Source organism: Suncus etruscus, chromosome 1 (genome assembly GCF_024139225.1).
Source record: "Suncus etruscus isolate mSunEtr1 chromosome 1, mSunEtr1.pri.cur, whole genome shotgun sequence".
Lineage (NCBI taxonomy): Eukaryota > Metazoa > Chordata > Mammalia > Eulipotyphla > Soricidae > Suncus > Suncus etruscus.
Genome location: NC_064848.1, coordinates 121,667,356 through 121,808,718, shown reverse-complemented (window position 1 = coordinate 121,808,718; position 141,363 = coordinate 121,667,356). Strand labels below are relative to the sequence as shown.

The 141,363-nt window shown below is 37.0% G+C and overlaps 2 protein-coding genes across 2 annotated transcripts; both read left to right on the top strand.

Annotated features, from left to right (window-relative positions):
• The first annotated feature begins 22,629 nt into the window (after positions 1 to 22,629).
• On the top strand, positions 22,630 to 90,291 carry BMT2 (base methyltransferase of 25S rRNA 2 homolog). Its single transcript, XM_049783498.1, has 5 exons — positions 22,630 to 22,823; positions 48,241 to 48,382; positions 71,203 to 71,373; positions 82,750 to 82,864; positions 87,170 to 90,291. The coding sequence occupies exons 1-5, from the start codon at positions 22,664 to 22,666 to the stop codon at positions 87,797 to 87,799; spliced, it is 1,218 nt and encodes a 405-aa protein (XP_049639455.1). The 5' UTR covers positions 22,630 to 22,663; the 3' UTR covers positions 87,800 to 90,291.
• A 22,990-nt stretch (positions 90,292 to 113,281) lies between these two features.
• On the top strand, positions 113,282 to 135,085 carry TMEM168 (transmembrane protein 168). Its single transcript, XM_049783225.1, has 4 exons — positions 113,282 to 114,488; positions 125,751 to 125,893; positions 127,746 to 128,020; positions 133,155 to 135,085. The coding sequence occupies exons 1-4, from the start codon at positions 113,361 to 113,363 to the stop codon at positions 133,700 to 133,702; spliced, it is 2,094 nt and encodes a 697-aa protein (XP_049639182.1). The 5' UTR covers positions 113,282 to 113,360; the 3' UTR covers positions 133,703 to 135,085.
• Positions 135,086 to 141,363: the final 6,278 nt, after the last annotated feature.

Genomic DNA, 141,363 nt, shown 5'->3' with positions numbered 1-141,363 from the left:
AATAAAATAAAATAAAATAAAAATAAATAAAAAAGAAAGGGAATGAAAATGTATATGCTCACAAATGTATATGTAGGACAGGCATTTGAAAAAATAAATTAAAAAATAAATAAATAAAAGAAAAAGAAATAAAATGAGTTAGCGAAGCTTTTAAAGGACCAGAGTGGTGCAAAAAACTACCTTACATTTGGGGGAAAGCCGGTAAAGATGTGGTATATTACAGGTCTTATGCCTATGTTGGAAGTACAGTTTTTCCCATTGCCTTTTGGGTTTTTCTTGTGGTGTGCGGGTTCCCAGGCATCTTTCTATCACACCCCCTGGCCTTCTTCAGTTTGGTAAAAATTTGTGGTAGGGAGGTCTTGGAAGAGTTCTTGTATTGGGGATACTTTTGGACCTAGGCCCGGTTTCAGGAAACAGTCCACGTTAGGGGAAGTTGGTAGGAGGGCCGCGCGGCATGAGTCCGCAGGGGAGTTGGCTGTCTTTTCTTGCAGGAGACTAGGTGTGGGTTTGACTGGGTGTCTCCTCGCCTGGGTGCTGGGTACTGGTTCGTTGGGTAGGAGGTCGATCTTGATGACTAATAGATTAAGGACTGAGGGTGAAGAGTTTTAATATGGTGGGATATCTGGATGGGATTGAGGGGTGAAGGGATAGTTAGATTTCCGGAGGGGAGAGAGGGGAAGGTATATGAGAGGGGTATAAAGGGAGAGAAAAGAAAAAAATACCTTAGAAAGAAAGGGAGAAGAGAAAGGGAAAAAAAGTAAAGAGAAGAATAGAAAAGAGAAAAATGAAGAAAAAAAAGAGAAAAAAAAAGAAGAAAGTAGTGAGAAGAGAGGAGAGAATAGCAAGGGAATGCTGGATTGCTTGATTGTGTTCGATGAATAGAGCCTGTAGTTTAAGTCTGTACGTCGCAGTTACTGCTTCGGTGGTCTGACTGGTCACGTGCTTCAATTCCTAAAAGAAGGTATAACCTAGAGATAAAGTGTATGTTAAAGATTTTTCTCGCGGCCATCTCGTAGTGCAAGCAAGGTATGGTATCTCGTGTAGTATCCCGAGTTGCCATCTTAGTTTGTCCGCCCTTTGTATCCAAGGGTGCCTGTGGACAGAAAAGCTGAGAGGTTATTTGAAATATAGTAAGATAAAGGCATTAAAACATAGTGTTTTGGTATGTTGCCATTGCAGTCAGTGATTTCCCATTGTGTTCTATACTTGTGTTCCTGTATACGATCTCTAAGGGATTATTGTGGGCCTTTGTTGTAGAAGTCTGATTACATACCTGTTCTCTCTATGCTGCTGTCTCTGTTGTTGCTGTTTTCTTTGTGGTATACTGTGTAGTCAAGAGTTTGCGTTGTTCCGTTTTCATGTATTTTGGACACTACTCCCAAGTATATGTTGACTATTACAGTGCTCGGAGTTTCTACCCTGTTAAACCCTGTTATTTGATTGTTAGGTATTAGTTGTGTATAAAATATATGTTCTAGGTGCTTCAGAATAGTGCTACCATTCTGTGTTTATCTTTTGTCTTCTGACTTACTTCGTTTAACATAACATGATCTAGGTCCATCCACGTTGCTGCAAAGTCTGTGATTGTATCATTTCTGACTGCCATGTAATATTCCATTGTGTATATGTACCATATCTTAATGATCCATTCATCTGTTGTTGGACATAGAGGTTGGTTCCAAGATTTGGCTATTATACTGAGTGCTGTGATAAATAGTGGGGTGCATATGTATTTTGGGATGAATATCCTTCCAACTTGGGGGTATATGCCTAGGAGGGCAATTGCTGGGTCAAATGGCAGCTCAATTCTGAGTTCTTTGAGCACTCTCCAGACTTTTCTCCATAGGTGTTGGACTAGGGGGCATTCCCACCAGCAGTAGATGAGAGTTCCTTTCATACCGCATCCCCGCCAACAAAGGTTGTTTCCATTATTTTTGATGTGAGCCATCCTCACTGGTGTAAGGTGGTATCTCATTGTTGTCTTGATTTGGATCTCCCTGATGATGAGTGAAGGTGAGCATGTTTTCCTGTGTTTGTTGGCCATCCTTCTGTCTTCCTCAGAGAAGTGTCTATTCATTTCATCTTCCCATTTTTTATGGCTTTATTTGGTTTTGGGGGGCTCAGCTTTCTGAGTGCTTTGTATGTTCTAGATATCAGCCCTTTATCTGATATGTCGAGTGAAAAGATTTTTTCCCATTCTGTTAACTGTCTTCTTGCATTAAGTAGGGTTTCTTTCACCATGCAGAAGCTTTTTAGTTTGATGTAGTCCCATTTGTTTATATTTGCTGCTAAACGTTCTTGCCATTGGTGCTCCATTCTCAAAGACCTTTTTGATATATAGGTCTTCGAGTGTTCTGCCTGTTTTATTCTCGATAAACTTTATAGATTCAGGTCTGATTTCAAGGTCTTTGATCCATTTTGAGTTGACGTTTGTATAAGGGGTGAGGTATGGGTCAATCTTCATTTTCGTACATGTGGTTTTCCAATTGTACCAACACCATTTGTTGAATAGACTTCCTTTGTTCCATTTCAGGTTCTTGCCTCTTTTATCAAATATTAGTTGGCTGTTTATCTTGGGGTTTATGTCTGGGAATTCTGTTCTAACCCACTGGTCTGAGGTCCTGTCTCTGTTCCAGTACCATGCTGTTTTGATTACTATGGCTCTATAGTATAGTTTCAAGTTAGGTAAGGAGATGCCTCCCAGCTTTTTGTTTTTCAGTATGTGTTTGGCTATCCTGGATCTTTTGTGGTTCCAGATAAATTTTGTGATTGATTGTTCTATTTCATTAAAGAATGGTGTCTGGATTTGGATAGGGATTGCATTAAATCTATATAGTAGTTTGGGTAGGATAGTCATTTTGACTATGTTAATTCTACCTATCCATGAGCATGGGATGTTCTTCCATTTCTTTAGATCATCTTCAATTTCTTTCTGAAGTGTTTTGAAGTTTCCCTGGTATAGGTCTTTCACTTCCCTTGTAAGGTTGATTCCTAGGTATCTGATATTTTTTGATACTATTTTAAATGGTATTGTATTTTTAATCTCTCCTCGACTTCGTTGTTTGTATATAGAAACACTACTGTCTTTTGTGTATTGACTTTGTATCCAGCCACTTTGCTGTATTGGTTAATCGTTTCTAGGAGTTTTACTGTGGACTCTTTAGGATTTTCGATGTATATCATCATATCATCTGAAAATAGAGATAGTTTGTGTTCCTCTTTCCCAATTTGGATTCCTTTGATTCCCTTCTCTTGTCGGATTGCTATTGCTAGGACTTCTAAGGTTATATTGAATAATAGTGGAGAGAGTGGACAGCCTTGCCTAGTTCCTGACCTTAGTGGGAATGCTTCTAGTTTCTCGCCATTAAGTATAATGTTGGCTGTAGGCTTTTCATAGATAGCTGTAACTATCTTGAGGAAGGTTCCTTCTAACCCTATTTTGCTGAGTGTCTTTAACATGAAAGGGTATTGGATTTTGTCAAACGCCTTCTCTGCATCGATTGATATGATCATGTGGTTTTTGTTTTTCTTGTTGTTGATGTGATGTATAATGTTGATTGATTTGCGTATGTTGAACCAACCTTGCATTTCTGGTATAAAACCCACTTGGTCGTGATGTATGATCTTTTTGATGAAGTGCTGGATTCGGTTTGCTAAGATTTTGTTGAGTATCTTTGCATCTATGTTCATTAGTGAGATTGGTCTGTAGTTTTATTTCTTGGTGGTGTCTTTGCCATCTTTGGGAATGAGTGTGATATTTGCCTCATAGAAGGAGTTAGGGAGGATTCCTGTTTTTTCTATGGTTTGGAAGAGCCTATGGAAAAGTGGTAGTAAGTCTTCTCGAAATGTTTGGTAGAATTCACCTGTAAATCCATCTGGTCCTGGGCTTTTGTTCTTAGGGAGTTTTTTAATTACATCTTCAATTTCCTCTGAGGTGATTGGTCTGTTTAGGCTTTCTAGGTCTTCCTTGTCCAGTCTCGGAAGAGGGTTTTTCTCCAAGAATCTGTCGATTTCTCCTGGGTTCTCTATCCTAGCTGAGTATAGTTGTTCATAATATGGTCTTATGATATGTTGTATTTCTTGGGGTTCTGTTGTAATATCTCCCCTTTCATTTGTGATCCTACTGATTTGGGTGTTTTCCCTCTTTTTTTTGGTGAGTTTTGCCAGTGGTTTGTCTATCTTGTTTATTTTTTCGAAAAACCAACTCCTGGTCTCATTGATTTTTTGTATTGTTTTCTTGGTTTCTATGTTGTTTATTTCTGCTCTGGTTTTTATTATTTCTTGCCTTCTGGTTGTGGTTGGATTTCTCTGTTGCTGTTGTTCCAATTCTTTGAGGTGATCTTTTAAATTCTTGGTTTTGTTATTTTCCTGTTTCTTGATATAGGCCTGTATTGCTATGAGTTTCCCCCTAATTACTGCTTTTGCTGTGTCCCACAGATTTTGACATGTTGTCTCTTCATTGTCATTTGTCTCAAGGAATCTTTTTATTTCTTCCTTGAGTTGTTCTTTGATCCAGCTGTTGTTGAGCAGCATGTTGTTTAATCTCCAGGTATTAGTTTTTCTCCATTGCTTCTTCTTCATGTCAATTTTGACCTCTGTTGCATAGTGATCTGAAAGGGTACTTCTAATGATCCTTACCTTTGTGGTCTTATATAGGTTGGCTTTGTATTCTAAGACATGGTCTATTCTGGAGAAGGTTCCATGTGGGCTTGAGAAGAATGTGTATTCTGCTTTTTGGGGATGGAGGGCTCTATATAAGTCTATTAGCCCCAAATCTTCTAATTTTTTCATTTAGAGCTCTTATTTCTTTGCTATTTTTCTGTTTGGTGGATCTGTCCAGTGGTGAAAGTGGAGTATTGATGTCCCCTACTATTATCACATTTCCCTTCATGTGTTTCTCCAGGTTTACAAGCAGTTGCCTCACATATTTTGCTGACTCTGGATTAGGTGCATAGATATTGACCAGGGTTAGTGTTTCTTGATCTAATGTTCCCCTGATCAGTAAGTAGTGACCCTCTTTGTCTCTGATCACTTTCTTGAGGTTGAATGCAATTTGGTCTGATATAAGAATGGCTGTCCCTGCTCTTTTTTGTTTTCCATTGGCCTGAATAATTACTTTCCATCCTTTTATTCTAAGCCTATGCTTACCCTGTAGCTGTAGGTGTGTTTCTTGCAGACAGCAGAAGTCCGGTTTATTTTTCCTAATCCAGTTCTCTACTATGCGTCTTTTAATTGGAGATTTTAGGCCATTAACATTTATGGAGATTATTGAGAGAGAGGACTGTTGTGCAGTTGTGTTGTGTAGGGTAGCTTTTGTTACAATCGGGGGTTTGGATTGTGTAATTTATCTCTGAGTAGGTCGTTTAGAATCGGTTTTGTTTGCACAAATAGCTCTAGTTCGGTCTTGTTTGAAAATGTTTTTAGTCTGTCCTCCCATATGAATGATAGTTTTGCTGGATATTGGACTCTAGGTTGGAAGTTTCTTTCATTCAGTCGTTTAAATATGTCATTCCACTGTCTTCTAGCTTGAATTATTTCGACTGGCAGATCTGGTTTGATTCTTATGTCCCTACCTTTGTACTTGAGGTTTTTTTTCTCTCTTATTGCCTTAAGAAGTTCCTCTTTCTCTTTGTTTTTTGCCATTTGGATTACTATATATCTTGGTGTTGGTTTATTGGGGTCTATTTTATTAGGAACCCTCTTGATTTCCTGGATTTGCCCTGTAGTTTCATTCCAGAGTGTGGGGAAGTTCTCTGCTATTATCTCTCTGACTACTTGTTCTTCCCCTTTCCCTATTTCCTCCCCTTCTGGTATACCCATGATTCTTAGATAGTTTCTTTTGTCCTTGTTCATTAGGTACTGGACTTTTCCTTTCAGTGCTTTGCCTTTTATTTCTTTGTTGGTTTCTTGGTCATTTTTTGTTTGCAGTTTTCCTTTGAGTTCTTCAATGTGTTTCTCCAACTCTGTGTTTCTGCTTGTAAGGCTTGTTACTTTGTCTGTTAATTCCTTCACTTCTTTTTGTATGGACTCTCTCATGCTCTTTAACATTTCTTCTTTAATTTGGCTGATTCGTTCCTCCATAGATATCTTATACTCGGTAGCTAAGGTTTCTCTCATTTCTTTTATTGATTCTTGCATTTCCTTCCTCATTGCTGCTTTTAGGTCGCCTTCCCACGAATCTGTGCGTTTTGGCGGACTTGGAAACTTGTTAGGGTTTGTCTCTGTATCTTCAGAACTTAGGGTTCTCTTTGATTTACCCATATTTCTTTGTGTTTATTGGTGCGCTTTGGAGTACTGTTCCTTCCAATTTCAGCCTGTTTTGATCCCCTGTGGTGTGGGAATGGGTCCCCTCCCTGAGGGTGGATCTAGAGGTACTGTTGGTTAGGTTTGCTGTGGTTTGGCTCCTCCTGTGCTCTTTCTGTGGCCTAACCCAACGGGGTATGGGGCGCGGCGGGTGTTCGCGCAGTTGGCGTGGGTGGGCGGAGCTTCCCTACCTTCCCTGGGGCAAGTGAAACCCAGCAGGAACGGGCGGCGGCCGTTCGCGCAGTCCTTCCTGGAGCAAGAGAAACCCAGCTGGAGCGGGTGGCCGTTCGCGCGCTCAGCGTGGGTGGGCGGAGCTTCCCTACCTTCCCTGGGGCAAGTGAAACCCAGCCAGATGGGCGGCCATTCGCACGGTCCTTCCCAGAGCAAGAGAAACCCAGCTGGAGCGCGCGGCCGTTCGCGCTCAGCGTGGGTGGGCGGAGCTTCCCTACCTTCCCTGGGGCAAGTGAAACCCAGCCGGACGGGCCGTTCCCACGGTCCTTCCCGGAGCAAGAGCTTTCTTTATTTTTTTAAACTTTCTTCCCTTTCTTTTTAATTTTAATTTTTATTTCTTTTATTCAATAACTTTGCTTTCACTTATCTGGAAATGAATGTCTACTACGTGATGCATTTTCTTTAAATAAATTTTTAAAATAAATGAATACAAAATAACAATATATATGGTATTCTAGACATTTCAATTTTAGAGTTTTTAATACGTACACACTACTATTATTGCCTTATTTTTCATGAGTTAATTTATTTTTATTTGCTTGTTTCTAAAGGCAATGCTAGTTTATAAAACTAAATATTTGCATATTTTAGTAGTACATTACCACACCAAATGTAACACCAAATATCAATATCTCTACTACAATTTATTGGATCCTGCCAGAATTCCAGTCCACTCTTCTCTAACTTGAAAACCACATATAGATAATGTGGTCAGAGAATAAGAAATAAGACTGTTTTTGTTGGACATTATCTGTTTCCCTTTTGCTTCTCTGCATCCCAGATATGAGTGGAGTGAAAGTGTTCAGTATTTGTCTTTCTCTTGAATTACTTTGCTTATCATGATATTTTTCAGTTAAATCTATGTGAGAGAAAAAAAATTCATCTCTTCTAATAACAGTACTGTTCCAATTTTGATTGGGTTATTTATTTGTTGTTGTTGAGTGTGTTAGCTCCTTGTGGGAATATTTTCTGAAAAGAGAGAAAATTTAGTTTTAATGATAAAATTATCATAACACTTCAGTTCATATAATTCAATTAGTTTATTTTGAAAATCAAAACCATTTAAAGGAAGTAGATGGCCATCTTTTACAAAACCTAGATGATTGGCTTGTAATATTTAATTTCTCTCTCACTCATTCAAATATTGAAAGTTAGCTATGTTTTGGGCATTGTCTTAAGCTCTGAAAAAAAAGTAAAGAAACCACAACCTTTTCCTCAAAAGCATAATATTTCAGCAAGAATAATATTCCAAAGATTCTGTTTTAATTAATAAGTTTAGTCTTGTATACAAGTATTTTAACTCTGCTTTGGTAGGTTAGAACCATTGCTAAAGGGTTATACATTATTGATTGCCTTTTTTCTAAAATCAATCACCTCTAGTGACATTTTTTATAAGGCAAGTGGAGTGGCCTTCAATGTTTGCTTTCCAACTTATGGAATTTTAGAATAAAATACACATGCAATATAAAATGCTATAATATTATATTTATTCTGCATAATTGGACATAGAACCTTTTCCAAAGGAGTGGACACTTGTAATTGTATTCTACTTAGAATGTCAATTTGAATTCTGAAGGCAAAGTAATTTTAATAAGAAACAAAAATTGTCTTTTTAGTTTCTCTTTCCCAAGTGATATTTTGTAAGATTGGAAAATTTCTGTTCCCTTTATGTGTACTTATTACTTTCTGTATTTAGTATTTATATTTGATTGCGTGGAGAGCTTTATATCTAGAACAATGTTATACAATATTTCATATATTTAATAGTCATAAGGAATTTAAATTTTATAAGTGAATGTAGTCACTTATAATGATACCATTTTTACTGAAGCAAAATCTACTCACAAATAAGTTAAAATAAGTGAATATAGTTATGTAAGCATCAATTCAAGCAAGATAAAATGCTTTCATTAGTCTAAGAAGCTACATTATGTGGGTCAGAACAGTAATGTAAAGAATAAGGCAGTTAGTTGTCTTGCATGTGTCTGATCCAGGGCCTATCCCTAACACCCTAGGTGGTCTCCCCAAGTAAACCCTGAGTACACAGCCAGAAATAAGCTCTTTGCTTTTTGGTCTTCCCCTAAAGTTACTCCATTCCCCTTCTAGTCATAATCATCACTCCTCATTTACAACTTCTATTTTGGTAGATTCACCAAAAGAATTTTTTTCTCATTCTTGATATATAGATGATAGATAGATAGTGATATCTCTCTCCTCTCTCTTCTTTCATTTATAGTATATGCACAGATATATACATAAATACATATTAGGCATATAAGACATTGTTCAAGATTTGAAAAATACATAATTTGCTAGGGATTAGTGGTAAAGAGGTAGTTTATCAGATAAATATTCATATTTTTTGAGGGAGGAGTTGAGCTACACCAGGTAGAACTTCTGTATTCTGCACTCAGAAATTACTCCCGACTCTGCACTCAGAAATTACCAGTAACAGGTTTAGGGGACTATATAGGATGCTAGAGATTGAACCCAGATCAGCAGCATGCAAGGCAAATGTACTACCCATTGTACTATCCCTCTGATCCCAAATAGGACTTTTTTTGTGAGTGTGTTCACATCCGATGTCTCTCAGGGATTACTCCAGGATCTGCACTCAGGGATTACTTCTGGCAGATTTAGGTGACCATATGGGATGCCAGGGATTGAATCTGCGTCAGCTGCATGCAAGACAAACAAGGAAAAAAGTGTTATAATTATAGAAATGTTATGAAATATGTTATTAAATGGTGATAAAGAAACATTCTTTGCTAGAATTTTGTTTGAGTAAAGAGCATTATTTTATATTGGTTAGGAAATAACTATGAAGAAATCATTTATGTTGAAACTTTATTGATGAGAAGTCAAGAATGCAAAGTAGGATTTAAGAAGAGGAAGGAACATATTTAAAATACAAAGTTGGAATGAAGTCTACATGTTTAAGAACCGAAATAACCCATTAACTGGTGGACCAATCAAAGTAGAACAAATTCAGAGTGGAGTAGGAGGGATTATTAACTTCACAGCCTCGTTAGCCATAATAGAAAGTTTGGATTTATATAAATGACTATATATATATATATACATATATATATATTTAAAGCAATACAAAATAAATAAAATTTATATGTTTAAAAGATAATTTTCTTTCTCAAATAGAAAAAACTCAAAATGTTTGATGGAAATGAGGGATTCGAGTTTTGTTATAAAGTACTTATAGAATCCCAGATAAAATAATAGATGTCATGAATTAGAAAACTAACAGTGAAGGTGAATAAACATGAGCAGTACTGAAAAGAATTTTCTCCTAGAAAGAGAAGTAACAGGAGTTAGTGAAGGATTGAAAGTGGGTAAAGGTGAGCCTGAGAGATAGCACAGCGGTAGGGCATTTGCTTTGCACGCAGCTGATCCAGGACAATTGGTGGTTCAAATCCCGACATCCCATATGGACCCCATGCCTGCCAGGAGCGATTTCTGGGCGTTGATCTAGGTCACAGGGGTCTTCAAACTACGTCCTGCGGGCCATATATTGTATTTATTCCCATTTTGTTTCTTCACTTCTAAATAAGATATATGCAGTGTGCATAGAAATTTGTTCATAATTTTTTTTACTATAATCTGGCCCTCCAACAGTCTGAAGGACAGTGAACTGGCCCCCTGTTTAAAAAGTTTGAAGACCCCTGCTAGGAGCAAAACCCTGATCACCACAGGGTGTGACCCACACCCTCCCCTGAAAAAAAATGTAGGTAAGGAAAACAAATCAATAATGACCCCAGTTTCTGATTAACTAGAAAAAGAGAATTGAGAAAATGTTGTTATACATGGGAAGGAATTATTCAACTTTATATTCTAGTTGATGTAGAAAAATAACCAGGGATAATGGCAAGGGGTCATAGTAGAGGACGGACCAGGATATATTAAAAATATAAATATCTCCTTTTAAAAGGAGACTTTACTAAGAAGTTACCTGTTCAATGACATTTTGTGTCAGTAAACTATAAGACATAGGAAAATTAAGGATGTTTGTGATCTTGACTAAAGAAATAGATAAAATTTAGAAAATGAAAGTTAAGGCAAGTTAAGGAAGTAGGGTAAGCCAACATTTTAAAATATATTAGTTTTGAAGTAAATCGGAAAAAAATTTAAGTTATTCAGGTAAGTTTCAAATCACACAGATGATAACTTTAGTATGGGAATAATTTGATCATATCCATTATTCAAAAAAGACAACTCTGAGAGCAATATAAGGAATAATTAGGAACAGAGACTAAATCAAAGATATATGCTTGTTCAGAAAACCACTAAGAAAAATACCAAGAAAAATATAATCAGACTAGATTGTGCTATCACTAGTAGCAATGAAATAGCTGGATGGATACCACCCATATTTCAAAATCTAAGTGGACTAGACTTTACTATAGGAAATAAAAAAGCTGGGAAAAAATATTACTCTAAGATTTCTAACTTGGGTAATAGTCATAATGTTGATAACCATGACATAGAAAATAAGAAACAATACAAAAAATACAAATTAAAAGAGAAACACTAAGCCTGAAGATTTTTGTTATTTTAATAACAGATTCAAAGTTCAAAGCATGTATGAAATATATGAATAAATATAATAAATAATAAAATAAATAATAGTTAAAATTGCAAGAGGTGTAGAAATTGTATGAAATGACTCAGAAAGATAATGAAAGTGAGGAAAGATTGTAACCCCTTTGCAAAAGTCTAGCAAAACTAGAGAAAAAGAGCCATCAGAGAAAGATTGAAGAATAAGAGATAACTGTGTCTGAAAAGCGAAAATGAGCTTTATAAGCAAGAAAATGGTCAACAATTTTAAATTCTTCCAGGAGGAAAAACAGGCTCAGAGCAGAAAAGAGACTAATATATTTGACACTGCAACAATGTTGACCTTTCTCAAAACTAATTCAGTAGAGTAGTGAGAGAGGAAGTCCAATTTAAGTAGGTCTAGGGCCCAGAGAGGTAGTAGAACAGGTAAACTATTTACCTTGCACATGTGGGACCTGTGTTCAAATTACAGCACTCCATATGGTCCTCCAAGACAGCCAAGAGTGATCTGGATGAAGAATCATGAGTAAGCCATGTTGTGGCCCGAAAAAACAAAATAAACAAATTGGAGTGAGTTGAAAGTAACAAAGAGAAGTGGAAGTAGGAGCAGTGACTGTGACCTCCTCTTTCCAAAAATATGTATAAACTTAAAAAAGTTTGATTTTTCTACTAAAACATTTCACTAGATTGGGTTAACAAACACTAAAACACTGACAAGACTTCATCTGAACCATGTGTTCTTGGCTCCTAAATATCTTGAGATTTTACTTTAAATAAATTAATTGTAAGATAAGGATATTATACTTCATAATACTTTTTACTAGTTTTCATGGTATTTTCCCTAGTGGTTTCTTTCCTCCATCATTCCTGTTTTACTTCCTCTCAGTTCTCAGACACATGACCTTTTTGCAGATCTCATTAAAGCTTGTGCTCATTTTCTAAAGTTTTCTATCAATCGGGGTAATTGCTTCCTACACAAAATCCAGGCTCCTATTAACTGGCTCATTACCTTGAGTAAAAAGTTCAGAAACTCCTTCAAACTGAAATCACAGCAATGCCCTGAAAAGAAACTACATTTGAAGATGCTGACACATCTGTTAGTCAAGACATTTGATAAAATGTAATTAATTGTTTTACAAATTCTGCTTAAACCCTATCAACTTTTGTTTGAGTTTTTTCTCCCCCACTATAAAGGTGTCCTTACCACTCTTAAAGTCACCATAGTGGCAAATATAAGAAAAATAGAGGACAAAATTCATTACTGGGCTGATCACAGTTCTGTGTTGATAGAACTAATGTGATTCTGAAAAAGAATTGCTATTAAATTTCCTCCAGTTTTCTCTTCAACTGAAGACAATTAGGCTAATAAACATTTCTACTGATTATTTCCATGCTAACTAGTTTTATCTTTGTATTTTCTAGACTCACCTTACTGATACTAAACATTCCGAAAAGCATTTACTTCTTTGGATCACTGAGAAAGACAAGTGATAAGAAGTTGAGGGAGAAACATTTAAAAAATGTAATAAAATAAATGATCCAAATTCATTACACCTAATGAGTAATTTAAATTCTTCTTTAGTAGTACAGGTAAACATCTTCTCAAATAAATTTTTAAAGGATCATTTTAAGTTCAAAAATACAACACTTCAAGTGGAATTCTATATCCTAAAAAGTATAATAAAATGCCCCAGCTCACCTGCTATCAAATATTTATTCAGCTCACTATATGGTTCGGTAACATATTGATATGTCATTGTTATATATTATTGTGAGAGAGATATGGATTTGAGGTGGTTTATTTTGGAGGGGTTCATACTTAATGATGTTTAGCGGAAGATTGTAAAACCTCTGGCACTTTGCAGTACCTGGGGTTGGATGTCAAGCAGTTTTAGAAATAGGGGCCAGAGAGATAGCCTGGAGGTAAGGCATTTGCCTTTCATGCAGAAGTTCATTGGTTCGAATCCCAGCGTCCCATATGGTCCCCTGAGCATGCCAGGGACGATTTCTGAGCCTGGAGACAGGAGTAACCCCTGAGCGATGCCAGGTGTGACCCAAAAACCAAAACAAACAAACAAACAAAAAAAAAAAACCAAGGCTCCTGCATGACAAACATGTGCTACAGTTCTTTCTGCCATCTTCCTAATCCTTTGGTTTTTGTGCAAGACCCATAAATTAATCTGCTGTCACAAATAAAATAAATATTAATATGATAGCACATTTTAAGCACATTTAGAGCTATCAGATTTCAAAAGGAAGTCACTTTACTAATAATTGGGAGTTTCATGATAAAATGTCTGTATGCTGTATCTTAGAGAAAGCATTAGATGTTAATAAGAAAGAGGCCTACGGCACGGACGGGCAGCTGGCAGGCCTCCCCATGTGCCAGCGGCCTCTTGGTCCAGCCTAGGGTAGGGGGGCCCGGACCTGGGTCACCCGACCCCCCTCTCCCCCATTCCTCCGGATCTCCAGGTGGGTTCCTGGAAGGAGCTGACGGGGCACCCTGGGTTTTCCCCACTCCCAGGCCGGGCCCGGACACTGGCCTAGGGTGGGGCTTAGGGGGTGGAGTTTGATCTGGTGGGTGGCAGATAGCTGCTCAGCTATACTCAGGCTGTCACTGGCAATTTCATACCAGTCTACATTTTGCAAACCGCGCGAACATTTGCTCCTCCCAACCATCAGTATCCCAGATTTACCCTTCTTAACTTCAGTAACACATAGTTCTAATCTCTGACCTAAGACATATGGTAGATCTAACAAATCCCAGAACTATTTAGAAGGACACAAATTGAACACATATATCTTCTGAATATTTTATGGGTATTTTCTTTAACTGATGTAACTCTCTATATATTCTTCTACCATGATGTTTCTATCCACTTTTCATCTTGTCTTTTCTTTGTAAGCTGTTCAGTAAGGATTGTTGTTGGAACTGTCCCTCAGTTTGATGCCTATGATTGAACTATGTCATGGAAATTGCTGGTCTTGTTCCTATTGCCTCCAGATACACCAATAACGCTTCATGGCATTGATCCTTGTTTGCATAGACACATTAAAATGGGAAAACACCATACATACAGATAAGTTCTTATCTAATAAATCTCAGTACAATGTACCTTACACCCTGAACATTGATATAATGACCTGGCACAGGCCTCAGAAGAATGGGCATCCTCCATTCACGCCGGAACCAGGCAAGCTATCTACGAAACATCCAAGGTCTTTTATAGCAACAGCTGGAAGCAGTCCTCTACCAAGAAAGACACTACCAAGGGTCTGACATCGACCTCCTAAAAAGAGACTTCCGTTTACTTTCTGAGAAGACTTGACAGCAACAATGACCTGCTCTACAGGACATGGTTCTCTCTAGTGCCCCTTAAGTGTGAGGTGAAACGAGAGGATGCTCTGCACCATCCTGACTGCAATATGGGATATGCAGACTCCAGGATCTTTAATACAGAAGCATGATACCAACAACAGAGACTATGTGAGGAATGGAGGTGTATTGCCACTACAGACGATGACTTGAATTGGACAAACTAGTTTGCCTGGAGCCTAGAGTCAGTCTTTGTGCCAGGAAACTTCAGGGGTAGGGTCTCCTTGTATTTAGACCATAATTTGTCTTTCCATGTCCCTTATGTTTTGGTGGGCCTATGCAAACAAATGCCACTTTAATACCGTTTTTTACTATGTTCCCTTGACTCCAATCCTTAAGAAAAACAACCCACTAAAACTTTTGAGGTTAACTTAAACTAGTAAGCATGTGCATGGAACTAGAGAAATGTACTTTGCCCTCAATGTTTAAGGAGTTACATAAGTCTAATGTCTTTAGATTATATTGTGTGCTGCTAAGAAATAGTATGTACTACAACTGGGTATTTGAGGGACAAAGTAATTGTATTGTACATGGGTTCAGTTTTGTTTTTCTTAATGTTCTTTGGCTGAAAGTTCAAGGCTGGGATATCATCGATGGGACTACCGAGAATTCTGTTTATGGGTGATTGGGCTTCCACTGTAACTTTACCCTGTCCTCTTTCTTTGCATCTTTGTTGTCATAATTAAAATAAAAAAATATGAAAAAAAAGAGTGAACAATTTACAGTGATTTATTTATTTACCAGTGCATGTGCTCCTGACCTTCTAAAGGGAATGTCTTCTTTATATTCAAATCCCCACAATCTGCCAGTCATATGAATCTTCCCTACTTATTAACTTGGGTACAAGATATTAAATAAACTCATCTTCCATATAAAAAAGAAAGAAAGAAAGAAAGAAAGAAAGAAAGAAAGAAAGAAAGAAAGAAAGAAAGAAAGAAAGAAAGAAAGAGAGAGAGAGAGAGAGAAAGAAAGAGAGAGAGAGAGAGAAAGAAAGAAAGAAAGAAAGAAAGAAAGAAAGAAAGAAAGAAAGAAAGAAAGAAAGAAAGAAAGAAAGAAAGAAAGAAAGAAAGAAAGAGAGAGAGAGAGAGAGAGAGAGAGAGAGAAAGAAAGAAAGAGAGAAAGAAAGAGGCCTAGATAAGAAACTGAAAGTAGTGGGAACAACTTGAGCAACAATGCCAATTTGTCAATCTGACCTGAAAATGTTCTGAAAGGATCTGCTATGGGACAAGTTAGAAAACTTGGAAATCTTTCACTATCTGGAGTCTACCATGCCATGAGAAGTTCAATCTGTCTTTATGACAATGTTAGTCCCCTGGCCTGGAATTTCCAGCTAAAACAGACAGATGAAAAAGAGGCCCTTTTTAGGGGCCGGAGAGATAAAATGGAGGTAGGACATTTGCCTTGTATGCAGAAAGACCGTGGTTCGAATCCTGGCATTTCATATGGTCCCCCGAGCCTGCCAGTAGCGATTTCTGAGCATAGAGCCAACAGTAACCCCTGAGTGCTGCCAGGTGTGATCCAAAAACAAACAAATATTTGAAAGTGGGTCTTCAGGTGTGGATAAGCCACCTACTAGATAGTTAACTTATTTCTACATAAATTTTAGAATCTTGAACAAATCAATTAGTGCCATTATTTTAAAATATTGAAATTGGGGCACAATCACTGATTTTCCCCCAATGTGTGTTAAAATTGAAACTAAAACAAAATCCTATTTGTGAAGGACCTCATGATTCACTATTAATTCACTTGATTTACCAGAAGTGTTTATCTTTACATTTTTTCTTGCAATGACAAGTTAATAACCTGCAAAGTACTAATCTTATGTTGTCTTTTAACACATGAAGGTAAAAAATTCTTAATGATACAAATGCTGATGAAAATGGGTAGGGGGTGGGGAACATAAAACAAAAAATGGGGGCAGAGCAGTGGCACAGCAATAGGGCATTTGACTTGCATGTGCCTGACTTAGGACAGACCACGATTTGATCCTCTGGTGTCCCATATGATCCCCAAGCCAGGAGCAATTTCTGAGCACATAGCCAGGAGTAACCCATGAGTGTCACCAGATGTGGCCCAAATTAAAAGAAAAGAAAGTGAAATATGGAAGATCACTATATAGGAGACAAATATTCATTTTTAGATGTTTTGCTATGGGTTATCTAGTTTAAATTTTTTTAATTTCTTTTATTTATCTACTAAAAATTTCACTGCCAAATCCAGAGAGAGTTCAGAGAGACAGATAAAGCAATAACTTTGCACAAATCCAAGCCAAATTCAATTTTTATAACTCTATATGGTCCCTCAAGCACTGAGAGGTATGATCAAATTGTGATCCCTGAGTTCAGAGCCAGCACCTCTGGGTGTAAACCCTAAAACAAACAACAAAAATTAAATTAAAGCACTATCAACTGGAGACATAGATTTAAGGTGATTGTATTATATTCAGTAAGACATGAACAAAACCAGACAACTTTGCTAGCTGTATTGTATGTCTGGCCTTGATATAAACTTTAAAAGATAACAATTTCTACAATTAATATTTGTTGAACCTTACTGGCCATAGAAAATGCTTTATTTTTTTACATGTTTACTTTTATATTGTAGGAATTTGTTTTCCTTATAAACAATAGGGCAAGATATTTTCTTGTCAGAATATTTTTTCTATGGTGATTGGATTTATGACCTACCAAGCTTACCAGGGACACATTAGAATGTGCATGAGAAAAAATTAGAAGTATATCAGGTAGAAAAAGACTGAATATAATAAGTTTAGTAATGCGAGATTTTACTAAAAGACATTAAAAATTCCCTAAATTTGTTTTTAATGTTCAAATCAGTCAATCAGTAAAATACTGTTTTACTTCAACTGTTTTCAAACAAACATTAAAATAATAACAAGAAAATTTTTTAAAAAATTATTGAAGCCCTTGTTTTTCTCAAACACATATTTCTCTTGCTTGTATCTTTGAATGCTTTTTCCACTCTGGAGATCCCATCTTCTCTCTTAAACATGACTTAACTTTCTCCCCTCACCCCACATCTTTTTAAGGAAGTTTAATAAAAAATATCTTAAAAACTAAAAAAAAAAAATACAGTAAATGAAATCTTGTCCCTACATAAGAGCATAGTATTTGCTGATGTGTGGCACCAAATCTACTTCCTTCAGTGAATTTCTCTTTCCAAAAGTTAATAAATATTCTTCATATTTATTTATTTGGCTGGTTGGTTGGTTAGATTCTGGGAAGATATAGTGAAGCTCAGGGGTTACTCTTGGTTTTGTACTCAGGAATGACACCTGGCAGTACTCAGGAGACTATATGTGATGCCATGGATTGAATCCTGATTGGCCTCATTCAAGGCAAGTGCCTTATCCACTCTCTGGTCCCTTCAGTTATTTTTCTTAAATGGAAAATCCCATTACCATTCTTCTACTGCCTTGACAGAAAGCTTTTTCCAATACTGCTAATTACAATAGAGTAATGTTTCAAACTGGCCTTGTATACTGTGGTCTATGGCCAGGTGCCATAGTCCTTGTAACCAGATCTTGTAGCAGAGTTTCTCAGGACATTTGGCCCTTGTACTTACTGAATTCACACCAAGTTATAATAAATTCAGTTGTCTAGATTATATATCTTGAATTGGTAAACAAGAAATGTGGCATATAAAATAAATGTGAAGTCTAAAGTTATTTCTTTCTCCAAATTCAAACTGTGCTATAAAGTGTGGTACTAGGAATAAAGATATACTTAACCCAATGGAATAGAATTGAATGTCCAGAAACAGATTTATGGGTATATGAATGGCTAATCAAATAGTAAATAGTAAGCAAATAGTATGAAGTGGAGCAAGGAAAATCACTTCAACAAATGTGTTACTAAAACTTGTCAGTCATATACAAAATATGGTATCTTTCTACATCGTGTACAAAAGTCAGATAAAACTGAATTTAAAATCTCAATCAGACTTGAATCCATAAGTTAGATTAACAAAAACATAGGTAGAACATTTCATAAAAGTGGGAGTTAGAAATACTTCAAAGATTTAATGGCACTGTCTAACCAAATGGAAATAAAGATAAACTAGTTAGACTATATTAAACTAAGATACTTCTACATTGAAAACAAGGACCAGAATATAAAAACAGCCCACAGATTGGCAGAGGGTATTTGTCCAACACTTATCTGATAAATGGTAAGATTGAAGAATATAAAGAATGTCATATGATATAAAGAACTGGTAGAAACTTTATGAGAAAATAAGACATATAAAATGAGAGTGTGAATGCAGAAATGAACAGAAACTTTCTCAAAGAAGACATACCAAATGGAAAGATGATACACAAAAAATGCTCTGCATAACTGATCAGGGAAATGCAATTAAAACAACATGATGAATACCATTTAAAAAATCCCTAGAAAATGAATTCTATATTGACTCAGAAATTCCACTTCTGGGCTTCTATCCCATTGGCCAAAAAATACCTCTATTCAGAAAAGACATTTACCACTCTTAACGTTCATTGCAGCTCTAGTCATAGTTGCCAGAAATGGAAACAATCTAGGTATCCCAAGAATAAAAGACTAGATAAAGAAATTATGGTTGGTATATATGCACAATGGAATGCCACTCTACTATAAGAAAAGATGAAGTTATGAAATTTGTTGCAACATAGATGGATTTGTAGAGTATCACAGTAAGTAAAGTTAGTTAGAAGGAGATGGCAAGACAAAATGAGCTTTCTTATTTACAGGATATACAGAAAGAAAACAAAGGTATAGAAAATTTTCAAAAAGCAACAGAAGCAACTTGTCTTCAGTAGGAAGTTTCTGGGTCAGCAGAGTGGGGGACACTGGTGAATTAGAATCAAGACACTGGATAAACCATGATAGTAAGAGGAAATTCTAAGGATGAGAGAGGTGCTGGATTATGTTATACATAAAAAATATCCCTAACTGTATTGTGAACCATCGTACCTAAAATTAAATTAAATTAAAATCGAATCTATAGCCAATGGCAATCTTAAATCTACTTGTTACTATATTAATATGTAATGTTAATTATTATAACTCAAGATGACCCAATAAAGAAATAGCAGAAAGAACCCATTTTTCTTCCTAGCAGATGTTTAAAATATATTAATGACTTTGAATAGATATATTTGGTAAAGGCATAGTAAAATAAACATTTATTTGTATGACTATTGTTAGAAAATAGTACAATGTTTTGAAAAGCCAGATCTTAATAAGTTTTATCTTCTAATTCAGAAACTCAACTATATTAGTAGATTGGCCAAGTGAAATGCATTAATTAAAGAAATAGACAAAATTGTGTTCAAGGATATGTATTGAAACATTATTTGAAATGCAAAATAAACTGGAAGATACATATATACTAACTGGAACTGGTTACTAAAATTCTAATAGATTACACATACTCACAACCATAAAAAGTAAACCATTTGAAATAAGTATTGATAAGCCAAGAATAAAAATGTTGGGCTGGAACAGTGTCCATTTGGGTAGGGTGCTTTGCCTTGCATGAGGCACTCCTGAGTTGGATCCACAGCACTACATATGGTTTCCTCCAACCCCTCCAGGGTACTGACATAGGAGTAAGCCTGAGTACAACCAGATGCAAAACCAATTCCTTCCCACAATCTCCAAAAGTGTTTACCTCTCATTTCTAGTGTTTCTTGAAACTGACATTTACTCCTATCTGCATTCTCCATATTGTCTTCAGTGTACCATCTTCACAACAATCTTTTACTGGCACAGAGAGATGTATGGTAGGTAGAGTATTTGCCTGGCATATTGTGGACCCAGTTCAATCCCAACACCCGTGTGGTTTCTTGGGCACACAGGGATAATCCCTGAGCACAGAGCAAGGAGTAAAATCCTAACTAAATAGATATGGGGTGTAATCCAAAAAAAAAAAACATTTTTTTCATTTACTAATAGTAGAATGAAGGAAAGGCTTTTTAAGCCACATTTTGTAACAAATAAACAGATAAAGTAATACCGTGTACTATTTGTACTTCATTTTGTTTCTCATACATATTAAAATATGTGAAGAGCCAAAGAAGCACATCATTCAAGCTTCCCTTTCTTTTCATATAAAATTCCCCAAATAAGACACTCATACATCCAATTTATTACACACTTGGAGAGTAGCCAGGCTACACCCAACAGTACGCTGGATGCCATTTGGTACCAGAGATTGATCTTAGGGGCTTCTCTAGCAACGAATATGCTCTACACTAGTGGTCGGCAAGCACATGCGGCTCTATACACTTTTAATTTGGCTCTTCGTATGCCAGGTGGCCGCTCCAGGACTCAGGACTCTGCTCCTAGTCTCTGGTCAGTGCTCGCCCCTGTGTGGCTCTCAAAAGAAATTTCAATCGTGGTTTTGGCGAGATTTGGCTCAGTTGAAAAAAAAGGTTGCCCACCACTGCCTACACCTTTGAACTGTCAGCCTAGCCCTTTACACGCCATCTTTGAATCTTTCATTTCCCTCTCTGCGCTTCCAACTTTCTGGAATGTTACATGCAATGTTTTCTTTGTTCTTCAGGTGGTCAATCTTCCCAGGGTGGGAAATGTTGCAAACTTCAAGTTGCATACATTTTCAAAGAAGTATTCATAAAAAGCTTTCATTGTAACAATTTCCAAACTTAATTCTTGTCCCCGCATTGCTGGGTGAATGAGCACGGCTCCTACATTCGATACAGCACATTAGAACTCTCAACCTGTTGAGTGCTTAACATTTGAGGGCCTGGGTAACATTTCTGAATGAGTACATGTATAATTTGCCTCCATGAAGAACAGTGTTACATCATTCTGAGACACAAGTCTGTGGTCACATTCCACCACTCCACTTCCCAAAGAAGGAAGGGAATGTGGAGATAGGAAGAATGAATATTGAACACACTTAAGACAACTTCTCATAGAATAAAACATCAAACTAAAACTAAAGCCCCTCCCTTGCATTATCGAAAACAAGTTTGGGTGGGATTTTTTTTTTTGGGGGGGGGGGGAGGAAGGTACAGCTTGGGGCAACTTCCAGAGATGTTCAAGGACTACTCCAGGCTCTGAGCTGCTAGGGGTACTCAGGAAAAGAATGACAAGGTGCCAGGAATTTAAGTGGGGTCAGCCTCCTGCAGGCCAAGTGCAATAATCCCTGTGTTATCACTCCGGTTAAACCAGTCTTCAAGTGTTGGAAGTCTGATGCCAAAAAGATGAAAAGACCAGGTCAGGCTTCCTTTCTCCATCGAAACCTTCACAAAAATCTTTTAGGGCCTCTGTTCTCCATTTTCTCTTTTCATCTCCTTTCTCTTGTTCTAGTATCGCTGGTCTTAGCTTCTCCTTTCCCCCATTTTCCTTTTGCCTGGTCTTGAAGCCATGAGCCATGGCAAACCTGTGATTCCAATCTACACTTGGCACCCAAGAGCTTTTGGCACCAGTGGAAGCATCTAGTAGTGCTTGGGACCTGGGAAAGGTTAAAATCCCCCTGCTTCCAGAACAGTGCCAAAAATGCTTCCAGAGGGTGACTGTTAAGCTAAGGGGGCACCAACAAGTGACAGGATACAGGTGTGGTGGTAGTGGAGGTTTCAGTGCAAAGCCCTGACAACCCTCATTTGAAAATACACATGGCCGAGGTTGAAACGAAGGTAGGTGTTAAAGGAACGTCGGCGGTAGTCAAAAGTCCCAAAGCAAGTCGTTTCAGATGCGCAAGCGCGAGGCTCTCTCGGGGAGGCGGGGAGGGAGAAGAGGGGGCGCCCCGGAGCGCCTGCTTACTGATCCGGGGGAGGGGCGCGGAGCAGCTCGGAGCCCTCAGGTCGAAGGCTCGCTCCGCTCTCTCCCTCCCGGGTAGGAGCCAGCAAGCCCCGCCCCCTCCAGCTGCTCGCCTTCCCAAACAACCCGGTGCGCCGCCGGCGCCGTCCGCCCATTGGCTCCGGGTCTTTTCCGTTTCCGCCCAGCCCTCCGCAGCCCGCCAATCAGCTTTCGGCTTGGGGGGGAGCCCCGCCTTCCCGGCTTGACTCTCGGGCAGGAGCGCCTCCTCCAGTGCGGCCTCAGCTGCTGCCTCCTTCTTCCCCACCTCCTCGGGCCGGCAGGCGGGCGGGCGGGCGGGCGGGCGAGCGGGCGGCTGCGGGACCCGCGGGGCGGCGGCGGCGGCGGTAGCAGCACGATGGATGCGGGGGCCGACGGCAGAAGCGCTGCTCGCAGGCCCGGCCCCGGGCTCCCGAACGCCCCGCAGCCCCGGGAGCAGGAGCGGAAGCTGGAGCAGGAGAAGCTCTCGGGGGTGGTGAAGAGCGTCCACCGGCGGCTCCGCAAGAAGTACCGTGAAGGTAAACAGCGAGCGAGCGAGCCGGGCGCGGGGCTCGGGGGAGGGAGGCCTCGCCGCGCAGCCCCCTCCGGGGCCACCATTACCACCTCAAGGTGCTGCACGTCAGCCCCTGCCGGCGCCCCCCCTCGGGCCCGGCGCCCCCTCTCCCGTCCACGGTGGGCGTCGGGTTCGCTCCCCCCGCCCCCTGCTTGTCTCCCCCCTCGGAGGCCCCGTCGGGGGAGTTCCAGCCCCTGATGGGCAGAGGGGTGAGGAGACTCTGGGGGACCGAGTGGACTCACAACCTCCCCTCCCCTCTGCGCCCCATCCCTCCTTCGCTCGGGCCCGGCCACTTGTGATCGTCGTCGTCGTCGTCGCACGCAGCCGCCGCCGCTCCCCTTCGTCGCTCTCTGGCAGGCACCTGGAGTGCTGCAAAAAACCCAAAAGCCCCGGGGGGGCCCCACGCACGAAAGGCGAAGCGAAAGAAAGAAGCCCGAGTTGCCCCGCACATCTGTCTAGTCGAGCTGGGCCAGCCCGGTTACCCGCTTCCTCTCCTCTTCCTAGCTCCCCCTTCCCCGATGCCCCTTGCATCTCGGTCCCCCAACACACACACACACACACACACACACACACACACACACACACACACACACACACACACACACACACACCCGGTTACCCCCTTCCTCCCCTCTTCCTAGCTCCCCCTTCCCCGATGCCCCTTGCATCTCGGTCCCCCAACACACACACACACACACACACACACACACACACACACACACACACACACACCCAGTTCTTAAGCTTCCAGAGCTGCTGAATCAGCACCCCCTGCTTGCCTTGGTGGGGGGCTGGCTGGTTGGCGTGTTCACCTAGTTAGAGCAGCGACTGAATGCAAGCACGGCCCGCCCCCCCCCCTGTTCCCAGCCCCCTTTCTTCGGAGATTTCATCACTTGTTTGTTTAGGGGGACTGGCATCGCGATCCAGGGCAGGGTCTGCAGATACGATTTGGTTTGCAAAGGTGGATGGAACTTCAAAAGGTAGACCTTGGGCACATTGTGGCTGGCATACAAACCCCTGCGAACTGGGAAAAACCCTCCCGTGGAAGAGCTTTAAAAAGAAAAAAAAAAAAAAAAAAAGAAAAAACGAGGAAAAGGTAGGGCTGGATGCTCTGGCTGGAGCTGGAGCCCAAGGAAGGTTTATTTTAGTATTGGCGTCCAGTTTCCTCCGTGTTTTTCATATAAGGCCTTTTTTTTTTTTCTTTATAACTTTGGCTAGCTGTTTGATAAAGCAGTTCAGGCAGAAAATTCCCAAGGATTTCAGATGTTTGGAAGAAGTTTCTTCTATGTATCAAAATGAGGGATAACTCCCCCCCCCCCCCTTGTTCTTGCTTTAGCTTACTTACAAACTGACAAGTCAGCAGTTTTCTGCTGCTAGTCTTACTTACACTTAGTTAATAATTGAGGGTGAGAGGCGAAATCATGACAGTGAGGGAAGTGGACAGGTAAAATCACTTTTTTGATGTAAGCCCCTTTCCAGTTACTCTTTATGATTAAAAACTAAGTGTCCATTTGAGTGTGGTTGATGTGTTTCATTCCTCAAACTTGAAAGTCTTTCAAGTTTTCCTCCCTGGGAAACCAGAGCCTAGCTTTTTAAAATTGTAACAGTCAACTTATATTAAATGCCTACAAGGTATTTTTTTAATAGGTAGCGATAGAGATTTATCCGGCACATATAGGTAAGATGTTGAAATTTAGTATGTTTTCTTTCTAAAAATTGCTTTAAACCTCAACCCACTATTTGTTCAGTAAAATGAGTAGTTACCATGGCAACCATTGCATCATTCTTGATATTCCGAGATGCACTTACATAATAGCATCCACTGTAGATTTTTATGTTGTTTGAAGAAATGGAATGAATGTCCAGGCTTTTTCATGACCTTTTGTCAGATTTAACAGCTATATCTTTTTGAAAAAGAAAAAGATGACCACATAATTCTATTTTTCTTTTTACCTTTTATCATTTCATTACATATTACTGATTTATTCATCAGTGAATAGGTTCACTTGAATAAACACTACTAATATGATGTCATGTTTGTTTATACTTGCTTACTTCTTACATGTTAGAACATGTCTTTAGACCTGAATACTAAAACAAGGGGATACTTTTTATAATGTGAATTAATAATTGTAAGTTACCAGAGCTAGAATCAGTCCTTGCTTTAAAAGTGTGAAGATTTAGTATGCTTCTGAGCAGGTGAAGTGCTGACAAATCACAAACATTTGAGATTGTTTCCTAGGCATCTTAATGCCCTGAGTTTCAGCAGCAATGTACATTTCCCTAGACTTCATGATATTCATGCATTGTCAAAACAGATCTTAGTTAGCATACCTCTATACCTTTACTTCTGACATGCAGGTCAGATTGTAGCTATGATTTGATAAGAATTTGGGGGAAACTGTGAAAAATCTGATTTCACTTATAACAATCCCAGTGACATAATAATTTGAGTTTCCTTAGAGGCCTTAGAACTGTTATAATACTGATGGTCCAGTCTACAAAATTCGCTTGCAAGTTAGCTTGCAAGTCAGCTGTAATTAGAGAATAATATTTTGATTATGCTATGAATATTATTAGTAAGTTTTATGAAAGCCTATTTATTTAGTAACATGCCTTAACTCTGGTACTGATAGCTTTGGAAATTATATGTAGAGTAACATCAGAAAATGCAGCAAAAGTTCCATCATAGAACCTTGGAATGCTAGACTTAAAGAAATTTAAGCATTCATCAATTATTAAACATGGCTCATCACTAGATTAAAAGGGGAGGGGGAGGGAGCTTTTATTAAAATTTTTGTCTTTGTATCTTAGAAATTTGTCCACCACATTTCATAGTGGTGATCTAAGTCAGTGTTTCTTAACTGGGGCCCTTTGACCTGCTTTGGGCCCCAAGGATGTTCCAGGAGGGCTACAAGAGAAAATAAATGAGGACTAGACACCAACTGATAGAATGAGAGGGTTGGGGACCATAGGGAGAAAATAAGATCAGTAGAGTCATGGCGGGGATGAAACAATCTTACTTGTTTGCAATTGAGCAAATCTCTAAAATATTAAAATATGCAATTGAGTGCATAACCCCCAATAACTTGGTTTGAAAATTGATTAACCTATCATTAGCACTGTACTTATTTTATGGGAATAATAGTCTCTTATTCCCACTTATAAATCCTAATATTAGTCCAAATGTTGGTGGAATGGAAGTGCTAAGTTGAAAGTGGCAAATAACCCTAATTGAATAATTATAGGATATTTTTGATTAGCTCATTTGAGGAAATATAAGGTGTGGGCTTATGGGGCAAGATGACAGTGAAGGATATATATAGACTGGGGTAGAATAAAGACTAGACAGCAGAATATTCACTAGGTAGGAATAGGAGTTAGAACTAAATATTAGTACAGGCTTGGATAATAGTTTTCCCTCCTCTTATCACTGCTGGTAGCATTGGAAATGAAGCAGGAATAATGTGAGAGCACTATAATATATATATTACCAGAGTGTATATATATATATTTATTTATTGCTAGAGTAAGAAAAGAGACTTTGCCCAGTCCATTTGCCCCATTGATATTTATTTATTGTCATGAAAAGGATTACATGGAGCTAGTAGACAGAATGGCGTGAACCTAGCAAGTTTAATACACTCTTTTATATTCCTCCTTCCACCTCTATTTACTGCTTCTCATATATTAACACTTTAAGATCCTTTGCCATTTTATGTCAGGGTAAAGTGTAAATTTGAGAAAAAGTTCCAGGTCCCAGCAGTGATACATGAAGTAGTCACAAAGAGGAAATGGTTGGAAAAAGTCTAGCAGCAGTGATGGGAAGGCATATTTTTGTATCAGGCACTTGTAGGTTAGAGACAGACTTACAAATTGAGTTTATATGTGTGAAAATCCTATTGCATGTACTGGTGTTTATCATCTTTACCCTATAGAATTTTTTAATAGAACTTTAATAATATAACATAAATCATGTCTTCCAAGTTATAAGAGTTTGTTAATAAGAAACAGCTAATTTTGCTTTTCCACAGGACTTTGTTCAGTCAGATCTGCCTTCATATCTACACGTCTAAATGAAGACCAAAGCAGTCTTGTATATATTCCGTTATCTTTGTATGGCTTTAATCATAGCCTAGTCATATCCCATTCATACAATGATTGCTATCTTATCAGCTTCCCAATGTTAAAGTTTCATGTAAAAATTCCCAAAAAATGTTCAATAAAAACATAAAAGTATGATTAAATAGGAATAAGTATGATTTCCATTCCTTTTCATTCTTTTAGTTCCATGACTACCTTATGCAAAAATCAGCAATATATTAAATATTTTTTCTTTTTTTCCTTTAAATATCTTAATTTACTTATATATTCAGATTAGAATTTTTATTATATGCAGCATATTAAACACTTACAATTTGTATTTTCAAAGTCTTGGGATTGTAACTGATCTTTATTATACTTGTACACATTAAGAAATCACTGTTACTAGTAATGGTGACAATATAAAAGCAATCTAAATATACTAGATTATAGATAATGAAGCAGAAAAAGGAAAACATGAAATAGTTGAGAAACCTGTTACAAAGATTGTTATAAGCAACATTTAAGTTTCTAAATAGCCTGATTTAGAGGTCTGATTTTATTGATAATTATGCTCTTCATAGTTTGAGACAGAGTGAGCTAGAAAAAATAGTACTAAATTGAAAACGGTGCCTTATTTCTTTTTTAAAATCTTTATGCATTACAATTGTGTTTTATGTGACAATATTTTCATTACTTTTGTCTTTACCCATTCAGAATTCTAAAATTCCTATATATTAAATGATACAAAATACTGTTTGTTGATTGTCTCTTTTTTCCTGAGGTGTGGGTGGTAGCCTCTGAGGGAGAAGGACAAGGCTTCCTGATTACTTAGAAACTTAGGGAAATGTCTCAGGGGTTTTCAGATCTCTGTTTGTACTGGGAACCTCCCTGGGGGTTCACTAAGAAGAGGGCAGCCTAATTGCCACTAACACTGACTGATCCTACACATTCTAAAGAAACGGAAATTCCGAGATTCATTCATTCTACCCATGTGATGCACTTATGTTCTCACAACATGGGGTATTTGACCCCATTTTCCATCAGAACAGAACAGCCTCTCCTTTTGCAACCCATTTTCAGCAGCTGCTGGTACCCATGCCCTTAGCGCTTAAAACAGCACACTGGAAGAGGGTCTCAGCAAGTAGAGCATGGGGAAAAGGATCTAGCTCAGGGGTCTCAAACCCAATTTACCTGGGGGCTGCAGGAGGCAAAGTCGGGGTGATCCTTGAGTGCAAAGTCAGTAGTAAGCCTTGAACATTGGTGGGTGTGACCCAAACAACTAAAACAAAACAAAACAAAAAAGATTCCTTTACGGCAGGGTCACAAAACCGCGGGCCTCCAGAGTTTGAGACCCCTGATCTAGGTGGATGATGAGTGCATACCTTTCTGTGAAGAACTTTTAGCTAAATGAGAGAATTAGGGGAAGGAAAACCTTTTGAAACACAGTTCTGAACATGAAAGATTGGAAAGATTGGAAGCTATGTTTTGCTTACTCAAGAAATAAGACTTTGAAATTACTTTAAAAACTGGGTAAATTTTGTTGTTGTTTGTCTCTTTTGGTTTTGGGGCCATACCCCATGATGCTCAGGGGTTACTCCTGGCTATGCGCTCAGAAATTGCTCCTGGCTTGGGGGACCATATGGGACACATGGGATCGAACCACAGTCCATCCTGGATCAGCTGTGTAAAAGGCAAAAGCCCTACTGCTGTGCTGTCGCTCCAGCCCCGTTGTTTGGGTTTTGTCTTTTGTTTTTATTCATTTTATTTTGGGGAATTAAACATCTGGGAGACCCCATCCTGCTACACTCAATTAGGAGTTTCTGCCCTTTGAGCCATCCTCTGTGTCCTTAAGAAACTATAAACAGGTTCTCTTTGAATTTTTAAACTTTTTTCAGTGAAGTTCTGCTGTTTTCTTGACAGGATTATCCCAGTACAATTTGATGCTGAATTGATCAGAACGTGCTATTTTTATTTATGATTGTCTTCACTCTGCCAACAAAATAAGTAAGGTGAAGACTGTCTACAAAAAAACCTTACATTTGCCATAGAATATAGTGAATTGGAAAAAAATAGTGAAAAGACTTAATAATAGCCTAAAAGACAAAAGGAATACTGAATAATAACAATATGATGAGAATCAGATAGTTTGATGGCTGTTTGATTTTCTTATTAACATTCAACTTTGTGATATAGTGTGATATCTTCTGACAGTTGAGTTTTATCTTCTGAGAGTGTGTTTTAGTGGGGCAAAATAGTTTTTATTGAAAGACATTTAGGAGAGATATGAGGAGAGAAAGACAGACTCCTATTCAAGTGGAATCATGGGCATCTCCAGGGGATGGGGGAGAAATATGGTTCCAGAGAGAACATGAGTCCTACTAGGAGTTTTTACAGTTGTGGGAAGGGTGACTGGGGGTGGTGCACCTGGTGGTGCTCAGGAATCATTCTTACAAGGGCTCAGGGGACCATATGTCATGCAACATTGAGGCAAGTGCCTGTTGTAATACTGCCCCAGATCCCTCCTATTTTATTTAATCCATCCATCCATCCATCCTTCCTTCCTTCCTCCCTCTCTTCCTCCCTCCCTTCCTCCCTCCTTCCTCCTTTCTTTCCTTTCTCTCTCCTTCCCTCCCTCCCTACTTCCCTCCTTCCTTCCCTCCCTCCCTCTCTCCTTCCTTCCTTCCTTCCTTCCTTCCTTCCTTCCTTCCTTCCTTCCTTCCTTCCTTCCTCCCTCTCTCCTTCCTTCCTTCCTTCCTTCCTTCCTTCCTTCCTTCCTTCCTTCCTTCCTTCCTTCCTTCCTTCCTTCCTTCCTTCCTTCCTTCCTTCTTTCTTTCTTTCTTTCTTTCTTTCTTTCTTTCTTTCTTTCTTTCTTTCTTCCTTTCTTCTTTTTCTTTCTTGTTGGATCATACATGGCAGTGCCCAGGAGTTGCTCCTGGCTCTCTCAGGAATTACTGCTGGTGGTGTATGGAGGACCAGCTATAGGGATACTGGAATCAAACAAGGATCAACTGTATAATGCATATACCCTACCTACTACTATGGCTCCAGCCCCACAACTATTTGATATTAAAGCTTGTAAAATTAGGGGCTGTTTGCCTTGAAGCCACTTGGGTTCTATCCTTGGCACTCCATATGATCCCCTGAGCTCTGCCAGGAGTGATTCCTAAGTGCAGAGCCATGAGCGTTACTGAGTATAGCCTCCCCTCCACCAAATAAATCAGCTTAAAAGACTACTGGTATTTCTTAATTGGGGGCTATATGCTCCCCAAAGCTCCAAGATATTCTAAAAATGAAATACCTAGTAAATGTGGTAGGGGTCACAATATGAACCAGGCTACAGGGAAAAAGTAAGGCTGAAAGGGCCATGATCAGGAAAAGTTTGAAAAACAGTATTTACAATGCACACAGGAACTGAGAAGCATTGCTAAATATTGTAGATTATATGGTGGGAAGGGAGGGATGGGGACTTTTTTTTCTGCCATTTGGATTTTTATTTGCAGATCATACCGTAGAGGCAGATAACGCCAGAGGCAGCTGAAGAGAAGTATACATTGGTCTGGGCATGTACCAGGACCAGATGACAAGATGTTGTGTGCCTTAGCCTGTGGGTGAGACTTCTCCTACCCCATTCTAGAAGAATAAGACCACCTAAAGGGACTCAATAATATGACTTGGGTTAAAAAATAGTATAAGGGGGCCGGAGAGATAGCATGGAGGTAAGGCATTTGCCTTTCATGCAGGAGGTCATCGGTTCGAATCCCGGTGCCCCATATGGTCCCCTGTGCCTGCCAGGAGCAATTTCTGAGCCTGGAGCCAGAAATAACCCCTGAGCACTGCCGGGTGTGACCCAAAAACCACAAAAAAAAAAAAAAGTATAAATAATCATAGTGATCATGAAAATAGAGAAAGTGAGACTTCTTGGAGAACTTCTCAGAGTGAGCATTTGAGTGAAAGGAAAAAGAAAAAGTTGATGCAGAGATTTCTTGGCAGAGAAAATGGAAGTTTCAGGAGTTTCCATCCAGTTTGGAGGGTGCTGAAAAGATAGTACAGTGAGTAAGACAGTTGTCTCGCAATCGGCTAACTCAGGTTTGATCCACAGTTTCAATTTTGAGCATTACCTGGAATAATTGCAGAGTGAAGAGCCAGATATTAACCCCTGAGCATCACTAGGTTGGGCCAAAAAAGAATCCAATTTTGAAGCAGTGCATGTGTGGCTCGGGGTAGGGAAAATAGAGTTGTTAGGAAGATTGACGTCATAGAGAAGGTAATAATGATTAGTTTGGAAGATAGCCTTAGATAGCCTTTTGGAAGTGTGGGATGGGAAGCCCTTACTATAGTAATTGAAGCATTGAGGGCACATAAACATCCTGGCAGAGAAATAATACTGATGACAGGATAGCTAGATCTTGAAAGATACCACTAATGTCCAAATTTATATAAGCATTATCTCTTTCTACCTTAAAGCTTCCATAGAAGAATTGTCTCTTCGTTTATTGTATTTATCACATCACTTACCTGTATTTCCCATAAAACTAATTATTTTTATACCCTTGGTACTGGCACTATTATTCATAAAGTATAACTCATAAAGTTCAGTCTTGTACACACAGACAGGAAGTGCATAAAGAACAAAAATATTTTTAAATGGTCCAATCTTGGTATTCTTTAAATTTTTACCTTACAGATACAGAAATTTTATAAGTGAATAAAAGGAAAATAAAAGGAATTAAATTGGGTGAAAATAATAAAAGTGAATTAAATTGGGTAACTAGATTAATTTAACCCTTTTACAATATGCCATATTATAATGATGGATTTTCTATAATTAAAACTATACGTATTGGAAAACATGTTATAAAGTACATTATTCTTTCTATTCAATAAATATTTCCTGGGCCAGCGTTTTTCTTTCTTTCTTTTTTTGATAAGCTAGAAGTTCATTTCTTCTCTATTTACTATACCTCTTGTTACTTTCCGACTATCCATTGTATCAGTGCCAGTCAAAGATACTTGAGTTTGTCAATAGAAAGTTTGTCTGCTTCTGGTGTGTTGATATTGGAAGATAATCATGTTGTATATATTTTTTCAAGATAAAAATTTTATAGTTCTAGAATCAAGTATGTTTTATAGGTGAAATTTGCCAAACAGCTGGAATTTTAATTAGATAAGCTAAAACTGATGCTCATTGCCAAAATTTCTTAACATACAAAGCTATTCCCCTTGCCTTTAGAGAGCTGAGTATTCATTATACTAATTATAGAGATATTTCTCAGCTTAAGAGAATTAAGTTTCCAAGGTTGTGTATTCTAAACTATATATATTGTCCTACATATGTTGGTAAAGTTGTTTTACAAAGAAGTAATATGTGGATGTCATTTAATCTTCTTGATCTATCGCTCACATAGGGTATACCTATGTGTATTCATAGAATTTTACATTTTTGCATAACTTTTATCATAAGTGCACTTTTTTCCCTTCTATTTCAAAATAAAAATTCTCCCACCCCAACCCCCTGCCTATCTCTCAGACAGGCATTCTACCCCTCTCCCTCACTATCATTTTTATGTTATCATTGTGGCTAGTTTTCTAGCTGTACTCACTGCTTTTTGTGGCAATCTTCATGTTATGAGTTGATCCACCCAGCGTTCATCTCTATTGTCTCTAGATATTATTAATGGCTTTTATTTCTCTTATATTATTCTATGCTTATACCTCTCGACAAATTTCACTCAGCATAATAATCTCCATGACCATGTGTGTATACACAATTTCTTTTTTTCTTTTGGTTTTTGGGTCACACCGAGTGGTGCTCAGGGGTTACTCCGGGCTCTGCGCTAAGATATTGCTCCTAGCTGGCTCAGGGAACCATATGGGATTCCAGGATTCGAACCACCCCCCATCCTGGATGGCTGCATGCAAGGCAAACACCCTACTGCTGTGCTTACCCCGTATAAACAAATTTTATTTCTTCATTTTTTCTGACAGCTGCATAGTATTGTGTAAATGTAGCAGTTTCTTTAGCCACTCAGCAGTTGTTGGGCACCTGGGTTGTTTACAGATTCTGACTGTAAATAGTGCTGCGACAAACATAGAGGTACAGAGGGCACTTTTTTATTGTGTTTTTGTGTCCCAAGATTATATTCCTAGAAATGGTATTGCTGGATTATATGGAAGCTCAATTTCTAGCTTTTTGAGAAATAATCATATTGTTTTTCAGAAAGGCTGGTCTAGACTGCATTCCCACCAGCCATGAATGAGTGAGTGTTCCTTTCTCCCCACATCCCCACCAGCACTGGTTGTTCTTGTTCTTTGTGATTTGTGCCAGTTTCTGTGGCGTGAGATGATAGATTTTTGTTTTGATTTGCATCTTCCTGATGATTAGTGATGTGAAGCTTTTTTTCATGTGCCTTTTGGCTCTCTGTATTTTTTCTTTGAGGAAATGTCTGTTCATTTCTTTTACCCAATTTTTGATGGGGTTATATGGCTTTTGCTTGTTCTTTCAGTATCTTGTATATCTTAGATATTAGCCCCTTGTCTGATGGGCATTGGTTGAATAGTTTCTCCTATTCTGTGGAAGGCTTTTGTATCCTAGGCACTAATTCCTTTGAGGTGCAGAAGCTTCTCAGCTTAATATAGTTCCATCTATGCTTCCACTTGTTTGGAGAGTGCTGTTTCCTCCTTGAGGATGCCTTTAGTCGTTTTGCCTATGTTTTTTTCTATATATCTTACAGTTTCAGGTCTGATATAAAGGTCTTTAATCCATTTTGATTTGACCTTTGTGTATGGTGTTAGACAGAAGTCTGAGTTCACTTTTTTGCACGTGGCTGACCAGTTGTCCACGCCTCACTTGCTCCATTTTGTGTTGCTTGTCCCTTTACCAAAGATTAATTGATTGCATGTCTGGGGTTTATTTCTGAGTTCTCGAGTTTTTCCATTGATCTGAGGGTCAGTTTTTATTCCAGTACCATGCGGTTTTAATGATTATTGCTTTGTAATACAATGTAAAGTTGAAAAAGTGATGTGTCCTGTCTTCTTTTGTCTAAGGGTTGCTTTACCAATTTGTGAAAATTTATTCTTTCAAATTAATTTCAGGCGCGTTTGATCCACTGCTTTGAAGAATGTTACGAGTATCCTTAGAAGGATTGCTTTAAATCTGTGCAATGCTTTGGGGAGTAATGTCATTTTAATGATTTTGATCCTGCTAATCCATGAGCAGGGTATATATCTCTATTTCCTTGTGTCCATTTTTAGTTCTTGAAACAGTGTTTTATAGTTATCTGTATAGGTCTTTCACCTCTTTAGTTGACACCAAGGTATTTGAGTTTATGTGGTCTATTGTGAATGGGATTTTTTAAATGTCTGTATCTTCTCTATCATTACTTGTATATAAGAATATTTTTCTGTGTTAATTTTGTAGCCTGCCACTTTGCTCTAAAATCTATTGTTTCTAGAAGCTTTTGTTGTTGTTGTTGTTGTTGTCTTTAAGGTTTTCTAAATATAGTATCTCATGTTATCTGCAAACGGTGAGAGCTTGACATCTTTCTTTTCTTTCTGGATGCCCCTGATATCTTTTTCTTTGCCTAATTGCTGTGACAAGTACTTGCAGTTCTATGTTGAATAGGAGTAGCAAGAGGGGGCAGCTTGTCTTTTGACAGATTTAAAACTTTCAGTTTTCTCCCTTTGAGTATAGTATTTGCTATGGGGTTGAGGTAAATGCTTGACTATATTGAGAAAATATCCTTCTATTCTCATTTTGTTGAGAGTTTTTTTTTTTAATCATGAGCGGGTATTAGACCTTATCAAATGCATCCGTTGATATAATATGGTTTTTATTTTTACTTTTGTTTATATGATGTATTATGTTGATTGACATGTATATGTTAAACTGTCCTTGCATCTCTGTGATGAAACCTACTTGTTCCTGGTCTATGACCTTCTTGATGAGATGTTGGATCCTATTTGCTAGGATTTTGTTGAGGATCTTTGCATCTATGCTCATCAAAGATATTGGTCTATTGACCTCTTTTTTTTTTTTTTTTTTTTTTTTGTGGCATCTCTGTCTGCTTTTGGTATCATGGTAATATGAGCTTTGTAAAAACTATTGGAGATTGTTTCTGTTTCTTCAGTTTCCTGGAAGAGCCTGAAGAGGATTGGTGGTAGGTACTCTTGAAAGGTTTGAAAAAATTTACTAGTGAATCTAACTGGGCCTGGGTTTTTATTTTTAGGAAGACTTCTGATTACCATTTAGATTTCCTCAGTAGTGATAGGTCTGTTCATATATGATAGGTTGTTTTGATGTAGCCTTGGTACATTATAGGAATCCAAGAATGTATCCATTTTTCCAGGTTCCCATTTTTTTGTGACATGGAGTTTCTCAAAGTAATCTCTGATTACCCTTTGGATATCTGAGTATCTGTATTAATCTGCCCCTTTTCATTTCTAATTCAGTTTATTAAATTTCTCTTCTTTGTGAGTTTGGCTGATAGTTTGTTGATCTTGTTTATTTTTTCAAAGAACCAACTCTAGCTTTGCTAGATCTTTCAGATTGTTTTTGTATTTCCAATTAATTAATTTCTGATCTATACTTTATTATTTCCTTCTGTCTGAATATTTTTTATTTCTTTTGTTGTTTTGTCCAAATTTTTAAGATGTGCCATTAAATTATTTTTGTAGGCCAGGTCATCCTTTCTGTTGAATGCTTGTAAAGCTATAAATTTTCCTCTTAATACCAGTTTTGCTGTATTCCATAAATTCTAATAATTTGTCTTTATTTATTTCCAGGAATCTTTTGATTTTTCTTTTTGATTTTTGTCTTTGATCCACTAGCTGTTCAATAGTGAGTTGTTTAATTTCCAGATTTTGGAGTTATTTTGTGTGTGTCTGAGATTCACTTCTAATTTCAGTGCATGATTATCTGAGAAAGTAGTTTGTATAATTTCTATTCTCTTGAATTTATGGAGGTAGGTTTTATGACCCAGCATGTTGTCTTTCTTGAAAAATGACCATGTACATTGGAGAAGAATTTGTATTTAGTTTTCTGGGGATGGAAAGTCATATGTTATTATATTATATTGTATTGAATTGTATTATAATATTAAGCCATTCTCTTCTACTTCTATCAAGGCATGACAGGACGGTGTTGAAGTCTCCTACTATTATTGTATTGTATTACGATGGATGTCTTTCTTCAAATCTGTCAGCAATTCTTTTAAATATTTTGCTTGTCCCTCTTTGGGTGCATTTATGTTTCTGAATGTGATTTCTTCCTGGTGTATACATATCCCTTGATTATCGAGAAGTGTCCATCTCTGTCACTTACTGCCTTTTCTTTTCTTTATTTTTCTTTTGGTTTTGGGCCACACCCTGTGATGCTTAGGGGTAACTCCTGGCTATGTACTCAGAAAATTGTTCCTGGCTTGGGGGACCATATGGGACCTGGGGATCCAACCGAGGTCCATCCTGGATCAGCCTCATGTAAGGCAAACGCCCCATACTGCTGTGCTATCGCTCTGGCCCCCACTCCATCCTTTTTTAAGAGAGTTTTTTGCTTGAATGATTGTTTTCCAATCTTTGATTTTGAGTCTGACTATTCAGATGTGTTTCTTAGAGACAGCAAAACGTTGTATTCAACATTTTGATTCATTTTGCCATGCTGTGTCTAGATATGCATTTAGACATTGGGAGAGATGATTGTGATGAGATTTAGTGTCATTCTCTCTCTTTTTTTTGGGGGGGGGGGCACACCCTGTGATGCTCAGGGGTTACTCCTGGCTTTGCGCTCAGAAATTGTTCCTAGCTTAGGGGACCATATGGGATGCCAGGGATCAAACCACCATCTTACCTAGGTTAGTGTGTGCAAGGCAAACACCCTACCACTTGTACCACTGCTCCAGCCCCTTTTAACTTTTTTTTTTTTTTTTTGGTGTCATCTTTTTGTAAAAGTTTGGTGTATTTGTTAGTTCTGCCTTATCTTGAAGTAGACATTTCAGTTATTCTTTTTTAGGTAGGTTTTGAGTCTGTAAAGTTCTTCAGCTGTTGTTTATATGTGAAGCTGTATGTATCTTTCCTTCAAACCTGAATGTAAGCCTGACTGGGTGAAGTACTCTTGGAGAAGCTTTCACTTCACTGAGTGTTGTCACTATATCCCATTACTGCCTTTGGGTCTTGAGGGTTATTTGTCACAAATCTGCTGTAAACCTTAAGGATGCTCCTTTTCACATAATTTCCCTTTTTGATCTGGCTGCCTTCATTGAATATTCTATCCCTATCTCTGGGATCCATCAGTGTGACTAGGATGTGCCTTAGGCTGTTTTTCTTTGGATCTCTTTTAGCCTGTACTCTCTGGGTATGTAGTATTTGGTAGTATTGTAGTATTTGAATCCACTCTTAGCTCTGGGAGTTTTTCTGCTGTATGTTTTTGACTGTTGATTTTTTTATGAAGATTTTATTTCTGGGCCTCTGGGACTCCAATAATTCTTATGTTGTTTCTATTGAGTTTATCACAGACTTCTATTTTTATATTTTCACAATAGAGCTTTGAGGAATATTTTTATTGTCTGATCATTTGCTTTAAGGCTTTTTTTTTTTTTCCAGCTTCTTCTATTGTATGGATTTGTTATACATCTCATCTTCCAGCTCACTGATTCTGTCTTCAGCAACTGTTACTCTGTTAGTGAGGCTTTGCAGTAAGGTTTTTTTCCTTTCTGCTGCCAGGTTTATTAGCCCTGATATTTTGGTTTGGAGTTTTCTTACTTCTATTTTCATGTCCTCTTGATTCTTACTGTGGTTCATTCAGTTCATTCCATGGATTCTTGAGTTCCTTGAGCATCCTCCAAATTTCCTCTCTAAAGTCTTTTTTCAGAGGTGCTGTGTAGGTGGCTGGTACTTGTTGGGTCTTCAGATCCATCTCGTTTATTCTCTAAGCATGGTGGAATTCTATGATGCTTTTCTATAGTATTCTTGCTGTATGTTTTTTTTTTACATGTTGTGCTAGTATACATTAATTAGGGAATATGTGCAGCCATGGAACAAAACAAAGCTGCCATGCTCTTCTGTTATTTTTGTCTCTGGGCAGGCAACCGTGTGTTCCCTTAATCAAAGAGAGGTTTGCATGAGCCTCTTTGCTTAACTTTGTCCTTTGGGGGAGTGGACACTCATTTCTTTGTTTCTCAGTGCTTCTGCCAGCCTTGGCCTAGCTGGGGTTCCTGCTGCTCTTGTGTCTGTGTGGGGCAATACTGTGTTCCCTCAGCCAAGGAGGGAGGGGCTTGTGTGTCTCTCAGCTTAACTTTGTTCTTTTGGGAGGGGGCACTCATCCTCTGTTTCTCAGGGCTTCTGCCAACCTCCCATAAATACACTTCTAAGAGAGTGCTTCAAACGGAAGAAACTCATAAGCCAAATTCTGTTTGTAGATACTCAGCTTTATCTATACATGTTTTATTTTTTAATTAAGTTTAATCCTTCAAGTTGACTCAAGCCTATTTTCTCTGTATATTATTTTACTAGACTTTTGGGCTTATGGTGTTGCCAGAAACCTGTGATTTGGAGCCAGACTTGCACAGTGGAACATTAAAATAAATGACAAGTTCTTACTCGCAATCAATTAAATGAAAACAGGGTGATTCTAGTGTGTAGCCTGAGTTGAAACCACTGCCAGAAATCTAACAATGCAATTGAAAAAGTCTATTGGATTGTCCTATTAGAGTCAGTTTACTTTGCTCTAGTACAAAGCTTTATTCATATCCATGAAGATTCATAAATTAAAAACTCATAGATGCATGGATTTTGGTATTTGACTGCTAGGTGATGTGCCCTTGAGAAGGTTACTTAATCTCTCTGTACTTTACTTTTCCTTATCTGTAAATTGCCTCAATAGATGGATTAGAATTAAATGAGTTTTGTGAAATAAAAACAATACCATATGGAAATTGTTGTTAAATATAAATGTTAAATGAGGCATAGCTGTAGCCCTACTTTCTAGATGCACTTGAGAATAATTCTGAAGATTGTGGGGTTCCTGAAATTTCTATATAGACTATTTTGCAGTCTTTCCAATATTACAGTTGCTAACCATATAGTTCTTACATTCTTAAGTTTTTATGTGAAAAATTAGACCTTTCTTAGCACTTTAGAATATTTTTCCAAATAGTTTGTGGAAAGTTGGGTATACAATGCAGGTTTGCAGGTAGCTCATTTGAATTGTAGGAACTCCTTCAAGACTAAAATCTAGTATTTTTGCTCACTTTTAGGTATACCACTATGATAGCTACTCAGTTATGCCAAGAATGCTGCTCAGTTTGGTTTAGCTATGCTTTTTAGAGTCTGGGCCTGAACACTTCTTTTTAATGCCTTGGTGGGGCTACTGAACTTGTTTCCCTTTGGCTATAAGAGGAAATGACCTTTAAAAGTTCTTTGAACTTGAATTTGGTAATTTCATCATCTACAGCCAATACTTGGCAACAAATCTAATTTAAAAAAAAACATAAAATACATTATTCTGAATTTCTTGTAGTTCAAGACTTGTTTGTTGATGCACAAAGTGAATCAATTTTTTTCTGTTTTTGTTTTTGGACCACACCGGCGGTGTTCAGAGGTTACTCCTCACTCTGGGTTCAGAAATTGCTCCTGGCAGGCTCGGGGTATCATATGGGATGCGGGGAACTGAACCTGGGTCCATCCTGGTGAGCTGCATGCAAGCAATGGCCCTACTGCTGTGCTATTGCTCCAACCCCTCAATTTTTTTTTTTTTAAGATAAGTTGATGATCCTCAATGTTATTGTCTTGTTTTGGATGGTTTTTATTTAGTTTGGTTTTGGATTTTGGCCCATAAGGTTACTCCTAACTGCTTAGGAATCACTCCCGGTGGTAGTTGCGTGACCATATGGGGTGCTCGAAAGAGAAACCTAGTTTACAACATGCAAGGCAAGTTGTACTGTCTCTGGCCCCAGTGATCATTATATTTAATGAAATCAGGTTTTTTTTTCTGACTTTATAGCACCTCAGTTAACAATGGTATTTACTGAGGTTTGGTTTAGTTATGAAATAGAACCCATTTAAAACTTATCATTTAATTTCGGTAGGTGGTTACATTTATGAAATTAATTAATAACCAAGATAAAGCATATTTTCTATTGTACTTGAAATTTCCTCAAACTCTTTAGCAGTCCCAGTGCTATTGGTACTTTATCAATTTAGCTTGGTTTTCTAGAGTTTATATACTTGAAATCTTGTGCTATCCTCTCATTTGCATTGTGCACTGTTAAAAATCAGATAAATAAAATGTCATTTAAATTGGTCTGAGATTGACACATTAAATTTCTTCTGTGCTTTATACATAAATATTTTTTTATTTTATTTCTAATATACTTCTAAGAATCAAGTGGTCCTTTTGGGCCTGAACATTAGTATAGTAGTGGGTAAGGTTCTTGACTTGCACAGTTCCCTATGTGGTTCCACAATCTCCACCAGGAGAGATCTGTGAAAACAAAGCCAGGAGTTAAGTTCTGAGCACTGTCAGGTATGGTCGCCACAAAAATTTTATAAACGTCATGGTACTAACTTGTGGTAATGCACAATCTTTGTCACCATCTCTTCATTTTTCTTTTACATGTAGGCAGCCCCCTATCTATTTAGATGTGTTGCAAACTATGTCCTCAAGTTTAGATTTAACAAAAGACTAAGAACTGACTAGAAATTACACTTTCAGCTGCAAGATTTTCTCTTTATTGTAATGTGAAGTGGAAAAACTTGCTAAAACAAGGCCAGGGAGATACCTCAAATATCTGGAGTGCATGCAGGAGCTTGCATGTTCCCTCCCTGGTCCCTTGAGGACCACCAGGTGAGACTGCTCTTCACCTCCTCCCCACACCCAAAAAACCCAGTTGAGTCTCTCAAAAGTTGATGTTGAAATTAAAGTTTTTAAACTCTATTTTGAAAAGACAGGTTAAAATATTTAAATTTTGCTGTTTAGTTAATACTCCTATTTCTTGATACCTATGAACTATGGTTTAAAAAAAAATTCTGTTGGGGATGTGTTGGAGCACAACCTGAGGCTGCAGTGTTGAATGATGATTCCTGTAGTGCCGGGATTGAATCAGCATCAATCCTGTGCAGGGCAAGTGCCTTAAATAACCCCCTGTACTATCTTTCCACCCCTAGCAACTGATTTTATTTGTTCCTAATGTTGATCTTTCTTGTATATTTTGAGCATGGTGGAAATTTATTTGCTTTAATTAGGGCACTTAATTAACTTGTATAGTCTGTTAAAAATCATGTATTAAAAGTAGTCTTTGTGTTTCAGTTTGGACTAGATCACACCTAATTTGAATAAACAGTATAGTAAAAGTGAAAGAAGTATTGGAGAATTTTTAGATCATCAGCTAGAAAGGAAGCAAGTACTGTTAAGTATTTAAATTAAGTTATGTTCTGAAGGAGAGAGATTTTCTGTATTAAATGACAGGAAAGGGCCAAGGATATGGCTTAAAGGATATGGCATATTAAAGTACATGCCTAGTATGCATGAGATTTGGATTCAGTCCCTTGTACCACAAATAAATAAGGAAGCAAAGAGAAGAAGAGAGGTTAATTCATAAAGGAAGAATAGTGTCAACCTTAGAGTTTAAGAATTCTGTTCACTTGAGTTCAGATCTGTTCTCTACCGCATACCCACCTCTGCTCAGACATCACTCCTGGCAAGCTTCGGAGTCCATGTCTGGTGCTGGGGAATAAAACCAGATCAGCCATATGCAAGGCAAACACCTTCTCTACTGTATTAACTTCTGGTCCCTAGATCTGTTCTTAAGACTATTAAGAAAGCAAAAACTGAATAACTAACGTATTTCACAAGTTATTTCATAACTAACTTTATTTCATAAAGATGCTATGATCAAAGTAATATCATAAATTAGTAACTGAATAATTTAAAGTGGAACTTATGAATATGCTATTTTTTCCTAGTTGTTTATATTCTTTTACAAGAAATATAAGTTTATATTTATTCTTCTTTTGTGACTAAAGTATTTGTGAAATTGAATTAATCAATAATTATGGTACTATCTTAACATGGGGACTAGGTTTCAAAATAATTTACTTCATTGGTTTCCATCAACTTGGTTTGACAATATTCAGCACTAACAAATAGAAGTCACGTTAATGTGAAATTTGTCCTAGAGTTTTTGTAAAAAAGAATCTTTCAAGATTTGGCACACCTTATTTAATATAATCTCAAAGCTCTGTATTTGAGTAAGTTAGTACTGATCCATTTTGTAAATTTATGATTTTAGTCTGGCCACAAGTATATATTTAACTTAATTTTTAATTAATCTTCAGTGTATAGTGAGTTATTAATCATGCTTTCTAAAAAATTAATTTTTGATTTTTCTTTTGGTTTTAGAGCCATACTTAGCAGTGCTGAGGGATTACTCCTGGCTAAATACTCAGGAATTATTCCTGGCAGTGCTTTGGTGTACATACAGATGCTGGAAATTCAACACAGGTTGGCTGCCTGCAAAATAAGAGCCTTATTCACTGTACTTTCCTTAGGAAATTCCTTCTTTGCTTTTACATAACGAAAAGTCTTTTTTCAATATCGTTATTTAAACAAACATGAATGTGGTTGGGTTTCAGTCATGTAAAGAACACCCCCCCTTCACCAGTGCAACATTTCCATCACCAATGTCCCAAATCTCCCTCCTCCCCACCCCACCCCCCTGTACTCTAGATGGGCTTTCTGCTTCCCTTATTCATTCACATTGTTATGATAGTTATTTCTCTAACTGCACTCATCACTCTTTGTGGTGAGCTTCATGTCGTGAGCTGGAATTTTCAGCCCTCCTCTATTTTGTGTCTGAAAATTATTGCAAGAATCTCTTTTATTTTTCTTAAAACCCACAGATGAGTGAGACTATTATGCATATATCTCTTTCCCTCTGACTTTTTTCACTCAGCACAATAGATTCCATGTACATCCATGTATAGGAAAATTTCATGACTTCATCTCTTCTGACAGCTGCATAATATTCCATTGTGTATATGTACCACAGTTTCTTATAATGAAAAGTCTTGTATTTTTAAATAACATTCTTTTAAATGTTAACCCATTAATTTTGACATGTTTTGAATGTATATACAGGTTGGCTATGATAGCAGAGGATGTTTGAATATAAAAACTGAGCAGTAGTATAGTTAACTGCAGATGTTTTTTACTTTTTAGATCAAACAGGTGCATTAATTGCTTTGAAAATGCTTTGATTTTACACCATCATTTTAATTTAATTTGGGGAAGGGTATGTACCACCCTGTTGGGTATCATTCCTGGCAGTGCTCAAGGAATGTGGTGCCAGGGATTCAATCTAGGTTGGCCACATGCAAAAAGCAAGTACCCTTACCCTCTGCACTGTCACTCTGGTACCAATATCATTATTTTTAATGCTGTAAAACAAGTAATAGTTTGCTGTATTATATAAAAATAAAATTTTCCCTTTGTATTTTTAAGTAAAGTTTTGTGGAAAGTATTCTGGAAAATAGAATTTTCTCATTACTGAAGAATGTATTTTTTGTTCATTTTGTAACCACCAAAGTGTTTACTTGGTGGTTTGAATTTGATACCTGTTTCTTAAATACATGATTTAAAACTTCATGATCATAGGTCTACATAGAGTATAGGGAACACATCAGACTCATATCCTTATTACATCATCTAATACGTTTTTACATGTCTTCTCTCCTTCCCTTGTGCTATGCTTGATTGATCATTAATTTAAATAGTAGTAGTGTTTAACATAGATTTTTTTCAGCAAACGTATTGAAAGAATATAAAGAATGTACAACTGCATTGTTAAATCAGTGTGTGTGTGTGTGTGTGTGTGTGTGTGTGTGTGTCTGTGTGTGAGAGAGAGAGAGAACACGCTTTACAAATCATGTCATTTTCAGTTTCGGTAAATTTGGGAGAATCTGGAGATAAATGTTAAAACATTAAATTGATGCCTATTATTGGTTTGAAATAAGTAGGCTTTAAAGACAATAAGCATATAACTCATAAAGAAGTCAGTATTTAAGCTTAGCTACCCTCTTACTAAGCAGTGAGTTTTGCTCTTGTCTATAGACACAATTATCTTTGTATCCTATAGCTAGTAGAATAATTCTAGAGTCATGTGAGTATTCAGGTATATATTGGTATAGTAAGTGCTTGAAATTTTGATAAGATAGATAATATTGTTGGCTTCACCTGAAGTACCTTTGGTACTCATCTGTGGTGCAGAAACACTCAGGCATCATTGTTCAACTTTTAATGTGTCCTATTTTCTAGTATTGAATATGTCCTTTTTTTTAGTGCCTAAGCTTAGACCAGAAATAGATGTTGTCAACAACTCAATTCATGGGAGTGACTGATTGAAAAATATTCCAACCTCCTGTCCATTAGGTGCACAGTTCCCAAAACACTTTTCGGAATGTTTTTCTATTGTCCACAATTGCATACTCAGTAATGTGCTCTTGTTTGAGTAGTTTCTACTTGTCTGGTTGTCTTTATTCTTTCACCCAACCCCTTGCGTCCTAGGATTCTCTCTCAGATAAGCCATTTGATTTCAGGCCCTTTACCTTTTTGGACTTCAAGAAATCCTAAAGAGGGCCAAAGCAATAGCACAGCAGTAGGGTACTTGACTTGCACGCAGATGGCTTGGAACAGATTCAGTTGCAATCCCTAACATCCCATATGGTCCCCTGAACCTGCCAGGAGCGATTTCTGAGCACTGAGCCAGAAGTAACTCCTGAGCATTGCCAAAAACCAAAAAGAAAAAAAAAGAGGAAGGGAGGGAGGGAGGGTGAGAGGAAGGAGAGCGAAAGAGGGAGGAGCCGGAGCTGTGGTGTAAGTGGTAAGGCATGTACCTTGGGCGCAGTAGCCTAGGACGAACTGCAGGTCCATCCCTCAGCATCGAATATGGTCTCCTAAACCAGGAGCAATTTCTGAGCACATAGCCAGGAGTAACCCGTGAGCGTCATCTGTGGAAGAAAGGAGGAAGGGAAAGAAATCTTTTAAAATAAACGTATCATTTCTGAAACTTTTGATCATATAACTATATGAAAGATGTTATTAATGATGTGAAAGATTCTAAACCTATTGATTTTTCCTTCAAAATTTAGAATTTGGTTTTTAACTTTTTTTGAGAGTCATTTATTGCCAATCTGCTGTATAACAAACAAAGCCCTCCAAAAGTTAAAATTTTTTATATTCTTTTTTGGGATTAAAATCAGTGTCAGAGACCAAGGGGGATGGCAACATTGCTTGTCTTATCAGCATGAGGTTGCAGATTTGATCCCCATGCCCCACATGGGCTTGAGTGGTACTAACAGCTCTGCTCTTTTGGGACCCCCTGCTCTACAGTAAGGAGAGGGATCTCCAGTCTAGCATCACAGCTAATATGATTCCTCTTGAATACAATGGGGGAGTTTGCTAGCCGTACAGGAAGATAAACAACTGGTGAGCACCAGAGTCAATCGCTATATGACTCTGATTATTGTAATAACAGATGAAAGAAAAAAGGGGGAAGATAGCTGAAGCAATATGTGCCTTGTTTGTATGAGGCCTTAAAGTCCATTCCCTTTATCACATGATATCTTCTCTTCCTATCTTTCCCCCTCACCTGCTAACACTTTGGGTATGAACCTGGTGACCCCAAACACTGCTGGACCCAGTATGACCCATGTGAAAAATTTAAATAGTGTTCTAGTAAGTCAGGCAAAAACAGAGTTGATAGGTATCCATCTAACTCAGGGGTCTCAAACTCGCAACCCGTGGGCCGTTTGCGGCCCTCCATACAACATTTTGTGGTCCGCGGCCTGCCTTCAAATATCGCAGTATTCACGATTATTCCCTTAATGAATAATAGCAATAAAAATCACATTAGTAAGAAAAAAATCGCATAAAACATTCGCATACCCTGAGCAGTTCCGTTCGGGGTATGCAAATATTTAATGCGATTTTTGCGATTTTTTTCTTACTAATGTGATTTTTTTATTGCGAATATTCGGTAAGTGAAATCCCTTATGCGGCCCTGCCTCCCCCGGACTTTGCCTCCTGTGGCCCCCAGGTAAATTGAGTTTGAGACCCCTGATCTAACTGAACAGTGTATGTATGAGCACATGTGTTTCTCTTTATTGCTCATTTTGTTTAGTCAGACCAAACTATACTATAGAAGTATAATTGTTTGGTTTTTCAGCTCATCACTTATTAGACTGTCTACTTAAAATAGCATTAGTTTTTCAAGTTTTGAAAAAGTTTTTTGTTTGAATGATTTCTATCTATTATAAAAACCTTTAAATATTAGGGATGTAAGCTTAGTAGTAGAGAGCTTGCCTTACATGGTTGGGGTCCTAAATTTATTTGATTCTCTGTACAAACACACAAGTAAAATACTAAAAATCAGTCTTATTGGGGGGAAATTTTTTCAGTAAATTTTTGTTTTCAAATACAGCTGTTTTATAAATTTTTTTGTTTACTAGGTCACCAGATAGCCACAGTTGAACTTGAGGCAGAGAACTTAAACTTTTTTATCTAAGGATATTGAGAAGAGCCATCTACATTGCTTTTGTTTACTATTTTACTCTAGCAATAATACTAATGTTATTTGTTTGGCTTTAGCATTCTCAGATCTTCCTTTTATCAGAGCTTACACAAAGACTGGAAAGATAGTAAAAGTAAGTAGGGCATAGGGTACTTACTCAATCACCAACACCCTATTCTGTCGTCTGATCCTCTCCAGGAGTGATCTCAGCCCTGAGCCCTGAAGGGTATAGTCCCAAAACTAAACAATTCTTGTAGAGCTTCAAATTTCATATTAAAAGTGATAGTTGATTAAATTTTTTTCAAAGATAGTAGCTTGAAAAGATTATTTATAGACTTTTTCAAAGATAAGAGTCTAGTTTATAGATTTTATTCAGAACATTTAATAAGTAAATATAAAAAACTTAACTTACATATATATTTGTTGCTATTTCACCTATTAGTTCTGCTTGAAAACTAGTAAATGTTAGAGATACTAGGAATAAGAGGCACAAAGGAAATTTAAATAGTTTTACTCTATTATTATAAGGTGACATTGCTCAATGGTAGCAGGTCAATTAGTGCTAAAAAAGAAAATTCAACTACAATTGTATCTATCTGCGTGATTTTGATTTATAAACCGGTAGGGCCAGAAATATAGTACAGCAGGTAAAACACTTGCTTTCCATACATCTGACCCAGTTCAATCTGTGATGCCCCATGTGGTCCTTCGTGTATCCCCAAGATCTGTGATTGCAGAACCAGGAGTAGATCCTGAGTATTGCCAAATGTGGTCCCCAAAAGATAGGTCTTTCTCTAGAGATAGGTAAGTAGATAGACAGATGGACTGATTCATTTATTAGTTTTATTTCCTATCACAAAGTTCATAATAGATAGATAGATAGATAGATAGATAGATAGATAGATAGATAGATATTCAGACAGACTCATTTATTTTATTCCCTTTCATGAAGTTCACATGCTTAAAGTAAAAAAAATTTGATTATCAGGTTATGGTTAAATTTTGTTATATAATTTTAAATTTTTGAAGTTTAATGGCAAACAGTTCCTATGATTCTGCTTGTGCTCATCTTTTAGATTATGCTGAAAATTTTATTTTTTTTACTTGACCACTGTGCTGTACAATTTTGTTAGTGTTAGATAGGATTTTATGTATACAACATCCCAATATTATACCCTCTACTAGAGTGTCCCTTCCACCATTATCTCATGGTCCTCCCCTTAATTCTCCTTGTCCTTCTTTGACCATTTGTTATTCCTGTACTGTTTTTTTATATCCCACATATGAGAGAGCTCCATCTGTATTTGTCCCTCCTACTGATGGAATTTCAACTTGCACAAAACTTTCCAGTCCTAACCACATAGCAGATTACATGGTTTCATCTTATCTTCTAGCCAAATTGTATTCCATTGTGTATATATACCACAGTTTATCTAGTTGTCTGTTGGACACTCAGGTTGTTTCTTAGCTATTGTGAATAATGCTACAATGAAACAGATGTCAAATTGTCTAATGGGAGGATTTGCTTTATTTGCTATACCCAATAAATTTGTGCTCAGGTCCTACTTCTGACTCTACTTAGGGCTTGGGAAACTATGGGATGCTGAGGATCAAAACCTGGTCTGCCACATGCAAGATAGCATGCACAACTTGTACTATCTCTCTGGTTCTAAAAGTACAAAAGTCTTTTCAAAATATGTTTCTATAATGTTAACTTAATTTATTTCTTCCTTGTTTCAGTTGGAGATTTTGATAAAATCTGGCGAGAACATTGTGAGGATGAGGAAACACTTTGTGAATATGCTGTTGCAATGAAAAATTTGGCTGATAATCATTGGGCAAAAACCTGTGAGGGTGAAGGTCGCATTGAATGGTGTTGTAGGTGAGTATTTTTATGAACTAACATTTTTTATTTCTTACATGTCTTAAATTTACAGGATGCTGTTTATAATCCTTTGCACTAAAATAGGAAATTAGAAGTGTGTTTTTAAAAAATATATCATTTTTTGGGCCGAAGCAGTAGCGCAGCAGTAGGACACTTTCAAGAGGCTGACCCAGGACGGATCTGGGTTCCATCCCAAGCATCCCATATGGTCCCCCAAGTCAGGAGTGATTTCTGAGTGCATAGCCAGGAATAACCCCTGAGTGTCACAAGGTATGGCCCCATAACAAAACAAAAGTCTTCTACAGAAATCTACCTTTCCTCATTTTCCATGGCTTTTCATTTTATAATCAAAATCAGCAGTCCTCAAACTTTTTAAACAGGGGACTAGTTCACTGTCCCTCAGACTGTTGGAGACCAGACTATAGTAAAGACAAAAATTATGAACAAATTCCTATGCACACTGCATATATCTTATTTTGAAGTGAAGAAACAAAACAGAAACAATTACAGTATGTGGCTCATGGGCTGTAGTTTGAGGACCACTGATCAAAATGTTCTAATTTAACATAAATTAAAATTGCTTTTACTTTTAAAAAAGGTATAATTTTAAATGCTTAACATTACACATACTGTGCTTGCAGGAGGCTTGGGTTTGAGCGACCCACAGACCAAGAGCCCCAGGAGTAAATACTTTAAATATGAATACACTTAATATGTGAGATTTAACATGACTCAGTGTGTTATGGTATGAAACTTACCCATATTTGGATTTGTAAAAGTGAATATTTTTTTATATTTAAAATTCAAAACTTATCTTAAAAGTTTAAAATTCTAAATTTGGGTCAGAGAGATTGCACAGTGGGTAGGGTGTTTGCCTTGGACAGGGCCAACCTTTCAACCTATGTTTGATCCCTGGAATTCCATATGGTCCCCAGAGCCTACCAGGAGTAATCCATGAGTGCCTCTGGGTATGGGTCAAAAAAAAGAGTTATTTTTTTTAATTCATTCAACAAATGATCGATTGAAAGTACATATTTGATTTCATTCTGTTATTTATCCAAATTTTTGTTTGTTTGGGGCCACATACAACAGTGCTAAGAGGCTACTTCCAGCACTAATTGCTTGGATTATCACTCAGAGACATGCAGGATGGGAATCCAATCTCGGCCTGGCATGAAAAGCATGCACTTCAGCCCATTGAACTATCTGTGTGTCTCTAATAAATCATTTCTGTTTTTTTTTTTTTTTGCTCCCCACCCCTCTAATAAATCATTTTAATGATTGTTTACCTAGTAACTTTCATGTCACAGGCATTGGGAATATCATCTAATCAAACCAAAATCTTTATTCTTCATGGAGCTTCTGTGTGCTGTATGGATTACAGGGAAAAATAATACATAAATTAAATACATATAAGGGAAGTCTGACAATACAAATTGTCATGAGGAAAATAAAACAGTTTCAAGTAGTATAGACAAAGAAGGCCCCATTGAAGTGAAATATGTAAAAGACAAAAGGAGGTAGGAGAGCAAGCTCTAACAAGTATGAAGCCTTTGTGGTAGGTGCACTTTAATGTTTCAGAAACAGCCAGGAGACTTGGTGTGACAAGAACTGAATGAGAGGGGAACAGAGTTAGAAAAATAAAACAATGATCTTTTATTATGGTCATGTGGACCAATTTTAAAATGCTGGTTTTATTTAATGTAAAATAAAGTCTTGATTTGTTTTAAGAGGAGCAACGATTTTATTAATCTCTTTTTTTTTTTGTGGAAAACTGCAGAGCATTCTTTATTTATTTTTTTAATATAATTTTTATTTTGATCATAGTGTCTTACATATTGTTGACAATAACATTTTAGGTACATATTTACATAAAATCAGGGGGTATTCCCATCACCAAATTGTCCTCCCTACCCCTCCGTTTTTGTCCTACCTCCCATTTCCTCTTCCCTCACCCCCAGGGCGGCTAGACTATGTGGTCCCCTCTGTATCCAACCCACTACTTAGTAGTCTTGCACCTGTTTGGTCTTGCTGCCTCCCTTATCTCCCCCTCTAACTGTAGGCAGGACTAGCTAGTTCAAGTTGCATGGTTTTGCCTGAAAAAGAGAAGATAAATAAACTGGGGTAAGAGTCTAATACTCCAAAAATGGGTAGAATCCTTCTAGAGGCTCTCATCATCGATTTGGGAGATGAAGGAGAGAAGGAAGGTGAAACACTCCACCAGTACCCAAAAAAAGTGTCAATTATCCAGTGAGGACTCCAGCTATATCGATAAGCACCACAAAAAACAGATGAAAAACAAAGCAAAACAAAACAAAACAAAAAAAACAAAAAGAAAACAAAAACAAACAAACAAACCAAAAACACGCCATGGTCTTGAAATAAGAAACATGGCATAGCACATAACGAAAAAAAAGAAAAGAAGAGAAAAAAATAAGTATAATTAGGGACAACGATTTCAATAATCACACCCAAACAGAGAAATCGACCAAAATAGATAGGTAAATAAAAATAATAATAACAATAATAAATGAAGGTAAAAAAGAAATATATATATATAAAATAACCAAGAAAGACGCTATCCTAGGTGCCATCCTAGGTTCAGTGCAAAGACCAAGGTCACCAACCACAGAAGATGGATTAAAACGACACTGAGGTAACAGAACCTCTAGAACCACAAAGACTGACTTCATCATAAGTCCCACCTCAGGATCTGTGCAGATACTGAGACCTCTAAACACAGAGCTCTGAGTGTATCATCCTGGACAGAACAGAAGTCTTCCACACACCAAAAAAACATCACCGGGAGAATAAATGATCCTGAGCAAAGTCTAGAGGTGATCCCATGACAGTATACTCCAAGGACAGAGAAACCCCATATTTCTTAGGCCAAGTGAATTCCTTTTCGAATGACCCCAATATTTACTGTGCCAGGGCAGGAGGGGAAAAAACAAAAATACAAAAAGCACAAAACCTTGGTTATTTTATATATTTATTAATCTCTTAAAATGTGTCCAATATGTATATGTTTTCATTGCTGTGCTAATTAATTCTATAGGTAGACTAAAGAAAGTGGGCATTGGATAAGAAAAATAAGTAATCAAGGCACAAAGCTGTAGTAAAAGAGCTTTATCTCGTTAGGATTAATGACTCAAGAGATGGGCAAATATATATTAACAATATATATATACTTTGTTATTATTATGTGAGTGGGTGACTAGTGATTATGTGGTTGTGATATGATGAATTGAATAAAGAAAAATAGTGAAGTAGTGCTAATGAGTTTTAGATGCAAAGAATTATCTTGTTGTTATTGTTGTTTTTGGGGGAGTTCCACACTTGGCAATCCTCAGGGACTATTCCTAGATCTGCACTAAGGAATTTCTCCTGGAGGTGCTGTGGGACCATATGGGATACTGCTCTAGCCCTTGGAGTCAAAAAATTATGGAGTTGAATTTAAGGACGGTAATATAATAATAGTAGAAATGGATGCTTAATATGAAAACATTTGACTTAATTTTTTTGTCTGAGTCTAAAAATAAAGTGATTATAAATTTATTCGACATAATATGTATCTTATTCTTTGAGCTTATGACTGTGCTACTGAAGCAAATATTTTTCTTGTAACAGAAAGTAATAATATACTCCTGACAGAAAATTAAGCATCATCACTCTTTAAAACCTTTATTCTGACTGTTAGTAGCACTTTTTAAATTGTATTCTGCAGACTATCAGACTTTATTTCATAAACAGACCTTGATATGTCAAGTCCTCATAGGGACATTTTGCTTGTACCTTGAAAAATGAAATTGCCTTATACCTCATCTCCCCTACCCTTGGTTTTGTGTTTTTGTCAATAGTTATTGTAGCTGAGTGTTCTGAAAGAGGTCATTATTAGGTAAACCGCTGAAAAAGAACTAACAAAATAACAAGATTTTATTTTATTATGGGATTAAGTCCCAAAAGGGGTTTTATTATGTCTTTATTTTTTTCTTTCTTTTCTTTTTTTTAATTTTTAGTGTGGTCAAAGTGAATTACAATTCCTTCACAGTAATATTTGAGGCACATAGTGACAAAGAATGAGGGGCATTCCCACCACCAGTATTGTCCTCCCTCCACCCATGTTCCCAGCATGCATCCCACATCTCCCTCCTTTAACCCCATAATGCTAGTGCAACTGTTACCCCTTGTACACCTTGTTGTAGATTGGGTATTGATTCTGTTGTCATTGACTTTGGATTTGGTATTCATGTGTGATCAGTTTTTATTTCCACCAAATGTACATTCAGCTGTCTGGTCTTGGTACCATAAGGAGGAGAAAGAAAGAAAAAAAAAAGGCAAACAAAAAAGAAGAAAAACTAGGAGGAGTTCATTTAGGTGTCATAAATATCCATTTAGAAGAAGGAAGGGAAAAATGAAGAAAAAGGTAGCAAAACAAAACAAAAACAAAAAAAATAAGGGAATAACAACAAAATTACAAAAAGAATAAACCAAAACCAAAACCATCAGCTACAGAAAAAAATATATGTCTTTATTTTTAACTTAAAACTAAACTGGGGAAACTTCAAAACAGTATTGAACTTTAAAATTTAAGTTTTCTCTAATTCTAACTTTAATTGTATATAATTAGTTTGTTTTGATAATTCTAAGAGAACTTTGTCACTTTGAAAGCTAATGTGGGCTTTAGAAAGGATTTGGCCAAATTTTATTTCTAGTTGCACTAAAACTTGATAGCAATTTGTTTGTGAGTTACACTTTAATGACATTACTATGCTAAATTTTGTTGAATGCCTAGCTTAAAAATTTCTATGTGAGATTTCCTTAACGAAATTTTATTTGTAATAAGAAGTCTTGAAAACTAAACATTAAATAAAAAGTAAAAGTATAGTATAATTTCAATTTATCTGTCTAAGCTTTTTAAGCACAAAAAAGTATAAATACTATTTGTGAACCATTTGACTCTGAGTGATTTATCCTTATGCATCTTCTTTTTTATTTTTAATAAATTTATTTTTAATTGTAAGAATAAAGATGCCACTGGTGAAGGGGGGTGTTCTTTACATGACTGTAGTCATACAACTATAATCATGTTTGTAATCACGGTGTTTAAATAAAGATTAAAAAAAAAAGAATAAAGATGCAAAGAAAGAGGACAAGGTAAAGTTACAGTGGAATGACAATCACCCATAAACAGAATTCTTAGAAGAAAACCCCTGCTGATACCTTAATTTTGAACTTTCAGCCAAAGAACATTAAGAAAAGTAAAATAGAATCCATGTATAATTACTTTGTCCCTCAAGTCCCCAGATTGTAGTACATTATAACATTTCTTAGCAGTACACAAAGCAATCTAAGGCCATAAAATTTATATATAACTCCTTAAACTTTGAAGGCATACTATTTTCTTACATTTCCTTGCACATGCATATTAGTTTGTTAACCTCAAAAGTTTAAGTGGATTTTTTTTTTTTGGATTAGAGTCAAAGGAGCACTGTAAAAACGGTGTTAAGAGTTGCAGTTTTTGTTTGCATAGGCCCATCAAAATATGAGGGACATGGAACGGAAAAGCCTTGGCCTAAATACAAGGAGACCCTACCCTTTGTTATAATTCGACCTGGGGACTTCCCAGACCCCATGCTGGCTAGAGCTAGCCTCCAGAAAAGAAAGAATTCGGTAGAGAACCGGAAGCCAGGCTCTACCTGCCCTCCTCCCTGTGCCCTCCCCCCCTTCACCGAGGGAAGGGCAGGGAAAGCTTGGGACCCCCTCCAGGAGGGACCACCCGACACCCACCTTGTCTGGCCGCCTGGGCTGCCACCCCAGGAAGGCCTGGAGGCCAGGGGGCAGGAGAGGGGATGGCTGGGGACCTACCAAGGCTCCCAGCACACCCAAGCTAGGGAGAGAGCTTTCCCCTTACGCTTCTTCTAATAAGGATCATCTACTTAATAATACAATACTATCACTTTGAGATTGTTAAAAGTAATTCCTTAATTTTATGTATTATCTAGTTCATATATTTATTTCTTTATTGTTTCTCAAATATACTTTATAATTGGAGATGGCTCCATTCCAGTCATACCCAGCCGAAATGGTTCAATGCTTGGACCCTGTGATAGGTGCTGCTTGCTCTCAGCAATGCTGGATACCACCCAGGTTATACCTGTGCGGTACATAGTTTGGAGATTGAGCTCACCTTAAACAAGGCCCTCGTTGTTAAATCCTCAGTCCTTTATTTTGTTTGTATAAATTCAGTTAGGGCTTCACGCATTGTTTGTGATAGTTATATTTCCTTAGACTCTTGTTTTTATTTTTCTTAACATTTGAGTTTTTAAAAAATAGTTGATTTATGGAACATTTCATTTTCTTCTTTATTTTTTGTGTTCTTGTTCAAGGTGGCTAATATGTATCCATATTCATTTTATTCTGATGTTTTATGCCCTATTAGTTACTAAGAGGTATTTCTAAAGTGTTATCTCCCTCAAATTTTCTATAATAAGGATTTTGTCATTCTTAAAGATTTCATTTTTCTTTGAAATTTTTTTTGAATCTGGCTAAATTTTTGCTCACTTAAGAAAAAATTTAATTCCTTAATAATCTCTGCCTATGTGTTATGTTTATGTCTGTTTCTATTGGATTTTCTTTTGTTTTTTTTCTTTATTGAGTAGCAATAATTTTTTTAAAATATTAATACTTTTTAGAATAGGTGGCATAGCTATTATTTTTTCCCCCAGAGAGGCATGCTATTTTTTCTTTTGCAGGCAGTATGGATGAAAAGCTGAAAACTTTGCTCTCTTGGGAGTTCAGCTGAATTGAAGCTAGATTACTTTTCCTCTATATAATTTCAGTTCACCTCTGGTTTACAAATACTTCGGGGTGAGTTCTATTTTACATATATTAGAAGCACTACTCTTTATAAGTACTAGGAAAACTAATTGCAGGGAGTGTCCAGAAAATGTTCTTCGCTTTGTACCACCAGTCTCCAGCAACTTCCCACTGCCCTTTTCATACCCTGATCCTACAAAAAAATATATATATATATGTGTGTGTGTGTGTGTGTGTGTGTGTGTGTATATGTATGTATGTAGATGTATATGTAAAACTCCTAGAGAGAAGCTGGACGAGACTGGGGAAAACAGTATTTAGATTTTTTTAAAGGGGATACTACTCTGTCTCACCATTCTAAGGAGACTTAACCCTGTACTCTGTTCAACCGCTAAGTTCATTTTTTTTTATTTACCTTTTTACTTATTTTTTTGTTTTTAAGCCACACCGGTAATTCTCAGGGGTTATTCCTGGTTCTGCATTTAGGAATTACTCCTGGCAATGCTCAGGGGTGCCATCTGGAGTGCTGAGGATTAAACCCAACTCTTTCATGTGCAAGGCAAATTGATTTTTAAGATGGGATTTTGTGTGTGTGTGTCTGTGTGTGTATGTGTGTGTCTGTGTGTGTGTGTGTGAGTACAGTCATTAGTTTATATGATGGGTATTGGGTGAATAGTTTCTCCCACTCAGTGAGTGGCTCTTGTATCCTGGGCACTATTTCCTTCAAGGTTCAAAAGCTTTTAGCTTAATATATTCCCATCTGTTTATTTGTGCTTCCATTTGTTTGGAGAGTGCTCCTTAGAGATGCCTTTCGTCTCAATGTCACTGATTGTTGTTCTATATACCTTATGGTTTCAGGTTCAGGTCTGATCTCAAGGTCTTTAAATCATTTGGATTTTACCTTCATACATGGTGTTAGCTGGGGGGTCTGAGTTCGCATTTTTGCAAGTGGCTAACCAGTTGTGCCAACACCACTTGTTGAAGAGGCTTTCCTTGCTCCATTTAGGATTTCTTGCCTTTTTTTTTTATCAAAAATTAGGTAATTGTATGTCTGGGTAACATTTTCTGAGTATTCAAGCCTATTCCACTGACATTTGATTACCGTTTTAATTTCCTCAATAGTGATGGGGATGTTTAGATATGCTACATCCTCATTATTTAACCATGGAAGGTTATGAGTCCAAGAATTTATCCATTTTATTTTTAATTTGAGATATAAAACACTTGCATGGTTCAGAAGTCAAAAATTTTTAATAAAATATATGCAGAAGTTCCTTCAGTGTTTATCATTTGTTTCTTGTTTGTCCTACCAGTGTTTCTTTTAACAAAGTAAGGAAATTCATACAAGCACATGTTTTTGTTGATTCACACATATCACCTTGGTTTTGTTTATTTGGGGACCACACTTGGTGGTGCTCAGGGATCACTTCTGGCAGGGTTGTGGGGGAGTCTGGGGGTTTGGAGATCGAATCCAGATCCACCATGTGCAAAGCAAACACCATACACACATACTTTAACTGACACCAATGTGGTATTCCTCTTTTTTTGTTTTGTTTTGGTTCAATTTTGGGGCCACAGCTGTCTTTGCTTAGGGGTTTTTCCTGGCTCTGCACTCAGGAATTTCTCCTGGTACTGGACCACATGGAAATGCTGGGAAACATACCCTGGTTGACCCCATGCAAGGCAAGCACTATAGAGTTCTCTGGACCTCCATCCTTATAGCGTTTAAGTTATTTGCAAGTCTTTTCTGTTATAAAAGTACTATAGTTAATGCATACCCACTTTGTATTTTTAGCATTGTATATCATAGATTACTTGATGTTGCATTGTATGGTAAAATAATTAAATTTGTGGTTTTGATAGTAATTGCCAAATTTGCCTTCATAGAGATTATATTTTGTACTTCAACAAGTGAAAACAAGAATACCCAAATTTCTCCACATCATCAACGATTTTGTTAATCGCCCATTGAATTGCCTTTACAATTGGGAATTGATCTCTCTGGGTATTTTTCATTTATGTTATTCTATGAATGGGATTGAATATCATTTATATATTTACACATGAATTGATGTTCCTGTTTTCGGTGCTATTTTTTTCTCGTTGGTTTTTTAGTCTTTTTATTTTTGTCTTGGTATTTTTAAAGAACTCTTTAATTTATAGATCTGTGCAGTTTAAAAAGAGTTTATATTATTTGCTATGCAGAATTTTATTTATGCATAAACCAGTGTAGCCATCTCTGACTGATTCTATTGGTTATCTTCTTAAAATTCACCTGATTCTCCAATAGTTTAATTCCTATTAAAAATTCACTTGTATTTCTTCTAATATCTGTATCATATTTTATTATACTGTGAGATCTCTTACCTATTTGGAATTCAATCTGCATTTGTGTTGAAATTCAGAAAGAAAACTACCTTAAATATTTACTTCCTATTTTCTTTTTTTAAATTCATATTTTCTGTAGAATTTAATTTCATACTCACTTTAGATACCAAGTTTTCCCACTTAGTTGGATTGTTTTAAGGTCTCTGGTCTCTTTCATTCTATCAGTTATCTACATGCAATAAAACGGTTTTAATCATAAAGGCTGATGTCTAAAGCATTTTTCTCTTACTGCTACCACCACTTTTCTTAAGGTTTTTTGATTTTGGTTATCTTTCTTTCCTTGGCTAGCGCTTGCAAGGCAGACACCTTACCTCTAGCGCCACCTCTCCGGCCCCTTATTTGTCTTTCTTTAATATATACTTTATAATCAGCTAATCTAAGTCAAATAATCACAATAAATTATTTTCATAAAGAAAAGACATCTAACATTTGAAGTTGAACCAAGTATATTCATATAAAGAGTATACATCTTGGGGCCGGAGAGATAGCATGGAGGTGAGGTGTTTGCCTTTCATGCAGGAGGTCATCGGTTCGAATCCCGGCGTCCCATATGGTCCCCTGTGCCTGCCAGGAGCGATTTCTGAGCCTGGAGCCAGGAATAACCCCTGAGCACTGCCGGGTGTGACCCAAAAACCACAAAAAAAAAAAAAAAAAAAAAGAGTATACATCTTTTGTTCTAGTCAAAAGTTTTTTCAGTAGTTTTTGAAGACTTTCCTGTAAGTGATAAGGCCTATTTCTTGCTATATTTTTGCTAATTATTTTATCATTTTGTTTATTATGAAAATGATCTTTGCTTTTTTCTAACAGATATTGTTTGGATATATTTTTTAACATTTTATGATTTGTTTTACGACCACATTTTGTGATTTTCAGAGAATAATTCTGGATTACTCCGGTGGTGTTTGGGGTACCAATGCAATGTAGAGGATTGAACCAGAAGGCAAGCACATTGCTGAGTATTGTATTTCTGGTTCTAGTAGCATATTTGAAATAAATTATTTTACTGTTGTGTTAGCTCATGATTGCTTCTGTTAGGTTGTTTAGTTATACAGATTCACACAAATTGGTTATTAATTATCAACAGAATTTTATCAACTTTTCTCCATTTGGCTAGTTCTTTGTCTTTTATATTGTATCTTACTCATGTAGCAACAATGTAAGTACTGTTTCTCTATTAAATAATTTTCTGACTTTTAAGGTTTAATAAATATAAATGTATGTATAAATACATAAATAAATGTATGTATGTATAAATGTATGTTAGGAAAATTAAGCAATCTATTGAGTAAGTTAATTAGGATTAGGTGCTAAATTTTTTTTTAATTTTTCATTATCTCCTTAAATTGATGAATGTAATAAATTATATTTATAAATTCTACTTGTATTCCTAAATTATGTGTTTTTTTGTTATGCTTGTCTCTTCTGAAACAGATGCCATTCCATCTGTGGTAGGGCCATGGGGAAATACCAAATATCACCAGAAGATAGAACAGGTGTTAAGGAAAATAATAGAACAGAGCCTTTATGGAATTTCTATGGTATTATTAATTCTGTGGAATTTAGGGTCAGTTACTTTGAATCATTTTTGACAGAATTGGGGATGGAATAGCTGTTTTCTGTCTTATAGTAAGATCTAAGGCAGAGGAAATACTGGCACATTTTTTGAGTGTTTAACTTCTTGGCTTGCACATGAGAGTTGTGCTCCCAAATCATTTGTTTATTATTTTAAGGAATTAGCCACCCTTTGCAAAGGCCATTTGTACTGGATCAGTAGGGCCCCTCCTACAATAGGAAACATCAGAAGATAATAGAAAAATTAAAAAAAAAGATGAAAAAAGGGTTCTCTGATCCACCCCCCCTTATTTTGGACTACTTGTGCTTTTTGGTGAAGTAAATCTTTCCTAACTTTCTATTCATTCATTAAAGTGATTTGTATTTGCTTAATCTTTGTATTTCTATCAGAGCCAAGTTTAATAAATTTCCTGTTTTTAATATTTTCCTCAAAAATAACTTATTTCACCTACGTTTCAGTTTTATTTCCTTAGGGTTATGTATGTTAAAGAAACTGTTCTTATATTTGTTGGGGTTTTGCTGGGGTTTAACTCATTAATAATATTATCCTTTCTGTAGTTACTGTTCTTTTTTTTTTTTTTTATTCCTTTGAGTTAGATATTTGTTTCATTTATTTTTACTACTTAAAATTTTTGCTATCAATGTTAAAGAGCCTGAATTGTCCTCGGGTGACTACTGTGGTTGCATTCTGTTTTGGAGAGTTTCTCAAGGGCATGATCTTCCCAGGCAATGTTCACAGTCAACTGGACAGGAGGCTCTAGACTTGTCTTTCAGTTTAGATTTGTCTGGTTGTTTCTTTGTGTTTAGTTTCAAGTTAAGCATACTACTGGCAAGAATATTGCATAGGTAGTTTGATGTACTTCTTGATATATTGCATCATATCAGACATCCTATTTATTGAGTCAGATTTTTAGCCTTTTTGGGGTTTTTTAGAGCATTTAAAATTACTGCAAATTGAGGGGGGAGGGGTGCAGATCATTTTTGCCTGTGCCCTGCCCACATACACACAAGCTCTCCTACTTTAAACGTCTAATTACCTAGGAACATTATCCAAAGACAACAGATTATATAAAAATTTCTTTGGTGTTTTAAAGTTTTTATTCTGTAGATTTGATAACTGTACAAGCTTCTAAACAGAATACTTTGAAGAATAGTTGCACTGCTATAAAAATTCTTTATGTTCTACTGTTCACCAGTTATTTCTCTTTGCCATAGCAGTGCTGACTTTCTTTTGATTTGAGAGACCACACCCAGTGATCCTCAAAACTACTCCCAGCTTTGTGGTGGGAAGTGCTGTGAGAGTAACAGGTTTAAACGTAGGCAAGCATGCACACAGTCCATTGAGCTATCTCCCTCATCCACTGCAACACTGCCTTTCTCCTGTCTTCTTTGTACTGCCTTTTCTAGGATTGTCATATAATTAAATTATAGTTCAGACCATTTCATATTGATGTCTTTCACTTAATAATATGGCTTTAAGGTTTCTCTGTTTCTTTTCATAGCTTAACAACTTAATAACTTTTTAGCAGTAATTAGTAGTCCATTGTCTGGAGCATCAAAGTTGCTTCCAAGTTTCAGCAATTATGAATAAAGCTACTTTAAACATTTCTGTGTAGATTTATGTGTGAATATGTTTTCAACTCTTGATATCGTGGTGCACAATTGCTGGATTATATGTTAAAAGTATGTTTAGTTTTATAAGAAACTGCAAAATTGTCATTCAAAGTGAAGTATTCTCTGTTATGAATATAATTGAAAGCTTCTTGCTACATAACTTCACAAATATTTGATGCTGTCTATGTTCTGGATTTGGCCATATAGTGGTACCTCACTGCTGTGGGGTTTTTTTAGATTTTAGTTTTGTCAGTTTTAAAATATTACAGGATTTCAGAAGTTTAGTTTCATATCTTTACGTAATTGACACCATTCCCACTGCAAAATTCCAGTGCCATCCCACCACCAGAAAGAGCCTACTTTTCATTTCTGTCAGCTTTTCCTTTTGTCTTTTGCTCTGACTACCCACCATAGTTTTCAGTGATCTAAAAGTTGTTTTTCTTGCCAATTTGCTTTCTTTCTTTAATATTTCCTTATTTCACTTAATATAATTACATAAAAATACAGTTGGTTCCAAAGGAAACAATTTTATCTTTTGGCAAAGTGTTACTCTATTTAGTATTTATACTGAAAGATGCTTTTTCTAGTCATCTGTTGATAAGTTGTGGTTGATTTCATGTTTAGGACATTGTGAAAATATTCTTTCAATGAATGTTTCAGCCTATTTCATATTAAAGGATTGTTTTACATCCTCACCAACATATTTTTATTATTTTTAATGTAAAAAATCCCATAGGTGAGGTTATAACTCATTATTTTGATTTTTATATTTTTCAAAACCCTTTTTTCAATGCATAATATAAATATTTCTTCCTTTTGCCAGTTTGTCCTTTTAGTTTTTTTTTTTTTTTTTTGCTGATTTGAATCATTTTGATTTAGTATGTGCCATTTATCTATTCTTGCTTGCTTTTGATACATTTGCAATTAGTTGAGTCTTCAAATACATGTTGAGGTCTTGTAGTGTAGTACTTGCTTTCTATATGTTTTATAGACATATATAATACATATTTCTTTTTTATAGTTTAATATATTTAATAGCTTCAAGTTTGATAGTATAAACCATAAATTTATCTTGAGTTAGTTTATAGTGTTTTAAGTGTTGTTAAGTTAGTTTGTAGTATTTTATTAAGTGTTGTTTTTTATCCACTCACTGTCTAGTTTTCCTAGTACCATTTGGAAAACTCTTTGTCCATGAGATTTCTTTTTATCTTGTTTGCTTTTTGGCTTTGTTAACATAGAACTGATATATGTGTGTACATATGTATAGGCATATACATATATGATGGATTTGTTTCTTCAGTCTGCTCCATTAGCCAGTGCCTACTTTTATTCCAATGCAACATTGTTGTAATTAGCATCTCTTGTAATATGGTTTGAATTCAGGGAGCATGATGCCTCCACTTTTCTTGAAACTTTCTTTGTTCATTGATGTGGTCCTTGTAAAAGTGAGCTTTAAAACTGTTTTTGCCGTGTCCCATCATTCTGATAATTCACCTCTGTATTGTTCCCAAGAAATTTTTTATTTGAAGAAAATCAGTGAACCTTCAGAAAGATGTTTAGTCTTGTCATGTTCGGTGTTTTTCTATTTTATTTTTGTTTTGTTTTGTTTTCTGTTGGTTTTTTTTTCGTTTTTTGTTTTTTGTTTTTTTTTTTTTTTGGTGGTTGATTTTTGTGGTTAGTCTTTTATCATTATAGTGAAAAAAGTCATAATGCTTGATATGATTTCAATTTTCACATACTCATTACAACTTCTATGTACCAGTTTGTGCTATTTCCTTGAGAATATTCCATATGCAATTGTGGAGACCATGTGTTCATTTGTTTTTGGGAAATCGTTAAAACAGTGTTGAATGTTTTAGAGGCAACTATGTCACACATGCTGGGCCTTTGCACATTACCTTTCCTTTACTATAGAAGCCTTTAGGGCCGGAGCACAGCAGTAAGGCAAGCATTTGCCTTGCATACAGCCAATCTAGGATGAACCCAGGTTCAATTCTGGGCATTCCATATGGTCCCCAAGCCTGCCAGGAGCGACTTCTGAGCGCAGAGCCAGGAGTATCCCCTGAGCACATACAGGTGTGGCTCAAAAACTAAAAAGAAAAAAGTCTTCAATATGATTTTATTAGCAATTACTTTTGATAATGGTATGTTTTCATGTATGCAGTTTAGGATTTAAGAATATTTGGTGTTTTTCCTGCTTCCTATTTTTTAGTTTGGGAGATACACAACCTTTATTTATTTTAATACAGTCTTTGCTTCCTTTTCTTCTTATAACTGATATTTTTCTTCCTAGTGGAATCTGAAATCTTAAACACATTATTCATCTTACTTGTTCTCTGCCTTTTGAGTTGTTGTGATTGTATCCTCACACCAACCCCCACCCCATGGTAAATTTTATACTGCTGACCAGGAAACTATTTGTAAAATTGTTTTCTATCAATTCCTTTGATGTTTACCAAAGCTAGTTAGGTATGTCTGTTGCAAGCAACAAAAAATTAGGTTGAGTTTTATGATCCATCTAGCCATTCTCTCTTTTGATTGATGTGTCCAGGTTGTTAATATTGAGATTATTGAAATGAAGGAATTCAATGCACTAGTTTAAATGGATTACAGTTTTTAAAGTATTTTTTAGAAGTGTTTTCAACACTTCTTGGCATCTTTTATTTTCTTAACCTGTGCTTAGAAATCAGCCTTTATGGGGTGGTCAGATTCTAATTGCCTCTTCTTGGTTATGCCCACTCAATAAATTTGCCTTGAGATTACCAAATGATTTACCTCTGAAATCCTCTGTATATATATGCACAAACATGTTATTTGTTTGATTTCACTGCTCTCTGGATTCTTTGTCTTTGGCTTTTATTATTTTAATTATTAATGACTTTGAATTCATCTAATTTTGTTCTCTTTGAAGCCATAGTATCTTGAATCTGGGTTATTCAGTTCTCAGAGTGAGAAAGTTCTCAGTAAAAATTTCTCTAAGCAATAGTTCTTCCCATATTCTTTATATCTTTGAGAGAGGATTACTAATAATTTGCATTGTACTACTCTTGATACAGTCTGTTACACAATAATTTTTAATTTCAATGAAGTTTAGCTTCTTGATTTTTTATTATTTCATTGTAAATTCGGTGTTGCATCTAAAGAGTTATTTTCTCTTTTTTAATTTTTATTGTGGTCAAAGTGAATTCCAATCTTTCACAGTAATATTTAAGGCACATAGTGACAGTGAATGAGAGGCATTCACACCACCAGTGTTGTCCTCCCTCCACCCCTGTTCCCAGCATGCATCCCATATTTGCCTCCTTTACCCCCATAATACTAGTGTAACTGCTCCCCATTTGTACAGCTTGTTGTAGATTGGGTATTGATTTTGTTGTCGTTGACTTTGGGTTTAGTGTTCATGTCTGATCATTTTTTTTATTTCCACTAAATGTTCATATGACTATCTGGTCCTGGTATCATCCATTCCCCCACCCCAAATTATGAGGCTGAACAAGATGATTCCAGTAATGTGGTTTTGTTGGAGATAAAAGAAAAGGGAAGAGTGAAAGAAAAAAAAATAGGAGTTCGTGAAGGTGTTATAAATATCAAGTTAGAAGAAGAAAAGGAGAAAAGAAGAAAAAGGTAAAACAAGACAAAAATGAAAACAACAAAGCAGTAGCAACAATAATACAAAAAAAGAACAAACAAAAAATTCAGAACCAACAACTATAAAAACAAACAAAAAAAAAAACAAGTCAAAACAACAACGAAGTCAAAAAACCCAAACCCAAAAAATAACCAAACCAGGAACTACTTAAAAAGGTTTTTGCAAAGGCACAGTATTAGTAAATTTGAAAGGGAATTCCCATGGCCTAAAATATACAGAGTTTCTCTGCCCTTGAAACATACTGCCATGGGAACAACTGCAGGCTTTATACACGCTCATTTTCACACCCCAAGGTCTTTTTATAGTGCTAGGAAACTTTCTGTTCAGTTGTGGATGATAACATCAGGCCTTTATAGTTAGAGATCTTGGTATTTGTGTAGGTCATAGGATGAAGGCTAATCAAGAGTTTTTCTTTACTATTCTAGAAGTTCTGATCCATCACTGTTGTTGTAATCAGTCTTCTGTTATTAGTGCTCTTGTTTTTTGCTCAGATCCTAGGACAAAGCCTGGGATAGAGTCTTTCAATGTGGTTCCAGAAGTTTTGCTTAGTCACAGTTGTCAAAGTCAGACCTCTGGAATTAGAGATCTTGGTTTTTTGTATGACTTCTAGGCCAAGGTCTAAACTAGGATCTTTTCTCATTGGTTCCACAATAGGTTCTGCCCAGACCATGTTTGTTAAAATCCATCTTCTGTAGTTAGCAATTTTGGTTTTTGCATAGAGCAGTGGATGACATGTCTTCTGATTTCATCATACCATTTAGGTGATGAGATATGGCAACCCTCTCTTAGATTAAGTTCTTGCCGTTTCCTCATGTCAGAATGTCATATCAAAACTGATGCAAGTTGGTGCCAGAGCAGTATTAGAAATTTCCCAGGGAGGAGTTTGGTTTCTGGTGCTGTTGCTGGGACCTGTGTCGGTTCCACATCTGGCTTCTGGGATTTTGGGTTGGATGGTCGTTGTCCAATCATATGGAGTCTTAAGTTGGGTTCACATGACACATGCTCAGGGTCGGAGGTGCCTCTGTATTATAAAATGTATTGGTTCTTATCCCTAGTAGATAAGAGATCGTTTTTATATGTAAGATTTCCCTTTTTTTTAGTATGCCTTTGCAATAAATGGTGCCAAATTATATTGCTGGTACATTTGGGGGTAAGAATGTCAGGCTACACAATCTCTGTGCCCTGGTTTTGACCTGAGCTTTTATCCCAGGCAGGAGGTTTTCTTGTAGGTTTTCGTACCAAGCAGAACCAAGACAGGTGAAGTTAAAAAGGAAAAAGAAAAAAAATATATATATATATGTATATATATAGTAGAAGAAATAACTAAAAATAAATTTAAGAAAGGAATTAAAGAAAATACGTTATTTAAGAGGCTCTTACATTTGAGAATCAACAGACTAAGTGGTAATATTATAAAGGTATTAAACATATAAAGGACATATAGGCTTCCCAATTAAATCTTTTGAAATATTCTTGTGAGGAGTGAAATCCAAGGTACATTTTCATCACACACCATGGGCTTGTTGAGTTTGAGAAATGATTTGCGACCATAAGGGATCAGGTAGTGTCATTGGGTTGGGGTATGTAACAGTCTACATTTGGGAGGGTGAGAAGGAGGACCAGAAAGTATGAGTCATCAGGAGTGTTGATTGTTGTTTCTTGCTGGTATATGAGATATGGGACTGAGAGGGTGTCCTTTCACTTTGGGAGCTGGGTGGTGGCTTATGGGGCCAGGAGGTCCATCTCAGTACCTAATGAATTAAGAAGTGAGGGTAAAGAGGGTTAAATAAGGAGAGATGTTGGATCAGGGTTGGGGAGGTAGTGAAAGGATATTAGGATTTCTGAAAGAAAGAGGGGGATAATATATAAGAGGGGCTGTATACACTTTAGGCATGGATTGTTTACATTTTAGGTTTGGGAATCAGAGGGGAGTCCACTGTCTACAAACTCATGCCCACATAAAGACAGACATTAGTGATCTATTCTTAGGTTGTTGTTAAAATCCTGACCCTCCTAGGCTGGGTCTGTGCTCTTAAGAGATAAACTTGAGTTAAGAAAAGATAATAATTGGCTTAAGATATAGATTAGGAGAGAAAGAGGGGGGAAAACAAAAGATAAGAGGGGAGAAAAAAAATAAGTAATTACAATAGAAATAAGTTTTAAAAAGATTGAATTGATAAAGAAGAATCAAGGAGAGAGGGAAAGAAGAAATAGGGACAAAAAGAGAAAGAGAGAGAAAAAAGGAATATAAAGGAACTGTAGTAGTTTGCAAAAATGTGTTTGATGAATGGGACCTGTAACATAAGTTCTGTGGTGTGCCATTGACTGCTCCAGTGGTCTGAATGATCATATGCTTTGGATCCTAATAGAAGATCCATAAACAAAAGAAAACGGGTAAATTAGAGTATTTTATCGAGATATTGTCATAATGAGCACTGTATATGCCAGCAGTGGTCCTCAAACTATGGCCCGCAGGCCACATATTGTATTTGTATCTGTTTTGTTTCTTCATAGCAAAATAAGATATATGCAGTGTGCATAAGAATTTGGGCCCGGAGAGATAGCACAGCGGTGTTTGCCTTGCAAACATCCGATCCAGGACCAAAGGTGGTTGGTTCGAATCCCGGTGTCCCATATGGTCCCCCGTGCCTGTCAGGAGCTATTTCTGAGCAGACAGCCAGGAGTGACCCCTGAGCACTGCCGGGTGTGGCCCAAAAAAAAAAAAAAAGGAATTTGTTCATAAGTTTTGTTTTTACTATAGTCAGACCCTCCAATGGTCTGAGGGACAATGAACTGGCCCCCTGTTTAAAAAGTTTGAGGACCCCTGGTATATGGTATCCAATATGATTGGACACCCATGTTTAAAATTAGGGTGTCCACCCTATGTTTTCAAGGACCACTGTGGACATAAAAAGCTGAAGTGTTATTTTTTACCTGGTAAAATTGTGTCACTAAAACATTGTTAGTAATCACTACAGCAGGTGTCCAATGCTTACAATCATTTTCTGTACCTGGTTCTGTGGATAAATCAGTTAGGACCTTATTATAGGTCTTTGTAGTTAGAGGTTGATTGCAAACTTGTTCACTCTAAACTGCTGTTTTCACTGTTGCTGGTTTCTTTAAGTTATAATGGATAGTCACAGCTTTGTTTTGCTTCCTTTCTACTTCATTTGAACACTTCTCGTTACATGTTGGTACCTACAGTGTTTGGAGTTTCTGCCCTTTTGACCCTTGTATTTGTTCATGGAGTACTATATGTAAATGTATCTATTCTATATACATCAAAGAAATGCTATCATTCTGTATTTATCCTTCTTCTGGCTTACTTCATTTAACATAATATTTTCTAGATCCACTCATGTTGCTGCAAAATCCATGATTGTATCATTTTTAAGTGCTATGTAGTGTTCCATTGTGTATAAATACCACATCTTCATGATCCACTCATCTGTTGTTGGTCATTGAGGTTGGTTCCAAATTTTGGCTATTCTGCTGAGTGCTGTGATAAATAGTGGAGTTCATGCATGCTTTTGGGATGGATATCCTTTCTTCTTGGGGATAGATACCCAGGAGTGCTATTGCCAGGTCATATGGTAGCCCAATTCTGAGTTTCCTAAGCACCCTCCATACTGTTTTTCATAGGGGTTGAACCAGACAACATTCCCACCAGCAGTGGATGAGAGTTCCTTTCTTACCACATCCCCAACAATAGAGATTGGTCCCATTATTTTTGATGTGTGCCATCTTCACTGGTATAAGGTGGTACCTCGTTGTCTTGATTTGAGTTTTCCTAATGATGAGTGATGGTGAGCATGTTTTCATGTGTTTATTGGCCAACTGTCGGGGTCTTCCTTAGAAAGTGTCTATTCATCTCTTCTCCCTAGTTCTCTGTGGTTTTATTAGGTTTTGTGGAGCTTACCATTTTAAAAAGTTATTTTCAAACCCAGGCACATCTCTGTTTTCTTAAAAAAAATTTATAAAACTAGTACTTTTCTGGGGTCAAAGAAATAGCACAGTAATAGAGCATTTGCCTTGCATGTGGCCAACATGGATGGACCTGGGTTCGATTCCCAGCATCCCATATGGTTCTCTGATCCTACCGGGAGCAGTTCCTGAGCACAGAGCCAGGAGTAACCCCTGAGCACCACTGGATGTGGCCAAAACAGACAAACAAAAACTAGGAATATTCTGGTCCATATTTACATTTAATATATTTTTTAATTTTTTTAAATAATTCAATATCTGCATGTTTATTTTATGGGGGAACAGTTGATAGCTATCCAGCTCAGTATCATTCATTGAAAAAAGTTGTCTTTATTGTATTGCCTTTACCTTTGTCAAAGCAGCTAACTATATTTAAATGAATCATTTTATCAGTTCTCTACTCTGTTCCATTGTTCTATTTATTTTTTTGCCAATACCATACTGTCTTAATTACTGTAGTTTTGTATAGTGTCATTGAAGTCAAGCTGTCGGGTTTATTATCCTTCATTCAGTATAGTATTGGATAATCTAGGTCTGATTCCTCTCCATTATAAATTTAGAAAGCAATTTGTTGATATCCATAAACTAGTTTGCTGTGATTTGATTGGGATTCGCTAAATGTATAGATCAGTTTTACAAGGACCTATATCATGACTGCTGGCTGTTTCTATTAATATGCTTGATATGTATGCCCATTTATTTCCTTAAACTATGGCTTTAAATTTTTAGTTATAATATTTTTGTATCTGTAATATCTTAATTATATGTAACTAATATTCAAAGTTCTTTTTGTTGGGTTTTTTTTCTTTTTTTGGTTTTTTGGCCACACGCGTTTGTCATTCAGGGGTTACTCCTGGCTATGTGCTCAGAAATCGCCCCTGGCTTGGGGGGGGGGCACATGGGATGGGGGGGCGCTTGCAAGGCAGACACACCTTACCTCTAGCGCCACCTCTCCAGCCCCATAATATTCAAAGTTATGGGGAGAGATTTTATCCACTAAAGAGTTTTGATTATCTTCCCTTTTAATAGAAACTTTTGTATTTTGTCTGTTTTATGTAGATGCGTGGGTAGAAGTTTAGGTGGCTTGCTTTGTTTCTTATTCATTTATTTATTTATTCTGTTTAAAGGGGCTATATCCAACAATGCTCATGACATAATCCAGGCCATAAACTCAGGATTGACTCCTGATGCAGTATGGTGGGAAGGAGAGATGGGTCATATGGGCTGCCAGGAATCAAACCCAAGTCAGCCTCTTGCAGTGCAGGTATAGCTGCTATACAATTGCTTCAGCCCCAGCTTTGTAGATGTCTTAATTTTTGACAAACTTTTCTCAATTGTTATGAATATAAAATGGCAATTTTGTGGTTCCAAGACTATATAATATCAGAACAATTGAATGTGCTTCACCTACTGAAAAGCTAAGAAGCAGACTTTTTACCTTTGTGTTTTATTCCAAAGTAAAATGTCATATGATTGAGGTTTTATTTTAGTATTAAATCTAAGGTGAGAAAGGGTACTTTTTTTTTCTAGCCGCCCTGAAAAGGGCCTTTGGTTTTCGGTTGGTTTGGATGGAGACAAAGATGTGCTCAGCCCCCGAATCCGTTGGCGCAAGGGTGCAGCCCTGGCGCTTGAGCGCATAGACCACGTCCATGGTGACGGTCTTGTGCTTGGTGTGTTCGGTGTAGGTGATGGCGTCGCACTTGACGTTCTCCAGGAAAACCCTAAGCACACCGCAGGTCTCCTCGTAGGTGAGCCGCGAGATGCGCTTGACGCCGCCGCAGTGGGCCAGGCGGCGAATGGCAGGCTTGGTGATGCCTTGGATGTTGTCGTGCAACACCTTGCGGTGCCGCTTGGCGCCGCCCTTGCCCAGGCCTTCCCGCCCTTGCCGCGGCCAGACATGGTCTCAGACGCTGTGGTCCCATTTTTAAATTAGTGTAAAGTGCACCTTACTTTTCTTAGATGATTTCAAAGGGTATGATAGCTTTTTATTGATCACTACTGTCAAGATCAGATTATTATCAATATTATCACTACTCCAAAAAGTTCCATCATAGAACTCAGTCCTGTCCAACCCCTAATTCTACAAAACCACTAATTCTCTTTTTCTCTCTAGATTAAATTTCTAAAGTTCTCTTGTTTTTAATTGGCTTGTGAGTCTTGCATGATTTGCCGTTTTGGAATCCCTCTAGAATTACCTAATTGCCACACTTTTCTCTAACTCTCCACAGGATCATTTTCCTGAGAACATCCATCCTTATTCTGTCTAATACTTTGGATTTAATTCTCTATGAACTAACACTCATCTCTTTAAAATCATGTTTATGTTATTCCTTTTTTTTTTTTTTTTTTTGCGTGGGGTGGAGAGGAAGCTGGTTCCCCCCATCAAGGAGTTACTCTTAGCTTTGTACCCAGGAATTACTCCTGGCTGTGCTTGGGGGACCATATGGGATACAGGGGATTGAGCACAGGTTGACCACATGTGAGGAAAGTTCCCTCCTTGTTGTACTTTCTCTCCAGCCCTCCTTGTGTTATTTGTACAAGAAAAGCTTTCTTCTAAACACACTTCTTTGCCTGATATATTCCTACTTTTCTTGTTAAAATATCTTAACTGATTTTAGACTGGTTTTGGCATATATATATGTTTTATCAAATCTATTTTAAATACTTTTTCTTTTTACAACTCTGAACTCCTTGAAGAAACCTCTGCTTTTTCAGTTTTCAGTTTTGCTTTTTTATTTTTGTCTTCGTTTTACACTATATCTGGTTCGTATAACTTCATTTTGCTTTACAGTGTATGCAGAGAATATTTCCAAAATGGTGGGAAGAAAAAAGCACTTGAAAAAGATGAAAAAAGAGCTGTGCTTGCCACTAAGACCACTCCAGCCTTAAATACACATGAGTCTTCTAAACTTGAAGGTCATTTAACCAACCTCAGCTTTACAAACCCTGAACTTATAACTGAGTAAGTGCTCTTTTCTACTTTTAACTAATATTTTCTGTGGGACCAATGATAATAAGGCAGAATGATGTTGTGTTTCATGCCAATTTTTAATACATGTGTGATATAATGTTTTATCCCAAGTAGTGAACAATTTGTTTATTTTCTACTAATAGGTTAAGGAATGAAGGTGAGTTAGAGCAATAGTATAGCAGATTGGACATTTGCTTTGCCATGTGGCTGACCCATATTCAATCACATATGGTCCCTTGAGCCCCCCCCCCAGGAGTGATTCCTGAATGCAGAGAACTTCTGGCTATGCCCCCCCCCAAAAAAAGAATGACAGTTTATATTATAAAGTAGAAGACTACTGTAAGTTATATGTTTAGCTATTTGAAACAAAGGTAGGGTATCTGGAAAAGTATTGATTCTGTACCAAAGTTTGTACTCTCAAAAATGAGAGTAGTTCATTAAATGTCAATAATAGTTCTATGGCAAATCAAAGAATCAGAACAGAAAACTTTATTTGGACATACTTAAAGGGATGACTGACTAAGAAATTAGAATAACCTTGGAGAAATATCTTCTGTGCTGGAGTATTCTTTTCTGTGTAAAAACAGAATGATACTGTATTGTCTCCTACATGTTTCAAAATGAAAAAACCTATAAAATATGCAAAGGTCTGAGCTTTCTACACATAGCAATAGATATTGAGAATCAAAGTAAAATGTTTGGCTAGACTTATAAAATACATAGTTTGTAAAGGCTCGACTGGAAAATTTTATTAGAATACTGCAATTCAGACTTCTAAATTTATGTGTAAAGGAAAATAATGGTAGATAAAATTGCTGACATCTTAACACAATTGAAGACAATGTCACCAAGCTATCTAGATAGATAGATAGATAGATAGATAGATAGATAGATAGATAGATAGATAGATAGATAGATAGATAGATAGATAGATGATAGAATGATAGATAGATACCCAGTTATATATATAACTGAATTCCTCACAATGTACGAATATTTCTTATCAAGTCTAGTATCACATAAGAATGTCATTAATAAAGCAGCTTATAAACATTTTATATGCCACATGATGAATTGAGAAGTTCACAAAAAGTATTCCTGTGCATACTATGTATGATAAGATGATCATTAAGTAATTGTCATTTAGCCAGTTATTAGAAATGCGGGGGAGAGGCTACTCTGCTCACTCGATGGTTTGTTTTAGGAAATAGTTTTTTGAAAATGTTGTGTCTTGGGCCGGAGTAGTAACACAGTGGTAAGGTGTTTGCCTTGCACGCAGCTGACCCAGTACAGACACAGGTTCAATCCCTGGCATCCCATAAGGTCCCCAAGCCAGGTGTGATTTCTGAGCACAGATGGAAGATGGAAAATTAAAATTGTGGAACTTTAGGAAGTATAATATATTATGTTATGTTGTATATAATTATTATAAAAGTATTACACATAATTACAAGTATTGTAATATAGTATATAATATAACAACAGTATGTTATAATATGTTTGAGTATGGAAAAGACGATTCAGTGATAGGAGTTCAAAAGATGATTATTAATTGAGTGCAGATTCAAATGGTTTTCAGAGGTTTATAAAAGAATGATACTGAGTGGAGAGTTTAAGATATCTCTGGAAAATGCAACTTAGGAGTTCTACCAAAGTGATTATAACACGTTTTATTTTGCATGTGAAACTATGTACGTAAATTTTTGTGACTTATATATTAATATTCTGATTTTTACTTTACTAATATAGTAGCACTAGTAAATTAGGGACTAGAAAGAATAGCAATTAATTATGGTCTAAACAAAAATATGCATTGGCTCAGTTTAAAAATAAATCATGTTGGTGCTGCAACTTTATTCATCATCTCCTTCCTATCCAAAGCAGAATCACTTTCTTAATTAAAAAATATCTTTGTACTGTTGTGAAGAAATATTTAAAAGGCTATGCTTTACTTCCTCATTTTTTAGACAAATATTTCTAGTCCATATATTCTTTCTTTCTTCTTTTAAGTTTTTTCTTTGTTATGTAACCAACACTTGGTTGTTGTGGTCACACACTTCCATTTTGCTATGCCACTTGGATTGTACTCTCAGATTCTGAGGTGAAATGGAGATTAAAATCAGGGCTTTCTACCTATCAGATAGTCTATTACTATTTGAGGCTATCTACTCAATAGTAGGCTATCCACTATTTGAGCTGTCTCCATGCACTGTTCCATAATTTAATTCTTTAATTTTGTTTCAATTATTAATTATGCTTGCCAAATGAATTTTTTATTAGTTAAGACTTACCAAGTTAATTATGATAACCTGCCTAGTAATATTAAATAAACCTCAGAAAACATTTGCTAATTTTACATGTACATCTGTACATGTACATCTGTTTTCTTCCCTTTTTTTTTCAAATCTCTTGCACTTGTTTTACAAGCATAACTCATTCTTCATTTTCACATTTTTATGTGAATGTGCATAAATGTTGCTCTGTTAACTATCATGCTTTAAGGATAGAGCAATGGACATTTATTTTTACTCTTTGTGTCATGCATATAATCCCATTTTTCCAAGGTTCCAGATAAACTACATTTTATGTTTGAGTACGTATCTTGAACATAGTTGGTTACTTTAACCAAGACAGTGAAGACTCATATTCAGAGGAAAGTCAATTAAGACAAATTTTAACTTGTGGAATGCTTAACGATTAATACACTTTTTTATTTTATTTTAAGACACTGTGATTTGTGTTGTTATTCATAGTTGAGTTTTGGGTTTATGATGTTCCAGCTCTAATCTCACCACCGTGTTAATTTCCCTCACCAATGTCCTAGCCCCACCTGCCTCCTTGGCAGGCACATTTTTAAGTTAGTTGTTTAGTTTGACTTTTGTGTGTTTAGTGTTGTTGTTCTAGGGTTTAGGTATATAGATAATACCACACCTCAACCCCACTGATGAATACACTATAATTTTTATTTTACTACTCTGCCTAAAAGTAGGCTGACAAAAGCTCAGGCTTGTCTTATGCAGAGCTAGTTTGTACTTGTTAATAGTGCTTCCTTTCAGGCTTTGTAAGTGTCCCAATTGGACTAGAAACCAAATGAAGAGTCTACCTGTATGTAATACACAGAGCCTATGGTATAACCATACTTATACAGTAAGAATAGATTGAGAATAAACAAAAGTAAAGATATTGTAATCTGTCAGATGATTTTTATTTCTCACAGGTATTAAAAATTATTTTTTCATGAGTAACAAAGCAAAATTTAAAGGTAAGAGATGTTTGAATTGAAAATAGATATTGTCTGAAAAGTCTATATTTGAAAGACCAAAAAACTAGTGATTGTAGCATGAGGTATCCAGGAGTCTTATCAGTAGAAATGTAAATGTTTATACTCATTCAAAAAATGCAGTTTCATAGAAAAATAAAGATTTGTGCCTGTTAGAATTATTATACTTTGTTTTATGAATCATCTGTAGAGTATTATTCAAAAGCTTTTGATATATACAAATTATGTTACTGTAGCAAAAGAAAAATGTGGAACAGGTGAATTTTACTTAGATTCTAAATGTGCTAAATATAAATACATTGGATCTATGAAAACTCTTTATGTGCTTTAGTTAGTATCTTTTACACAAGAATTCCAAAAAACTGCTTAAAAGAGTGCAAGAGAATCATATGACAGTTGCGTTTTATTTAGTAACTAATGTTTTATTACTTTGAATTTTAAAATAAAATTATCAATTTTGTGCTTTATTCAGAATAAGTGACAATATCTTTCCAATGTTAGCCATGTTCTTTGATTAAAGTTTACAAAATTAAGTAGTTTCATTTTCAGCTTTTCAGTTATATCTAGTGAGTATAAAATTGGGAGATTGAAAATTTGCTGTTTCACAAATATAATTGAATTTTTGTACAAGTTGTACTAAGACTAATAATTGGTAAGCTCCTTTACCACTGTCATTTAATTTTCTGGTTATTTCCATGAAATAATAAAAGTACAATAAAGAACAATAAATAGTATAATTGACAGTAGCATATATAAAGAGAATCATGAGCATCAGTTTTTAAATACCCTAGCCTTATTATTTTTTTAATATTTAATGCTCTTTATTATTTACAAAATACAAAGTGAGCATGAGGGATCAAGTGACAAATTCAAAAGGGAAGAGACATTAAAAAACAAGGAGTCCAACTACAAAACAGCTCATTGTCAAAATTATTAGATAAGACCACACTGCTGTGTACAAATGTCAGAAATCTGGAAATATCCCTTTATAGAAGAGTAGAGGAAAATGTACTGAGTGTGTATCTAAATGTATCTATATAAAACTATTGCTTAGATATTATTTAACTGTTTTCCTACTGTGCATACAATATTAAGAATCTAAATTTTATTAACATGTTTAAAAGGCTGGTTAAAAGGGCCAGTGAGAAACACAGATAAAAAAGACTGATGCTAACATTAAACTGGAAAGGAAATAAACTCTACTGAAGTCATCTAGTATTTGGACATGGGCAGGATCTCTAGTTTGAGAACTACTGAGAATAAGTTTAGAGTCTTTCTAAACCTATCAAATGACTGATGGGGCCACTGGTTATTTAAAGAGATACAATGGGAGCCTTAGTTATAAACAGTAAACAGCCTTCTTGGGTTTCAGCAGGCTCTCGCCATGGCTACTTCTGTTTCACTAGGCAACTGCTATTGTAGAGCTCATTCATTCTTTCCTTCCTCCCCTTACTTCCATTCTTTGCGCTTCTCTCCTATTTTAAAGGACACTATCTACCTGTGAATTTGTCAAATTCAGGGTGGGTTTCTTTAGATTATCCACAGTATTGTCTCAGATTCGAAAATATTTCTTTGCACCAAATTAATAAAACATTATTACCCATTACTATATCATCTTGCTGCAAAAACTTTTAAATAAAAAGTACCTTCACAGTTATACTATCTGGTAATGTTTGACCAGATAAATACCTGGATTCTGCGGGCCTGATCAATCATTTGATTTGATTATATCAACTAAGCCATCATAGGTTGTGTGAATTTATGTGCATCACTAAAGTTAAATTTCTTTTTCATAAATCAAAATAAGGTTAATAAACTTAAATAGTAATTCTGATATGGACTTCTCAGAGAGACATTATTTTACATTTGGGGAAATACTAATGGATACCCATTACAAATTAACCTTTAAAAAAAACAATAAATTAATCATTTACAATTCAATGAAAATACTTATGAACGGGGCCAGAACCTGCCAGAAGCGATTTCTGAGCACAGAGCCAGGAGTAACCCCTGAGTGCTGCTGGGTATGACCCAAAAAACAAAAACAAACAAACAAAAAGGAGTGATACTGAAGGGGCCGGAGAGATAGCATGGAGGTAAGGTGTTTGCCTTGCATGCAGAAGGTCGGTGGTTCAAATCTCAGTATCCCATATGGTCCCCAGAGCCTGCTAGGAGAGATTTCTGAGCTTAGAACCAAGAGTAACCCCTGAGGGCTGCCAGATATGATCCAAAAACCAAAAAAAAAAAAAAAAAAATGGAGTAATAGGCTGTGAGATTTTTATACATAGCAGTTACTATCTTGAGGAAGGTTTCTTCCATACTTACTTTGCTGAGGGTTTTCATTATGAATGGGTGTTCAATTTTGTTAAATGCTTTCTCTGCACCAATTAAAATGATCATGTGTGTAGTATAAAATAATAAACAGACCCTTTAGATGGGCTTGGATGGTGGTGGATGGAGATAGAGACCTTTCTCCTCTAGACCAGGACCAAACGGTGGTCCCCAACTTCTGGATAGCGATGAGTAGAGAACTCACTCACAGGCAGGCTTCAGGAAATATCAGCTTCATTCATGCCCTAGCCAACATGTGTGGCTTCTCTCATAACCTGGATTTCTATTCAGCCCTTCATTGTACCTTGTCCCTCAGAGATCTCCTCCTGCTTCTTCCTCCATTTTGCATCCATGCAAATCCTCTTTTGCCGGTGAGGCCAAATGTTTTGTAATCTCTCCAAGACCCCTCCCAGAAATGGGAGGGTCTTTTTTTGTAGGTAAGGTTACACAAAGAATGCGGGGTAGGGTTACATCTGCCCCCTCTTTTTAAATAAAAACAAAAGAGCATAAGTTATCCTTTGTTTTCCCTGCTTCCACCTGTAGCCAAAGGTGGGTAATATTTACAAAGCAACAAGGTTTAAAGTTAAAATTAACATATCAGCCTTTCCATAAACATAACTTTTTTTGCAAAATACACCTATAACTTAAAATTTTCTTAATGCTTTCTACCAAGCACTATATTGGAACTTCCTGGAACTTTCATGTTCCTATTAACCTTATCCTAAACACATAAGCACAAGAACATCTATACAGAACATACATTTTAAAAACAGGCTAATACATCAAAATACACAGTAAAATAAATTTGCAATTGAGAACATTAACTATGGAAAACAATAAAGCACATTTAAATCAGCAAGAAAATGACTTAGATTAAGAGATGCAGGCAGTTTTTAAATCGAATTTTTAGTTAGGCTACGCTGTTTTTCTCTCCCCCTTTTTTTTTTAACTTTATTCCACCACCAAATTGTACACATGTGAATACAGTGTGGACTTTTATCCCATCACCAACACCAATTGTCCAGACTTTGTGTAAAATCTGTGGGCTTCCCATTTTATCCCTTCACCTAAAACCATTTGTTCAGACGCTGGTCTTCTCCCATGTGGCTTCACTTCCATGGGGTCCCAGCCCCCGCAGCTGGGTCCGCTTGCGCCCGTTCACTATCCTGATGTGGAGGGCGGGTCCCAGTAGAAGCCACTCAGGCTCGCTGCTTTTGGCCTGATCAAGAGCTTTCCACCGTTTATGCCCTCTGGGCAGTTTTTTGGAAGCAGGTTTCTCCACTGGCACTGCAGTTTCTCCACTGAGCGCATCTAGGTGTCCAAAACTTAGGTCATCTAAGCCAAAGTCCAAAGTTTCAAAATTCAAAATCCAAATCCAATCTGAAGGTCATGATTCAGAAAATCAGTTTATTTAGATAAACCTTTTCTTCCTGGTCCTTTTTCAGTCAAGGCCCTCCATCAGTCTCTGAGGAGGCCGAGGTCTTTGGAAAAAGGATTTTCTGCAACAAAGTCTCAGTCCTGGGCCTCAGATGGGGGTGATCCAAATTTTCACCTCTCCTGTTTGGCCCTTCTGGTCCCAGAAGGGGTCTCGGCCATCTTTGAAAATGACTCCATGTGGTGGTCCAAAGTTTTGGGCTCACTCCGTTTGAAAAGAGCCAAAATCACACACAAGAACAGGAATATCACCATGATCGCTGTCCTCTTGGGTCCTCTTTATTTAAATAAAGGGGGGCAGATGTAATCCCACCCTGCATTCTTCGTGTAACCTTACCTACAAGAAAGACCCTCCCATTTCTGTGAGGGGTCTTGGGGAGGTTACAAAAGGTTCGGCCTCAGGGGCAAAAAGGGATTTGCATGAGTGGAGTTGGAGAAGGAAGCAGGAGATCGATCGCTGAGGGACAAAGCAGGGCCGAATAGGAATCCAGCGTAAATAGTTATGATATAGTAACATGTTGGCTAGGGCATGAATAAAGCTGATATTTACTGAAACCTGCCTGTGAGTGGATTTTCTCTTTGCTGCCACCCTGAACCGCTAGACCCGCTGGATGGTGGGTGTTGGAGACACTTGGTGTTGGGACGGCACAGAAAGGCCCCTCCATTCATCCCATCACCATCTAGCTCCATCCAAAGGGCTTCTTTATTATTTTATACTACATATGTGATTTTTATCCTTCCTTTTACCGATGTGGTAAATGATATTGATTGATTTGCCCATATCCTTGCATCCCTGGTATGAAACCCATTTGGTCATGATGTTTTTTTTATGTTTTGTTCATTCAGTTTACTAAGATTTTTATTAAGGATTTTCCGTCAATGTTCATCAGTCTTCGGGAATGAGCTATATGGTAGCTTCTTAGGAGGTATTAGATAGGATTCTCATCTCTTCGATATTTAGGAAGAGTCTAAAGATCAATAATAACTCTTCTTTAAATGTTTAATAAAACTAACCTATCATACATCCATCAGGTTCTGGACTTTCATTCTTGGAGAGTTTCTTAATTTCTTTTTCAATTTCCTTTCTTGTGATTGGCCTGTTTAGGCTTTCTTCTTCCTCCTCATTCAGTTATGGTGATTTTTTTTTTTTTTTTTTTCAGAAATCTGCCCATTTCTTCTGGGTTCTGTAGCTTAACAAAGTACTGTTGTTCATAATAAGCTCTCATGATGTCTTGGAGGTCTGTTGTAATCTTTTCATTTTCATTTCTGATCTTGATTTACTTGAGCATTTTCCCTTTTTTTCCTTGTGAGTCTTACCAATAGTTTGTCTTTCTTGTTTCTTCTTTTAAAAAAAACAGTTCCTGGTCTTATAAATTATTTGTATTATTTTCCTTGATATTGTTGATTTCAGCTCTGTGTTGCTTTTTTGTTTGTTTTTTCGTTTGGTTTTTGGTTTTTGGGTCACACCCAGCAGTGCTCAGAGGTTACTCCTGGCTCTACGCTCAGAAATCGCTCCTAGCAGGCTCAGGGGGCCATGTGGAATGCTAGGATTTCAACCGCTGACCTTCTGCATGCAAGGCAAATGCCTTTACCTCAATGCCTTTACCTCCAGGCTATCTCTCCGGTCCCCTGCTCTGGTTTTTATTATTTCTTTTTCTTCTGCTTGTGTTTGGGTTCCTTCGCTGTTGGCTTTCCAGATAATTAAAGTGTGCCTTTAGGCTGTTGGTGTTGTCTTTTTCTTCTTTACTTGTGTAGGTCATATTACTTGAATTTCCTTCGAGTTACTGCTTTTGCTGTGTCCATAGATTTTGGTAATTTGTTTTTCATTTCATTAGCTTCAAGGAATCTATATCTTCCTTGATTTCCTCTTTGATCCAGCTGTTGTTGAACAGCATGTCATGTAGTCTCCAAATGCTAGATTTTCTCCATATCTTCTTTTTTTATAGTTAATTTTCATCTCTGACACTGTGATCTGATAGGGTGCTTGGTATAATTATATATTTATGAATTTATTTATGTAAATTAGACTTGTATCCTAAAATATGGTCTATCCTAGAAAAGATTACATGTGCATTTGAGAAGAATGTGTATTCAGCTTTTTGAAGATGAAAGGCCCAGCTCTTCTAGTTTCTCATTTAGTACTCATGTCTTTGCTAGTGTTCTGCCTAATGGATCTGTCCAGTGGTGATAGTGACGAGTTGAAATCTCCCATTACTATCACTTTTCCATCGATGTTTCTCTACATTTGTGAGCAAAAGCCTTCATATTTTGCTGACCCTACATTTGGTGTGTAAATGTTGATCAGCGTTTATTCTTCTTGGTCTGTTGTTCTCCTGCTCAAAAAGTAGTGTCCATCTTTGTCTCTAAGTACTTTTTTGAGGTTAAATGCAATTTGGTCTGATACTATTAGTGGCTGTTCCAGATTTCTTTTTTTTTCCAGTAGCTTGTATAATTGTTTTCCATCTTTTTACTCTGAGCTTGTATCTATCCTGAACTTTTAAGTGTTTTTTTTCTGTAGGCAGCAGATGGTTGGGTTTTGTTTTCCTCATCCAACCCACTACTCTGGTGGGTTGATGGGAGATTTAGTCCACTGACATTTAAGGAAACTATTGACAGAAAGGGCTGTTTGTCATTATATTGTATAGGGTTGTTGCTGTTACAATTGAGTATTTGGTTTATATAATTGATCTTTGAATAGTTCATTTAGAGTCTGTTTAGCTAGCATAAATGCTGTGAGCTCTTTTTTGTGTAAGAATGTTTTTATCCCTCCCTCCCAATTAAATGAGAGTTTTGCTCTCTAGGTTGAAAGTATTTTTATTCAGTAGCTTGAATATGTCATCTCTCTTTTTTATTTTTTATAATAATTTTTATTTTGACCAAAGTGGGTTACAAATCATTCGCAATAAAATTTTAGGTATATAGTGACACTGAAACAGGGGCATTCCCACCACCAATGTTGTCCTACCTGTCTCCCTCCCCCCACACCCTGTTCCCAGCATGTTTCCCATATTCTCCTTTGCCCCCTCAGACTGCTAGTATAAGTGGTCCCCTCTGTGTCTAGCTTGTTGTAGATTGGTTATCAATCCTGTTGTCATTGGCTTTGGATGTGGTACCTAAGTCTGATCATTTTTTATTTCTACTCATGTTCATATGACTGTTTGGTCTTGGTACGCTCCATTATTTCCCCCTCAGTTTCTGAGGCAGAACAAGAAAAATGGGGGGGGGGGGGGCACAAAAATCAAACAAGCAAAAAACGGGAGCAGGGATCTCAAACTCAATTTACCTGGGGGCCGCAGGAGGCAAAGTCAGTTGTAAGCCTTGAACATTGCGGGGTGTGACCCAAACAACTAAAACAAAGCAAAATAAAAAAAAAGATTCCTCTAGGGCAAGGCCACAAAATGTTGTACGGAGGCCGGGAGTTTGAGACCCTTGTTCTAGAGGCTATAAATATCGGTTAAAGAGAAGAAAGTCAAAAAGGAAGTAAAACATAACAATAATACCAAAAAAATCAAACTAAAAACCCAACAAGCACCACAGCAATAAAGACAACCAAACAATAATCCCTGTCCCGAAATAAAAACAAAACAGAGCACAAAAACATAAAGCAAAATGAAACAAAAACAACAACAATAAAAATTTAATTTGTGCTTCTTTTTGTATAGACACAATAAATGTTGGAGAGATTAGAAAGGGAATTCCCGGGGCCGGAGAGATAGCATGGAGGTAAAGCGTTTGCCTTTCATGCAGGAGGTCATCGGTTCGAATCCCGGCGTCCCATATGGTCCCCCGTGCCTGCCAGGAGCAATTTCTAAGCCTGGAGCCAGGAATAACCCCTGAGCACTGCCTGGTGTGACCCAAAAACCAAAAAAAAAAAAAAAAGAAAGGGAATTCCCTTGGTTAAGAAATACAGGGTTTCTCCGCCCTTGAAATATACTGTCATGTGCATAACTCCAGACTTCGTACCTGTTCTTTTACTCTAACCTTGGTCCTTTGTGTTGTCTGGAAACTATCCGCTCAGTCATGAATGATGAGATCAGGCCTCTGTAACTAGAGGTTTTGGTATTTACACTTGTCATAGGATGGAACCTAGGGTGGAGTATTTCTTTACAGTTCTAGTAATTCTGTTTCATCACTTAAACTTATAGTTAGCTTTCAAATGCAGTTTTATTAGTGAATATGACCCACATGAATGCATATTCTTTAGGACTTAAAAGTAATTTTTAAATATGCAAATGATCCTGAGACAGATAATTTATTCTCATGTTTTGATTTTTCTTGTATGTTAAGCTTGCCTTTTATAAAATAAAATTATCTCTTTTTAGGTTGCTACAAACCTCAGGAAAGATCAGATTACTTGATGTTGGCAGTTGCTTTAACCCATTTCTAAAGTTTGAAGAATTTCTAACTGTTGGCATAGACATTGTACCTGCTGTTGAGGTATGCCTGATTTCATTTGATACTTTAATACTTCACATATGTGTTTTTAAGGAAAACAATGATTTTACATTTCTAAAATAACAACTATGACTTTTATTATTACCTCTCATTGTAGTTGTTTAATAGATTGCAAAGTCTTTTAAATAACTATAGAGTTTGGGCCTTTGTTTTGTTTCAGTCAGAGTTTATTTTTCTCTGTATATTCAAGCATCTAAAAGAAAAAGAGTACTTGGTACATTGAATAAGTTTTATGCACTTAACTGAATCCTGGTAATGGAATATGTTGTTTAACCTAGACTTAACTCTCAGAATATTGTTCTTACTCTCTAATAGGGTTAATAATCATCATACTTCATAGGATCATAGTATTTAGCATCCAGCACAGTGCCCCTCACATAGTGGCAGCTATAAAAAAATATTTACTAGGGACCTGAATGATAGCACAGTGATAAGGCATTTGCCTTGCACCAGGCCAATCCAGGATATACCCAGGTTTGATCCTTAGTATTACCAAATGGTCCCCTGTGCCTACCAGGAGCAATTTCTCAGTGTTCAGTGTCGAGTGTAACCCCTAGTGCCACTGGGTATGGCTCCAATAAATAAATAAATAAATAAATAAATAAATAAATAAATAAGTTTACTAGTATTTTAAAAGAATTCCTGCTAAATATTGATTTTTTTTTCATCTGTAATTATGTTTGTTTTTGGTTTTCGGTTGTTTTTTTTTGTTTGTTTGTTTTTGGTTTTTGGGTCACACCCAGCAGTGCTCAGGGGTTACTCCTGCTCTATGCTCAGAAATCGCCCCTGGCAGGCACGGGGGACCATATGGGATGCCGTGATTCAAAACACCATCCTTCTACATGCAAGACAAATGCCTTACCTTCATGCTATCTCTCCAGCCCTATGTATTATTTTTGGTGTTTTATTTTTAGAATTATGTATTATTTTTATGAGCATAATTATCTAGTGAATTTCTATTAGTAACACTGAGGAAAAAGAAACTAGTAAAAACATTACTATTATTTCTGCTTAATAAAGATGGAGAAATGTTTACTTTCTGTTAAAATAGCTAATATTAGCTTATTTCTGCAGAGAATTCCTGTGCCAGCAGAGATAGAGTTTAAAAGGAGGATTATTTATTACATAGATCCTTTCCCTTTTGTTCTTCAAGACACATTAGAGATGTTCTTTTATAGACTGCTGAAACATGATGATCATTAAAGATAAACTTCAGGCCTAAATAATATTTGGTTTTTTCTGTTGAGTCCATATCAGTGTTGGGGTACCATGCAGTACTGGTGATCAAAACCAGGACATTTGCTAAGTACATGCTATATCACTTAAGGTGCTTTCTTGGCCCCTTGAAATTTCATTTCTTTATACATTAAATTTTCTTATAGATAAAGCTCTAAACTTCAACTGTAAAATCATTAGGGTAGGCAAAAGAACTGCCTAACTAATACTAAAACTCTAATATTAAAATAAAGGAAAGGACTTATATTTCCAGTGGATATAGGGTAAAAGACTATTGATGTACTTTTTTCCTCTGCTTAAAGGAACAAAAAGGTATACAAAATAATTTACAAGATCCTGAATTGATTCAAGAGATTAAAACATATGAGATGAGAATCATACTTGAACCAACATGTTGTCTATAGAGAAATTCTAGGGACCTGGCACAGAAAGAGTTATCCATGGGGCCGGAGTGCTAACACAGTGGTTAGGCATTTGCCTTGCAGCGGCTGACCCAGGATGGATGGTTTGATCCCTGGCATCCCCATATGGTCCTCTGAGCCAGGAGCGATTTCTCAGCACAGAGCCAGGAGTAACCCTGAGCACCGCCGGGTGTGGCAAAAAAATAAAATAAAAAGTGATCCATAACCTTCAGTTATGGAGCCAGAGCTAAGAATTTTGAGAGACCAAACCAGTATGGTTCATAAGACAGAGTACTGAAAAGTAAAGTAAACATTCCAGAGGTCTACAGAGTATTCCTTAAGTACCCAGCTAATTCTTTTGTGTGAGAAAAATACATGAGAGTACCACCTACAAAGAAAGAGGTCAAATAGTGCCCAACATGCTCATGGGCTAGAAATACTACCTATTTGAATACACAGTGACACTGGAAATCTCAAGAGTTGCCCTGCATTGTATAGAGTTAACAGAGAAAATAATTAGCTTTAGACTGAACATAACTCTAGTTGCATCTAACAAACCTTAAAAACAAAACCTAGAAAGATCAAATTGTCTCTAGAAATAACTAAATTCAAGAACAAAGCTCAAGATTATTTATAGCAACTTAAATACTTCAATCCCGACAAAGTAAAATTCAGCATGTCTGATATCCAATAAATAACTAGCATGTAAGGAAGCAAAAAATTAAGCATAAAGTGAGTAGATGACAGATATATTAAAATTAGGAAATGGCTATTAAAATAATTATATTCCATTATTCTAATTTATTATATTAAAATATGATTGTATTCCTTTATGATTTTATTTTAGCTACACAGAGCTAACTAGAGACATCAAATATTTTTAAATGCCTAAATCTAATTGTAGAACTGGGTCTGACATGAAAAACAATAAATGTTACATATTATCTTTTTGCATATTAAGAGAAATGTTAACTTGAAAATATGATAGTAGAAACAACCTAAAATTAAACACAAGGAATTTTTAATGGAAAAAAAAATCAACTGTTGTGACAATTTTGAGTAGTCAAATACAGGCGTAATTGTAATTACCTCCATCCCAAAAAAAAAAAGGTAGAACTAATTAGATGAGATAAAAAAAAATCCAAATATTTGCTACCTTTAAAAGAAATACACTTCAATTCTAAGTTGATTAAAATCAAGAATATTAGTATAAAATAGCTTTTGTGATTATAAATCCTGTGAGTGGATTTCAGAGCAAAGGATGTCTACAGAGATACAAATGTTAATTTCATAATAGCTGAAAAATCATCTCAAAGACCATGTGTTGTAAATAATTGAATTGTAATAACTGAAAACTGAACAGTTCTGATACATATAAATAATTGAATGGATAAGCAGACTAGCATATTCTCATCTAGCAGGATACTACTTAACAGTGTAGAGTCAATAAATTTAGTATATTCAAATATAGATAAATCCTAATATAATTGTTGTATCCAGGCAAATGAAAGTTCATTTTGTATTATTCTATGTATATACAAGTCTAGATTATGGCTGATCTGTAGTATAGAAGTCACGTCAATGATTGCCTATGACAGAAAAAGCAGAGCACAAAAAGCACAAAGAAAGAAAGATAAACTAGAAAATATTTTAGGGTATTGGAGCTAGTCATTAACTATATTATAGTAATGGATCCATGAGTTATAACTAAACAGCATACACTTTGATTTTTTTGTCAGTTATGCTTTCGTTTGCATGTCAGTTATAGTTCAAAACTAAGTTTATAAAAACAAGATTGTCTGTTGTGGAACATAAGTTAACTTTTCCTTAATAGATGGATGATTATGTGAATAATTTGTCTACCTGCTATCAAAAATGAAATACCTACTAATGACTGTTAGGTTAAACCTTGGTTTCATAACTTAAAGTGTTTTGTTTTAACACGTTTAGTCTGTTTTAATTTACTCTAACTTTAAAATGCATTTCTTTAGGAAATTGTGAGTTGCTATTTTTATTCCTTAGAATGCTTCTCACAGGGGGCCGGAGAGATAGCATAGAAGCAGGGCTTTTGCCTTGCATGCAGAAAGATGGTGGTTCGAATCCTGGCATCCCATATGGTCCCCTGAGCACTACCGGGTGTGACCCAAAAACCAAAAAAAAAAAAAAAAAAAAAAAAGAATGCTTCTCACAGTTGTTTGCCTACATTTAGTAAATTTGATAATTTGTTTCAAATTTGGAATTAATTTTTTAATATAACAAATTAACATTAAAATTACTTTTAAAATGGTTAAAGTTAATGACTTAACAGATGTTTTGCTTGACCTTTAAAATAGTCCAGGAGGCTGGAGTAGCGGGTAGGGCATTTGCCTTGCATGTAGCTGGCCCAGGTTTGATCCCTGGCATCCCAAGCCTGCCAGGAATAATTTCGGAGTGCAGAACCAGAAGTGACCCCTTGAGCACCACTGGGTGTGGCCCAAAATCCAAAACCAAAAAAAGAATTTGTGCAAGTACAGTAATAGTTTAAAAGGGAAAGATATACAATCAAACTTTGAATTATATAGAAATTATAAGGAAGCTTGGTGGGAAAACTGCGTAAGGTGGAAGTGACTATGAAATTCTTAATATATCCTTTTTTTTCCATTTTCTGCAGAGCGTATATAAATGTGACTTCCTGAACTTACAGCTTCAGCAACCGCTTCAACTTGCACAGGACACTATAGATGCCTTTTTGAAGCAATTGAAAAATCCCATTGATTCTCTTCCTGGAGAACTTTTCCATGTGGTTGTTTTTTCTCTCCTTCTTTCTTATTTTCCCTCACCATACCAGCGATGGATTTGCTGCAAGAAAGCCCATGAACTGCTGGTGTTAAATGGTTTATTGCTTATTATTACACCTGATTCCTCCCATCAAAACCGTCATGCTATGATGATGAAAAGCTGGAAAATTGCTATAGAGTCTCTGGGCTTTAAACGTTTCAAGTATTCAAAATTTTCACATATGCACCTAATGGCATTTAGAAAAATCTCTTTAAAAACCACAAGCGACTTGGTTAGCAGGAACTACCCAGGGATGTTGTATATTCCTCAAGATTTCAACAGTATAGAAGATGAAGAATATTCCAACCCTTCCTGTTATGTTCGCTCAGATATAGAAGATGAACAACTAGCATATGGTTTCACAGAGCTCCCTGATGCTCCATACGACTCAGATTCTGGAGAAAGTCAAGCCAGCTCTATTCCTTTCTATGAGCTAGAAGATCCCATATTACTTTTAAGTTAATATAAAAGCAAAAGGTCTTTCCAGTCCAGACTCCCAAACTAATTGCTTACACTAATCAAAAATACTAACATGAACTCAGTACCTATTCTGGTTTGCATAGAAGAAATGCAAGGGTTTACAGAGTTGCCTATTTTTTTCTACTTCTGGATTTTAAAATTTATTCTTATATAGAAAGCTTAAAGTTCCATGAGAAGTGATGCCTATCATAGCAGAAACCACTGTTACTGTAGCCGCTAGCACTAAGATATCATAGAAAGGTACCTTTTCTCTTTAGTGCTATTGTGAGAAAAAAAAAAATGAAGCATAATTTGCTATGTATTTTCCCTTTCTCTCATCTTTTCAGTGTTGACTTTAAACCACTGCAGTGAGAAACGTCAAGATATGTAGAGAATTGTAGATTGCACTTTGAGAACTCATATGTTCATTGTAACACAGTAGTAGGTTGGGTTAGATGTCTATATGCACTTATATTCTTTTTCTAATGAAATTGTTATGTTTCGGAAAGCTATTTTCTCTTCAGTTTTGTCTGTTTATCCACTTTTACTCAACTTTCAGATTTGACCCTCCCCCCTTCTTTCTTGTTCATTAGTAGCAACAGATATAGAAGGAAAGTTTTCTCCCAACATATATACCCTATTTTTATTAGCACAGTAAACACTATTGCCAAATTTTTTTTTACCTTGTTGATTTAGGCATTGGTGTTAAGTATATATATTTAACTGTGAGAGTTCACTTTTACTTTTTTAACTTAGGTCTCATTTACAAAATTTTCTACTTAAAGGAACAATATAAGACAATTTCCTGACCGAAACACCTTTGTGAAAGGGTTTGCACTTGGAAGAAAGTTGACATTCTACCTAGACCAACTTTGATGGGATCTTCACCTTTCCATCATGGAGTGCTGCACTACAAGTCTGGAATTACACGGAAGAATTTTAAATGAGCCCTTAGCTGGCAGTCTCATAAAATGGTTTGACTCTGGTATTCTAGTCTCTTAAATCCTAGCAGAAAATTTTCTTTTACTATATAAACCATTAGTTGGCCGTGGGAATTTCCCCTTTCCACACTGATAAATGCCTTTCTGTGTTTCTGAATCAGAAGCAAATGATAAAGAAGTATTTGTCCAAACAAGACAAGGTTAGTTGAAATAGCTAAAAACTTTGTCCATGTTGTCTTGTCAGCCAGCAATTGTCATGTAAAGTATCATTTTTAAGAGTGCCACTGTGTGGATTTTTTTTCAAGTGGTTATTACATTAAAATTACCTCATACTGAGGTTTTTGCACTGAAACAGTATCATATTTCATGGTTAATGTTTGTATGTATATGTGTGTTTTTAAAGGAAACCTGCATTTTCAGTAGTTGATTCTAAATTTCATAAACTGCACTTCTTTACTCTGGTAAAACTGAAGTTTTTGTGCTTATTGTAAGTTGCTGTAGTTAACTTTGAATGTTGAAATTTCTTTAGAAATACAAAATTTTCCCATTGAGATATAAAGGGTTAAGTGTGTATACCCAACATTTCAAATTAAACTTTACATTCTAAATTAATGAAAATAATAAAATTGTACTTAACTTGGTCAGTTGACTAAATGCAATAAATCTGCCCGAAATAAGCTGAAAAATTTTTTTGGTTTACTCTCAGTTGCTTAATAGATCCAGTAAGCACTACAGGTCACATCTTGTAACAACCCTAAAAGAAGAAATTTTAAAACAGTGTTCAGAATAACACAGGATTGTGTTCAGTTACTTCTATTATTGTACTGTTTTCTTTGATTTGGTTAAATGTTATCTTAAGTGCAAAGAAAACTACACCAGACAAAAGTACTTTGGAAGTAAGTGAAAGCAGTATTTTTGAGATGCTAGGGTATGACCTTGGAGTCAGCCTTAGCATTATAGCTAAAATGTTGGTGCTATAAATTCTTCTGACTGTTTACAGATGTTGATTCTGCATGTGCTTCAAAGTGTGCATGGTGTATTTTAAGTAGTACTTTAAAAGAAAAGTCTATGATACCTTATTCACTCTTAGTATAAATTTGTTTTAATTTATAAGAACAAATTTGTTACTATAAATTTCACTTATTCAAATTAGGTTGACACAGAGGATATGAACTTATACATGGTCCACCAAAGCCAAGTCAGTGTGTAAGTGTTATATAAGCAGTCATGTGGCTTAATGCCAGATTATATTTGTAATGACAATAGAAGTTAATAGAACCTTCTAATACTATATGGGTAATCGAGAATGATTTAATTTGAATATAAAGAAGAGACCTGTCACATTCACAACAGTATTCTCTAAAATACTTTGTTGTTTCAAAAATATATGATCATTTGATTGCATTTTTTGAGGATCATGATCAGATCAAGTGGTTTATATTGTAGTTGCCAAGTGGTGGGAGGTGGCATACCTAAAAATGTATGTTTGTGTTTGTTGTATTTTTTCACATTTTGTGAACAAAAGCACATTTATTAAAAATTTTAAATTTTCTAATTTTTATTGTCTATTACTTGTAAATTGAAGGTCTTATGTCTCATACATCTCACTAAGCAAATTCAGAATTGGGATACAATTTAAAATTTTAATGACTTAGAATTACTAGTTGGGTTCATCTAGTCAAATCCCTTAATTTCTATAAATTCATTCACTGAGATCCAGAGAGCTCAAATAACTTACCTACTATCATGCTTCTTATTTAAGAACCATTCAGGCCTTTTGCAACAAACTCAAGTTCATTTTATATCAACCAATAATACTCTACTTTCCTTGAAAGTTAATTATATTGTGATAATTGTATCAGGTTAGGGTGGATAATTGCTTTCTTGTGATATAAAAGAACTCTATGAAACAAATATTTTCATTCATTAGTAGCACTATTTGGGGAAATGACATGAATTGGGATGATCTTAGTTTCCTTTTTTTACAGAGTTTATGAATAGAAAAGACAGTAATTTTAGAGCATTAGAGATAGTTTGGCAAGAAAGAAGCTTACCTTGCATGTAGCGGACCTGGGTTCTATCTCCAGCACCCCACATGGCCCCCTAATCCTGCAAAGGGTGATCCTGAGCAGACCCAAGAGTAAGCCCTTAAGCAGCTCCAGTGTGGCCCCCAAACACAAATTTAAAAAGATAATTATTCTGGAATTAATACATGTATGTATCAAGGAATGATGGGCTATTGTTCTATACTATTGCCCTACTCACCTATTATCCCCCCAAAAAAATTATAGCAAAATTAAAAAAAATAGACCTGAAAAAGTTAAAAATAAGTTGTGTATAAGAAGGACCTATTTTTTAATCCCACTAGAAATGTAACCACTAAAAATAAATTCTGGTTAAAAGAAAAAAAGAGAAAAAATTAAATCAAACCTTGGCCCCATTTTCCACACTTAATATTCCTCAAGAGTCTACACATAGAGCAGAACATGGAGTAAGATTTGGCTTCCTGGTTTTCAAATTGCAGGTTGATTGTAAAGGTGGAAAACAAATTGTTCTGAGTCTAAAACATTCTCCTAAGTTCAAAAAGCGTACTTCAAATGTTCATTGCAAGAAATGTTTATTTAAAAAAAAAAAAAAAAAGTGAGCTGTAACTTCCTTGGAGAGTTCATGATAGAAAGTTCACAGCCATGATCCCAAAGTTTCCCCAGAATATTAATAATGGTATTTTACATATTGCCCAATGAACAAGCTATAATAGCTGATAATTTAAGAACCTCTAAATTTTGCAAAAGATGAATTGGTTTTTTTTAAGTTCAAACCCCAATTTAAGTTTTATTATCTTGAACTTAGGCAGTTTGTTTTTTTGTTTTGTTTTGGGTTTTTGTTGTATGTATATGTGCAGGTATTTTGTTTGGTTTTCTCTCTCTTTTTTGGTTTGATTTTTGGGGTCACACCTGGCCTCTGCTATGGGCAGCCCATGTTTCTGCTCAGGGATCATCCTGCTGGTGCTCAGCGCATGACCATATGTGGTACTGCAGTTGGAACCAGAGTCATACATTTTCAAGGCAAGCATGCAAGAACCCTCTGTACAAATGACTAAGGATGTTTTTATATTAAATTTCTTTCAAAGTTAGTAGCTTAGCATGCACTTTACAAATCAGTCTTACTACTATGTCACTATTGAATTGTCACGTTTAATGAATGTAAATACTGTTATACTTGTTTTGAATTTTTTACTTTTAACCATAAATTTTTTATCATGCCTTTGCATTATAAATTTTACAGTTTCTAAGATCGTTTCTGACCATGTGTAAGTAGTCTAAAACTGAGCAGAACTAAAAATGGTACCTGGTGGTTTTTTTAAACTGTCAAGCAAAATGTGTAAAGTATTGAATTGGAATGCCTATATAAACCATTAAAAGGGTAAATAATTTTGATCAAAAGACAATATAGTGCCGATTAGTATTTTCTAGATCCAGTATTCCTTAGCTATAAGGAATATGTATGTTACATGCTCAAGAATTTTATAGAACTTTAGGGAGAAATGTATTAACAATATGAAACAACAAAAACTACATAATGGCATGGTTTTTCTCTGCAGCATCTGGTGATATCTTAATAAAATCTGGGCTTCTTTTTTGTCTTTTTGAGGCCACACCTCAAATTCCTGTACCCTTTCATCTTCCATGTTCAACTCCAGACAGGGGAGCTGAGCTTGGAAGTGGGGGGAGGGGGCACATATAATAAGCTTTCATACTAAGTAATCTTTCTATTGAATTTCTATGACTTTCATTTTTGTTTTCATTGTTCACATATAATCTTTCGCATCAATATAAAGTGCATAATAGATCTCAATCCAGCTTTCCTTGTCTTTCTGTAATCAGGCACGGGCTCCCTGTTACTGTAGTCTACTAAAATTTTTGCATAAAATAGGTGATAGATATTGTAATGACTTCCTTTTACAGTATGAAATACAACTGTAGTGAGATGATGTAGTACCACTACTTAAACAGGGTCTTGTCTGGTTCTGTTGTGTATCACGTGCTTATTACTTTAGATACTCTTAGAATATAGCTCAATTTATGGTTCAAAAAAATCTGAATTGATTTGTGTAAAAGGTAATTCTGTGTAGTTTCTTTTCTTTTTCCTCCTCTGCCTATCCTTACCCATTTAAATTTATTAGACCTTAATTTCAGAAGGAAATTTACATCTACAATGCCTTGTGTCAATCCCCACTTAACTCTCATTACCAGTAAAAAGATTTAGCTTTCCAAACTATCATTAGTTTACTACATCTTTAAAAGTAAGGTTTAGCTAATTGATCTTTTCAGTCTCATGAGAAATTGTACTTTACAGCTTTTCAGTTAATGTAAGGATATTTTATTCCAGCTATTCTCTACTGAATTCATATTCAAATAGATTTTCACCACTACCCATTTCTTTTCATGATCATTTCTTGATCCATAAAATCCTGTGAGGGTAATTAATCGTCTAAAACAATTTCTACCAATTATCATTGTAAGCACATAATAGGGATCCAACAAAATAACTATTACTTATTTTAGCGCCTGCCCTTGAACCTTTTTATTGTTTTGCTCATTCATTGCCTTTTGTGTTGATTGACCATTTTACATCCAAGATCTAATACAAAATCTGATAGCCACTGAATTTAAAACCACTCTGAGCAAGTTAGTGTTAAATTCTCTTCTTTTTTTTTTCACTCCATTGAATTTCCCCAAGAAATGATATGAGATATCCAATTCCTTACAACTGATGCTGAAAATATTAGTGAATACTTAGAGTCAAAATAACATAGTCTCTTAAAAATATATAATTCATAGAAGTTGGTAGCCACTTATTCAGTTTTAACTAGCTATGACTAAGCATGAAGGAGTATCTTTTAAGAATGGCAGTTATTATAAACAAAATCCACTAATTTTAGGTACAATAAAATCAGGGACATGGTATAAAAATAGGAAAGAACTAGGGGAAGAAGCAATCACAGTGGGTAGGATGTTTGTTTGCCTTTACATGTGGCCAACCCAGCTTCAATACCTGTCAATTCCCTGCATTCCATATGGTCCCGAGTACTGCCAAAAGTGACTCCTGAGCACAGAACAAGGATTAATCCCTGAGCTCAGCCAAGAGCCTCTTGAAATATAGTTCTCTTTATAAAGATCTGACTTCCCTGGCTCCACAAAAGCATCTTTGTTTCTCTTAAATTCCAAGTGACGAATATAACCTTATCCATGGAAAGTACTTGTCTGAACCCACTAAATGTATGCATTGTGGAGACTTTGTATACAAGAACACATTGGATACTTAGTAATCCCTTTCTGCATGAAAACAACCTAAAAATTACAACAGAAACCATAGAAACTCATCATATAGCTCTAAACAGTATTTTCAGTAGCATGATAATGATAGGTAACGTTTGCTGTAGTTATATGTATCGAGGATAGCACTACAAATATTGCCTCATACTCACAAGCCTATAAGGTATTATTGCTATTGTACTAGAAAACAAATTGAATCTTTCAAATGTTCAGCAATTGTCTAAATTTAGAGACAGAAAAGTGCCTCAGCCAGAATCCAACATAGGTCCCATTTCAAACTAGGCATTCACCACACTAAGTTGCCTCCTTGTTGTTCCTGACTTGAGCATATTTTTGATACTTTTTGAACATACATATCTTTGAAACTATTTTCATAAACACAGCACTGTATGCACACTGAAGATACAAAGTTTACTAAGTGATTCATGTGAGCAATGTTTTCAGGGTGCCTGGCATTCTATTATGTCCTGAGTTCTGTACCCAAGATAAATCAGACAGGTTATGACTTCAAGAAAGAACCAAAACAGGGCCAAAGAGATAGCATGGAGGTGGGGCATTCCCTTAGCAGGCAGAAGGACTGTGATTCGAATCCCAGCATCCCATATGGTCCCCCAAGCCTGCCAGGAGTGATTTCTGAGCACAGAGCTAGGAGTAACCCTTAAGCATGCTGGGTGTGACCCAAAAATAAAACAAAAAAAGAACCAAAAACAGTGCAGAGGTTAAGACATTTGTCCTTAAATGCAGCAGACTCCAGTGACTGTGCAAATCAAAAAAAGAACCAAAAACAGTGCAGAGGTTAAGACATTTGTCCTTAAATGCAGCAGACTCCAGTGACTGTGCAAATCATACATGAACTTTATATGTAAGATGGAAAAGAGGATATCAGAATAAAATGAAAAAATTTATTATTAAAAACTTAAGAAGAGGTCAGAAGGGCCGGAGAGATAGCATGGAGGTAAGGCGTTTGCCTCTCATGCAGGAGGTCATCGGTTCGAATCCCGGCGTCCCATATATGGTCCTCCCGTGCCTGCCAGGAGCAATTTCTGAGCCTGGAGCCAGGAATAACCCCTGAGCACTGCCGGGTGTGACCCAAAAACCACAAAAAAAAAAAAAAAAAAAAAAAAGAAGAGGTCAGAAAATACAGTGGGTAAGGCACTTACTTGCCAACCAGGGTTCAAGGCCCAGCATCCGTTAGGTCCCTTGAACACCACCAGGAATGATTCCTTAGTTCAAAGCTAGGAGTAACCCCTGAGCATTGCTAGTCAAACAAAACAAAAAGATAAGGACAACAGAGCTAGGGCTAAGCAGTCTCAGGAGCATTGAGTGGGGGGGGGGGGGGGGGGGGGGAGTCAGATCTAAATACCCATGCCAAAGTCAACAAAAGAATCAACAGGGCCCGGAGAGATAGCACAGCGGTGTTTGCCTTGCAAGCAGCCGATCCAGAGCCTAAGGTGGTTGGTTCGAATCCAGGTGTCCCATATGGTCCCCCGTGCCTGCCAGGAGCTATTTCTGAGCAGACAGCCAGGAGTGACCCCTGAGCATCGCCGAGTGTGGCCCAAAAACCAAAAACCGAAAAGAAAAAAAAAAAAAAAATCAACAGATCCAAACTACAAGCAAAATACAAAATGGGCCTGTAGTCCTGAGGGTTAGGGGTGGAGGTATGGGATGCAAGCAGGGGGAGGTCAACACTGGTGGGAATGGCCCTAATTCACTGTCACTAAATGCCTGAAATACAACTGTAAAAGACTTGTGATTCACAATGGTCTATAAAAAAAATAAATAAGAAAAACTGAGCTTAATTTACCAAGTAAAGATGGAAGATACCTGGAGATGTGATGGGGAAACATTGTATGAATGAAACCATTTTAACAGTTGCAAACCACAATGCCTCAAATGTCAAAAAGAAAACACAAGCTACATTTATCAATCTTAACAGTTTGTGGTGAACCAAAGTAGTTACAATATAGGAATAACTCAGAAAATTCAGTTCCACCACAATAAAGCAAATAGAAGAGCAATGTTTTATCAGCTTTTACACGATTTTTAAAGAAAACATTCAAAGCAAACAAAAAGAAATCAAAAGTTTAAAAAATAAAAGGAAACTCAATTATGGTTGATTCAAACCTGGAGCTCATGCAGGTAAAATTACACACTTTAATTTTCCATTGCTATTATAACAAATTAGCACAAATTTGTTGGCTTAAAGTAGTTAAATTTGGAGCCAGGAAGATAGCTCAAATGGCAGGGTACAAGCTTACATGCAGAAGAACCACATGGACTGAATGTCATCATTTACCTCAACATCAGAAGATGACCTCTAAGCACTTTAACACACTCCAAGTTTGTAGTGTCCCTCAACATTGTTCCAAACATAATCCCCTCCCATCTTTATTTATGGGGTGGGGGGAGGGAGCAGGGGCGTTTTACAGTTGTATAGGTCAGAAATTCTTGAGTTAAAATCACTGAGCTAAAATCAGTTTCACTGAGCTAAGATCAAAGCGTTCTTTATGATGAATTCCTTTCTGAAGACTCTAGAAAGCCCCTTCCTTTACCTTTTGACCTGGAAACTACCAGTTTTCTTTGGCTCACAGCCTTCTTCCTCCATCTTTGGAACCAATAATGTTAGGTCAAGTAACATGTAGTTCTTAATCTTTTGCTTCTCAAACTTTCAAGCTCTGACTGATACTGGCATGTTTAAGGACTCATGATCAGAATAGGCTAATGTAAATAATCCAGGTTAATCTATTATCAGAAGGTTTGTAACAAATCATATGCAAAGTCCTATTTACCAAGTAATGTATCTGTTCCATTTCCAGGAATTAGAACACCTTTAGCAGAATCTGCTTAATACAGGCCAGATTTACATGATTATTAATAGAAACCTGAATAAAATATTTAAAAAGTTAATTAAGGACAGGAGAATAATACAGTGAACAGGGCACTTGCCTTGTATATATCCAAGCTGGATTCAATCCCTAAAACCCCTGAGCCCCTCCAGGTGTGATTCTTGAGCATAGAGCCTGGGAACCTCTCTGGTTGTGATTTAAATACCAAAAACATTAAAAGTTTTGATTTTAAAATTTTGGTTTGGGTTTGGTTTAAAACTTTGGTTTGAGTTTTTGGTTTAAACCAAAACTTTTGAATTTGATTCAAAATCAAATAAAAATGGGTCTGGAGCAATAACACAGGGTAGGGTATTTGCCTTGCACACGACTTTCCAGGATGGGCCTGGGTTTGATCCACAGCATCCCGTATGGTCCCCAAGCCAGGATCGATTTCTGAGTGCATAGCCCTGAACATCACCAAGTGTGCCCTCCCCCCCAAAAGAAACAAATAAATAAACCTAATAGAACTATACACGCAAATTCTATATTTTATAGGCCAGTGTTTCTCCACTGGGGCTCATATGACCCCTTGTAGAGTCCCAGGATATTCCGAGGGGAGAAAATTGAATAAATCAGAGGCTAGTAGGAAAGAAGGGGGGTGTTGGATTACTGATCCTACTGTAATCAGTATTCATACTACACATAGGGTGTGATCTGGTGATGAAATTATTGGATCACTCCCTACTCGGCATTCCTTCTCCACCCTAGGCTGTGGCCTGGTTCTTGCTAATAAAAGCCTGGATTTCAGAAAGGAAGAGGCTCATTCTTTGATCTTTCTCCACTAAACTACTTTCCTTCTTAGGAACAGAAGCTTTGTGTGGTGGGCCTCCTGGCCTAAGTGTTGGAATTTCTGAACCCATTCTTGCTCCTTTCACTACATGGATTATTTCCTGTGTGATGTTTGCTTCCAGACCTCCATCTCACCTGATCCTGAGCCTGGGGCTCTGTATATAGGGAATCTATAAGCTAGTAGAATAGGCAGTCACAAAAAGATAGTATGGTGAAGAAAAGATTAAGAAATACTTCTCTAGGTTGATGGTTCTCAGAGTTCACCACACATTGGAATCTCCTGAAGAAACTTTAAATAACTGATTTCTGGATCCCTCTCTTGGGGATCTAATGTAATTGTCATAGTTATGATTGGACCCTCAACTGTGTTATTAGAAATATTAGAAAGACATTAGAATTTTAAAAGCTCTCTAGGAGATTCAAACAAGAAAGAAAGTTGAGAACCTCAAGTCTAGGCTAGCAATTTCACCCAGAGAAGAAGTTATTTTTAGATTAGGAGCACCTGTTTAAAATATCATTACTTGTTTTAATGAAGGAAAGGAGGAAGAAGTTGATCATGTGGATGAGATATGAATAAAACTATGGTCCATGATATTTGTTAAGTCACAGATGAGTTCTACATTGCTTATATTCCTTTATTCCCTCTTATATTCCTCCAACTTCTTTCAGTTCATTGATTCTACTCCTTTAGAGCAGATGAGCTACAGGGCCAACTTACTTGAATGCTTTCCTATTTGTATTATTAAAACCTGTAATATTTTGATATCAATATAATAATCAAAAATGGGTTTTTTTGCACACTTAGTTTTTTGGGGGGTTGGTTGGTTGTTTTTAGCCTACACTCAGTGGAGCACAGGGCTTATTCCTGGTTCTTTGGTTAGGGGCCATCTGTGTCAATGCTCAGGAACCTTACACAATATTGGAAATAAAATTGGATGGAGTAACATGGACTAGAGAGATAGAATAGCATAAGACCTTTCATGAGTCCAACTTGGGTTCAGTCCCTGATACCCTATGCCAAGTCTGCCAGGAATTGTTCCTGAGCATAGAATAAGAAGTAAGCCCTTAGCACAGCCAGGTCTGCCCCCAAAAAACAAAAGAAAAAAAGTGGATGGAGTTAATCATGTACAAGACAGAGATCTTAACTTTGTATTTCTCTTCAACCTATTGGTTGTTGCCTTTTGCAATTTAGAAAATGAAATTAGAATCCTTTGTATTTGACTATTTTGAATGGTTTATAGACTAAAACCATTGTATAAAAATAAACTTACTTTGAATGGTTTTAGTCTATAAACCACTCAAAATCTTTTGTATATAGAATATAAACAAATCCTTTGTTTGTAGAATAATTTCAAGGAAGTTTGAAAAATTCCAGAACTTGATATTGTTCAAATCACAGATCTAGCTCTGATAGTTAGTCTTTCCTTCAGGAGCTTGACAATGTTTATAGTTTTATGCCTTCTTATAAAACTTTAATCTTTTCTTTATATAGGTCTTAATACTTTTAATGTTTATTATTTTTTATAGTTTTTATTTTTGTAGCCATGAATTTTCTATATTTGTTAGATGATTTTTTGATGATTTATAGGAAAATTTATCTATACTAAATGTCATTTTTCTTACAAGTTTAGTTAATGTTACTATTTATAGATAATGAGTTTCTCTTTTCAGGATCATACCTTACTTATTTATCTCATTTTATTTATTTATTGTTTGGGGATCACACCCAGCGGTGCTCAGGGATTATTCCTGGCTCTGTACTCAGAAATCGCTCCTGGCAGGCTAAGAGGACCTAATGGGATGCTGGGAATCAACCCAGGTCTACCCTGAGTTGGCTGTATGCAAGGCAAACGTCCTACCATTATGCTATCTCTCCAGCCCCTATCTCATTTTATTAAACTGTCTGTTTGTGCAATACATAGTGATGGGCCATTGGGTGTTATTGTTCTTTTTGTCCATAATAAAGTGTGTCTCGTTATAGATGAGACTTTGGTATGGGTGATGACCGAAAGGATTGGAACACATGCTGAGCAAGTGGGAACCTAGGGCTCTACACCAAAAACTGCATTATCTCCATAGCTTGCTGGGAGTAGCCCAAAAAGGGAGGGAAAATGAGACTTTCCATAGATTTCTAATAGATTATTTCCTGCTATTTTAGGGACGTTCCTCATTATTAATCTAATAGTTTACATATGAATGGGCATTGAATTTGATAAGTGCTTTTCCTAGCATGCACATGATAGTTTATCTCTTCTTTTGAGGTGATTTGTCATTTATATTTTTAGCTGTATTTATTTCTGAAAGTAAAAAATAAATCCTCAGAAAATGAATATTTTTGGAAGTGGAAAAATTACTAAGTCACAGCCAGTGGTACTCAGATTATTTGTAGCTTTATGCTCAAGGGATCATGGCTGGTGGTACTCACAGATCTATATGTGGTACTGGAGATCAAACAGGTTGGTCATATGTTATATGTGGTTCCTAGAATCCTATCAGGAGTGATCCCTGAACACAGAATAAGGAATAAACTCTGAGCACTAGAGTCTGAAAAAAATAACAAACAACCCAAGCCCTCCCCACACAAATACTACAAAAAATAAAACAAAAAACCTTAACTAAAACCAAAATAACAATAATAACAAAAAAAAACAAAAACAAAAAAAAACAAAAAACAGACCCTCCTGAGTCAGATTGGCACATTTCAGAATGACTCTCCAAGTCTAGAATGCTATGTAGCACTTTACCACACTATATTGTTTATTTTGTGTTTTGTCTTCTTGTTAAACATTTGTGTAGTAGCATTAAAACTGAGATTTGTTTTCACACAGGACACAGAATAATAACATAGGATGACATAGTTTGCTCTCTCTAGTTCTTGAAGGTTACCAGTATTTAATGAGAGAACTGATGTGTTGAATGCCAAGTGTTGATTATATTCATCTAGCGTATTTCTTGCATTTAACACATCCTTTTGACTTCCACTGCCACTCCCTTTGTTGAAATCCTAATACCCATGATTACTTCTGTTTCCTTAGTGATGATCATCTTGATGTCACTCAATCCCTGACATTTTTTCAGTCCCAGACATCCATCATACAAACATTCTGAGAGATACTCTGTTACTTTTGAATTAAAACCAGTGAGTTCCAGAGACTGTAGAATATAGTCCAAAATCCTTAATGTGGCACTAGAGATTTTCTGGAGTTCGTTCTAAATTCCGTCTTATGCTTCTTTGAGAAGTGTCATTCAGTTCCTGAAATCTACCATATCTATAGCCAAATACCTGGATATAAAACAGGCACTTGGGACCTGTAACAGTGAAAGGACGAATCTTCCAAGCAAGATTTGGATGGTAATATAATTATCCTAATAGAACTATACAGAGGCCGAAGCGATGGTGCTAGCAGTAGGACATTTGCCTTGTATGCGCTGACTTAGGACAGATGGCGCCATGCCAGAGACTGAACCTGAGTCAGTCATGTGCAAGGCAAATTATCTCTCTGGTCCTCAGCCAATTCTTACAAAATATTTATGTAATGACAGAGTGCCTGTACAATAGTACAGAGTGCCTGTCCCCTTTGTATCTTGAGCAACTGTAATTCCCACAATTAAAATTTCTTTCTAATCCTTGATATTAAAAAATCTACCTCTAGTACTAATTTGCCTAGTGCTAGTGGAAGCACTGGTACTATCAACTTTGCAGTGAAGAATACCAACTCTTTCAAATCCATCCTAGAGTGTGTAGTTAAAGTCAACTCTCAAATACATACACTACTATTAAAATAGTCTGCCAGATAACAAGCATCAAATATAATTTTAAGGCCACTATGTAAAGGATCATGTCTGTGGAAGATGAAAAATGGTTTGAATGAAGGGTTTTATTGCAAAGAAAGAAAAAACAACTGTGGCTGATGTAAGGAAGAATTTGTTAAAAGATAGTTTAGGTGGCTTGGGAGATTGCTAGATTGAGATTTAGATCTACCTGGGCAAAGAAACAAACAAACAAACAAACAAAAGACCAGAGAACTGAAGAGAGATGATTATGGGAGTACTTCTTTCAGCATAGGAACTTTGGATTGCTGGTAATACTAGAAGCCTACAATGAACCTAGAACCCTTCGAAACTGCCCCTGGGCTTATCTGCCCACTCTCCTGCTAGTATCCAGGCAGCGTAGCTTTCTGTGCCCATACTTGTTCCCAGGCACTGTGCATGATAATAAGGTTTGGAATTTCCCACTCTGTCTTTCTAGATGCCTCCAATGGGAAACCCCCCTTCAGAGCATAGACATGGGAAAGTTAAGGGCTGGAGGTTTATGAAAGGCAAACTGAAAGCAACGATAACATATTCAGTTACAAATATGTAGCAAGTGGTTTGAAACATTTCCTGGATGTTCTCCAAAATCAAAGTTTGAGAGTTAAATAGTGACTGGAGTTAACGCAGGAGTTCTGTCAAGAATCTATCTCAAATTCTTCAGTCTGAGCCCGGAGAGATAGCACAGAGGCGTTTGCCTTGCAAGCAGCCGATCCAGGACCAAAGGTGGTTGGTTTGAATCCCGGTGTCCCATATGGTTCCCCGTGCCTGCCAGGAGCTATTTCTGAGCAGACAGCCAGGAGTAACCCCTGAGCATCGCCGGGTGTGGCCCCCCCCAAAAAATTCTTCAGTCTACTTATGAACACCTGAGTTTGATTCATCACTATAACACCTGACATGAAAAAAAAAAAAAGACATTTATACTGTTAGGAGAAACTGAACAAGCAGGTCAATAATAATAAAGTGAGAAGAGAATTAGATAGAGAATTAGAATTAGATGGCTGAGAATCTATTTTGTAGATTCTTTATTTAAACAATCATTCGAGTGTCAGTTGTCCCGCAGGCACTAAGCTAGTCTAGTTTAATGTAAGCAAAACATAACAGGGCCCTGCATTTGAGGAAATGAAAACAGGAGGGGGTATAGATTTGTAAGGACTGTGGGCTGGTCAGGCTGGAGATAAAAGGGGACCAGATTGTACACGTCTACAGCTGTTTAAAGATTTTGAACATTTTTCTAAATTGGGTACACCATGTACAGGCTTTAAGATTTTGTGGGATTTGTTTGCTTTTTGCATAAATCTCATTTAATCCCTGCCAGAACCCTGCAAAGCAGGTACTGTCAACATTTCCATTACATATGAGTAAAGCAGTTGTTCACAGGGACTCACTGACTTACAAGCACTAGAATAGAGCAATGGGGATAGAAGTCTGAGGGCAAAAGAGCTTCCTAAAGAGAAAAGAGAAATTCCTATTTTGGGGGAGGTGAGAGGAGAGGCCTTCATTTAGGATTCCCAAAATCTCTGCACAGTGCCGTTTTTGTTACCATTTTCTTTTTTGTTTGTTGTTGTTGTTTTGTTTTGTTTTTCAGGGCACACCTGTTTGCTGCTCAGGGGTTACTCCTGGCTAAGAACTCAGAAATCGCCCCTGGCTTGGGGGACCATATGGGACGCCCGGGGATCGAACTGCGGTCCTTCCTTGGCTAGTGCTTGCAAGGCAGACATACCTTAGCCCTTGGTTTTGTTACCATTTTCTAGAAAGGGCACCAAGGTCGCACAGAAGGGAAGAATCTGGAATTAAATTTCTACACTCCGGGGGCCTCCAACAAAATATCTATCGACTGAGACGCAACCCTGGCCAGATGACCATCAAATCAGCCTTGCAGGTTGAGAGCCCAAGAAGCCTCTGGGTGTAAATGGCTAGATCAAAATCCCGACTGGGCCTTCAAGTGTAACTTCGTGAAGAAAGATTAGAGAAGAGAGGGACTTTGAAATGGAGAGGACACGATGCCAAGAATCACATCCTAGGGCTCAAGAGCAGCAGGCCTCCCGCCGTGTTCCCGGTGCACACGGGGCCAACCCGCCTGCGCTGCCCCCATTTCCGCCCCACCGGAAGCTTAAGGCCGAGCCCAAAGTGGACTTCCGGGTTGCGCGAGACGTGACGTTCTCCGGGTCCTACGTAGGCGTGGGCTGGTCGAGGATGCAGAGTCTGGGCCGGAGGCGGAGCGCTGGGGGCGGGGAGGGAAGAGGGATGAGGCCAGATCTCGAGGGGGGGGGGGGAGAGGGGCGGAGGAGAGAGGAAACGCGCTGCGAGGTTTGAGCCCAACGCCGCTCCGTAGCGTCACGCGGCGGGAACATGGCGGCCAGGCTGCTTCGGCCGGTAACGAAGAAAGTTAGCCACGAGACAGCCCTGTGCTAACTAACGCGTGTGCCTTCCCGTCACCCCCAAAGGCGTGTCCCGCCCCACATTCCGAGTCCCAGCGTCCCCTAGAAAGCCTCTCCTCGCGGCGACAGAGCGCCGGTGGCGGCCGCGGCAGGGCAGGTATGGGCGAGCGGGAGTGGGCGGAGGGCGGCGGAGGCTGGGTCGGAACTCGCGACCCCGACGGACCCGCCCCGGGCTCGGCGGCCGCGGTCGGGTCGCGTCGAGCCGCAAGCTCCGCCCAGCGCCCCCGGGACACGTCGACGGGAGGGAGGCCGGCCGAGGCTGTCCGTGGCCCTCGCGCTCCCCGAGGAGCCCCTCGGCCGCCGCCTCCAGGCAACGGAAAAGGAAGCGCAGCTTGCGCACGCGGGGATGAGGGCGAGCGGGGCGCCCCCCGGGAGTTTAAGTTTCTCCTGTTGACAGCCCTTTTGGAGAAAGCAGAATGTAGCAAGGACCCCTTCTCCGCCCCTTTTGACCCCCCGACTACCGATCGGCCTTGGAGCTTTTGTGACTCTCCCCCCACAGCGCTGCAGCGACTTCTGTACTCTGGCAGGAAACGGGGCGCAAAGGAAATAGAACTTTGAATCGGCTTGCAAGAGGTGAATCAGTTTGAAGCCCGACTGAGACCCAGAGAGAAGCCAACTTCGTGCATTTTTTCCCCCTCCTTCAGTTCTACTTAGTGTGGTGGGCACGATGTATCTATCTGTCCATCCCGGTGTCTGGTAACTCTCATTGTTCCCTTCATCATGCATCGTTTCTTCAGACCACCTCCTTGATGCCTGACTTTTTTTTTCTGCCAGACTCTGGGTACAGAGGCAAACCTTGCAGAGACGGCGCTCGAGTGCTACTTGCAAGTCTTTAGCGAAGGGATAGTAGTATGCGTGCTGTAGTTGAAGTATGATAGGCCTCTGGTGATCAGCTGAGATCTACAGGTGCCACGCAATGGCTGAAGGCTTAATGGACCAGGAGCAGGGAACTGTATCTGTGTGTTTGAGAAGTGACAAGTACTTTGCCCAGAAAGCGAGAGGGAGAGTGACCAAAGAAAAGACAGGCCAGGGCACTCACCTGTGTGGACGGCTTTGCTGTAAGAAGTTTTAGACTTTATGGCTTACTGGAGAAGGGTTTGACATGGCCAAGCAAAGTGACAAATGCCTTTTTAAAAAGGCCATAGGGCCAGAGAGATAGCACAGCGGTAGGGCACTTGCCTTGCATGCGGCCGACCCGGGAGGGACCCGGTTCGATTCCTGGCATCCCATATGGTCCCCTGCCTGCCAGGGGAGATTTCTTGAGTGCAGGGCCAGGAATGTCCCCTGAGCACTGCTGGGTGTGGCCCAACAACCAGTCAATCAATAAATAAAGTTTTAACAAAAAGTCCATTCTTGGAGAAAGCTTAACGTGGACCAAGGTACTAGATATAACTGCTAATAGCTGCAACTAGCTCTTAACCAGAACTGGGTTGGTGACCTTGGTGAGAGAGAAAGAAGTAGAGGGCTGGAGTCACACGTCTTGCCCAACACGTGGCTGAGCTGAATTCCGTGAGCACAGCCAGGAGTAAGCGTGGCCTAGTGTGGCCCCAAAAAAGTAGAAACGTTGAAGAACCCGCTGGGAGGAAGAGTGGAGGGGTTGGATGGGGGGCTGAATGTAGGTGGGGAAAGAGACTGAAGTTAGCAGTAAGTATTGTATCTGAAGTGGATGCTGGCAGTTAACTGCAGTCTTTCCTTGACGCAGACCACTCTGCTCTTTTGTTTTGTTTTGTTTTGGGGCCACACCCAGCGGCACTTAGGGGTTACTCCTGGCTCTCCCCTCAGAAATAGCTCCTGGCAGGCACAGGGGACCATCTGGGATGCCGGATATTGAAACCGGGTCTGTCCAGTGTTGTCCACGTACAAACAAACATCCTACCACTGTGCTATCGCTCAGGCCCCACTCTGCTCTTTCGTTACCTACCTGGGTAATTTTCCAGTGAATTTTACCGGGTTAAATTCACCAGGTGGAATTCTTCTGGTTAGTGATGGCAACCCCATTGAATAGAATTATAGCCTAGTGTTCCGTTATTCTATTCAGGCCTCCTTTTAAAATTTTCTTCTTTTACTTTCTTCCTTCCTTCCTTTTTTTCCTTCTTTCTTTCCTGCTTTCTTTCTCTTCTTTCTTTCGGGGCTCTTTGATTCTTTTTCTTTCTGTCTGCCTTTCCTTTCCTTTCCTTCCCTTCCTTTCCTTTCCCTTCCCTTCCCTTCCCTTCCCTTCCCTTCCCTTCCCTTCCCTTCCCTTCCCTTCCCTTCCCTTCCCTTCCCTCCCTTTCCTTTCCTTTTTCCTTTCCTTTCCTTTCTTTTCCTTTCCTTTCCCTTTCCTTTCCCTCCTTTTCTTTCCTTTCCTCTTTCCTTTCCTTTCCTTTCCTTTCCTTTTCTTTCCTTTCCTTTCCTTTCCTTTCCTTTCCTTTCCTTTCCTTTCCTTTCCCCTTTTCCTTTACTTTCCCTTTTCCTTTCCTTTTCTTTCTTTTCCTTTCCTTTCCTTTCCTTTCCCCTTTACTTTCCCTTTCCTTTCCCCTTTACTTTCCCTTTACCTTTCCTTTCCTTTTCTTTCCTTTCCTTTGACTTACTCCAGTCTCTGCACTCAGGAATCACTCTTGGCCACCATTATTGGGTGTGGGACTTGGAGAATATTTGAAAATGGCAAATAAAAATTGTTATTTGCTATGTTTTAGCCCATAGGTTCTTTATTATTTTTATGCTTACATAAAATAAAAACCTGTTAATTTCCAGGTTTTGTTTGTTTAAGGGATTTAAGGGAGAGGCTAACCCGACAGTGCTCAGGAGGCCAGGAAATGATTTTTTGCCCACTATTGTGGCTCACCTCCATGATACTGTGCTGCTTGGGCCTTTTAGTGTTGGGACCACTAGAGGTTCTCCTGACAGAATCAATGAAGGCTCTAAAACCCACGATAGAAGAGAAGGACCAGCATAAACAAGGAATCCACTCACATCTGTAGAGCAGTCTTCTTGACCCCTTGACCCCCTTTCCAGGTTTTCATAATAGAAAGGAGATAGTTGAAATAAAACCTTATTTTCTTCTATCAGGTTAATATATGTATGTAATTAGGGTCAGAAATCATCCTGAAGACATAGCAGTGATTGAGATGGAGCATAGAAAGTATGTAGGAGAAAAGCTTGAATTTGCCATTGGATATTGGGATTATGACTTGAGAAGCACCTATAAGGAGCCCAAGTAAGAGAGATGACTAGTTACAAAAAATACCTAGAAAATGGTCTTTGGAAGCTAAGGAAGGATTGTTGGAAGGATATTGAATAGAAAGTATCCATTGGATTTTAGAATTTGTAGATCATTTCACAGTGTAGCAGAGCATTGTTACATGATGAAAACCACCATTTAGTAGTGGGTGAGAAGTGTACTAATTAAATATTAGCTGTCAAGGAAAGGATGTTGAACTTGGTAAGAGAAATAAAGTAGCACAGAATTGTTTTTGTTAATCATGTTTGGGGGATTTTGAGATGGTGTACATAAGAGATTTAAAAATGTTTAAGTAGTTAAGCATGGCTGAGTGATAGTACAGCCAGGGGATCCTTGCCTTGCACACAGTCAACCCTCATTCAGTCTCCAACTCCCCATATAGTCCTAGAGCCCCACTAGGAGTGATCTCAGAGCATAGAGCCAGGAGTCATTCCTGAGCATCACAAGGTATGACTCAAAAAACAAGTAAATAAATGGATAAGAATGAGTGCCTGGAAAAAAGCGGGTGAAGGGTCATGAAGTTTAAAAATAGTAGAAAGGGGCCAGAGAGTATAGCAGGCAAGTAGTCCACCTGGGTTTGATCTTCAGCTCAGTATATGGTCTCCCAACCTGCCATAGGAATGATCCTTGAGTTCAGAACTAGGAATTAGCACTAAGCACAGCTGGGTGTATTGCAGTGACCATCCCACAAACACACATGCAAACCCTTACAAGTAACAGAACTGATGTACAAAATGACTTAAAGATTGAGTTTTAGCTAAAGAAAAGAATACTCTTTTTTTCTTGGTCAGGTAAGGTGGTTGGTGGTGGCTAGAGATGGCTTCTGTGCAGAAAATTTCCTTTCTAAAGAGTCATCTTGTGTGAAAATGCAATGACAGTGGTATCAATGATTTGAGAATACCGTATTTTCCAACGTATAAGACAACTTTTAAAGCGAAAAAAAGTTGACCGAAAATCGGGGGTCGTCTTATATGCAGAGTATACCTCGAAAAACGTTTTGATATGCCGCTAAATGAAAATCATCCGGCTATTGCCACAAAATGAATTTTCCAACTTGATCCTGCACCCATCACTGCAAGACTGCTCGGACCGCCTCTCTAACTCAGCCAATCCAAGCAGGCTTTTTATGCATGCAAATTAGACAATGTTCTGGACCCGAATCTACACTGTTAAAAGCCTGCTCAGATTGGCCAGAGTCAGAGAAAAAGTCTATTACAGTATAACCTTTGAATCTTTTTGGCTCACTGTGGTACATACAGTTGCAGCAAAGGAACGTTCTGTCTTATACAGAGAATATAGGCCTAAACCTATGTTTTAACTGTAAAATTAGGGGGTCGTGTTATACACCGGAAAATACGTATTGCATAGTTATTGTGAATGGGAGAGAACCTTAACCAAGGAAATCTTGTGAATGTAGAGTGGCAGTTATTTAGCCCAGAGTGATGTGTGTGTGTTTGTTTTTTTGTTGTTTGATTTTTCTCTCCAGTATTCTGGACCCAAACTGTACCATCAACCCTTTGAGGATATGTATTTCAACATTTTTTTAATAATTGAAAAACTATAGGAATGAGGTATAAAAATTCAGTGTACTCTGTGGGACCAAAGCAATAGTATAGCAGACAAGGCACAAGTCTTGATTTCCATCTGGTTTCCATTACTGAGACCCCATGTGGCCCTCCAGCCTGCCAGGAGTGATCCCTAAACACAGTCAGTAAGCCCTGAACAGTGCTGAGTATATCCCGAAAAATAAACAATTTAGTGCACTCTAGATTTTATTGATTTCTCATTCTTTGGGGGCTGGGAGGGACAGGGTGGTTTGGCCACACCCAGCAGAAAAGCATGTAAATAGATACCAGGGATGAAACCTGGACCCCTTGCATGCAGTGTGTGCTCCAGCCCTTTGAGAGCTCTCTCAAAAATACCACCCATGGTGGGTTTTTTTTTTTTTAATGTATTTTACTATTTGAAATTTAAACCTATATCTTTAACACATTTTAAGTTAATTTCCATGTATAGTGTTAAATAGTGATCAATATCAAATATTTTTATTTCAGCCTGTCAAGGCACTTAAAGCTTAAAATGATTATCTCAGCCCTTTAGTAATCGGTAGGACAGCTTTTTAAAATTTAATTTATAAATTTATTTTAACTAATTTTACTTATAATTTATACATTTGTAATAATTTTTATTGTGACCAAAGTGAATTATGAATCTTTCACAGTAATATTTAAGGTATATAGTAAGAATGAATCAGGGCCATTCCCACCACCGGTGTTGTCCTCCCTCCATCCCCATTCCCAGCATATATCCCATATCTCCCTTATTTGCCCCCCCCCCAAACTGCTAATATAACTGGTCCCTTCTGTCTACAGCTTGTTATAGATTGAGTATTGATTCTTTTGTCCTTGATTTTGGGTTTGCTGTTTAAGTTTGATCATTTTTTATTTCCACTCAAAGTTCATGCAACTGTTTGGTCCTGGTGACATCCATTCTCCCCCCTCCTTCTCAATTTATGAGGTAGAACAAGATAATTTAAGTTATGTGGTTCTGTTCGAAAAGAAAAGAAAGCAAAACAAAACTGGGAGGAGTCTGTCTAGAGGTTATAAATATCAATTTAAAAGAAGAAAAGGAAAGAAGAAGAAAAACAAAAAAACAAAACCAGCAACTACAAAAAACACAACAGCAACAAAAACCCCAAATAACAGCCATGTGAATGAGGAAAAAAAAGGAAGGAGGGTTGGTGTGGCAAGGTTTTGTGCCTTTTTTTTTTTTTTTTTGCATAGGCACAGCAAGTATTGGGGAAATTAGAAAGGGGATTCCCTTGGCCTAAGATACAGGGTTTCTCCGATATTGAAGCATATTGTTATGGGATCAACCACAGGCTCGTACATGCTCATTTTCACACCCCCAAGGTCTTTTATGGTGCCAGGAAACTTTGTGCTCAGTTGTGAATAATAAAATCAAGACTCTGTAGCGAGAGATCTTGGTATTAACACAGGATATAGGACTAAGTCTAGGACAGAGTCTTTCTTTATAGTTCTAGAAGTTCTGTTCCATCACTGTTGTTGTAATCAGTCTTCTGTAATTAGTGGTCTAATCCTAGAAGCCTAAGATAGAGTCTTTTATTATGGTTCCAGAAGTTCTGCTCAGTCTCAGTTGTCAAACTCAGATCTCTGGAATTAGAGATCATGGTTTTTGTACAATTCCTAGACTGAAGTCTAGGCTAGGTTCTTTTTTATTGGTCCCAGGATAAGTTCTGCCCAGTCATGGTTGTCAAAGTCAGTCTTCTATAGCTAGCGATCTTGGTTTTTCCACAGATCAAATGATAACGTGTCTTCTGATTTCATCTTAGTTTTAAGTGATGAGATAGGGTAATCTGCTCTTAGATCAAGATGTTGTCGTTTCCTCGTTGTCAGAATGTCATCAAAACTGGCTCAAGTTGGTACTAGGAATTTCTCAGAGGGGGAGTTTGGTTCCTGGTGCTGTTGCAGGGAACTGTGTCATTTCTATATCTGGGATCTGGGGTTCGGGGTTGGACAGTCACTGTCCATCACATGGAGTCTAAGTTGGGTACACATGACACATGTTCAGGGTGGGAGGCATACCTGTATTATAAAATGTGTGGGTTCTTATCCCTAGTAGCTAAGAGTTTGTTTCTATACATACAATTTCCCTTTTTTAGTATGCTTTAGCAAAAGGGAATGGTGTCATATTGCTGGTGCATTTGGGGATAAGAATGACAGGCTACACAATCTCTGTGCTCTGGTATTGATCTGAGCTTTTATCCCAGGAAAGACTCTTCTAGGTTTTCATAGCAAGCAGAACCAAAACAGGTGAAGTTAAAGGAAAAAAAAAAAAGAAATATATATATATATATATATATATATATATATAAAATAGAAGAAATAAATAAAAATAAATTTTAAAAAGTAATTAAAGAAAAAAGTGATGGAGGAAGCTACCTTTATATTTGGGAATAAACACACTAAGAGGTATTATTATTGAGGTATTAAACATACAAAGGAAGTATAGGTATCCTCATTAAATCCTTTGAGATATTCTTGTGGGAGTTGAAATCTAGGGCACATTTTCATTGCACACCGTGGTCTTGTTGAGTTTGAGAAATGATTTGCAGCAGTAAGGGATCAGGTAGTGTCCTTGAGCTTGGGGTCCTTCTGGAACTGAATCCAGTAGCATGCAATAGTCCACATTTTGAGGGCATGAGAAAAAGGGCCACAAAACTTAAGTCAGCAGGATTGTTGGTTGTAGTTTCTTGCCAGGGCACAAGATGTGGGACTGAGATGGTGTCCTTTTGCTTGGTGGTGGTTTATTGGGGCAGGAGGTCAGTCTCGGTACCTAACAAGTTAAGAACTGAGGGTAAAGAGTGTGAAATAAGGAGGTATAGTGGATCAGGATTGGGGATGAGAGGATAGAAGGATTTCTGAAGTGAGGAGGAGGTATAAAATAAAAAAAGGACTATATACACTATAGGCACGGATTGTTTACAATTTAGGTTTGGCAGAGAGGAGTCCACTGTATACAAGCTCATGCCCACACGTAGAAATTAGAGATCTATTCTTAAGATGTTGTTGGAGGTCTGACCCTCATAGGATGGGTCTGAACTCTTAAGAAATAATGAATTAAGAAAAGATAAATAATTAGCTAAGATATAGATTAGGAGAGAAAGAAAGGGAGAACAAAAGATAAGAGAGAAGAGAAAAGGAAAGTAAGTAAATACAGTAAAAATAAGTTACAGGGGCTGGAGAGATAGCATGGAGGTAAGGCGCTTGCCTTTCATGCAGAAGGTCATCGGTTTGAATCCCAGCGTCCCATATGGTCCCCCGTGCCTGCCAGGAGCAATTTCTGAGCATGGAGCCAGGAATAACCCCTGAGCACTGCTGGGTGTGACCCAAAAAAAAACCGCAAAAAAAAAAAAAAAAAAAAAAAAAAAGTTACAAAATAAAAAATTGGGCCGGTGTGTAGGAGTTGGTTTTCCAATTTCTAGGCATCAATGATGTGAGGGTGGGCTTTACTAAACGAAGGTTTCAGGGTTAGATAGTGGCTAGAGAATTTTAGGATACACATAGTTTTGCATCTAGAATACTAAGCAATATGGTAGAGAGGACTGTAAGAGGTGGCTACCCTTTGTAGTATTGTCTGCTGCATCTATGTCTCGAGGTTCCTTTCCTAAAGAGAAACTGACAGCATGGGCTTTATTTAACATAGATTGAATTGATGAAGAAGAAAGGAGAAAAGGAAAGAAGAAGTAGGAAAAAAAGAGAGAGGGAAAAAAGGAAATGGTAATTTGCAAAAATGTATTCAATGAGTGGGACCTGTAACATAAGTCTGTGGTGTGCCGTTGATTGACTGTTTTTTAGGTACTAATAGAAGACACAAAAGGAAATGGGTAAATTGGAGTATTTTTTAAGACATTGTCATAATGAGCACTGTATATGGTATCTAGTATGATTGAGCACCGAGGCATAAAATTAGGGCATCCACCCTTTGTTTCCAAGAACCACAGTGGACAAAGAATCTGAAGAATTATTTTATACCTGATAAAATTAAGGCATTAAAACATATTCTTAATAATCACTGCAGTGGGAGTCCCTGGCTAGGAGAGCTTTTTAAAATTAGAACTTGGGTTGGGGTTGTGAAGAGATCATTCAGTGGTTAAGGTGCATACATATATATATATATTTCCCCCACTACATGAACCAAACAACCCCCCATCCTCAGACCCTAGCACTGAACCACCAACACGGTTAACAGGGTTTTGCCAGAAGTGGCCCCCAGATCTGAGTACTGTTTGGGAGCCCCCAAGAAAGAGATTTGGAAACTGCGGCCTGATTCTTTTTTTGTTTCGATTAGCGGCATATTGAAACAGTTTTCGGGATATACTCGGCGTATAAGACGACTCTCGATTTTCAGTTGACTTTTGTTTCAAAAGTCATCTTATACGCTGGAAAATACGGTATATGAAAGGTAAATTATATAAAATTAACACAATTTCCCCCTCTTTTTTAGATCACTGTTAACAAAAATGCTGCCTGAAAAATGTTGAAATAGAAGCAACGGATACATTTCTTTTGCTGGATAAAATACAAGGAGTACATTTTTGAGAAGCCTCAATCATCACATACATGTGTAGATCACTGCGCTATTGTTTTAGTCATTGTCTCTATTTAGCAATGACAAGACTGGAAGAAGTAAACCGAGAAGTGAATATGCATTCTTCAGTGCGATATCTTGGCTATTTAGCCAGAATCAATTTATTGGTGGCTATATGCTTAGGTCTTTATGTAAGATGGGAAAAAACCGCAAATTCCTTAATTTTGGTGATTTTTATTCTTGGCCTTTTTGTTCTTGGAATTGCTAGTATACTTTATTATTATTTTTCAATGGAAGCTGCAAGTTTAAGTCTGTCCAATCTTTGGTTTGGATTCCTACTTGGCCTTCTGTGTTTTCTTGACAATTCATCGTTTAAAAATGATGTGAAAGAAGAAATAACTAAATATTTGCTTCTAACTTCCATAGTTATAAGGATATTGTGTGCTTTGGTGGAGAGAATATCTGGTTATGTCCGTCATAAACCCACTTTACTTACCTCAGTTGAATTTCTGGAATTGGTTGGATTCGCCATTGCCAGCACAATTATGTTGGTGGAGAAGTCTTTGAGTATCATTTTACTTGTTGTGGCTTTGGCCATGCTGCTTATTGAACTGAGAATGAAATCTTTTCTAGCAATCCCAAACTTAGTTAATTTTGCAGCCTTGCTATTTTTCTCTTCCTTAGAAACTCCCCAAAATCCCATTGCTTTTGCATGTTTTTTTATTTACCTGATAACTGATCCATTCCTTGACATATATTTTAGTGGACTGTCAGTAACTGAAAGGTGGAAACCTTTTTTGCACCGTGGAAGAATTTGCAGAAGACTTTCAGTGGTTTCCACTGGCCTGATTGAGCTTACATTTTTTATTCTTTCAGCATTTAAACTTAGAGACACTCATCTCTGGTATTTTGTTATACCAGGCTTTTCCATTTTTGGAATTTTCTGGATGATATGCCATATTATTTTTCTTTTAACTCTTTGGGGATTCCATACCAAATTAAATGACTGCCATAAAGTATATTTCACTCACAGGATCGATAACAATAGCCTTGATAGAATCATGGCATCCAAAGGGATGCGTCATTTTTGCTTAATTTCAGAGCAGTTGGTTTTTTTCAGTCTTCTTGCAACAGCAATTTTGGGAGCAGTCTCTTGGCAGGTAAGTTCATTGTTTTTCTATTAAGTCTTTGACTATATTGAATGCTTACTTCATGATCTGAATTGTTAAAATTGTCAAGTCCAGCTTGTGACATACCTTCTATTTTCTAATTCTTCATTAATAAAGCACTTATAGACTAAAGACTTTCAGTCATTACCATTTAGAGGATGCTTAAGAGATTGTATTTTTATCCTTTTATACATAAGGAAACTGAGAGGTCATTTTGAGAGTTATTGATGCCAGCCAGGACCAGACAGTGCTGATGTCCATACTGTCTTACACTTCTTTTACATACCTATATATCTGTGAGCATGTATTAATTATATATATGAATATATTAAAACATATTAGACTCGTAATTACAGATTAGAGTCTCTTAAGAAGGAAAGAGGAGAATGGGTATTGTGCTGGTGCTGCAGATTTATAAGAAATGTCTCTTTGATAGGAGGAGGAAGGAGATAGGCATAGGCATGTAAACGATTATAATAGTGTGACACAGGTATAATTTGAGTACTAGCCTGGGATATAGAACATAAAGGGGCATCAGCCCTGTTTAGCGAGTTCCCTGCAACTGTTGCAGATTGACTTCTAGGTGAGCATGAAGGAATATGGGGAGGCTTGCCTCAACATGGTGTTTTCTAATTATTGTGGTTTGAGCAGGGAACTTGTGCGGGAGTCAACTATATGATAAAAAACATATGTTACTGGAGAGTTTAGTACAGTGTGTAAGGTGCTAGCCTTGCACTCTGCCCACCCAGGTTCAATCTTCAGAATCCCATATGGTCCTCCAGCCCTATCAAGAGTGATCGAGTACCATGCCATGTAAGTAAGCCTTGAGAACAGTGGTTGTGGCAAAGAAAACAAAAACATAATTTGGGTATTGCCTGATGTTAACTTCCCCACTTGACTTACCATTGTAAGGGACTACCCATATCGTGATGTTGAAAAGTCTTAACAAGGATTTTTCATTCTCCTCAGCCATGTTCTTTACTGTTACATTCTTTTCTATCTCTCTTCATTTTACAAATCAGCCTCATTAGTATTTAATACCTGTCAGATCATCAGATCTTTTTTTTTGTTTTTGTTTTTGTTTTTGTTTTTGGGTCACACCCAGCAGTGCTCAGTAGCTCTATGCTCAGAAATCGCTCCTGGCAGGCTTGGGAGACCATATGGGATGCCGGAATTCGAACCACCATCCTTCTGCATGCAAGGCAAATGCCTGACCTCCATGCTATCTCTCCGGCCCCCAAAATCATCAAATCTTAATAATAATCAAATATATTCAATGTCACCAAATTCTTTTTTGTTTACTATTTTTGAAATATGGTATTTTTACTACTAGAGGTATGAAAAGGCTTTCCAGGGGGTCCAGAGGGGGTCCGGAGCAATAGCACAACAGTAGGGCATTTACCTTGCACGCGGATGACCCAGGATGGACCTAGGTACCATCCCCGGTGTCCATATGATCCCCCAAGCCAGGAGCAAAGTATGAGTGCAAAGCCAGGAATAACCCCTAAGCGCCACTGGGTGTGGCCCAAAAAGCAAGAGGGGGGGGCGGAAGGGGGGGGAGGAGAGAGAGGAGAGAGACAGGGGAGAAAGAGGAGAGAGAGAGGAAGAAGGAGAAAGGAGGAGGGAGGGAGTGAAGGAAGGAAGGAGGGAGGGAAGGAAGGAGGGAAGGAGGGAGGGAGGACTTTCCAGTGGTATGTCAGCAAAGATAATTTTAAGAGAATCAGTTTCCAGATTTTCACCATCCAGTCTTCTCTTTCACAAAGCGAGCTATTAGAAAATACCCTTCAGATGAGGTGTAAAGAAATAATCTCATAGTGGCTTGATTTGCATGCTGGAGGCCTGTGTTTGATCCCCTACAGGCAACCTGCGGCTCGTGAGCCACATGTGGCTATTCACACTTTTAATGTGGCTCTTCTGGGTGCCAGGCGGCTGCTCCAGGAGTCAGGACTCTGCTCTTAGCCTCTGTCAGTGCGCGCCCTGTGTGGCTCTCAAAATAAATTTCAATCATGGTTTTGGCGAGATTTGGCTCAGTTGAAAAAAAAAGGTTGCCGACCACTGCCCTAGACCACCTGGGCCCCTCCAACTCTCAGTGCTAACTCCTAATTCTGTACTCATGGAACCATATATTGTACCAGGGTTGAATCCAGGTCTGCTGCATGCCAAACAAGTACCCTACTCATTGAATTGTTTCTAGACAAGAGTTATTTTTGTTACATTTATCTATGTTAATTTTTATACTAGTATTATATTGTCTCATTTTTTTTTGGCATATGGGTTATATAAATATTTGCTTTGTGATACCATAATTTGGGGACATTTTTCCCATTTTTTCCTGTTTTATAATTTTGTATAATCTGATTGGAAATATAGTTGTATGTGGGCTGGTGTATGAAGAACATTATTATGGGAGAGTACATAGTATTCACTGTAAGGAATAAATATTCTGTATACATATCAGCTGTTGGTAGCATAGCTACATTATATATGCTTATTTTTGTCCAGTATGTTGATAACCAAGAGAAATGTTTTTTTGAAAATCTCTACTATTGATTATTTTTCTTTCAAGTTTGATTTTTTCATTAGTATAATTTATATAAGATTTTATGTGTGGCTGTATTTATCAGGTTTATTTTTATTGCAGAGCAGCGTTCTGTTGGATGAATGTCTCACAGTTTTCTTATCCATTTCTCAGTTTAGGGATTTTTAAATTATTTTGGTTTTACTAATAAGAAAAACTGCTATAAACATTGTGAGGCATGCTTTTGTGTTAATGTGAGTTTTAATTTTTCTTGCTGTGGAGTTATTGGATCATGCACTTTGTTTTAAAATTTATTTTACTTTATGTGAAAATCATGTATCAGATAGTTTGACATAGATGATCACATTGCATATGTTTCCATAAAAATAGAGAATTAATAATAGAAAAGAAAGAAAAGGGGTAGGAGCTATAGGACAGCAGGTAGCGTGTTTGCAGGCAACCTGGGTTCAATCCCTAGCATCACATATGGCCCCTGAGCCTAGTAGGTGTGATTTCTAAGTGCAGAGCCAGGAGTAACCCCAGAGCATTGTTGGGTGTGGCTTCCCCCTCCCCCAAAAAAGAAGGGGGAAAATAGAGTGCTTTGACAAGCAAATTTATAAGAATTAAAATGTTTCCAGTGATATTAAGTTGTTGTGGAAGGTTTAGAATTATGATGTTTTTGCAATGATGTTATTAACTCATTGTAAGAAGATTTAGTAAGCTCTTGTTGTTAGTTGACCATTCTGTTACTTCATATGTTTCTAAACATTAGGTGGCTTCAGATATACATTAGCTTCTAAATAGGTGCGTTCCTAAGGGGATGACAGTATTAACCAAAAATGGGGTTGTCCAGGAATTTCAAGCACTATTACTGATACTACAGCTTTTGTGGGACTTGTTTTAAGCTGCCAGATTTTCCGAAAGTATGAGAAGGTGGGGGTGGGGTTGAGTGGAATATGCCCGTATCCGCCAAAAAAGCCCTGGTGATGTCAGCACCAGCACTAGCAAAATTGGAGTTTTGGTCAGATTAGTATCTCTGCAAAGAACTGTAGATGAGTGGTGAAGCAGGGCCATTGTCCAAGCAGCAATTGAAGGTGATGGATAAAGCAGGCATGGCTTTGGCAGGGAGGGTACTTGGCCCGCCCTCTCCTCTCAATATTGTCAGCTGCATGGTCACAGTACTCATAATAGTTCTTCATGGCTTGGTTTACATCTCTTTTTAGAACAGTTAGTTTATGTAGCTTGCTGGTGCAGAAACGGTGACTGCATTTCCATGCGTTTAGTTTTATGGGGGCCTTCCAGAATCATCCATAGTGGTTAGACCATATTGTAGTCTTAAACAGCAGTGTATGAGACTCCAGATGCTTCACATACCCACCAGTACTTTGTATTGTTTTTTCTATTTCTGTTTCTTAATTATCCTAATAAATATTTATTAGGTTTTATTTTCTCTTTTCCTATGACTAATGATGGAAAGTATAACTGCTACATCTTTGGTAAAATACCAGCTAGATAAAATAAGGTTCTTTTCTTAATATTAATTTTTTTTGTTTGTTTGTTTGGGGGCCACACCCAGAGACACTCAGAGGTTACTCCTGGCTCTGCACTCAGAAATTGCTCCTGGGGGCCGGCAAGGTGGCGCTAGAGGTAAGGTGTCTTGCCTTGCGCTAGCCAAGGAAGGACCGCGGTTCGATCCCCCAGCGTCCCATATGGTTCCCCCAAGCCAGGGGCACTTTCTGAGCTCTTAGCCAGGAGTAACCCCTGAGCATCAAATGGGTGTGGCCCCAAGAAAAAAAGAAAGAAAGAAATCGCTCCTGGATGGGGGACCATATGGGATGCTGGGGGATTGAATTGCGGTCTGTCCTAGGTCAGCAATGTACAAAGCCAACACCCTACCGCTGTGCCACCGCTCCACCCCTTAATATTGATTTCTAAAAGTATTTTATATACTCTAGATATAAGAGCATTTATTGCAGTATAGGACTTGTCTTTTCATTTCATTTTTTGGAGAGCAGACATTTCTAACTTTGGTATATTCTTGTGTATCAACATTTTTTGAATCAGCTCTTAATATATGTAAGAAACCGTGGACTTCATTCAGCTGTAATCTTTGCCCCCATGTAGTAGCTTTGGTTTTGTTGGTTTTACTGAGTTTAATATTGTCGTTTCAAGTTACTAATGTTAAAACAACTGGAATTTCATCATTATTTTTGTATGTGTTTATAATCTTATCCCAATTTTAAAACACAAAATTACATTATTTCATTGAATGTGCTTTCCCCCTTACTAGTACTTGTTCCTAAGTCAATAAAAAAGATTGAAATACTACCAAAGTATTTGATACTTTAATCTTATTTCTCAGTTCTAGGCACCTAAAATTATAACTGGTAATTCTTAGAAGAATTAAAAAAGAAGATGTCTAGAAACACAAGAAGCTATCTCCCATAGCTTATTTGTTCTTTTTTTTTGGAGGGAGTATGGGGGCATACTCTGCTTATGTGGGGGCATACTCAAGGCTTAATCCTGGCTCTGTCCTCAAGGATCAATCCTATTGGAGCTCCAGAGACCACATGTGGGTCTAGGGATTAAATTCATTTAGGCTCTGTGCAAGGAGTACACCTCAGCCCCTCTACTGTCTTTCTAACCCCCATGACTCTCGTGTTTAGAGATTCTCTCTGAATAATTCTTTCAGGTAAGATGAAATAATACCAAGCATTATTGACAGATTCTAATAGCGTTGGTAATCTTTTTTGACCCAAACAAGAAAAACCATAATCAGAGTTGATTTCTCTTGGGGAGGTATTGACACTCACTGGGTGTGTGAGGTTTTTTTTTGTTTTTTGTTTTTTGTTTTTTGTTTGTTTTTTCGGGCCATACCCATTTGATGTTCAGGGGTTACTCCTGGCTAAGCGCTCAGAAATTGCTCCTGGCTTGGGGGGATCATATGGGATGCGGTCCTTCCTTGGCTAGCACTTGCAAGGCAGACACCTTACCTCTAGCGCCACCTCGCCAGCCCCAGGTGTGTGATTTTATAACAAAATAACCTCATATCCAAGGAAGAGATGTAGCAGTTTCATTTTTAATGGAATGGGAAGATCAGCCACATTACTTCACTTGTCTTATTGATCAGGGAGTTTTCAAGTATTCAAAACCAGATGTATATAAATTTTGTTTTGTTTCATTTATCTTCCTAATTCTTTTTCTGTTTTAGTCTAGCAGAGGAGGGGTATTAACTCTTTTATCCTGAAGATAGACTTTTAGTCTGGTGTTTTATCATTTCAGGCAACTATGGAACAGGAGCAGATGTATTTTTTGGTGCTTCTAATATGTAATATTAGAGATTGTAATATTGTAATCTCTAATCAGTAATATGTGACTTGTCTTCAGATACTATATGTAATATATAAGAAAATGATTTTAATTATTTAAAATATTTAATTGATCTAGTAGTAGTAGTGGTGATGGTGGTGGTGGTAGTAGTAGTTGTTGTTACGCATTTAGCATGCAATGTTACTGCATTACACTTACCACCAAAATGCTACTCTCCTGACACCATTCTCCATCAGCCTCTCTGAGCCTACCATTTTGGCTTTTCCATGGATGATACTTCATTACATAATTGTGGTTGATGAGCTCATTAGCCATTGGCAGTTGAACTCAACCCTTTCACCCTTATCCTTATTTTACTACAAGTTTGGGATTGGAGTATGTGTTCCAACTCTTTACTCAGATAGTTGGTTTTGGGATCAGTAGGTGTTTCCCGCAAAAGTACTCTTATCCACATAAGAAATTTTTATCATGTAAGACTGAGGAAATTCGATTTGGGGGAGCTTGAGCCAAGCAAGTACTATGGATGAAAACCAAAGATGATTTGTTTTTGTTTTTGTTTTTTTAGCCACATTCAGTGGCACTCAAATTACTCCTGGCTTTGTCCTCAGAAATTACTCCTGGCAGGCTCAGGGGACCATATAGAATGTTAGGGAACAAAAGCACATTGGCCATGTGCAAGGCAAATGCCCCACCCTCTGTGTTATCACTCTTGTTTTTAAGACATAGGGTTTTTGGTTTGTTTGTTTGTTTTGTTTGTTTGGTTCTTTGGTTGGTTGGTTTTTGGGTCACATCTGGCAGCACTCAGGAGTTCCTCCTGGCTCTACACTCAGAAATCACTCCTGGCAGACTCAGGGGACCATATGGGATGCCAGGACTCAAACCACTGTCCTTCCGCATGCAAGGCAAATGCCCTACCTCCATGCTATCTCTCCAGTCCCAAGACACAGTTTTATAGTCATTCTCACAAGTGTGAGTTGAATTAATTTGCATTTCTAATAGGTGGTATTGAACAATTTTCCATGGGTCTTTTTTGCCCATATAGATATAAATATAGATATAGATATATATAGATAGATATGTCCTCTTTGGAGAATCATCTCTAAATCCTCTTCCCATTGGGGCCAGGAGAAGTGGGTGCTGAGGAGGGCAGTGTTCAGAGGTTACTCCTGTCTCTGCACCCAGGAATCATTCCTGGCAATGTTCAGGGGACCATATGGGATGTAAGGTATCAAAGCTAGGTCTGCTGCATGCATGGCAAGCTCCCTAGTACTTGTACTATTGCGCCAGACCCCCTTTAACATTTAAAAAAATGTTTATTAAGGTTTGAACTTGAGTATATTGTCAAAGCTGATGCTTGGCAAGCTCTTCAAGCTTACCACCTCTGGTTTCTTCTATATTTTATTGTTTAAGAGTTAAGTCTTGGGGCCAGAGATAGCACAGTGGGAGGGCATTTACCTTGCACGCGGCCAACACAGAATGGATGGTGGTTCAATTCCCGGCATCCCATATGGTCCCCTGAGCCTGCCAGGAGCAACTTCTGAGCATAGAACCAGGGGTAAGCCCTGAGTGCCACCAGGTGTGACCCAAAAACCGAAAAAGAAAAAAAAAGTCAAGTCTTGAATACATTTTGCGTTGGTTTTTTACTAATGCAGTAAGCTAATGATATAGTATCATTTGATTATCTATAGTTGTTCAATTTTCCCAATACCATTTGTTGAAGTAACTTTCCTTCTGTGTATATCTTTGGCTGCTTTTGTAGTATATTTGGGTAAATTTATTTCTGTGCTTATAATTCTGTTTCATTAATCTCTGTTTGTTTTTACTAAGTCAGTTTTAAAGACTCAGATAGGAAGATGGTCCGAGTTTGGTCATGTATGTTAAAACTTCTGGATTGTTTGTTTTAGTTTTGGACTTATGCCCCCATGTTGCTCAGAGTTTACTCCTGGCTTTTCATTCCGGTTATTCTTGGTGGTACTCAGAAGATCTTAGTTGGTGTTGAGGGTCCAACTGGGGTTTGCCCTGTACAAGACATGTGCATTTACCTGCCTATTTATCTCTCCACAATCATCACACCCAAGACTATTTAATTTTCACCTAGAGGTTTCAGTTTAGCAGTAGAGACAAAATAGTCCACAAGTTTCCTTGTTTCCCTTAATTTTGATGAAGGGGTAAAGTCTTACAGTGATCAGTCTGGATATTGCCTTAGTAAGGATATTTCTCTGCTTTGAATCCTTCCAGTTTCCATGTTGGTAACAGTGGATTGCTTCCTGTGGTTCTCCCAAAAGTAAGACTTAGTTCTGTGCTGCTGGTATTCTAGCTAAATCTTACAACAGAAGTTAGTAAAATAACTGTTTCAGCAAATTCTGGATACCGATTTTCTGTGGAGATCTGGAGAGCTAGTATTGTCATTGTGACAGAGTAGAAGTACAATAAAATACAAAATTTAACAAACAGCATTATACCTAGGTTGGGTAACAACAGTAAAAGACTGGTCTGAGTGTTTTGATTTTTTAACTGTTAGCCAATGTTCTGTAATAAACAGTCATTATAAACAGATCACGTAAACAGATCATGCTGAGAATCAGTTCTCCTTATTTTCTATATCCAGTGAGTGTTTTGATAAATTCTTCCTATGAGCATTTCTAACATGACAATTACTGGCATGGCTTCCCAAAAGTATCGTATTTTCCGGCGTATAAGACGACTTTTGAAACAAAAAAAAGTCATCCGAAAATCGGGGGTTGTCTTATACGCCGAGTATATCCCGAAAAATGTTTCAATATGTCGCTAAACGAAAATTGTCTGAATATTGCCACAAAACGAATTTTCCAACTCGATCCTGCACCAATCAATGCAAGGCTGCTCGGATCGCCTCTCTAACTCCGCCAATCCAAGCAGGCTTTTTATGCATGCAAATTAGACAATGTTCTGGACCCAAATCTACACTGTAAAAAGCCTGCTCAGATTGGCCAGAGTCAGAGAGGAAGTCTATTACATATAACCTCTGAACCTTTGCTTGTTGTTATTGGCTCACTGTGGTACATACAGTTGCAGCACAGAAACATTCTGTCTGATACAGCGAATATAGGCCTAAACCTATGTTTTAACTGCAAAATTAGGGGGTCGTCTTATATCCCCAGTCGTCTTATACGCCGGCAAATACGGTAACAATGCAAACTTAAGACAGAATAGAATTGGGATTTCAGAAATGGAAAACAGAATACCCGAAATTAATACAGTGTGCAAGCTCAGTGGTTGGAAAAAAACAAAACACACATCAATGAAGTGAAATATGTAGTACAGAAGAGGAAGAAAAAGGCAAGAAAATACTGTTCAATAGAAAACGCATAACCCAAAGAGGGTATAATGAAAAAATAGTCTGTTTCATTGAGTCCTTGGCATAGAGCTCAAAGGCAGTGTTTGTATAGACAGACCAGTAGCATGGGAGTGCAAAAACAGGTCCCTGAGTATAAAAGTAAGGGGAATATTTTCATTAACTGTTAATTGGACAAGAGGCTGCTTTTATAAATAAAATGAAATCAGATCCATTGTAAATTAAATCTTAATTATATTTAAATTATAAACCTAAGTATGAGGGGCAAAACAAACAAAGCCTTTTAATGATGATATAAAATTCCTACTTGACCTTTTTGTGGAGGAAGATTTCTTTCACAAGATAAAAAGTTACTACAATTATTAAGCCAAGAAAAAAATCAAGAAAGATTCCAACGTGGAAAGGTTATTTCTTTCTCTTAAAAGTCTTTCTTATTTTTATTTATTTTTATTTCCCCTAAATAGTTTTTATTGCTTATTGTTACAATGATTTTTTTTCCCCTCCAGTATTTAAAAAAAGTACTATAATTAAGGTAATGTGTTTACAATGGTACTGACATTTCTGGACTTACAGAGCTACCTCCCCACAAGAAGGAATGGTATTTTTGCAGTATAAACAACAATCATTCTTTATCAAAGATAAGTTATATAATAAACATTTATAGAAATAATTAGATAACCAAAATCATGAATATATATTGCATGAAGTCTGAAAATATTCTAAGAATTTAAAGATTCATGTATAGCTAACACATGCTTTGTATAATTTAATCATAATTTTTATGTTCCTAAATCTGTGTTCTATATTGTTTATTTAATTGTTACATAGAATGTTACATAGAATAGGATATTGCATCCATTTTTTTTCTATTTGGAAGTCATCTTTATAAAAATTCTGAACCCATGAACTACCACTTAATGTTAGGAAAAATACCTTTTCATGCACATAGATACATGATGGTACAGTATGTACAGTGACTACTCAAAGAAAGTGCAGTCCAATCACTTTTAATCCAGGACTCACTCATCTTTCCATTTTCTTTTCAGTTGAATGGATCTTTTTACTTTTTTTACAATTGCTACCAAATCGTCCTGCCCCTTTTTTGTTTGTTTTTGTTTTTTGTTTTTGGGACACACAGGCTAAAGCCCCGGTTACTCCTGGCTATGCCCTCAGAAATCACTCCTGGCTTGGGAGATCAGACCTTATGGGATGCCGGGGGATCTAAGTGCAGTCCATCATAGGCTAGCTTTGCAAGGCAGATGCTGTTCCAGTCCCATCTTGCTGCCTCTTAACAATATAATTTATCATCCCCCCTTTTTTATTTTATTTATTTATTTATTTATTTATTAGGGATGGAACCCAGGTTCTTCCTGGGTCAGCTGCTGAGAATGCCCTACCTCTCTGCTATCACTCTGTCCCCCCACCCCATATTTTTAATCTAAAAATAAATTTTCTTTTAATCTTTATGATCTTAAGGTATTTTTTTTAAGATTTCCTCATGATTTGGACCTTTCACAGCATATCTTTCTACAAGTAACTCTCCCAATAAAATACAAATGTATTATTTAAGAAATGATGGGCCCGGAGAGATAGCACAGCGGCGTTTGCCTTGCAAGCAGCCGATCCAGGACCAAAGGTGGTTGGTTCGAATCCCGGTGTCCCATATGGTTCCCCGTGCCTGCCAGGAGCTATTTCTGAGCAGACAGCCAGGAGTAACCCCTGAGCACCACTGGGTGTGACCCAAAAACTAAAAAAAAAAAAAAAATGATTTTGATAGGGAATGGTTTTCTGATCTTATGAAGAGTAGTTATTTTTTGTTTTGATTTTTAGTTTGGCTGGGATGTTATTTAACAAGTAAAATGTTTGTGCACAACTATCAGAAAACTTAGGGCTAAATTTAGAGTTCATTGCACTTTCACATGCATTATTTCAACTTGAATTGTTTTTAGATCACTATTTTATCCTTTTGAGGAGTAGGGCAAAAATGGATAAGTATCCATGTATGTAAACATTGTACACATAAGCCTAACTATACACAGTGTATAAACATGTTGTTTTCAATTTCTTTCAGCCAACAAATGGAATATTTTTAAGTATGTTTCTGATTGTTTTGCCCTTGGAATCCATGGCACATGGGCTTTTTCGTGAATTGGGTAACTGCTTAGGAGGAACTTCGGTTGGATATGCTGTTGTGATTCCCACTAACTTCTGCAGGTATAGTAATCTAGTATGTGAGTAATAACTAACATTCTCCTACTATTTTATGAATATGAACATAATATGTGATAGTTCATTTTTCCAAAGTGATAGTACTCATGCATTCTTCATTTGCAGAAGAAGTTTTAAAACCTTTACTCTTGTTAATTATCTTATTTCTAATACATTTGGTGTTTAGTTTAAGTCTTCTTGATAAATGTGTTTACATATATTTATGTAGATGAATTTCTAAGGAAAAGTATTATTCTTTCTTTGGCATAATATTGATAGAATATACACTGAATCTGAGAATCCCAAGTTGTTACCGTAGGTAAATCCTAACTTTTCTGGACCACACGGTCTTTCCTCTGAAATGCAGATGATATGAGAACCTGTTTCATAGGAATAGTTAATTATAAAAAGAGCCGATGAGATTATCAATCTATGAATTATAACTGTCATACAAAAACCAGATTTTTAAAATTGGTGATGATATCTTAATCAATACTTGACTTTATTTAAAAATAACTTTCAGCTCCAAATGCATAACAAATATGGATTTTTAAATATTGCTTTATTAAAGGTTTTTAGTAGTTAAATACCTTTTAAATAGAAAAAACTAAGTATTTGACATTAATGCATTGGTGACTAAATTTGATGCTCTGTACCTTGGCATAAGTATGGGAATATTTAAAATAAAAAGCTCTTATTTTATTTCAATATTTAAAAGATACAGCAGCATAGAGGCCCGAGTGATATTACAGCAAAAGGGACATTTACCTTGTAGGATGCTATTCTGTATTTACTTTCTAGTGTCTCATATGGTCCCCAAAGCAATTCCTGAGTGTGGAGTCCAGAAGTAGCCCCTAAGCACTTCCTAATGTGACCAATAAAATATATACATACATATAAGCATACAACATAAGTCATTTGTGGCATATGTTTTTTTTCTCACATTAAGATTAACTGTAGAAAAGTAAATGTGGAAATAGTAATTTGGAGTTAGATTTTTATTTCACTATATATTTTTGTACATTATCTTTTTCCCATTGCTTGTTTGTCTTTGTTTAAGGGTACCTGGTGGTATTCAAGGCCCACTCCTGGTTCTGTGCTTAGGGATTATTCTTGGTGGTGCTTGAAGGACCCATATGGGATGCTAGAGATTGAGCCTAGGTTTACCACAAGTAAGGCAAGCACCTGCTTATTATAATGACTCTCAGGGCCTTCACTTTTTTACATTCTATGAAATATGTACTCATCTATTAAGGAAAGCTAAAATCACACTATTATGATGAGGTACAAACTTTCAGATTTTCTGACGGATTTTTTTTCTGCTGTATTGATTTTTTTTATGTTTTTGTTTGTTTGTTTACATGTTTATTAGTTTTGGGAGCCATATCTGCCAATACGTAGGGATTACTTTTGGCTCTCCACTCAGGAATCACTTATGGTGGTGCTTGGGAAACCAAATGGGAGGCTAGGAATTAAGCTTGGGTTGGCTGCTTGCAAGGCAAAAACCCTACTCACTGTGCTAGAACTCTGACCCCATAGATATTGATGGCATTTTGATGCTGCTACTTTATGTCTTGGTTCATCATCTTCACAAGAGTAGCCTTTTTTTAGTGATAGAAGAAATTATTTGGGCTAAAGAAATTGTAACAACTGTATAAAGGCTATCTTTCATATAAAGATGAAGCTATGCTTTTCGAAGGTTAATTCTTTATCCTATAGGAATTTTAGGAAAGCTGGTTATTTTAAAATTTGAGTGCTATTAGTGGAGAATGACTATTTTGATTGATAGATAATTATAAATAAAGAATACGAATGTGACAGTTAATACTCTTTAAATGCAATTTTTTCTCTCCTTTAGTCCTGATGGTCAGCCAACACTTCTTCCACCAGAGCATGTGCAAGAGTTAAATTTGAGGTCTACTGGTATGCTCAATGCTATCCAAAGATTTTTTGCTTATCACATGATTGAGACTTACGGATGTGATTATTCCACAAGTGGACTGTCTTTTGATACTCTGCATTCAAAACTGAAAGCTTTCCTTGAACTTCGAACTGTGGATGGACCTAGACACGATACATATGTTTTATATTATAGTGGGCATACCCATGGTTCAGGTGAATGGGCTCTTGCAGGTAAATTTATCTATGGTATTTTTTACTATTGTGAAAGCATGTTTATTTGTGGTCATTTCTCCTTTATATCAATACACTACATTTCCAGGATTTTCAATTTCCCATTTCCCCAGTAAATATAAATATATGTTATATATAAATATAATATAAATATATATCTGACTTCTTTCCCTTTTTTGCCATTTCTATTTTGGAAACTTTATGCTCGCTAAAGATTTTTGAGATTTTGATTAGAAAAAATGAATACTTGATTTAGACTTATACAAGCTTCCTTTTATAAAGTATTTTTATAAACTTATTAAGTCTTTAAAAGCAATAGATGCTTGTTTAGTAATCATTTGCATGTGCAGTTTTATTTATTTTGTAAAACTTCAGTCAGTTCAATGTGGTAGAGGTAGAGACCTCCATTTGCCACAGTAGGTTTTCAGCTTCAGCTCTTTTGTCTGTGAAATTAAGGGTTAGTTTAAATGACCAGTAATGCCTTTCATTGAATTTTATTCTAATGCATAAAATTTGCTATATTTTGGGTGCTTTTAAACATTAAAAAAAATATCTGTTTACAGAAGCTAAGAAAATACTATCATTTTTGTTAAAGCCAAAGGAGAAGTGACATTTGTTTTGTTTTGGGGAGTACACCCAGTGCTCATGGGTTACTCCTGACTGTGTGCTCAGAAATCACTTCTGGCAGGCTTAGAGGACCATATCGGATACCAAGGATTGAACTTGGATCAGTCACATGCAAAGCAAATACCCTACCAACTGTGCTATTGCTCCAGCCCCAGCAATGACATTTTTAAATCTAGATTTCTTAGTGTTCCCAAATAAACTAAAGAGACTTATTTGCAGACACCTATAAAAAAGTCTTATACATAGTATAAGAACTCAAAGTGCTTTAATAATTGATAGATAATTGAATCATGAGAAAGTAAATTTTCTTACTTTAGATCAGAAATATTTTAGGGCTAGAACAAAAGTACACAGAGTAGGATCTTTGCTTTGCATGCAGCCAGTCTGGGTTCTATTTCTGGTACCACATATGATCCCTCCCCCCAGCACTACTAGGAATGACCCCTTCCTTAGCTCAGAGCCAGAGATAAGGCTTGAGCACTATAGCATGTGACCCTCAAATCTCATTCCTCGGGGCCGGAGAGATAGCATGGAGGTAAGGCGTTTGCCTTTCATGCAGGAAGTCATCGGTTAGAATCCCGGTGCCCCATATGGTCCCCTGTGCCTGCCAGGAGCAATTTCTGAGCCTGGAGCCAGAAATAACCCCTGAGCACTGCCGGGTGTGACCCCCCAAAAAAAAAAAAAAAATCTCATTCCTCCACACCAAAAAAAAAAAAAAGACCTAGATTAGAAATTGTTTTTAGGTTTAATTAGATCCTGATTTTTTCCATAAAATATTTCAGACATTTTATGCCAGGAACATAAATTATTTAGTCATAAAAGGTAAATAGAAAGAAAGTATTAGTGGAAGTTAATTATAAAAGGAAAGAGGCAAAAAAAAAAAAAAAGGAAAGAGGCAAGATGCTAAGACAACTACTGAAAAGGACGGAAACAAACTTAAAATTTAGATTTTAAACCATAATAGTTTTTTTTTTTACTAATTTCATACCTGATTTACAACCAATGTTTATCCTTATCCTTAAGAACTATGTTTCAATTTATTGTCTTTTAAAACTAAAAATTGAATAATTGTGAACATGTAGAAGGAATAAAGACAAATACATTTGTTTGACACTTTTTGAACACAACTACTGTGACACTTCATATACTTTAAATTTTTCATCACAGAATCATTTGAAATATTTTACCACCTCTATCAATCTTCATATCTCAAAGGATAGATGAAAACTAAAAGTTTTTACATGATTTCTATATGGTTGTCTGTGTGTGAGTGTGTGTGCGTGTGAGTGAAGCAAGAAACGATTTTTGGGGGTTTTTTTTGTTTTTGTTTTGGAGTTTTGTTTTGTTTTTTTTTTTTTTTTGGTTTTTGGGTCACACCCTGCAGCGCTCAAGGGTTACTCCTGGCTCTGTGCACAGAAATCGCTCCTGGCAGGCTCAGGGGACCATATGGGATGCAAGATTCAAACCACCGACCTTCTGCATTCAAGGCAAATGCCTTACCTCCATGCTATCTCTTTGGTCCCAAAGAAAGTTTTTAATGGAACTTAATGAGGGGAAAGAAGGGAGAGAAGTACATGTTTTAGAGAAAATGCAGGCTACTCCAGAGTGGAAATAATCAAGTAGAGAAACAGAGACATGCAAGCAAGATAAGTGTTCAGGGAGAATATGGGCTTGAAGAGCAAGCATGCATATGGCTATATTTATTTCCAAGTAATCAAAGTGTGGTTCAAGCTCAAATCTTCTAAACTCTTCTCATTGTATGATGTAACTGCCAATGTGAAAGGCTAAAGAAATGATATGTTGTGGTTAAGTAGGTATTTTTTGTGATTTTGGTTTATTCATTTAAAAATTATTTTTAAAGATAGTTCACATTAAAAATCTATGAACTGGTATAGTAAAGTGGGCCAGAGAAATAATACAGTTGATAAAACATTTGCCTGTCACACATGAGACCCAGATTCTATCCCCAGCACCCTAAATAGTCACCCAAGCTCTCCAGGAGTATAAAACAAAGAATAAGCCCTGAGCACAGCTGGATGTGACCCATAAACAAAAATATAAAAATAAAAATGCATGAGCAGAAATTTTCTAATTATTTACTTGTGTTGTAATTTTTTATGTTAATGTAGACAAGAACTTTTTAACCTTTACCACTGCTTCAGTTCTAGCTTAATATAATGGCTTTCTGGCCACTTTGGAGCTCAAAACAAAAAGTTCTAGTCAACTCAGTCATCATTACCATGGGGTTCTGCTTTGCCAGAAGGGACTTCTAAGTACAGAGCCAGGATTAGCCTGAGTGCTGCAAGCTGTCATCCAGAAACCAGATATCTAAAATCTAAACATCCAGTAATCACCATTGTTGTTTTTTTTTTTTTTTTAGTTGGTTTTGGTTTTGGAGCCACACCCAGTGATGCTCAATTTACTTCTGGCTCTGGCTCAGGAATCACTCCTGGCAGGCTCGGGACCACATAGGTTGCCTAGGATGGAACCAGGGTCAACCACATGCAAAGGAAACACCCTACCCATTACAATAGCTCTGGCCCCTGCCTTTTTTTTTTTTTTTTTTATAGACTTCTATGTCATTTTTTTTCTTCTAAACTCAGACATTTCCTATCATTAACATTCCTTTATAAATGCCTCTATATTCTAAAATTCCATCATAATCAGTATACTTGCATTGATTTCCAGTCTCAGTTATTTGATTTTATATAAAGTAGTGAAAAGATCGTTATCATTTCTGTTCTCATTGAATGTAAATTTCTAAAATTAGAGTGATTATTTTGGTATTCCTTTGAAATAGCCCCAATAAAGATGAAGGTGGCAATTGATGCAGGCCCAGAATTAAAGTAAGTGCTAGAAATTAAGTTATAAATTTAAAACAACATTTAAAATAGAAAATAAAAGAACAAAATATAATGAACCAGATCTAAAACTTACTACTTATATAAGTAGTTTTTTTAGGTTAGAGGTGTTTTTACCCTATAATTCAGGATTATAATCCTTTATTATTTTTCTTTTCTTTTCTTTTCTTTTTTTTTTTTCTTTTGATTTTTGGGCCACACCCAGCGGTGCTCAGGGGTTACTCCTGGCTTTCTGCTCAGAAATAGCTCCTGGCAGGCTCAGGGAACCATATGGGACACCGGGATTCGAACCAACCACCTTTGGTCCTGGATCGGCTGCTTGCAAGGCAAACACCGCTGTGCTATCTCTTCGGGCCTATCCTTTATTATTTTTCAAACATAAACTTGATATATAAATAATCCTCACTTATTCTTGATAGAAATAGGAAGAGTATTTTTTAAAGTTGGTAGAAATCTACATATAAAGACAATATTAAATTGTATAGTATGAGCACAATTATCTGAATAAAAATCTTTTTTTTCGGGCCGGGCGGTGGCGCTAAAGGTAAGGTGCGCCTGCCTTGCCTGCGCCAGCCTTGGACGGACCGCGGTTCGATCCCCCGGTGTCCCATATGGTCCCCCAAGCCAGGAGCAACTTCTGAGCGCATAGCCAGGAGTAACCCCTGAGCGTTACCGGGTGTGGCCCAAAAACCAAAAAAAAAAAAAAAAAAAATCTTTTTTTTCATTTTGGTGTGTAAAAGTGATTTCTACAATGTAGGTTCCACATTGTCTTATAAAAGTTTTAGTGCAGAATAAACTAATTATATTTATGAAAGTACTTGTAAGAAATTTAATTTTTTGCATACGTTTTCCATGTCCTAAAATACTTGGATATTTTTTGGGGCTGGTGAGGTGGCACTAGAGGTAAGGTGTCTGCCTTGCAAGCGCTAGCCAAGGAAAGACCACGGTTCCATCCCCCGGCATCCCATATGCCCCAAGCCAGGGGCAATTTCTGAGCGCTTAGCCAGGAGTAACTCCTGAGCATCAAACAGGTGTGGCCCAAAAAACCAATAAAATAAAAATAAAATAATTGGATACTTTTCAAACACATAAAAATTAAATTCTTAGTTCTCAGGTCAGATAAAAATAGCTTGGAGCCTTATTTGGCCCATGCTATGTGGCATTAAGTCATGATAGAGAAAGTAGCTCATGATGGAGAAAGCCTACAGATATGGCTTTATCATTTTAATTTTTGTGCCCTGACTTTATGAAATGACTTTTTAATTATATCCTTTTAGTTTTTATGTAACTTTTTTATACCTGGTGTACAAAGTTGTTAGGTTATTTATTATTATTATTATTATTTTTTTTTTTGCATACCTGACAAGGGCTGTTTCTGGCTCTACTTCAAAGTGCCCCTGATGATTGTCAGGGGCCCATATATGGTGCCAGGATTTTGAACCATGGCTATGACCATTGTCATCACATACAAAACAAATTTCTTACCTCCTATACTCTCTCCCACTGGCCTTAAAAAAAAGATGCCTTTAAAGGAAGATTCTTTGTTGCTTTTCAATTTAATCCCAGGATTTAAAAATACATTTAAAAGAGTATTTCTAATGAGAAACTACAGAAATTCATATTCTATTGAATGTTCTTTTACTCAGGTGGAGATGTACTACGCCTTGACACACTTTTAGAATGGTGGAGAGAAAAGAACGGTTCCTTCTGTTCCCGACTTATCATTGTATTAGATGGCGAGAATTCTACCCCTTGGGTGAAAGAAGTGAGAAAAATCAATGACCAGTATATTGCAGTGCAAGGAGCAGAGATGTCAAAGACAGTAGATATTGAAGAAGCTGATCCACCACAACTGGGTGACTTTACAAAAGACTGGGTAGAGTATAACTGCAACTCCAACAGTAACATCTGCTGGACTGAGAAAGGACGCACAGTGAAAGCAGTTTATGGTGTGTCAAAGCGGTGGAGTGACTACACACTCCACCTGCCAACCGGAAGTGACGTAGCCAAACACTGGATGTTACACTTTCCTCGTATTACATATCCGGTAGTACATTTAGCTAATTGGCTGTGTGGTCTGAACCTTTTTTGGATCTGCAAAACTTGTTTTAGGTGCTTGAAAAGGTTAAAAATGAGCTGGTTTTTACCCACAGTGCTGGACACAGGACAAGGCTTCAAACTTGTCAAATCTTGATGTGGAATCCAAAGTGGAGTATTATTGAAAGTTGATACCATCAGTTATTACTAACTTGCCATTTTTTGTATATTGTAGTTTTTGGTGTGGAAATTATCTTGCTACTTCTGTAGCAACTTTCTATGTTTTTCAAATAATTATGGTATATGTAAGCTGTTGGGAAGAAACATTTTTTATTCAAACAGTAGAGAGTCAAATGACTGAAATGAAAAAGATGTTCAAAATAACAATGCACTTTGAGGAATGTTTTTATATACCTGATTAAAAAGAAAACATGTCTGCACTGCAGTGGCCTACAAAGAATTATTCATGCCTTATTTTCTAGGCATATAGAATGTAGACCAATTTATTATTACTACTGGTAAAGAATACTACCAATTTGCTTAGAGATTTCTCTATAAACCGTAGGTTTGAGTCCAGGATAATTGATGAATTACAAATGCTTTCTTAGAAAAGGGATGTCTGCATGATATTTAAGCAGAATTTGCTTATAATTGATCACAGTCAGATGTCTGGTTGTGAGGTATTACCAGTTTAGCAGAGAAACCCAAATCATTGTTTAGATCAAAACATTCTACTAAAGTTAACTTGTAAAAGTTAAGAGTCTATAAATTGTTCCTTCTTGTATTATTGGAGACTTCTAAAAGCTGGACAATTTGAAGATTCTTTCTCAAGATAATAATATTTTCATAATGAATATTTTCACCAACTAAAGCTTTCCAAGTAAATTCTTTCATAGTTATAGAAAAATGTTAGCCATTTCTCACTGATATATAGACTTTTCTGCATCCAGATATTATTTTGACCTTTGTAGATTAATGCTCTAACACAAAAATTACTTTAATTCCCATTGTTTTTCCTACTACAGGCCAAAAATTTGAAACAAATCTTTTTTTTTTTTTTGCTTGTAGCATGTATTATGTAAAGAAGTGTTCTTATTGGCAATTTTAACTCAGCGTAATGGTATAGTTCTAATTTTTAAATTTAATTCAGTGTTTTGTCTGATTAAAGTGGGGATTTAGGGTATATCCAAAATCTAATTTTCCTCCTACTCTTTTCTCCAATAATCCTCACATTATAAACTTCCATTTCTGAGAAATAACAAGAGAAGGAGAGAATTAAATTGGGGGATGTTCTGATCTTTGTTTAAATGGTGTGACTTCCCACTATTGAAGCCATTTATCCAGCCTCCACAAGAGGAAAATAATGTCTCTACCATTTTCTACCTGACAATTTGACAAGTAAAGTTCCAATTAGGAAGAAGGAACTTAGTGTCAGGAAACTTACATGCCACTATCTATGCAGCATTGCTATAGTATGATTATTTCCATGTTTTGAATACAATTTACCTAATGCTTTGAATAAAAGTTTGTTTTAAAATTCTTCTGTAATATGCAGATAATACTTATATATTTTAGTATATTAAAAAGTCTACTATGAGTTGGAAAGTTATTATAGTGTTAGAGCACTTTCTTTTGCACATAGTTGACCCAAGTTCAATCCCAGTACCTCATATGGTCACCTGAGCCCTGCTAGGTATGTTCCCTGAGCAAAGAGCCCCAGGAGTAAGCCCTAAGAACTGCCAGATGTGGCAATCCTTATATAAAAGCCCATATATTAGAGTTCTTAATTAGTAGTAAGTTGTTTTTGACTATTTATATCAGCATCATCCAGTGAATGAGAGTGGTGTTTCATTTGTTACATGATTCAGAAATAATAAACAGCCAGTAATAAAATTATAGGTTTATATTTACAAAATAATGTTAAAATTTTTTATTTTATGAGTCTAGGGAAATAAACACAGTGGGTAAGACACTTGGCTTGCAAAAGCTGACACCCAGTTCAGTCCCTGGCATCATTTATGGGCTTCCAAGTACTGTAAGGAGTAATCCCTGGACACAGGGCCAGGTATAGTAGCCCAAGTAACTCCCCCCCCCAAATGTATGTAATAAAATATTTTTAATATCTGAAATTTAATATTATCAGTGTTTAGTAATCAGCTTTGACCTTGTTTGCTGAGAATACCAAATATAATGGTACACATTCTTTTTTAAACTTATATTTCTATTTATTTTATGACTTGTTTATTTCCAGATCATAATTTTTGCTTCATAAATGTTCTAAAGAGAATTATCAAGATGGTACTAAATGGTAGCCAAGTAGAAACTAAAAAGTAGCCATTTGCATCTCTAAAACTAACATTGTGATACATATTATCACAATATTAATAATATATAATATGTAACAATAAATTTTTTGTAAGAGTTCAGCCATCTGAGAGATTATTCAGAGGACTGTAGGGCATGTTTGTGGAGCCTCTGGTCAATCCCCTGTACCATACTATTTGTCACAAGGAATAGGTACCACCCAGGGAGTAACCTCTGAGCACCATTGGATGTCATTCAAAACAGAAACCAAGAAGTACAACCTAAAAGTGATGACCCAATTTGCTAACCAACAGTTTTAGAATATCCACTTTGAAATACCTGAATAAACAGAATTATAAATTACATCTAAAAACTTTCAGCTTCAAAACATTAAAGTGGTAATAGGGAGAAGGATTATTATAGGAAGAATTAGCTGATTATATTTCTCTAAAGATTAAAACTTAGTTTTGACAATTCTCTTGTAACTATTTTGTATGCATATTTTAGGCAGGAGTTGCTAGAAATATCTGGAATTGTTTTATAGCAAAACATTATCATTCCATTAAAAGAAATAAATAACAGAAGACATAAAATACTGACTTAATCTTTTCCTCATATGAGACCTTGTTAAAACTCAAAAGCATTACCCCCTAAAAATAAATTTAAGTGTATGGTGTTAAGTCATAAATTAAGAAGCCAACTCTTCTCATAACGTCTGTTAAACTATGATTTCATTCAGACTTTTAATTTTGTTATTGTGCTATGCCTGGTGGTTCTAAGAGCTTACTTCTGCCTTTTCTTAAAAATTACTCATAGCAGGGCTTTGGGTACTATATATGGTGCTAAGGATCCAACTGGGCTAGATCATGTACAAAGCAAGTGCCTTACCACCGACCTATTTTTTGCTTGCTCTGTTTCAATGTTTCCTCCCTGCAGTGCCTGTGATGCTCAGATTTATCTTTACATTGCCCTCTGTCTTGTACTTAAAAAACAAGTATACAGAAAAGTTTTTTTTCCAGAACATTCTTATGACCAGTGTTTTTATATATTCTATACTTTAAAAATGTTATATTGTTCATTAAAATTCATCTGTGGATACATTTTTAGTAAAATATATAAAAATCTATTTGTGCCTTTTTGTTTTGGGTTTTTTTGGGGGGCCACACCCAGTGACACTCAGGGGTTACTCATGGCTATGTGCTCAGAAATTGCTCCTGGCTTTGGGGACCATATGGGATGCCGGGGATCGAACCGAGGTCTGTCCTGGGTCACAGCCATGTGCAAGGCAAACGCCCCTTGGCTATACTATCACTCCGGCCCCTATTCATGCTTATTTTTGTCATTTTTTATTTAAATATATTTAAATGCTTTTTTTAAATGTCTTCTTTCACTTTTAGAGCTTTATCTCTTTTTTTTTAACCTTAAATCTCTTTTGAAGTAATGTTTACATTATCTTTCCATGGATGATGTGACAGTTACTATGTATATATTAGAAATAAATGGTTTAACTTTAAGAATGTGGTTAGCACACAGTTATCTAGAATAGTTTAAGTATAATTGTAGATATTTTTAAAACGGGACCAGAGATAGATAGTATAAGAGGTTAAAGTGCTTGCCATGCATCGTGCCCATTGAATCCCTGAAAACACATCTTTCTCCCCCAACTCCAAGGAATAGCCGCTGAACACACAGCTGGGTGCAACCCAAAACATTTTTGATTGAGAGAATTAATTTAGAATTCTAAAGACATTGTAATAGCTTTATTATAAATTAATTCATTTTTCTTATAATCTTAAATGAATATTTTCAATATCCTCATTAAGTTGATCATTTCTAATGACTATTACATAATCAACAAAGGAAAACAAAGCTCACAATTATAGTTTTAAAAGCAGTAAATGCCAAGATCCGTGAATATAAACTCAAATGGTTTGAATGAAACATAAATTGATGTCACCAATAACTGCTTTTTGTGGATTGAGTGTATTTTTTATGACTCATTTGATTTCATCTTTCATTAGTTTCCCATTAAAGCCATACAAAGAGATAGTGGAGTGGGCAGGACCATTCTTGTTCACAGTTGACCAGTGCTTGATCCCTGCTATCTATGGTTATGAACATAAAGCCAGCAATAAGCACCAATGACTGTGGACCAAAAAAAAAAAAAAAAAAAAAAAAACAAGCAAAAGCGTATGGACAGGAGATGTTTCACAAATGGAAAATATTTAAGGAAAAAAATCCAATGGCTATCCTGTAAATAACGACTAGAATACAAAATGAGAAAAGTAGATAGGCCCACAGCATATGCAAGGTTGAGGACAAAATAGAAAAAACTTGAAAAAAAATTATTTTTTAGAGTTTTTTCTACTTTTTAGTTACAACACATTATAAATATGAAGTATAAAACCATAATATTTAAGCCCTTACTGATTTGACCAATTTGTTTGATAAAGCAATTTTCATTTGTGTTTGTTAGCATTATTTCCTATTATAGACCAAAACTGATTTGAAATGAAAAACTAATCACTAGAGGTCTTTTTTTTTTAATGTTAACCTAAAAGTCAATTAAAAACACAATTTTTTTTTCTTTTTGGGCCACACTCGATGATGCTCAGGGGTTACTCCTGGGTATGCACTCTGAAATCGCTCCTGGCTTTGAGGGATCATATGGGACACCAGGATTGAACCAAGGTCCATCCTAGGTCAGCCACCCTAAGACAAACTCTCTACCGCTGCACCACCGCTCCTGCCTCTGACCTCACAATTCTAAAATATGAATTTAAGTTAGAATAAATGGGAAATTTTAGTAATATAGATGGTCTAAGCTAAGAAATAAGTTTGATCTATCCCAAATCAAGAATCATTTTTGGCTTGTGCCTTGTATAAATAGGAATATGGTACATCTTCCTAGACATCTACAACAGTGTTTCTTGTAGAAAATTTTCTTTAATTTTTACTATAAGTCACATAACTTCAGGAACCATTTTAATCCTGCAGTGGGTCATTTGTGTTAGCCACACTCCCAAACACTAAATATTTTTGGGTACAACATTGTATGTTAATAATATTCGCTACATACATGTTTGGGCTACATATGTTTTTTAAAAATCCTTTTGTGTGGCTTTTTTTTTTAATCTAAGCCCATGTTTTCTCAAACATGTGTTTCTTTCTTCTCTTTTCCCCACTGCAGAACCTGTTTTCATTCTTGAACACGTATCTCCCAGTCTCTATCTTCATGCCATTCTAAATTTTTGTTTGTTTGTTTTGTTTTTGGGCCACACCCAGCGGTGCTCAGGGGTTACTCCTGGCTGTCTGCTCAGAAATAGCTCCTGGCAGGCACGGGGGACCATATGGGACACTGGGATTCGAACCAACCACCTTAGGTCCTGGATCAGCTGCTTGCAAGGCAAACACCGCTGTGCTATCTCTCCGGGCCCCATTCTAAATTTCTTATAAAATATTTTACTCCACTGGAAAAAAAAATACAAAAAAATTTCAAGTGTGTATATGCTTGTAATTTCAGCTGCCGTTATGCTGTAATTTTATAATAGTTACTTCTGGGTTAAAATCCGATATTATACATAATTATTTCTTGGACTTTGGGGGAGTTTTTTCTTTTTCTTTTTTTCATTTTTATTGAACTGGGATTTTAAATACGTGTTATATTTTCCCCTTCACGTTCCAGTTATCTCTGATGCTAGAGCATCTCTGTTCTAGGCTGAACTGGCCATGCACAGAAGCAGCATCTTCTGTGAAGCTGCTAACTATAGTTTGGTTCTTCTTATTTCATATTCTCCTGACCATTTTGATTTCTGCATGTGTGATGAAATCTCTCTTTATGCTATCCTAGTCCCTTTGTCTTGGTGATGTAGTCACTCATTTATCCCTTCATTCTTGATTTAGTAAGAAAGGGAGAAATAATTTAAACATATTTTGAAGCCTTTGTGAATTTTTTCTTGTAATGTGAAGTTGACTTCCAGTATAACATACAAAATATCTTTGACTTAGATATTAGAACAACTTTAGATAAATAAACATGCTTTCTAATAAACATACTCCTTAATTGCCATATAATAAATTTAAATTAAATAAACACCAGAGGGAGCAGAGCAGAGTTCATAAGTAAACTTAGATAATTTTTATACAGAGGGTAAAATACTAGTATTTAGTTCTAGAGGACTGGGAATAGAACTGCCTAACCAGAGAACTTCACAGCAAAGAAACAGCTGGGTCAGAGATTGTACAGCAAGTAGAGTGTTTGCCTTGTACCAGCAGACCTGAGTTTGATCCCTGGCACCACATATGGTCCCTAGACCCACTAGAAGTTATCCCTGAGCACAGCTGGGTGTGCCCAAAGCCAAAATAAATGAATTAATAGACCAGTTAAACTTTTGGCAATATTGTAAGCTAGTGATATGGTTCTAAAAAGCAGTGCTCAAACAATGGGAACAAATCAAGACACATGCCAATGTGAAGGTATTTTCAATTAGCTAGGACAGATGGAGCATTAAAATCAGCAATGACAATGGATGTAGCCCATTGAATAAAATTTAAAAATGTTCCTATACTGATATAAAAATTATAATGAAATTAGTAGTTACATTAAAACTAAAAGACAAATATTGACAGGATAATACTTAAAAGACATTTCAAAGGAATAAAGAACCATTGGACAAAGCAGAAACAGCAACATGTTAGATGTCAGTTCAATCATATTAAACGTAAGTGAGCTAATGGTTTCATTTATAAGTCAGATGGTGGGACCAGAGCAGTGACACAAATGGTAGGGCATTTGCCTTGCATGTGCTAGGAAGGACCGTGGTTCAATCCCCCAGCATCCCATATGGCCCCCCAAGCCAGGAGTGATTTCTAAGCACATAGCCAGGAGTAACCTCTGAGCGTCACCAGGTATGGCCCAAAAAGAAAAAAAAGTAAAATATGATAAGAATACATCAAAATTTCTCAACCCCAGCACTATTGATATTTGGGATCCCATAGTTCTTGAGTATGTGCATTTCAGAATGTTCAATAGCATCTCTGATCTCTGCCCATGAGAAATCAATAGCATCACCCTTGAACCTCCTTTGTGACCATCCATAGTTTGTAGATACTTTGAAGTGTTTCCTCTGGAATAAAATCTTTCTTGTTTGAGAATCGAGGTCAAGTGATATAGTGAAACACATGCCTTGTGGACATGAGTCTTTGAGTTCAACCCCCAGCACTAGAAAACAGGATCAACCAAGTAATAGACTGCTTTCAAGAGACACTTGTTATCTACAAAGACAAGAGAGGTGTGGGGAAAAGATGCAAATATCAATCACAACATGGTGTGACCCTCATGTTAACATCAGAAAATTTAAGTTTGAAAATAGTAGCTTTTCAAAAAATAGAGACATTCATAAAGATTAAGAGGTTTTAAAATCAACTGGACTTAAATGGGCATGTTCCTAATACATCTTTGAAATACATGGAAAAGAATGACAAAGACAGACAATCTTTAATTTGATATTTTAA

Coding starts and splice junctions, on each gene's coding strand:
- BMT2 (XM_049783498.1), top strand. CDS start 22,664: ATGGATGCGGGGGCCGACGGCAGAAGCGCTGCTCGCAGGCCCGGCCCC. Junction 48,383..71,202: donor CGCATTGAATGGTGTTGTAG/GTGAGTATTTTT, acceptor TTTGCTTTACAG/TGTATGCAGAGAATATTTCC. Junction 82,865..87,169: donor ACATTGTACCTGCTGTTGAG/GTATGCCTGATT, acceptor CATTTTCTGCAG/AGCGTATATAAATGTGACTT.
- TMEM168 (XM_049783225.1), top strand. CDS start 113,361: ATGTGTAGATCACTGCGCTATTGTTTTAGTCATTGTCTCTATTTAGCA. Junction 114,489..125,750: donor TGGGAGCAGTCTCTTGGCAG/GTAAGTTCATTG, acceptor AATTTCTTTCAG/CCAACAAATGGAATATTTTT. Junction 128,021..133,154: donor AGGTGAATGGGCTCTTGCAG/GTAAATTTATCT, acceptor TCTTTTACTCAG/GTGGAGATGTACTACGCCTT.